The sequence below is a fragment of the Quercus robur genome, chromosome 2 (genome assembly GCF_932294415.1).
Source record: "Quercus robur chromosome 2, dhQueRobu3.1, whole genome shotgun sequence".
Taxonomy (NCBI): Eukaryota; Viridiplantae; Streptophyta; class Magnoliopsida; order Fagales; family Fagaceae; genus Quercus; species Quercus robur.
This window is the reverse complement of record NC_065535.1, coordinates 71,959,818-72,090,248: the sequence shown is the minus strand read 5'-3', so window position 1 is coordinate 72,090,248 and position 130,431 is coordinate 71,959,818. Positions and strand designations below refer to the sequence as shown.

General features: G+C 37.7%; 8 protein-coding genes and 1 long non-coding RNA gene across 14 annotated transcripts; 4 read left to right on the top strand and 5 right to left on the bottom strand.

Annotated features, from left to right (window-relative positions):
- Positions 1 to 20,014: 20,014 nt before the first annotated feature.
- Positions 20,015 to 27,937, bottom strand: LOC126714884 (receptor-like protein kinase 7). 2 transcript variants are annotated; one of them, XM_050415288.1, is made up of 2 exons: positions 25,473 to 27,937; positions 20,015 to 20,888 (listed from the first exon to the last, which is right to left on the bottom strand). In XM_050415288.1, exons 1-2 carry the CDS (start codon positions 27,713 to 27,715, stop codon positions 20,285 to 20,287), a joined length of 2,847 nt encoding a protein of 948 aa, XP_050271245.1. In that variant the 5' UTR covers positions 27,716 to 27,937; the 3' UTR covers positions 20,015 to 20,284. The 2 variants fall into 2 exon arrangements, with proteins under 2 accessions (XP_050271245.1, XP_050271246.1); XM_050415289.1 differs by having other exon boundaries at positions 20,015 to 21,804; positions 26,389 to 27,937.
- A 24,892-nt stretch (positions 27,938 to 52,829) lies between these two features.
- On the top strand, positions 52,830 to 60,628 carry LOC126714883 (uncharacterized). The gene is made up of 14 exons (XM_050415287.1): positions 52,830 to 53,158; positions 54,040 to 54,184; positions 54,332 to 54,399; positions 54,506 to 54,559; positions 54,688 to 54,771; positions 54,872 to 54,957; positions 56,177 to 56,257; positions 56,670 to 56,800; positions 58,076 to 58,117; positions 58,652 to 58,728; positions 58,808 to 58,898; positions 58,979 to 59,060; positions 59,961 to 60,033; positions 60,257 to 60,628. The coding sequence occupies exons 1-14, from the start codon at positions 53,061 to 53,063 to the stop codon at positions 60,420 to 60,422; spliced, it is 1,278 nt and encodes a 425-aa protein (XP_050271244.1). The 5' UTR covers positions 52,830 to 53,060; the 3' UTR covers positions 60,423 to 60,628.
- Positions 60,629 to 61,845: 1,217 nt separating this feature from the next.
- LOC126714882 (protease Do-like 1, chloroplastic) lies at positions 61,846 to 68,098 on the top strand. The gene is made up of 8 exons (XM_050415285.1): positions 61,846 to 62,355; positions 62,443 to 62,565; positions 63,919 to 64,090; positions 64,597 to 64,634; positions 66,333 to 66,531; positions 66,706 to 66,858; positions 67,091 to 67,225; positions 67,788 to 68,098. The coding sequence occupies exons 1-8, from the start codon at positions 61,913 to 61,915 to the stop codon at positions 67,863 to 67,865; spliced, it is 1,341 nt and encodes a 446-aa protein (XP_050271242.1). The 5' UTR covers positions 61,846 to 61,912; the 3' UTR covers positions 67,866 to 68,098.
- Positions 68,099 to 70,827: 2,729 nt separating this feature from the next.
- LOC126714880 (transcription factor WER-like) lies at positions 70,828 to 72,882 on the top strand. The gene is made up of 3 exons (XM_050415284.1): positions 70,828 to 71,563; positions 71,682 to 71,811; positions 72,370 to 72,882. The coding sequence occupies exons 1-3, from the start codon at positions 71,431 to 71,433 to the stop codon at positions 72,737 to 72,739; spliced, it is 633 nt and encodes a 210-aa protein (XP_050271241.1). The 5' UTR covers positions 70,828 to 71,430; the 3' UTR covers positions 72,740 to 72,882.
- An 859-nt stretch (positions 72,883 to 73,741) lies between these two features.
- LOC126714878 (beta carbonic anhydrase 1, chloroplastic) lies at positions 73,742 to 88,234 on the bottom strand. 4 transcript variants are annotated; one of them, XM_050415281.1, is made up of 10 exons: positions 88,020 to 88,234; positions 86,331 to 86,392; positions 86,069 to 86,212; positions 85,864 to 85,912; positions 85,545 to 85,661; positions 85,354 to 85,407; positions 84,807 to 84,892; positions 84,284 to 84,389; positions 83,823 to 83,981; positions 73,742 to 73,942 (listed from the first exon to the last, which is right to left on the bottom strand). In XM_050415281.1, the coding sequence occupies exons 1-10, from the start codon at positions 88,206 to 88,208 to the stop codon at positions 73,904 to 73,906; spliced, it is 1,005 nt and encodes a 334-aa protein (XP_050271238.1). In that variant the 5' UTR covers positions 88,209 to 88,234; the 3' UTR covers positions 73,742 to 73,903. The 4 variants fall into 4 exon arrangements, with proteins under 4 accessions (XP_050271238.1, XP_050271239.1, XP_050271240.1 ...); XM_050415282.1 differs by lacking the exon at positions 83,823 to 83,981 and adding an exon at positions 74,201 to 74,359; XM_050415283.1 differs by lacking the exon at positions 88,020 to 88,234 and adding an exon at positions 86,620 to 86,768.
- LOC126714881 (uncharacterized) lies at positions 74,828 to 75,165 on the bottom strand. The gene is made up of 2 exons (XR_007651701.1): positions 75,090 to 75,165; positions 74,828 to 74,971 (listed from the first exon to the last, which is right to left on the bottom strand). It is a non-coding gene; the product is annotated as an uncharacterized LOC126714881 (long non-coding RNA).
- Positions 88,235 to 98,475: 10,241 nt separating the features above from the next.
- Positions 98,476 to 105,083, bottom strand: LOC126714877 (phosphoglucan phosphatase LSF1, chloroplastic). 2 transcript variants are annotated; one of them, XM_050415278.1, is made up of 10 exons: positions 104,639 to 105,083; positions 104,375 to 104,481; positions 103,002 to 103,431; positions 102,761 to 102,832; positions 102,458 to 102,579; positions 101,902 to 102,117; positions 100,938 to 101,043; positions 100,510 to 100,622; positions 99,493 to 99,637; positions 98,476 to 98,951 (listed from the first exon to the last, which is right to left on the bottom strand). In XM_050415278.1, exons 1-10 carry the CDS (start codon positions 104,996 to 104,998, stop codon positions 98,832 to 98,834), a joined length of 1,791 nt encoding a protein of 596 aa, XP_050271235.1. In that variant the 5' UTR covers positions 104,999 to 105,083; the 3' UTR covers positions 98,476 to 98,831. The 2 variants fall into 2 exon arrangements, with proteins under 2 accessions (XP_050271235.1, XP_050271236.1); XM_050415279.1 differs by having other exon boundaries at positions 103,002 to 103,447; positions 104,639 to 104,656.
- Positions 105,084 to 112,326: 7,243 nt separating this feature from the next.
- On the top strand, positions 112,327 to 112,911 carry LOC126702776 (uncharacterized). Its single transcript, XM_050401630.1, has one exon. It carries the CDS (start codon positions 112,327 to 112,329, stop codon positions 112,909 to 112,911), a length of 585 nt encoding a protein of 194 aa, XP_050257587.1.
- Positions 112,912 to 123,533: 10,622 nt separating this feature from the next.
- On the bottom strand, positions 123,534 to 125,171 carry LOC126714876 (uncharacterized). Its single transcript, XM_050415277.1, has one exon. The coding sequence runs from the start codon at positions 124,920 to 124,922 to the stop codon at positions 124,002 to 124,004; it is 921 nt and encodes a 306-aa protein (XP_050271234.1). The 5' UTR covers positions 124,923 to 125,171; the 3' UTR covers positions 123,534 to 124,001.
- Positions 125,172 to 130,431: the final 5,260 nt, after the last annotated feature.

Genomic DNA, 130,431 nt, shown 5'->3' with positions numbered 1-130,431 from the left:
TTTTGTAGTTTTCACGTTTTTTTTTTTTGGATAATTTTATATTTCAAGGTGGGGGATTTTTTTTTTTTTTTTTTTTTGAGAGAAAGAAGAGGTGGGAGATTTGAACCTTATAAAAACTACCAATAGATTTTAATTGCAAAGTTTTTGGCTAATTAAAAAATGTCATCATACATACATATATATATATATATATATATCTCTCTCTCAAAAATAAAATGCATACATATATATATATATAAAATAATTTTCACAATTCTATTAATTAAAAAACATGTCATAATTCTACTGTTATTCCTTACGGTTCTACTAGTTGCAAAGTGTTTATGTGGTTGGTTATATACCTTTCTTTTTCTTTTTCTTTTTTTTTTTGAGAAAGTGGTTGGTTGGATACTTGGATATGAATAAGTCATGAATTCGAAAATTCCAACATTCAAGAAGACAAAGATTGTACTTGGTATTGACTGAAAAATGCAACTTTTATATTATTTAACTTATTTTTGCTACTATTCAGCCTATTTTTGCTATCATTCATGACCACATTACACTTCTTGGTACTATTCATGGATCCTATTGTACTATTTCAATTAACTTTTAACTTTAGACTTAGTTCTATTTGAGAGAATACCTTTGAATCACATTCTTTATGGAGGTAATATTTCATTTAGTAGGAGGTCTCATTAAATAATTTTTCCCATTTCATTTATTAGTTTAATTTTTTTGTTATTATTTCTTCCTTTGTAGAAATCAACTATTTTTCCTAAAATAAATGGACTATTAAATCAAACTATGATTTAACTTGCCTGAAGGAATCCTACTTTGTGTGTGTAAGTATAGGTTCCTCTTAATTAATAATCAATAGATTTAGACAATATTAGCTGTTGTGATTGATGCATACTAAAAATAGTATTGATATCAATGATAAGTCCATGTCAATATGATGTTGCTTTAATCACAACTAACCGCTTTAATAAATTATGAAAAAATGTATGATGGTAGCATTGATCGCTATTAAATTATCCAATTAGTAAGGAGGAAGATTTTGATCTTTTTCTTTTTCTTTTTTTATTTCTTTTCTTTATAAAAAGACCAAAAAAAAAAAAAAAACATTAGGTGCTCCATTGTAATAAACTAATAATAATTAATGCTAACTAATCGCCATGGAAATTGCACACTACGAGAGACTATGATTTTTTTTAATTTTTTTTGGGAGTAATTCTAGGACTAAAAAAATCATAATAATTTTTTTCACAATTATCTTACATTATAAATTTTAATTTATTACCCGTTACTTTTATATAAATTTATTCTTTTTTTCTACCATCACTTATATAATAACTATATAAGAAAAAAATTTAAAAATGGACCTAAGGGGCCCAGGCCCCTACTTGGGTTCATCCCTGGCCCCACATCTCATGCGCCAGACACATAAGACCTGCTTCTCATAAGTAGGTGGGCCCCACACAATATGATGTGATACGAGCTGGTCTCTCATGCGTCAAGCGCATCATGTGTCTGATGCATGAGATATGGGGCCCACCTGCCTGTGAGAGGCAAATCTCATGCGTTTGGTGCATGAGAGACCAACTCGTATCACATCATATTGTGTGGGGCCCACCTACTTATGAGAGGCATGTCTCATGTGTCTAGCGCATGAGATGTGGGGTCAGGGATAGACCTAGGTAGGGGCCCAAGCCCCCCTAGGTCCAATTATATATATATATATATATATATATATATTTTTTTTTTTTTTTTTTTTTTTTTTTTTTGCAGTTGGCCCCCTTCCAAAGCCTTAGGCCCCCATTTTCCCCAATCAACCTAGTTAATCTAACCCAAATAACAACTATCCAATCAAAAACTTAACAAAAATAATAAAAACATTTACAATGTTGATTGTATTTTAGTAAAAAAAAAACTATTTTACCACAAAATAACCAAAAAATCATGTGTTATAGGAGAAGCTAAAGCTATTGTTTTTTTTGCAACTACAGTAAACTGGTATAAATACTAATTAACTGTAACAAGTTGTTAAAAATAAAATAAAATATTTTATTAAGACTATATATTTTCCCCTGCTTATGAGAGGCATGTCTCATGTGTCTAGCGCATGAGATGTGGGGTCAGGGATAGACCTAGGTAGGGGCCCAAGCCCCCCTAGGTCCAATTATATTTATATATATATATATATATATATATATCCTTTTTTTTTTTTTTTTTTTTTTTTTTTTTTTTTTTTTTTTTTTTTTTGCAGTTGGCCCCCTTCCAAAGCCTTAGGCCCCCATTTTCCCCAATCAACCTAGTTAATCTAACCCAAATAACAACTATCCAATCAAAAACTTAACAAAAATAATAAAAACATTTACAATGTTGATTGTATTTTAGTAAAAAAAAAAAAAACTATTTTACCACCAAATAACCAAAAAATCATGTGTTATAGGAGAAGCTAAAACTATTTTTTTTTTTTTTTTTGCAACTACAGTAAACTGGTATAAATACTAATTAACTGTAACAAGTTGTTAAAAATAAAATAAAATATTTTATTAAGACTATATATTTTCCTTCAATTAAAAAACTCAAATTTTCTCTCTTCCTTTATTATTTTAACTAGTCGAAAACCCATGCAACGCACGGGAACTTACCTATTTATAATAGACTAAAATAATTTTATAAAATTTTAAATTGATTATGAAACTATACTATTGCGTGAATTGCTCCTATCTTTTTGAGTTACAATTTGATGAATAAGCCAAATTTAGATATTGAAAAAAAAATAACTAAAAAGTTCTAATGTTAAAACGTTCGAAAGGGGGAAAAAATCAGAAAATTTATTGGCACTGTCTGGAAATTATTGAAACAAAACAAAATATATATGACTACTAAATAGAGAAATATAAGAGAAAGATAGGTTACCTTCAAGAGAATAATCCATAGTTATAACAGTTGAAATTTGCTAAACTGTTTCAAATATTGCAAAAAATTGAACCCAAAAATTTAGATGGTCAAACTTTCAAAAGAAAATAAAATTAAAAATCAAAATATTCAGAACCTACAAATTATAAAAAATAAAAATAAAATAAAAAAAGTCATTATTACGAGACAATTTCAGTAAGGATGGAAAGCTTTTCTAAGTTTTTTTTATCCAATTCTTCCTAATTGATGAAAAATTTGGTTCAAACATTGTCGAACACTTTGAAGGTGCAAATAATATAGGCTTCCAACATAATCTTTAATTAATAAACAAAGAAGCATGACACCATAAGAGAAAACATAAGATAACATATAGTGCATATACTTTACTCCACAGTTGTGAGAAAATATCCACACAAAAGGAATTGAAAACTTGTACATACGTATCCATAAGGTAAAGTTTAAGGTTATACAATCTAAAATAATATAGAATATAGCATCTTTGAACCACACAAAAAGTTAGCAAACTTACTACAATACTTGTAGTTATACTATATATTGTAAAGTACTACTCCATACAAAACAAAAGCAAAAAAAACTAATTCACAAAAAAAGAGAAAAAGTAATAGCAAACGTACCAAAGAAATTGAAGTTTAGGGTTTTCTCTCTTAGTGGAGACGGACAGAGGAGATTGCTTTAGAGTTTTCAAAAATTTTGTCTCTTATATATATATATATATATATATATATATATATAAAAGATACTACTGTTAGGACTCTCTCACTATTTAATTTTAAAAATTAAATTTTTTTTTAAATTAAAATGATGATGTGGAAAATTGTGGGAGTTTCAAAGGTTTCGGTTTTATATAGATATATAGATGAGTTGTTTATATTATTTTAAATGAAATAATAAAAAAAATAGAACATTTAATATTGGGTGTATTATAAAGTGAGATAGTAATATAGATAAAGTAGCTTTTTGAGATGTTAAAAACTAAAATTTATAGCACCACTACTATGAATGCTCTAATCTAACTAAAAAAAATAGCCAGCATAGTATTAAAAAAATTATTTTGTTTTTATTTTTATCTTTATTAGTAGATGATTGCATCTTAATGTATTTAAAAAAACAATTTTATATATTTATAATTTTCTTAATACTATACATATGTCTATTTTGATTTTTTTTTTTTTTTTTTTTTTTTTTTTATATTTCGGCCCAGCTTAAAATCTTGGATTTATTTTTTGGGTGAGGTCCACATACTGAGAGGCAGGTCTCATGCTAGGGCGTGACCATCTCGTGTCACATCATATTGTGTTACCGTAATTTTTTATATTTTGGCTATTGAAAAGCTGAGGCAGTCCAACTGGTCAAAAGGGTAAGGAGGACGCCCAAATGGAATATCCATGGAAAGTTATGAGCGACTGGACCATTTCTTCAAAAAGTGACCATAGCCACCCAAATCTTCCAAAAAGTAAATAGAAAAGTCATGCTCGTGCCTGGCGTCTGAACTTTTTGCTTGACTCCGAGCAGTTCTCATATGTTTGGTAATCGATTTTAAGTATTACAAAATGACGTGAAAATTATAATCTAAAAAAATTATAAAAATACATATTTAAAGTAAGTATAGTATAAAAAATGTGTTTAGTGTCATACTTTAAATAAGATATTCTATTGTGAAGGGTGTTTTTTTTATATAAAAAAAAAGTTGACAAAGTTGTACTATTTTATAAATTTTTATTCGAATAGACTGAGGAAAGAGAGACTGCCGTGGGAGAGAGGGATATGTGGTGTTGTCACAATGTCACATCTGTATGGGCTCCACCGATTTGCAATTATTTACAAACGTGCCATTGGAGTACATTGTTTAAAACCTAAAATCTACCCTGAGGAGCTCTCTCAAATTGGATTTTAAACACCAATATTTAAACAATGTTTTTCTAACACGCTTAAAAAAACCATTCTATCAAACATGTTATTTTTTTGGGAACAACAATTTTTAATATTTAGGCTCCATTTGGTACACCACTCAAATATATGTTTTTAATTTTTAAATAATATTATACGAATTTTCATATATTTTTTCACTCATATGTATTTTTACACATATTTTCAAATATATTTTTTCAATTTTTAAATACATGTACCAAGCACCCTCTTAAATATTAAAAACTGTTGTTTAAACTCACCAATCAAACAGCCCAATTGTTTAGAGGTAGGTGCAAATTTTTTTTATGTTCAAGTAATAGTCTTATAAATTGTAATAATTAGTCGGAAACCCGTGCAACGCACGGGAACTTACCTATTTATAATAGACTAAAATAATTTTATAAAATTTTAAATTGATTATGAAACTATACTACTGCGTGAATTGCTCCTATCTTTTTGAGTTACAATTTGATGAATAAGCCAAATTTAGATATTGAAAAAAAAAATAACTAAAAAGTTCTGATGTTAAAACGTTCAAAAGGGGGAAAAAATCAGAAAATTTACTGGCATTGCCTAGAAACTATTGAAACAAAACAAAATATATATGACTACCAAATAGAGAAATATAAGAGAAAGATAGGTTACCTTCAAGAGAATAATCTATACTTATAATGGTTGAAATTTGCTAAACTGTTTCAAATATTGCAAAAAATTGAACCAAAAAATTTAGATGGTCAAACTTTCAAAAGACAATAAAATTAAAAATCAAAACATTTAGAACCTACAAATTAAAAAAAAAAAAAAATCATTATTGCGAGACAATTTCAGTAAGGATGGAAAGCTTTTCTAAGTTTTTTTTAATCCAATTCTTCCTAATTGATGAAAAATTTGGTTCAAACATTGTCGAACACTTTGAAGGTGCAAATAATATAGGCTTCCAACATAATCTTTAATTAATAAATAAAGAAGCATGACACCATAAGAGAAAACATAAGATAACATATAGTGCATATACCTTACTCCACAACTATGAGAAAATATCCACACAAAAGGAATTGAAAACTTGTACATACGTCTCCATAAGGTAAAGTTTAAGGTTATACAATCTAAAATAATATAGAATATAGCATCTTTGAACCACACAAAAAGTTAGCAAACTTACTACAATACTTGTAGTTATACTATATATTATAAAGTACTACTCCATACAAAACAAAAGCAAAAAAAACTAATTCACAAAAAAGAGAAAAAGCAATAGCAAGCATACCAAAGAAATTGAAGTTTAGGGTTTTCTCTCTTAGTGGAGACGGACAGAGGAGATTGCTCTAGGGTTTCAAAGATTTTGTCTCTTATATATATATATATATATATATAAGAGACTCCTGTTAGGACTCTCTCACTATTTAGTTTTAAAAATTAAAAATTTTTTAAATTAAAATGATGATGTGGAAAATTGTGGGAGTTTCAAAGGTTTCGGTTATATATATATATATATATATATATATATAGATTACTTTTTTTAATGATGCTTATGTATGTGTTCAAAATTCAAATCTCAGCTCGCACTCTCCTCCTATCTACCAATCAAAACAAAAATATAGCTTTTTACAAATTATGGATTTGCCTATTTGTCAAATATTAGTTGAGGTATAATTATAACTTTTAAAAAAAAAAATTTAAAAATTAAAAATTAAAAATTAAAAAGTTGTGTATAAAATAAGCTAAAAAAATTAAAGACTAATTAAACGAAAAAGATGATGGCAAGTTGGCTACAAATCCCACGCTACATTTGGTAGGAAAAATAAAAAAGGGTAGAAAAAAAAAAAAAAAACATATATATATATATATATATATATGTAGTTGCACGATTTTCCTGGCCCAACTTCTATTGATCAGGCCTTGGCCCAAAGCGCAACCCACAATAAATATTTATAGAGGATGGGTCAAAGAACTTAGCTTCAGTGAAACTATTCAGTCTGATACATGGACAGTATTATTTGCAAAAAATAAAAAACACAAGAATAGATCTCTCACGTATGATTCTATTTCTTCAGTTCCTAATACAGTTTTTTCCTCCTCTTCTTTGAGGGACTCCATTACATTATATAGTTCTCCTCCTCTCATCTCAACCTTACACCTGTTGATCATCTAAGCATCTACTTGAGCACCTGTCACATCAGCCGCCCTCATCACTCCCTTTGTGAGTTGCAGAGACCAAGGTGGTACTGTTCAGGGGTCTTTTCCTCATTAATGCGGCCAAGAAGGGTGGTTGGGGCGCAATTAATGTGGTGGTAGCTTTCCATGAGATATTTTGGATTTTATTCATTTTATATGTTGGGAGGATGAACTGAAATGGCTGGGGAGAGTTCCTCGTCTGAGCTTCGTGATGTCCGAGAAGGAGTTACTCCTCGGACAGGTTTCCTTGGCGTTATTGGGATTGAGTAATGCTTCATATGTGGTTTCTCTTCGGGCAGGACGCTCCTCGGACGGGCCTGAATTTGGAATAGCCCATTATTTTTGGGCCGGGCCCCACAATAGCCCCTCAAAACTCCGGTTTTTATCTCCTTCCGAGGAGAAAAGCGGGGTTTTGATGTTTGTGAGAGGATAGAAATAAGGAGATCGTGTGGCGCGCGTGCGGACTGTTACTTTTGACGCGCTACAATTTACGAGGCGCGGCCATTAACTTCTGGAGGCGTTGTGTTCCCTTCATCCAACGGCGTGGCGTGGATCGAACGGCCATCGTTTTTTTCTCGTATTTTTAGGCAGGAGCGATCTTTTCTCTCTCCTCCCGGCTATATAAGACGTCAGAGGGGTTCAGTTCCTTCTTTTTATCTGTATTTCATAAACCTCAAAGGACTCCAGAGAACTCCATCGAATCCCAGAGATATACGAACACTTGCGTCCGTTACGCCACCGTAGCCGTTTTTCGTGAAGCGTTTCGTCCAAGAGAGATTTCCAGGCGTCCCATTGAGCGTTTTGTGAAGGTACCAGTACATTTCGTTCTTTTCGCCGTTTCAATTCCCTCCTCGGACTCTACTTTTCTTCTCGGTCTTTACTTTCATTTCCCCAGTTCAGTTCAGATGGGTAGATTCGAAAAATTAGTAAAAACTCCAGCCGCTATGGAGGCCTTTAGGGCTAAATACCACATTCCCCCGGGGGTTGGGCTGCGGTACTGTCCTCTTGAAGGAGTATTGACAGATAGAGGTGAGGGAGAAGTCGTTATCCCCATGATTGCTTTCATAGAGGGAGGGATGACACTTCCCATGCGTAGGATTACAAGGGAATACCTGTTCAACCATAGGTTGACGCCGTATCAGTGTGCCCCGAATATGTTCAAGATACTAGGCTGTGTAGATGTCTTAGACGAGCGGATGAATCTAGGCCTTACTTGGCACGATGTGGCTCATCTGTACGAATGTCACCGCCTCGGGGATGATGGGTATTATCTTAAATCCCGGAACGAGGATGTTAGGTTGATCTCTTGTCTCCCAGTATCCAATAAGACCGTGAAGAATGACTTCCTCATTGCTTCTGGGGAGTGGTTCGACGGTATTCATTGTCCAACTCGGGCTGGAAACCCAGGTGCGGCGTTTTTAGGATTGGTCCTTTTTGGGAAAGGATTTAGTATTGAGGGGTTATTTTTCTTGCTTTCTTTGTAATTGAAAAATTTCATGGTCTAACCTCACTTTTCTTGGTTGTTTGCAGACAAAGTTCACGTTGCTCCTCGGATAAAATTTGTGAACGTGCCAGCATTGAACTATCTTCTTAGGTCGGAGATTTACGTTGCCGAGGACGGACAGTTGCGTGCGGCCCATCTGGTTCTGGGCTATCAACCTCTGAGCAACGCTTTCCAGGCAATCGGTCGCGCTATAAGGGCTGGCAGTCCGAGGCTGGCTAGGATTGACGTGTCCAAGGACGGGCTATCAACCTCTGAGCAACATCTGGTTCTTTGTACTCTTCCCCTTTTTTTTTTTTTTTTTGAATGAGAGTCGTCTTATTTTTCCATTCTTTTGTAAGGACCTCTCTTTCTAATGTACTCGGAATATTAATATAAAATGTTCGTTTTACTTACTATGGATGTATGTCAGTAGCGCTCTATTTTAAACATTTGCAACGATGTAGATACAGGTAAACGGTCAAAATAAAATGGGTTTCTGGGCTGCGCATTTGAGGGTTGCGATGGTGCTAGACTGCGCGCACGCATTAAAATGATTTCCTTTAAGTAATAATCTCTCAATCTATCATAAGTAATAATTTCCCCTAAGTCTGTGGTCCGAGGAGCCATGCAGGACTTAGGCGCTGTTTAAAACTTATGAATAGTTGCCTTAAGTAATAATTTCCCCTAAGTCTGTGGTCCGAGGAGCCATGCAGGACTTAGGCTCTGTTTAAAACTTATGAATAGTTGCCTTAAGTATTAATTTCCCCTAAGTTGTGGTCCGAGGAGCCATGCAGGACTTAGGTTCTGTTTAAAACTTATAAAAATCGTCATGAGTAATAATTTCCCCTAAGTCTGTGGTCCGAGGAGCCATGCAGGACTTAGGTTCTGTTTAAAACTTTAAAATCGTCATGAGTAATAATTTCCCCTAAGTCTGTGGTCCGAGGAGCCATGCAGGACTTAGGTTCTGTTTAAAACTATGAAGAGTTGTCTTAAGTAATAATTTCCCCTAAGTCTGGGGTCCGAGGAGCCATGCAGGACTTAGGTTCTGTTTAAAACTTAAAAATCGTCATGAGTAATAATTTCCCCTAAGTCTGTGGTCCGAGGAGCCATGCAGGACTTAAGTTCTGTTTAAAACTATGAAGAGTTGCCTTAAGTAATAATTTCCCCTAAGTCTTTGGTCCGAGGAGCCATGCAGGACTTAGGTTCTGTTTAAAACTTATAAAAATCGTCATGAGTAATAATTTTCCCTAAGTCTGTGGTCCGAGGAGCCATGCAGGACTTAGGTTCTGTTTAAAACTTTAAAATCGTCATGAGTAATAATTTCCCCTAAGTCTGTGGTCCGAGGAGCCATGCAGGACTTAGGTTCTGTTTAAAACTATGAAGAGTTGCCTTAAGTAATAATTTCCCCTAAGTCTGGGGTCCGAGGAGCCATGCAGGACTTAGGTTCTGTTTAAAACTTAAAAATCGTCATGAGTATTAATTTCCCCTAAGTCTGTGGTCCGAGGAGCCATGCAGGACTTAGGTTCTGTTTAAAACTATGAATAGTTGCCTTAAGTAATAATTTCCCTTAAGTCTTTGGTCCGAGGAGCCATGCAGGACTTAGGTTCTGTTTAAAACTTATAAAAATCGTCATGAGTAATAATTTCCCCTAAGTCTGTGGTCCGAGGAGCCATGCAGGACTTAGGTTCTGTTTAAAACTTTAAAATCGTCATGAGTAATAATTTCCCCTAAGTCTGTGGTCCGAGGAGCCATGCAGGACTTAGGTTCTGTTTAAAACTTTAAAATCGTCATGAGTAATAATTTCCCCTAAGTCTGTGGTCCGAGGAGCCATGCAGGACTTAGGTTCTGTTTAAAACTATGAAGAGTTGCCTTAAGTAATAATTTCCCCTAAGTCTAGGGTCCGAGGAGCCATGCAGGACTTAGGTTCTGTTTAAAACTTAAAAATCGTCATGAGTAATAATTTCCCCTAAGTCTGTGGTCGAAGGAGCCATGCAGGACTTAGGTTCTGTTTAAAACTATGAATAGTTGCCTTAAGTAATAATTTCCCCTAAGTCTTTGGTCCGAGGAGCCATGCAGGACTTAGGTTCTGTTTAAAACTTATAAAAATCGTCATGAGTAATAATTTCCCCTAAGTTTGTGGTCCGAGGAGCCATGCAGGACTTAGGTTCTGTTTAAAACTTTAAAATCGTCATGAGTAATAATTTCCCCTAAGTCTGTGGTCCGAGGAGCCATGCAGGACTTAGGTTCTGTTTAAAACTTAAAAATCGTCATGAGTAATAATTTCCCCTAAGTCTGTGGTCCGAGGAGCCATGCAGGACTTAGGTTCTGTTTAAAACTATGAAGAGTTGCCTTAAGTAATAATTTTCCCTAAGTCTGGGGTCCGAGGAGCCATGCAGGACTTAGGTTCTGTTTAAAACTTAAAAATCGTCATGAGTAATAATTTCCCCTAAGTCTGTGGTCCGAGGAGCCATGCAGGACTTAGGTTCTGTTTAAAACTATGAATAGTTGCCTTAAGTAATAATTTCCCCTAAGTCTGTGGTCCGAGGAGCCATGCAGGACTTAGGTTCTGTTTAAAACTATGAAGAGTTGCCTTAAGTATTAATTTCCCCTAAATCTGTGATCCGAGGAGCCATGCAGGACTTAGGTTCTGTTTAAAACTTATAAATAGTTGTCAGCAGACCAGCAAGCAGCGGATAGTCATGAAAGAAAACGTATGCTAAGCCATTCTCATTAATAACAATATCTTCTGAGGTTATTTACATTCCATGGTCGAGGTACAGCTTTTTCATCCAAATCTTCTAGGTAGTAGGCGCCTATTCCGGTCACGGATGTGATAAGGTATGGTCCCTCCCAATTGGGCCCCAACTTGCCCCAAGAGGGGTTCTTTGCGCTGCCAAGAATCTTCCTCATCACGAGATCACCTGGACCCAGAGGCCGCAGTTTGACGTTAGCATCATTCCCTTGTCTCAGCTTCTGGTGATAATAGGCCATATGAATCATCGCTTTTTCCCTTCTTTCTTCAGCTAGGTCTAGACTCCGTTCCAATAACTCGTCGTTATCGTTTGGGGTAAACGATCTAGACCTTAGTGTGGGAAAGTTGTTCTCGATCGGGAGCATGGCCTCAGCCCCATAAGTCATCGAGAAGGGGGTCTCACCGGTCGATCGTCGTGGCGTCGTCCGATAAGTCCATAAGACGTGGGGGAGTTCTTCTACCCATCTCCCCTTTGCCTCGTCCAATCTCTTCTTCAGTCCGTTCACTATGACCTTGTTCACGGCCTCGACCTGCCCATTTCCTTGAGAGTAGGCGGGGGTGGAATATCGGTTAATGATTCCAAACTCGCAGCAATACTCCCTAAAGTTCCTACTGTCGAACTGCAAACCATTGTCGGAAATGAGTGTACGCGGAGTTCCGAAGCGGGTGATGATGTTCTTCCAGATGAATTTTTGGGTGTCCACGTCCCTAATGTTGGCCAAGGGTTCAGCTTCCACCCATTTAGTGAAGTAATCAGTTCCGACTATTATGTATCGCTTGTTCCCCACAGCTTTGGGGAAAGGTCCGACTATATCAAGGCCCCATTGTGCGAACGGCCATAGGCTAGAGAGGGGGTTGAGAACCCCTCCGGGTTGGTGGATATTCGGGGCGAATCTTTGGCACTAGTCGCACTTCTTAGCGTATTCTTGGGCCTCTCTTTGCATGTTCGACCACCAATACCCTTGGGTGAGTGCCCTGTGCGCCAGCGACCTTCCTCCGGTGTGGCTTCCGCAAATCCCCTCGTGTAACTCCTCAAGTAAAGACTCGGACTCTTCTGGATGTATGCAGAGTAGGTACGGTCCAGAGTAAGAGCGTCGATATAGTTTGTGGTCCTCTGATAGCCAAAACCGAGGAGCATTCCTGCGTATCTTCTCGGCTTCTAGTTTTTCCTCCGGTAAGATGTCGTTTTGGAGGAAACTCTTTATGGGGTCCATCCAGCTGGGACTTTTTCTGATCTGATGGACTTGAGCCGGGTTTCCGCGGATGGGACTTGCCTGTGATAGATCTTCAACAAGGATTATTCGCGGCAGATTATGCGCCGAGGACGTGGCGAGAGTGGCCAGCGAGTCTGCATGGGTGTTTACGCTCCTGGAAATGTGCGTCAGACTGAAGGATTCAAAACTGGTCTGTAGCCGTTTAACTTGTCCCAGATACTCTTGCATCCTAGTATCTCGAGCTTCAAGCTCGCCCATCACTTGTCCGACTACTAATCTGGAGTCCGAGAACGCTTCTATTATTCTTCCACCCAATCTTTGAACCATCGCCATCCCTTGAAGTAAGGCTTCGTATTCGGCTTCATTGTTCGTAGCCGAGAATCCGAGTCTTAACGATTTCTCAATGGCAGCGCCGTCCGGCGATATTAAAACTATCCCAACTCCTGATCCTCTCTGGTTGGCCGCGCCATCCACGTAGACCTTCCAATGCATGGTCCCCCCTGCTGAAATTGCGCCAACCGATTTTCCACCCAGGTCTTTCTTCTCGGTCATTGTTTCTATAGAGGGTTCAGCAAACTCCGCTACCAAGTCTGCGAGGACCTGTCCTTTGACGGAGGGTCTGGGCATATATTTAATATCAAAGGCCCCCAAAAGAGCACTCCACATGGCGATCCTTCCTGTGTAGTCAGCGCTTCGAAGCACGGCTCGAAGGGGAAGCTGAGTTAGAACGATGACCGTATGCGCCTGAAAGTAATGGGGAAGCTTCCGGGTTGCATGCACTATCGCCAGAATTGCCTTTTCTAAAGGTAGGTATCGCACCTCGGCCTCATGTAGTGATTTGCTCACATAGTACACCGGTCGCTGCACCCCATTATCATCCCGTATTAGCACCAGGCTTACAGCGTAGGGAGCTACGGCGATGTAGGCAAACAGCACCTCATCTGCCTCAGGACTGGACATGATGGGTGGTCGGGACAGGTAGTCCTTAAGCTGCTGGAAAGCCTCAACGTAATCCTCCGACCATTCGAACTCTTTCCACTTGTTTATCAGGAGGTAAAAAGGCCGACATCGATCCGCCGATCGTGATATGAACCGGTTTAATGCCGCAATCATGCCAGTGAGCTTCTGCACCTCCTTCGGATTCCGAGGAGTATGTAGGCTGTTAATGGCTTTGATTTGGTCGGGACTTACTTCTATTCCCCTGTGGGTGACCATGTACCCTAGGAATTTCCCAGACCCGACCCCGAATGAACATTTGGAGGCATTCAGCTCAACCGGTGCTTCCTTAAGATAACGAAGATTATTCCGAGGTCTTTCACGTGCTCGGACACCCTTTTACTCTTCACAACCATATCGTCTATATAAACCTCAATGATTTTGCCCAGTTGTGGCTCGAATATCCGAGTCATCATCCTTTGGTAGGTTGAGCCCGCGTTCTTTAGCCCGAACGGCATCACCTTATAATGATAATTTCCGATGAGCGTCATGAAAGTCGTTTTCTCCTGGTCCTCTAGCGTAAGGGGTATCTGATGATAGCCCTGGAAGGCGTCCAGGAAGCTCATTCGAGGGTGCCCTACGGTTGCATCCACCAATCGATCGATTCGAGGTAGAGGGAATGGGTCCTTGGGGCATGCCTTGTTCAGGTCCGTGAAGTCCACGCAGACCCTCCACTTCCCTGTCTTCTTCCTTACCACCACCGTGTTCGCCAACCATTCGGGATAAAAGACCTCTTTGATAGCCCCTGCTCTTTTCAATTTTGCCACTTCGTCTCTTACAGCACTAGCGTGTTCCTTTGAAGGGCGTTGGGGTGGCTGCTTCTTCGGAGTGGAAGAGGGGTTGACGTTCAGGTGGTGACAAATGAGGCTGGGATCAACTCCCGGGGCGTCGTAGGCGTCCCATGCGAATACGTCGACATTTTCTCTGAGAAATCTGACCAGTTCCTCCTTTTCTTGAGGGGGAAATTCAGAGCCGACCTGAAAGAACTTCTCCGGGTCATCGTTGACAACAATCTTATCTAAACTTTCACACCTTATCTCCTCGGCCAGCCCATCGTCTTGCCTTGCCGAGGAGGCTGGTTGCTATAAGCTCTCTGGGACCGAGGACTCGACTAAGGGCCGATGTAAAATGGCGGCCACCATACACTTCCTGGCCACGGCCTGATCTCCTTGGATCTCTTCTACGTGTCCTCCAGATAGGTATTTTACTTTTTGGTGAAGTGTGGAGGTCACGGCCTCTAGGGCGTGGATCCATGGCCTTGCAACTATCGCGGTGTAGGGTGAATAAGCGTCGACCAAGATGAAATTCACCTCCACCACTTCCACCCCAGTCTGTACGGGCAGTCGGATTTGCCCCTTTGGCGTAACAATCCTTCCCTCGAAGCTGAGAAGGGGGGAGTCATAAGCTGTCAAATCTTCCGGCTTCAAGTTCAGCCCCTTGTATAGGTCAGGGTACATTATCTCCACCGCACTTCCCGAGTCTACTAACACCCTTTTCACATCGAAGCCCCCAATTCGCAATGTGACCACCAAGGCATCATCGTGAGGTTGAACAATTCCTCTCTTATCCTCATCCGAGAATCCCAGTATCAAAGAGCTTCCCTTTTTTGACCTTTTGGGATCCCTTTGCCTGCCCTCGAAGGGGAGCTGATCAACAGCTAATACCCTGGGGATGGGTGGCCCAGTTCTTCCTGGTGCAGCGGGGATGACATGTATCGTCCCGGTGGGGGGTCTTAAATACACGTCCCTTCGAGGCTCTTGTGTTGCCTGGCCGGGATGGCCGCTCGATGGGTGCAGCAGGTGACGTAACTTTCCTTCTCAGACCAATTGATCTAGGTGATTCCACAGATTCCTGCAGTCCTCAGTAGTATGCCCATGGTCCTGATGATAGTGGCAGTACAGGTTTTGGTTACGTTTGGAAGGGTCTCCAGCCATCTTTCCCGGCCACCTGAAATAGGGTTCATCCCTTACTTTCTCCAGTACCTGTTGTACTGGCTCTTTGAATACGGCGTTCACTGTTTGCGGGTTGCTCTGCCCAGCCTGTCGCGGAAAATCTCTCCTCGGCTGACCAGGATTGTGACGTTCCGACCTGAAATCACTTGCTTTGGGGGGGATAACCTTCTCCTTTCCCCTCCCTTGCAGCTGATCTTCCTCTACTCTTTTGTACTTGTCGATCCTATCCATTAGCTGTTGGACGTCAGTAACTGGTTTTCCGGTGAGGGATTTCCTTAAGCCATGCTCGGTGGGGAGACCGCTTTTGAACGTGCTGATAGCAACATTATCATGGTTGTCATCTAAATCGTTATACACCTCCCAATACCTATCCGAGTACGCTTTCAGGGTTTCTCCTTCGTGCATGGATAAGAATAGTAGCGAACTGAGAGGTTGAGGGACTCTGGTGTTTGTAATAAAACGGGAGCAAAAAGCTTGAGTGAGCTGCTTGTAGGAGCCTACGGAGTTTGTCTTCAGGCTGTTGAACCACCTCATTGCCATCGATCCCAAGCTGGATGGGAAGATTTTGCACATTAGGGCTTCGTTTTGCGAATAAATTGTCATTTTCTGGTTAAACTGACTCACGTGCTCTACCGGGTCTGCTCTGCCGTTATAGATGGCGAACACCGGTTGGTTGAAGCGTCTTGGCAGCTTAGCCCCTTCGATTCTATTCGTGAAGGGTGACCTTGATAGTGGCAGTACAGGTTTTGGTTACGTTTGGAAGGGTCTCCAGCCATCTTTCCCGGCCACCTGAAATAGGGTTCATCCCTTACTTTCTCCAGTACCTGTTGTACTGGCTCTTTGAATACGGCGTTCACTATTTGCGGGTTGCTCTGCCCAGCCTGTCGCGGAAAATCTCTCCTCGGCTGACCAGGATTGTGACGTTCCGACCTGAAATCACTTGCTTTGGGGGGGATAACCTTCTCCTTTCCCCTCCCTTGCAGCTGATCTTCCTCTACTCTTTTGTACTTGTCGATCCTATCCATTAGCTGTTGGACGTCAGTAACTGGTTTTCTGGTGAGGGATTTCCTTAAGCCATGCTCGGTGGGGAGACCGCTTTTGAACGTGCTGATAGCAACATTATCATGGTTGTCATCTAAATCGTTATACACCTCCCAATACCTATCCGAGTACGCTTTCAGGGTTTCTCCTTCGTGCATGGATAAGAATAGTAGCGAACTGAGAGGTTGAGGGACTCTGGTGTTTGTAATAAAACGGGAGCAAAAAGCTTGAGTGAGCTGCTTGTAGGAGCCTACGGAGTTTGTCTTCAGGCTGTTGAACCACCTCATTGCCATCGATCCCAAGCTGGATGGGAAGATTTTGCACATTAGGGCTTCGTTTTGCGAATAAATTGCCATTTTCTGGTTAAACTGACTCACGTGCTCTACCGGGTCTGCTCTGCCGTTATAGATGGCGAACACCGGTTGGTTGAAGCGTCTTGGCAGCTTAGCCCCTTCGATTCTATTCGTGAAGGGTGACCTTGAGACCTGATCCAGCGCCTTCTTCATGGCGTCGTTCCCCGAACCTTTGCTGGATGGGATCTCATACTTCCATACAGGGCGTGGTTCCTTTTCGTAAGAAAAGGTTTCACTTGGGGGGGTCCTTGACCTTTGTCTGTAACTCACGTCCTCCGCGTTAGAAGACTCGCCTGAGTCAGAGGGAGATCGTCTTCGCTGCACACGTCGTAACTTCCTTTTTAGGTCATCTATCTCTCGCTGCATGGCCTGGTGACTATTTCGCCTCTGAGACACGTGACTTCCTATCTGAGTGTGACTCTGGCTCGTCCGGATAGTATGCACACTTCCCTCGCGATTCCCCCTACCGCCCGAGTTGGTTGGGTTATTTTGCCTCTGGGACTCGACGGGTTATGTCCGTTGGGAGTTAGCTTGGTGAGGATCCTCCTGGTGCGGATCTAGTTCTGCCATGCTCGACCGTTGCACTAGCTAATGCCTTAGTTCTTCCCACAGACGGCGCCAATTGTAGTTGCACGATTTTCCTGGCCCAACTTCTATTGATCAGGCCTTGGCCCAAAGCACAACCCACAATAAATATTTGTAGAGGATGGGTCAAAGAACTTAGCCTCAGTGAAACTATTCGGTCTAATACATGGACAGTATTGTTTGCAAAAAATAAAAAACATAAGAATAGATCTCTCACGTATGATTCTATTTCTTCAGTTCCTAATACAGTTTTTTCCTCCTCTTCTTTGAGGGACTCCACTACATTATATAGTTCTCCTCCTCTCATCTCAACCTTACACCTGTTGATCATCTAAGCATCTACTTGAGCAACTGTCACATCAGCCGCCCTCATCACTCCCTTTGTGAGTTGCAGAGGCCAAGGTGGTACTGTTCAGGGGTCTTTTCCTCATTAATGCGGCCAAGAGGGTGGTTGGGGCGCAATTAATGTGGTGGTAGCTTTCCATGAGATATTTTGGATTTTATTCATTTTATATGTTGGGAGGATGAACTGAAATGGCTGGGGAGAGTTCCTCGTCTGAGCTTCGTGACGTCCGAGGAGGAGTTACTCCTCGGACAGGTTTCCTTGGCGTTATTGGGATTGAGTAATGCTTCATATGTGGTTTCTCTTCGGGCAGGACGCTCCTCGGACGGGCCTAAATTTGGAATAGCCCATTATTTTTGGGCCGGGCCCCACAATATATATAGTAGCTATTTATACAACATCAATTTCATATAAATTCACCGCTAACACATTTTATTATCCACAATTTTTATATATATTTTCTTTGATTACTCAAAGTTGAATATATAATAAGTTTTGGTTAAAACTGTATATATATTTTAAACCATACATAATTAAGCAACCATCTTTTTTCATTAAAACATCTTAATTTATTAAATATTAATAATATATAAAGATTCTTCCAATTATGTCGTTGATAGAAACTATTATATGAATATTGTCTAGTTAAAAGCATCAAAAGAAAACCACTAAAAAGGACAACATTGAAAATTTGATTAAGTGTATGTGAAAATTTGACAATACCCAAAAAAGAAAGGCTTAAAAATTCAAATGGGTCCCCTTGTATGTGAGCTGTTATTGAAGGGTTCTCGTTTGTTAGAAATGGTGACCACTCTCCATTTATGGGGGTAGAGCCATCCACATTTATTATTAGAAAAAAAAAAAAAAAAAATCTCAACCACATATTTTTTATACCCACGTAGAAGTTTTGCTGCTTTTATATATATATAACACACACATATATATATATATATATATATATATTTGAAAGAATAAAAGTTTTGCATTTTTTTTAAGAGAGCTTCAACTTATAGCGTTCACTCTTAATGATAACTCTTTATTATCAGACCAAGATATCAATTGGTTTTTAGTGTAGGCGAATGTTGAACCTCATATCTCTTATTCAACTATTAGAGATTTTACTAGTTTTGCATATTTGAAAGTCAAAATTAATTTATTTCTTGAAAATATGGTTATATACTCTCATTAATAGCAAAGATAGAGATATATCAAGATCAAATATTGGTAATACAAATTAAGGGAAAAATAAGGTTTGAACTAGTAATAACCCATTTTTCCTCTCTCTTGTGTGTGTGTTTATTTCTTAAGCAAAAAACTAGTAATAACCAGTAGTTTATACATTTAAATTAATGTCGCATTCCACAATCACATGTTTAGGTTCTTATACATGTTTAGGTCCCAATCCAACTGAGCAATTTCTTTGGAATCTTCTTTGAAGCAACAATAGGCCTCATTGTGCTGGGAAAAAGAACTCTTTTATACAGATTGTTTTAACTTTTAACATAGTCAATTGACTATAAAACAAGAGGGTGTTGGTTGGTGCGGTTTTTCTTTTAGAAGAGAACAAATTGGATTTCTCAATCTAAGACTCACGTTTTGCAACACTTCTTTGTGTGGACTGGAGGGCATGTTACTGGGACCACCTCCTAGTTCCTACTTGGCTATGACTCTTTTACTAGTGCTTCAATTTTCTTCTAATTATTCCTCCAATCATTTGCCAATAAAAATCATAAAATAATAGGTTTATATATATATATATATATATATATGTATGTATATGTGTGTAATGCAAAAGAATTAGAATATCAGAAAATTAGGTTAAAAGTTAAAACTACTTATCCAATTCTACTTCTTTCAATCTCACAGAAGTGATAACTTTATACATGTGATACAATCTATTGGATCCGAGTAATGGTTCTTGAAACTGAACTTTATACATCAGTTCATCTATTTTCGCTAGTAGATAATTTGGTGTCGTAGTGGCTCGAAGAGTTTTTTTGCCTTGTTCTCGAGTTTTTCTCTCTTAAAAATCCTTGTGTTCGATGTGCTGGAATATTTGTGATTGGGATTGTTTTTATTGATTGTTTATCCATGCATATATCAATCGGTTAATTACTTAATTGAACAATTGGACTTAATTTAAACAATTAGATTAAAATTGACATCAGCCGAAAAAGGAGTCTAAACCATATAACTCTCAAAAAGCCCAACTTAACCCTGGGCCACCCTTCAAACTAAGGCCAACATGCCACAAAGTCTCAAACAAAGTAACCAACACACAAAATACCCTTAAATATAAGATACATAAAATAGAACTCCAACTAAGCATATGACTGCTTTATCAACAAAATAAAAAACTAAGCATATGACTAACATCGAAACTAGCTCTAACATTCCATACAATCTCAAATGTTGAATACGATTATTTAGAAGGAAGAAAACACCACCATAATTCATACAAGTATAATAAACTCCACGTCATACACCATTCTATGATTCTAATGCTTTGCTGTAAGACGAAGTCCTTATCACCTTCTGCAATACCTTGAATGCCTTAATTTCTTCTTTTCCTGGGTCTATGATCATTGCACCTTCTCACCTTTTCTTTTCGTTTTCCTTCAATAAACCTTATAAGCCATTGAGTTTTTCCTCTTTTAAACGCAATACATCCCATCGTTATTCCAAACAAAAATCCACATCCATAGCCCATTAACACGACCTTCCAATCAAATCCACTCGCAAATATCAAACCCTTGTCTTCCTGGAATATTGATGGTAGTGGTGGCGGTGGCAGCAGCTCATTAGTGTTGCATTTCATTGACAGAGGAAATCCACACAACCCCAAGTTCCACTCGTATGAGTCATTTTCAAACGTACCAAATTGCTTGCCTTCAGGTATGGGTCCAGTAAGTTGGTTTCGTGAAAGGTTTATCATGGCCAAAAATGTTAGACTTGTCAATTGAATAGGAATTTGTCCTGTTAGCCTATTTGAAGAAAGGTCTAAGGATTCAAGTCTTGACATATTTGCCAATGATGGTGGGATATGGTTGGTTAGGTTATTATGGGAAAGGTTAAGCAATCGGAGAACTGTAAGCCTTCCAAGTACTTCTGGAATCTCTCCTTCAAATTTGTTACTTGATAAATCAATTGTTGTGAAGGTAGTTAGGATTCTTGGTAGCTTAATCTCAATATTTTTTATTGTCACCACCACCGAATCTTGATAATAATGACGTTTACCGAAATATTGCGATTCATTTTTATCTTCATCATTGATCATCATGGTGTTCATGTTTTCAAAATAATTTTTCGGTAAAAAACCAGTAAACTCATTGAAAGAGAGATCAAGAATTTGTAACTTAGAGAAAAACATCCCACGAGTGTTATGATTTCCAACAGGACCATGGAATCTGTTGGATTTCAAGACAAGAATCTGTAGATTGGGAAGAGCTTCCAACCAATAGGGGAAGAAATCATTGATCTTGTTATTTCCAAGATCAAGAATTCGTAGCTTCGAGAAAAACATCCCACTAGTGTTATGATTTCCAATAGGACCACGGAATTTGTTGGAATTCAAGGTAAGAACCTCTAATTTGGGAAGAGCTTCCAGCCAATATGGGAAGATATCATTTATCATGTTATTTCCAAGGTCAATAACTGCCAGATTTGTACAGTTGAGCAAAGATTTTGGCAATAGCCCTCCTAAATGATTGTCATTAAAGACAAGAAGTTCCAAACTATTACACTTTGCAAATGTATCAGGGATGGGGCCGTGGAAGTTATTCATTTGCAAATTTAGCACCCATAGATGATTACTGAAGTTTCCCAAACATTGTGGAATCTTACCACTCAAACTGTTTTTTGAGACATCAAAGACTCTAAGAAAACTTACATTGCAAATCATATATGGGATCCCTCCAGTCAGTCTATTGTTTGAGATACTAAAGAATGTTATAGGAGAAGTTGGAATAAGAAGCTTACCTTGCAATAGATTGTCATTCAGACGAATTGAAACCAAAGACGTGGCTTCCGAAATCTCTGCGGGTAATTCACCGGATAAGCGATTGTTTTCCGCACCTAACGCCACAAGAGACTTCGCATGTTTTATGTCAGATGGAATTGGACCTTCAATACTATTGAACGAGATATCAAAAATGCGCAAGTTCGGTAATCCCCAGATTCCAGCGGGAACAGTACCCGAAAGCAAATTAGCATTGATCCTGAATTCAAGTAGAGTGGAACAGTTGACGAAATTGGCTGGAATTTCACCGGTGAGATTATTGTGATGCATGTAAAGCCCCTTCATAGTACCTTGTTTGCACATATCTGGCGGAATTGGACCAGTGAAGAAATTATGAGACACAGAGATTTTATCGACTTTGGCCCAAGAGCCAAGGTTTTGAGGCAGGGGACCGATGAAGTTGTTCTTGTACAGAGCAAGGTACACAAGCTTCTTGAACTCACCAAACTCAGTTGGTAATTGGCCAGAGAACTTGTTTTCAAATAGTTTCAGAGAAACTAGGTTACTCAACAACCTCAACTCGGACAGATCGCCTTCAATAGAGTTCATTGAAACATCAAACCTCTCAAGCTTCGAGAGGTTTCTTAAACCAACAGGAAGTTTTCCTGTGAATGAGTTGTTGGAGAGATCAAGCTGCCAGAGGTTGACAAGGTTTCCAATCTCAACTGGAATCTCCCCCGTCATGTTATTGTACGAAAGCTCCAAGCTGATTAACTCTTTAAGGTTTCCAATCTCTGCCGGAATTGTTCCTTGGATGCTACAGTTGGATAGGTGAATCCAGGTGAGGTTGGTAAGCTGCAACACATCATTCGGAAATGGAGAAGGATTGAAAAGATTGTGTCCGAGGCTCAGCCGAACAAGGCCAGTCATGTTTTGGAGTGATTTCCATGGAAATGATCCGGACAATCCACTTCTGTTCAGAAACAAATACTGTAATTGGCTTAGAGAAGATATGTCTGGAGCCGACCACCCTAAGAACAAATTGTTGCCCAAATCCAAGTACAGCAGCTTGACACAATTGTTCAAGTCGTCCATAATTGGACCATGCAAGTTGTTGAACCCAAACGAGAGCTTTTCCAATGATTGGAGCTGGCATATGGAGTCAAGTGGAAGAAACCCAGTTAAATTTTGGCGTGAAAGTTCAATCTCTGTAACGGAACCATCTGAATTGCAGGTTATTCCAGTGAAATTGCACATGGAATTGCTGGATTCCCAAGATTTAAAGGCACTGGTACCATTTGATGTTTGAAGTGCGGATTTCAGTTTCATGAGAATTTGAAGGTCAGCAGGTTGAATCCCGCTGATAAGGGAGAAGAAGCAAAAAAGGAGGTAGAAAAGGTAGAGAGGTGGCCGCGACATGGCATAGGGTGGACAGAATGGTATTATGGATCTTTTGATCGTATTTGGAGAAGAGGAATTAATGAGAATTAAGACTAAAGATAGTGCCTTTTTAACTACCAGAATGGTTTTTTTTTTTTTTTTTTTTAAATAATTTGTCGGCCGAAGACTAGTCAAGAAAAGGATTGCATCTGTGAGAATTAGGAAAAGCTTGAAGCTTCAACGAAACAGAGAGAGAAGTTGGGAAGAGAACTCTATGAACTTTGTATTCCAAGCTTAATTAATTTCATGCACATACATCACAATATATAGTATCCGTTTGGATTCAAATTAATTTGGTGTTTGCCTTTTGTAATTTGCGTTTTTCTTTTTTTTTCTTTTGTTTTTTTTTGTTCAGCTTGCAATTATTGACCAGTCAACTGTGAACAGTGCACCCGTATACTATTCACATATCCCACAAATTACACTTTTAAGCAATTTTTTCTTTAAAAATGGGCCCTAGTAAAAAAGAGTCATAGCCAAGTAGGAACTAGGAGGTGGTCCCAGTAACATGCCCTCCAGTCCACACAAAGAAGTGTTACAAAACGTGAGTCTTAGATTGAGAAATCAATTTGTTCTCTTCTAAAAGAAAAACCGCACCAACCAAGACCCTCTTGTTTTATAGTCAACAAATTTTATACAGATGGTTTTAACTTTTAACATAGTCAATTGACTATAAAACAAGAGGGTGTTGGTTGGTGCGGTTTTTCTTTTAGAAGAGAACAAATTGGATTTCTCAATCTAAGACTCACGTTTTGTAACACTTCTTTGTGTGGACTGGAGGGCATGTTACTGGGACCACCTCCTAGTTCCTACTTGGCTATGACTCTTTTTTACTAGTGCTTCAATTTTCTTCTAATTATTCCTCCAATCATTTGCCAATAAAAATCATAAAATAATAGGTTTATATATATATATATATATATATATATGTATATGTGTGTAATGCAAAAGAATTAGAATATTAGAAAATTAGGTTAAAAGTTAAAACTACTTATCCAATTCTACTTCTTTCAATCTCACAGAAGTGATAACTTTATACATGTGATACAATCTATTGGATCCGAGTAATGGTTCTTGAAACTGAACTTTATACATCAGTTCATCTATTTTCGCTAGTAGATAATTTGGTGTCGTAGTGGCTTGAAGAGTTTTTTGCCTTGTTCTCGAGTTTTTCTCTCTTAAAAATCCTTGTGTTCGATGGGCTGAAATATTTGTGATTGGGATTGTTTTTATTGATTGTTTATCCATGCATATATCAATCGGTTAATTACTTAATTGAACAATTGGACTTAATTTAAACAATTAGATTAAAATTGACATCAGCCGAAAAAGGAGTCTAAACCATATAACTCTCAAAAAGCCCAACTTAACCCTGGGCCACCCTTCAAACTAAGGCCAACATGCCACAAAGTCTCAAACAAAGTAACCAACACACAAAATACCCTTAAATATAAGATACATAAAATAGAACTCCAACTAAGCATATGACTGCTTTATCAACAAAAAAAAAAAACTAAGCATATGACTAACATCGAAACTAGCTCTAACATTCCATACAATCTCAAAACAGAATATCCTCAGATATACATACTGAAATGTTGAATACGATTATTTAGAAGGAAGAAAACACCACCATAATTCATACAAGTATAATAAACTCCACGTCATACACCATTCTATGATTCTAATGCTTTGCTGTAAGACGAAGTCCTTATCACCTTCTGCAATACCTTGAATGCCTTAATTTCTTCTTTTCCTGGGTCTATGATCATTGCACCTTCTCACCTTTTCTTTTCGTTTTCCTTCAATAAACCTTATAAGCCATTGAGGTTTTCCTCTTTTAAACGCAATACATCCCATCGTTATTCCAAACAAAAATCCACATCCATAGCCCATTAACACGACCTTCCAATCAAATCCACTCGCAAATATCAAACCCTTGTCTTCCTGGAATATTGATGGTAGTGGTGGCGGTAGCAGCAGCTCATTAGTGTTGCATTTCATTGACAGAGGAAATCCACACAACCCCAAGTTCCACTCGTATGAGTCATTTTCAAACGTACCAAATTGCTTGCCTTCAGGTATGGGTCCAGTAAGTTGGTTTCGTGAAAGGTTTATCATGGCCAAAAATGTTAGACTTGTCAATTGAATAGGAATTTGTCCTGTTAGCCTATTTGAAGAAAGGTCTAAGGATTCAAGTCTTGACATATTTGCCAATGATGGTGGGATATGGTTGGTTAGGTTATTATGGGAAAGGTTAAGCAATCGGAGAACTGTAAGCCTTCCAAGTACTTCTGGAATATCTCCTTCAAATTTGTTGCTTGATAAATCAATTGTTGTGAAGATAGTTAGGATTCTTGGTAGCTTAATCTCAATATTTTTTATTGTCACCACCACCGAATCTTGATAATAATGACGTTTGCCGAAATATTGCGATTCATTTTTATCTTCATCATTGATCATCATGGTGTTCAAGTTTTCAAAATAATTTTTCGGTAAAAAACCAGTAAACTCATTGAAAGAGAGATCAAGAATTTGTAACTTAGAGAAAAACATCCCACGAGTGTTATGATTTCCAACAGGACCATGGAATCTGTTGGATTTCAAGACAAGAATCTGTAGATTGGGAAGAGCTTCCAACCAATAGGGGAAGAAATCATTGATCTTGTTATTTCCAAGATCAAGAATTCGTAGCTTCGAGAAAAACATCCCACTATTGTTATGATTTCCAATAGGACCACGGACTTTGTTGGATTTCAAGGCAAGAACCTCTAAATTGGGAAGAGCTTCCAACCAATATGGGAAGATATCATTTATCATGTTATTTCCAAGGTCAATAACTGCCAGATTTGTACAGTTGAGCAAAGATTTTGGCAATAGCCCTCCTAAATGATTGTCATTAAAGACAAGAAGTTCCAAACTATGACACTTTGCAAATGTATCAGGGATGGGGCCGTGGAAGTCATTCATTTGCAAATTTAGCACCCATAGATGATTACTGAAGTTTCCCAAACATTGTGGAATCTTACCACTCAAACTGTTATTTGAGACGTCAAAGATTTTAAGAAAACTTACATTGCAAATCATATACGGGATCTCTCCAGTCAGTCTATTGTTTGAGATACCAAAGAATGTTATGGGAGAAATTGGAATAAGAAGCTTACCTTGCAATAGATTGTCATTCAGACGAATTGAAACCAAAGACGTGGCTTCTGAAATCTCTGCGGGTAATTCACCAGATAAGCGATTGTTTTCTGCACGTAACGCCACAAGAGACTTTGCATGTTTTATATCAGATGTAATTGGGCCTTCCACACTATTGAACGAGATATCAAAAATGAGCAAGTTCGGTAATCCCCAGATTCCAGCGGGAACGGTACCCGAAAGCAAATTATTATCGATCCTGAATTCAAGTAGAGTGGAACAGTTGACGAAATTGGCTGGAATTTCACCGGTGAGATTATTGTGATGCATGTAAAGCCCCTTTATAGTACCTTGTTTGCACATATCTGGTGGAATTGGACCAGTAAAGAAATTATAAGACACAGAGATTTTTTCGACTTTGGCCCAAGAGCCAAGGTTTTGAGGCAGGGGACCGGTGAAGTTGTTCTTGTTTAGAGTAAGGTTCACAAGCTTCTTGAACTCACCAAACTCGGCCGGTAATTGGCCAGAAAACTTGTTTGCAAATAGTTCCAGAGAAACTAGGTTACTCAAGAACCTCAAAACGGACACATCACCTTCAATATAGTTCATTGTAACATCAAACCTCTCAAGCTTCGAGAGGTTTCTTAAACCAACAGGAAGTTTTCCTGTGAATGAGTTGTTGGAGAGATCAAGCTGCCAGAGGTTGACAAGGTTTCCAATCTCAACTGGAATCTCCCCCGTCATGTTATTGCACGAAAGCTCCAAGTTGATTACCTCTTTAAGGTTTCCAATCTCTGCCGGAATTGTTCCTTGGATGCTACAGTTGGATAGGTGAATCCAGGTGAGGTTGGCAAGCTGCAACACATCATTCGGAAATGGAGAAGGATTGAAAAGATTGTGTCCGAGGCTCAGCCGAACAAGGCCAGTCATGTTTTGGAGTGATTTCCATGGAAATGATCCGGACAATCCACTTCTGTTCAGAAACAAATACTGTAATTGGCTTAGAGAAGATATGTCTGGAGCCGACCACCCTAAGAACAAATTGTTGCCCAAATCCAAGTACAGCAGCTTGACACAATTGTTCAAGTCGTCCATAATTGGACCATGCAAGTTGTTGAACCCAAACGAGAGCTTTTCCAATGATTGGAGCTGGCATATGGAGTCAAGAGGAAGAACCCCAGTTAAATTGTGGCGTGAAAGTTCAATCTCTGTAACGGAACCATCTGAATTGCAAGTTATTCCAGTGAAATTGCACATGGAATTGCTGGATTCCCAAGATTTAAAGGCACTGGTACCATTTGATGTTTGAAGTGCGGATTTCAGTTTCATGAGAATTTGAAGGTCAGCAGGTTGGATCCCGGCGATAAGGGAGAAGAAGCAAAAAAGGAGGTAGAAAAGGTAGAGAGGTGGCCGCGACATGTCATAGGGTGGACAGAATGGCATTATGGGTCTTTTGATCGTATTTGGAGAAGAGGAATTAATGAGAATTAAGACTGAGGATAGTGCCTTTTTAACTACCAGAATGGTTTTTTTTCATTAATAATTTGTCGGCTGAAGACTAGTCAAGAAAAGGATTGCATCTGTGAGAATTAGGAAAAGGCTGAAGCTTCAACAATGGAGGAAATACGAAACAGGGAGAGAAGTTGGGAAGAGAACTCTCTGAACTTTGTATTCCAAGCTTAATTAATTTCATACACATACATCACAATATATAAACAGAAAATGACAGCTGTACACAAAAATATCTCCACTCTATACAAAATATCTGAAGCAAATTCTGTTGAAACAGAGCAAGTCAAGACCGTGCTCAGTGAGGAAGAACAGCTTCATAAAACGACACCGTTTACTGCCTTGAATAAGCCATGCCAGATATAAGTGAGAAACGATGCCGTTTATCATTTAGACAAATGTCATCGTTTTGACTTCTCAGTAACATATTAAAAACTCAAGTGATTATTGAATTAGTGAACAGTGTGAACTTTATCTTCTTCGTTGTAGATTCACTGGTTCCATTTACAGCATCAACACTTTCTTCTTTGGGAGGGTCCCAAAATAGTGTATAATGAAGACTTCTCACACCTTTCCTTGGAAACCTAAGAAAATATCTCCATTGCACACAGAGACGGACCTAGCCTTGCCCAAATTTTGGAGGGGAAAAAAAAAAAAAAATGCTTAGCATGTGTGTGCACAGAGAAAATTTACAATTTGCCCAAAATATGTAATCTTGGCCTCTCCCCCCAAAAAAATTATAAATTGGCCTATGAAATCCAAAATATAAATGCTTTATCCCTTTTACCCAATTGCCTCAAGAATAATTACAATAACCTCTGAATAATAGCAGAAAAAATAAAGCACAAATTTGGTTTAGAGAACTTAATTGCCCCAAAAGTAACATGAATTACTTGCCGACAAACAAATATTGACAATAAAAGTAAAGCATGAATCTGACATTATCAAATCATATGATTCTCAATTTCTCAGTTCATATGCTGTGAAATATGAAATGTTTAATGTTACTTTTTTTTTAAGTTACTTTTTAAAAGTTTTTAGTTGTGTTTGTAATAATAATGTTACTTTATAAATAAAAAAAATTATAATGAGTTTGCATAATAAATTGTATGGTAGTGTTATTTTTTAAGAAATGAGAGAAATTTGTCAGTCTAATGTCAAAATATTATTTAAATGGTTAGGTAGATGTAGGATAAATTCCTTATAATTAATTAATACTTGTGCAAAAATATACACAACTACTATTATTATGAATCTTAGTTTTTTTTTTCTTTTTCTTTGCATTTTACAAGGATGAAAAAAGAGAATGGACGGTAGTTGAGGTGTACAAAGAGGAAAAAATTAATTTAAAAAATAAAAAAAGTTTGATATTTTAATAAAATAGAATTTAGAATAGATAATCTAATGTGAGTATTTTGTAAAGTGATCAAATAAAATAGAAAAAATAAGTTTTTATATTAAAATATACATGAATTTTTGCATAGTAAATGCATAAGTAGTTATAAAATTTGGATTTAGAGTAAAACCTCAATTGAAAATATTTTGAAATGGGAAGTAAAAAAATAAAAATTAAAAAGTGAAACTAGTAAAAAAGTTTTAATGAGTGAATAAGGGGCACACGTAATCTGGGAATGGGCCAAAATGGGCAAATGCCCCTTTCACACAAAAAATCCAGCATTTTGCCCCCTTTCCCAAACTAATTAGGGAAATGTCCCTGTTTTGAAACTCAATTTTCTAAAAATCGAGTTTCAAATGTATAACTCGATTTTCGGAACTTCGAGTTATAGCGAATGTGGATTTAGGAATATATATATATATATATATATATTTGGAACTCGAGTTCCATGAACTCAAGTACCATGTAAAGTACTCAAAAGTTCATGGAACTCGAGTTTCACTCAAGTTCTATGAACTCGAGTACTTCACAGGGAACTTGAGTTCAAGGAACTCGAGTTCCTTGAATGGAACTCGAGTTTCATAAAATCGAGTTCTAGAAATTTTTTTTTTTCAAATTTTAGTTTGTTATAACTCGAGTTTTAAATTGAAACTAGATTTTTTAAAAATTGAGTGTCAAAATAGGGGCATTTCCCTAATTAGTTTGGGAAGGGGAGCAAAATGCTAGATTTTTTTAAAAAAAAAAAAAAAAAAGGCAAAAGCCCATTTTCTCCTTTGCGAATGTGAACCAACATTTTGACAATTGACAAATGAAAAGTTGCTTTGACATTTCTATGTAGCGGTGGGGGGCAAATAACTTTTTGGGGGGTTAAAAAAAAAAAAAAAAAAAAACTTTTTGGGGAGGACGGGGAAATTGCATACATAAAATTCAATTCGTAGGACAAAGTATTAATTAGTTCCAACTAATCCAAAGACTCATGCAATAGTCTAAATTGTAGGACCATATGTCATAGTTTGCATTTGGTTTTGATAAAGAGTTCCAACTAGCCCAATGACTTGACTACTCTTAAGAATCATAACCCCAAACAGATCTGGAGATTCAAATCATGTCAGTCCAGTTCAGCAAGGTATTTGATAAACTTTTCTTTGTAATAATCATAGTTTCATATGACCTACTAATTATATTGCTCCAGTTTGAGTTTCTGATGGTTGAATCAGAGATTTGAGATTTAATATTTACTTATACTAAAAAACCGATTGTTGTCTTGGCCTGAAGATAAAGAGTTATCATCAAGAGCGAACGTCATATGTTGAAAGTCTCTCTAAAAAAAATTTAATGACATAGACAAACTTAGCAATAATTCTGTGTTATTAATTACTTAACTTTCCTAATTAATAAAGATTACTTTTAAACAGATCTGGCGATTCAAATCATGTTAGTCCAGTTTTGCAACAAGGTATTTGATAAATATAATTATAGTTTTATATGACCTACTAACTATGATTATAACTCGATTGTCCAAAAATTGAGTTTTAAATTGAAACTCGATTTTTAGAAAATCGAGTTTCAAAATAGGGACATTTCGCTAATTAGTTTGGGAAATGAGGCAAAATGCTGGATTTTTTTTTTAAAAAAAAGGCAAAAGCCCATTTTCTCCTCTACGAATGTGAACCAACATTTTGACAATTGACAAATGAAAAGTTTCTTTGACATTTCTGTGCGGCGGTTGGGGGCAAATAACTTTTTGGGGGGTTATAAAAAAATTAAAAAAACAAATTTGGGGAGGACGGGGAAATTGCATACATAAAATTCAATTCGTAGGACAAAGCATTAATTAGTTCCGAATAATCCAAAGACTCATGCAATAGACTAAATTGTAGGACCATATGTCATAGTCTGCATTTGCTTTTGATAAAGAGTTCCAACTAGCCCAATGACTAGACTGCTCTTAAGAATCATAACCCCCAGCAGATTTGGCGATTCAAATCATGTCAGTCCAGTTTCACAGCAAGGTATTTGTTAAACTTTTCTTTGTAATAATCATAGTTTCATATGACCACCTAACGATATGGCTCCAGTTTGAGTTTCTAATGGTTGAATCAAAGATTTGAGATTTAATATCTACTTATACTAAAAACCGATTGGTGTTTTGGCCTGATGATAAAAAGTTATCATCAAGAGCGGACGTCATATGTTGAAACTCTCTGTCAAAAAAAAAATTAATGACATAGACAAACTTAGCTATAATTCTGTGTTATTAATTACTTAACTTTCCTAATTAATAAAGATTAGGACAAAGCATTAATTAGTTCCAACTAATCCAAAGACTCATGCAATAGTCTAAATTGTAGGACCATATGTCATAGTCTGCATTTGCTTTTGATAAAGAGTTCCAACTATCCCAATGACTTGACTGCTCTTAAGAATCATAACCCCCAACAGATGTGGAGATTCAAAACATGTCAGTCCAGTTTCGCAGCAAGGTATTTGATAAACTTTTCTTTCTAATAATCATAGTTTCATATGACCTACTAACTATATGGCTCCAGTTTGAGTTTCTAATGGTTGAATCAAAGATTTGAGATTTAATATCTACTTATACTAAAAAACCGATTAGTATCTTTGCCTGATGATAAAGTAGACGCCATATGATAAAACTCTCTCTCAAAAAGAAAAAAATTTATTGCCATAGACAAACTTAGCTATAATTCTGTGTTATTAATTACTTAACTTTCCTAATTAATAAAGATTACTTTTAAACAGATCTGGCGATTCAAATCATGTCAGTCCAGTTTTGCAGCAAGGTATTTGATAAATATAATCATAGTTCCATATGACCTACTAACTATGATTATAATTTGATTGTCCAAAAATTGAGTTTTAAATTGAAACTTGATTTTTAGAAAATCGAATTTCAAAACAGGGATATTTCCCTAATTAGTTTGGAAAATGGGACAAAATGTTGGATTTTTTTTTTTTTGAAAAAAAAAGGCAAAAGCCCATTTTCTCCTCTACGAATGTGAACCAACATTTTGACAATTGGCAAATGAAAAGTTGCTTTGACATTTCTGTGCGGTGGTGGGGGGCAAATAACTTTTTGGGGGGTCATAAAAAAAATAAAAAATTTGGGGAGGACGGGGAAATTGCATTCATAAAATTCAATTCGTAGGACAAAGCATTAATTAGTTCCAACTAATCCAGAGACTCATGCAATAGTCTAAATTGTAGGACCATATGTCATAGTCTGCATTTGCTTTTGATAAAGAGTTCCAACTATCCCAATGACTTGACTGCTCTTAAGAATCATAACCCCCAACAGATCTAGCGATTCAAATCATTGCAATCCAATTTCATAGCAAGGTATTTGATAAAATTTTCTTTGTAATAATCATAGTTTCATATGACCTACTAACTATATGGCTCCAATTTGAGTTTTTGATGGTTGAATCAGAGATTTGAGATTTAATATCTACTTATACTAAAAAACCAATTGGTGTCTTGGCCTGATGATAAATAGTTATTATCAGGAGTGGACGTCATATGTTGAAACTCTCTCTAAAAAAAAAAAAAAAAATTAATGACATAGACAAACTTAGCTATAATTCTGTGTTATTAATTACTTAACTGTCCTAATTAATAAAGATTACTTTTAATCTTTTCCTAAAAAAATATCCATTCAACATACCAAATATATCCTTAATATGTTTGCATGATAAGTGATGAGTAAGGCATGTCTTTAAGGCTTCGTTTGGGAGTTCATAATGGAAGGAAATGGAATGGAATGGAATGATCATAAGGGAATGGAAAGGAATGGAATGGAATGGAATTTATTTCAGTAAGGGAAATAAATGGAAAAGAATGGAATGGAATGGAATTAAGTAATCTTGATTGAATGTTTTAAAATAAAGAAATAGAAATAAATGAAAATAAATGGAATGTAAGTAATCTTATTTGGGAGCAGCATGGAAGGAATGGAATGTAATCATTTTATGACAATATTACTATTAGATCCCTATTTTAAAATAAAGAGTTGAATATATAGGGGTATTTTGGGAGTTTTAGTAAAAAAATCATTAAATTTAATTTCATTTCCTTCCATTCCTCCCATTTTCAAGGGAAATGAAAATTTGAGGTTTTAAGGGAATAGATAGGAATGAGTGTTCCCTCCTACCCATTCCATTCCCTCCTACTTAAACTCCCAAACAAGGGAATAAACTTTCCATTCCCTCCATTAAAACTCCCAAACAAGGAAAATGAAGAATATTTTAAAATGATTCTTTTCATTCCATTCCATTGCCCCCTCCCAAACAAAGCCTAAGCATTTCTCCATCAAGTTAAAATGCCAAGCTATTCAATTTGTTGTGGAGTATTCAGTTTCATGCTGCATAAAATAAAATATAAAACTACTAAATTGATTTTTTTTTTTTTTTTTTTAAAGCAATTCATATCTATGGACTATGGCATGCCTAAAAATCTCTATTGGATAGAGGATTTAAACCTCCTGATGTTTTCAACAGAGATGTTCAGAGTTTAAATCCTCCTAATTTAAATTTTTTCTTATTATTTGATCCTTCAATGAAATTGACTATTACACCTAAAATACATGGACTATTAAGTACTATGAACAAACTATGATTAACCTCACTTGAATGAATCCTACATTGTGTGTAAGTCTAGGTACCTCTTAATTATTAATTAATAAATCTAGGCAATATATTAGTTCGTGAGATTGATATAAAATAAAAATAATATTGAAGATAAGTTCACATGAATGTGATATTACTCTAATCACAACTAATGACCATAGTAAATTACGAAAAAGTTGAGGAGCTATCATTGATCCTTGTTAAATTCTCCATTAGTAAGGTTGAAACAATTGATATTTTCATTTACCTGTTTTTATTATGAGTTATGCTAACTAGTGCCTTTAGGGCACAAGTTAATAATCTATTTTAGAAAAGTTTTGACACAACTTTTATGGGAAATGGAAAAAACTATCAAAACATTAATTGCTTTTTTTTTCTCATAAAAACTTTTTTTAAATTGATTATAAACCAATGCCCTAACTCCTAAGGCATCCATTAGCATTTTCCCTTTTTATTATTTATTTATACAAAGACAAAAAATAGAAATAAAAAACATTAGGTGATCCATCATAATATACTAATTAATTAACGCTGACCAATTGTTGTGGAAATTGCACACTAGAATGTTTTCTGGCCATTGAAAATTAAGCTAAGGAGGCAGTCCAACTGGTCAAAAAAGGAAATGGAAGAGGACACACAAATGGAATATTCATGGAGATTTATGAGCCACTGCAACCATACTCTTCATTAAGTGACCATAGCCACCCAAATCTTCAAAAAAGTAATATATAGTAGGTTTATGCTTGGATTGTAATAATCCAATGACTCATGCAATAGTCTAAATTGTAGGACCATATATCATAGTCTACCTTTGCTTTTAATAAAGAGTTCCAACTAGCCCAATGACTTGACTGCTCTTAAGAATCATAACCCCAAACAAATCTGGCAATTCAAATCATGTCAGTCCAGTTTCGCAGCAAGGTATTTGACAAACTTTTCTTTGTAATAATCATAGTTTCATAAATGACCTACTAAACTATATGGCCTTAGTTTGAGTTTTTTGATGGTTAAATAAGAAATTTGGGATTTAATCTCTGTTTATACTAAAAAATCGATCAATGCCTTGGCTTGAAGTAGAGAGTTATCATTAGAAGTAGACGTTATATGTTGAAACTCCCTCTAAAAAAAATAATAAAATAAATAATGACATAGACAAACAAACTTAGCTAAAATTTCCTTGTGTTATTAATTATTTAACTTTCCTAATTAATAAAGATTACTTTTAATCTTTTCCTAACAAAATATCCACTCAACATACCAAACATATCCTTAATATATTTGCATGGTAAGTGATGACTGGTGAGTAAAGTATGTCTTTAAGCATTTCTCCACCAAGTTACAATGCCAAAGCTATTCAATTTGTTGTGGAGTATTCAATTTCATGCTACATAAAATATAAAATTGTTAAATTGATTTTTTTTTTTTTATTATTACAGCAATTCATATCTATGGCATGCCTGAAAATCACTATTGGATAGAGGATTTAAACCTCCTATTGTTTTCAACAGATCGAGATGCTTAGAGTTTAAATCCTCCTAATTTAATTTTTTTCTTATTATTTGATCCTTCGTAGAAATTGACTATTACGCCTAAAATACATGGACTATTAAGTACTATGAACAAACAATGATTAAGCTCACTTGAATGAATCCTAATTTTGTGTGTAAGTCTAGGTACCTCTTAATTATTAATTAATAAATCTAGGCAATATATTAGTTCTTGAGATTGATGTATGATAAAAATAATATTAATGATAAGTTCACGTGAATGTGATATTACTCTAATCACAAATAATGGCCTTAATAAATAATGAAAAATTTGAGGAGCTATCATTGATCCCTATTAAATTCTCCATTAGTAAGGTTGAAACAATTAATATTTTCATTTACCTTTTTTTATTATTTTTTTATATAAAGACAAAAAATGAAAATAAAAAAAATTAGGTGATCCATCGTAATATACTAATAAATTAACGTTGACCAATTGTTGTGGAAATTGCACACTGGAATGTTTTCTGGCCATTGAAAATTAAGCTGAGGAGGCAGTCCAACTAGTCAAAAAAGGAAACGGAAGAGGACACCCAAATGGAATATTCATGGAGATTTATGAGCCACTGCAACCATAATCTTCATTAAGTGACCATAGCCACCCAAATCTTCAAAAAAGTAATATATAGTAGGTGTATGTTTGGATTGAAATTAAAAATTAAAATTATTTCACTATTCAGCTTATTTTTATTATTATTTATAGGCTTTATTGTACTTTTTGACACTATTTATGAGCCCCACTATACTATTTCAACTAATTTTTACCTTTATCTACAGTATTTTCAGTAATAATTTTTCAATTTTAGCAAAATAAGCGGTATCTAAACACACCCTAGGTGGGTCATGCGTGGGTTGAACTCTAAATTTTTTGCTATGACTATGAGTAGTCCTTGTATTTTTTTTAAAAAAAATTTTATTCTTGATTCCTCTACTCTCTATTTTTTTTAGAGAGTTTTAACATATGACGTCTGCTCTTAATGATAGCTTTTTATCATCAGATTAAGATACCAATAAGTTTTTGGTGTAAGCGGAGATTAAATCTCAGATCTCTTATTCAACTATCAGAGACTTTACCAGTTGAGCTAACTGAAACCCACAACTCTATTTTCTATTTTGATGCAATTGCAACTTGCAGCTTTTTATTCTTATTGGGGTTTCAATGATAATCTGGTTAGAATGATATTTTTAAGGTGTTTATTTATGTGATTCAAAGTTCAAACTTAGCCTCACCTTCCTCTCCTCACTATCTACTGCCAAAACAAAAATGCAACCTTGTATTAAAACAAATATGCTAAAAAACTAAATGGAAAAGATGATGGCAAGTTGACTACAAAACCCACAATTCAACATATATATTTTGAACTTAAACATTCAACCCTACAAATTTTTCAAAAAATTTACACAATTTTGTACATTCAACATACATATTTTTCAAAAATTTTACACATTTTTTCACATTCAACCTACACAATTTTTTCCTTAAAAAAAAAAAAAACCTATACAATTTTTTAAAAAACATACACAATTATGTACATTCAACGTACACATTTTATAAGAACGTGCACAATTTTGTACATTCAACTAACACAATTTTGTACATTAAACGTACACAAATTTTTCAAAAAGTGTATGCAATTTTGTACATTCAACAGACACAAATTTTCAAAGAATGTATACAACTGAGTACACTGAACAAGTAGAATTTCCAAAGAATGTGTACAATTTCGTACATTCAACGCACAAATTTTTTAAATAATGTATACAATTTTGTACATTAAATGACACATTTTTTTCAAACAAATGTGCACATTTTTATACATTCAACGTACACAATTTTTCAAAGAACACACACTATTTTGTACATTTAGTGTACATACTTTTTCATAGAATGTATACAATTCTATATGTTCAACATATACATTTTTCTAATATTGCACAATTTTTAAAAAATTATGTACATTCAATGTGCAGAACATTTCGAAAAATGGACACAATTTTGTAAATTCAACATACACATTTTTTTTTAAGAATGTACACAATTTTGTACATTTTACTTGCACAATTTTTTAATGAATGTACCCAATTTTGTATATTTAACGTACACAATTTTTCATAGAATGAACTCAGTTCCGTATATTCAACATACATATTTTCAATTAATATGCACAATTTTGTATATTCAATGCACAAAATTTTTCAAAAAATGTACACAATTATATACATTCAATGTTTAGCATTTTTCGAAGAATGTATACGATTTGTACATTCAAAATACGCATTTTTTTTTTAAAGAATGTATATAATTTTATACATTCAACTTGCACAATTTTTCAAAGAAAGTACACAATTCTGCACAATCAAAGAAATCAGTTTTTAAATAATGTACACAATCTTTCAAAGAATGTACAGAATTATGTACATTAAAGGTACCCATTTTTTAAGGAATGTACAAAATTTTGTACCTTCAAGGTGCCCATCTTTTTAAGGATATACACAATTATATATGTTCAAAGTGCACAATTTTTCAAGGAAAATAATTTATTATGTACAATTAAAGAAACCATTTTTCAAACAATATACACATTCTTTCACAGAATGTACATAATTATGTACATTCAAGGTACCATTTTTTATGGAATGTACAAAATTTTGTACCTTCAAGGTACCCATTTTTTAAGGATGTACACTGTAAGGACACAATTATTCAACGACCCAAGAATAACATTGGGCTCGTATGTAAAAGGTCCGAACAATACAATTCATAGAAAGTGGGCTAGAAAGGCTGGACCTTGGTCGTTGGACGGTGGTTTGGTCATGATTTCCATGGAAGCTCATACGAAGGTAGGCTCGGCCAGAATAGCTAGGCTTCACATCGGTGTAGCTCGGAGGGTTTGAGTCGTCGGACTTAGTCCGAGGAGCATCACATTCTTCCCATTCTTCTTTTTTTTGTGGGATCTTCCCCCCCCCCCCCCCCTAACTCTCTTCCCCTTTTATACCAGTGTTTACTTCCCCTTTTTCATCTACGTGTCAGTTTTTCCTTTTTTGGGGTAATGACTCGTCCTATCAATCCATACGTCAGAGTGGTTAGGGGTGGTTGGGAAAAGTTAAATAGCATGGTCTGGAGTATGGGCTTGTCAGACGCAGGGCTCCACATTACGGTGTTGGCAGTTTTCTCCCTTGTACTGCTTTTGTACTGAGTTTGTCCTTTTCTTCAGGCGTTTTGTGAGGTGTTGAGCGTGAGATCGTCCTCGGCCACATCCTTGGGCCTTTAAGGGGCTTTCATCATACGTCTTCGGCAGTAGGGCTCCTCGGCTTGAGCTTTGGGCCTTGAATACAAAGTGGGCTGGGACCTTAGATTTCGAGCCCCACAATAGCCCCTCAAAATCCTACTGCCCGGCCTTGTTGTTGGGGAGGAGGGTTTTGGTAATGTTAGGCCCAAACCATGACTGGCCCAGCTCAACATTTCTTTAATGCTGGGGTTTTTTCGTTTGCATGGGGGGCGCGCCGAATTTGTGAGACATCCCTCTAGGTTTTCTCGCGCGGCGTCCTCAACGTTTCAGTGTTCAAGGCGCGCCATTAATACGTTTCCTTCACGAGGTTATTCAAACCTTGCGGTTGCAGATGGTGTTGGAAATTGTGCCAGGATCGTCTTGTCTATAGCACTTATTGGAAACTTGCATGGATTAAATGCCACCGGTTTACTCTCTATATAAATAGGATAGAGGGTCACTCCCCTTGCATATAAACCCTTCTGCTCCCTTCAGAATCATAATCCTTCCGCCATTCTCACAATCTCCATTTCCAGTGCCATCCAGCCTCAAAGCAATATGTTTGAGGCATGGGTGGGGATGAAGGATCTTCACCCGCTTCAGAGGCACCGAATCCTTCCACAACTCAAGGTGTTGCGGTCTGGACAGGGAAGACATAGACTCAAGATGATCTTTCGTTCTGATGAGGTGGGGATGGTATCTCTGCCTCTTTCAGTCAAAATCCGAAGCAGGCTCTGGTCGCATCAGATTCTTGGTGTGTCAGAAGTAAGGTTTTCCGTCATCAGCGCCGTCTGCTCTATTGCAGGCGTGGCTAACATGGAGGCTCATCAACTTCCGGCTCCCTGCACCTTTTCTTCAACGGTGCTAGCCCCAAGTTGGGCTCTTTTGCTGCCTGAGTCGTAGGCATGTAAAAGTATTGAGGAATGGTCTCCTTAGACAACATTTCGGAATGGCAGCATCCCTTTTCTCTGCACCTCTTCTTCGGCTTTTTCTTCACTCTCTTGTATCTTTTCTTTCCGCTTATGTAGTTAGCTTTTAGCATAAGCTTATTCAAGCTTTTTCATTGTACGTTGTACTGTTTCTTTGTGCTAATAAAAGATGAATTTGTTTCCCTCTAAATACTTTTCTTTTCTGCGGCAATTACTTTGTGAATGTGTATGCTACATGTGTATTTTCCTTTAATGATACTTAGGACAGGAAACCTTGTGACAAAAAACTACCAATTTGAGCCTATTGAAACTATCAAATATAATAACACCAATCAATAGCAAATTAAACTTATGAGACTAACCGAGATAACGGTTGAGTGTACCGCAACGCGCGTGAGGTGGGTGCCCGAGAATGAGGAACCCAAGATAATCCATCCGAGAAGGTTGCCGAGTAGTGTGGAACTTTGGCCGTGTTTTCGATAATACCTGGCCCCTGTTCTGAGGATCGAGGTTTGATTGTACCGGGTTGTGCCCAAAACTTGTATTATTTATTTTTTATTTAAGTAGTTGGTTTCCCCATAGGCTTGAGTCCGAGGACCATACAAGGCCTTGGTTCTGTCCAAAACTTGTATTTTTTCTTTTAAGTAGTTGGTTTCCCCATAGGCTTGAGTCCGAGGACCATACAAGGTCTTGGTTCTGTCCAAAACTTGTATTTTTTCTTTTAAGTAGTTGGTTTCCCCATAGGCTTGAGTCCGAGGACCATACAAGGCCTTGGTTCTGTCCAAAACTTGTATTTTTTCTTTTAAGTAGTTGGTTTCCAATAAGTGCTATAGACAAGACGATCCTGGCACAATTTCCAACACCATCTGCAACCGCAAGGTTTGAATAACCTTGTGAAGGAAACATATTAATGGCACGCCTTGAACACTAAAACGTTGAGGACGCCGCGCGAGAAAACCTAGAGGGATGTCTCACAAATTCGGCGCGCCCCCCATGCAAACGAAAAAACCCCAACATTAAAGAAATGTTGAGCTGGGCCAGTCATGGTTTGGGCCTAACATTACTAAAACCCTCCTCCCCAACAACAAGGCCGGACAGTAGGATTTTAAGGGGCTATTGTAGGGCCCGAAATCTGAGGTCCCAGCCCACTTTGTATTCAGGGCCCAAAGCCCAGGCCGAGGAGCCCTACTGCCGAAGACGTATGATGAAAGCCCCTTAAAGGCCCAAAGATGTGGCCGAGGACGATCTCACGCTCAACACCTCATAAAACGCCTGAAGAAAAGGACAAACTCAGTACAAAAGCAGTACAAGGGAGAAAACTGCCAACACCGTAATGTGGAGCCCTGCGTCTGACAAGCCCATACTCCAGACCATGCTATTTAACTTTTCCCAACCACCCCTAACCACTCTGACGTATGGATTGATAAGACGAGTCATTACCCCAAAAAAGGAAAAACTGACACGTAGATGAAAAAGGGGAAGTAAACACTGGTATAAGAGGGGAAGAGAGCCGGGGGGGGGGGGGGTAAGATCCCACAAAAAAAAAAAAAAAGAATGGAAAGAATGTGATGCTCCTCGGACTTAGTCCGAGCACTTAAACCCTCCGAGCTACACCGATGTGAAGCCTAGCTATTCTGGCCGAGCCTACCTTCGTATGAGCTTCCATGAAAATCACAACCAAACCGCCGTCCAACGACCAAGGTCCAGCCTTTCTAGCCCACTCTCTATGAATTGTATTGTTCGGGCCTTTTACATACGAGCCCAATGTCATTCTTGGGTCGCTGAATAATTGTGTCCTTACATACACAATTATGTACATTTAACACACACATTTTTCTATAATTATACATAATTTTGTTTATTATATGTACACATTTTCTAAGAATGTACACAATTTTTTTTAAAAATGTTCACAATTCTATATATTTAACGTACACAATTTTTCATATAATGGACACAATATTGTACATTCAACACATACATATTTTCAAAGAATGTATACAATTATGTGTAATTAAAGTACACAATTCTATATATTCAACATACATAAGAATGTGTACAATTTTAAACATTTGATGTACACATTTTTCAGAAAATGTAACCAATTTTATACATTCAACGTACACAATTTTTCAAAAAATGTTTATATCATTCAAGTACACAATTTTTCAAAGAATATACACAATTCTGAACATTCAACGTACACATTTTTTTTAAAATGTACACAATTCTGTACATTTAACGAACATAATTTTTTATAAATGTACACAATTCTATATATTTAACATATACAATTTCAAATAATGTATACAATTATGCACATTCAACGTATACATTTTTCAAAGAATATGTAAAATTCAGTATATTCAACGCACACAATTTTATACATTCAACATATATAATTTTTTTTGATAATGTACATAATTCTTTAATTCAAAATACACGTTTGTTTTTTTTTTTTTTTTAATTGTGCATAATTTTATATATTCAACTTGCACAATTTTTCAAAGAATGAACACAATTTTGTACATTCAAAAAACCTATTTTTCTAACAATGTACAAAATTTTGAACATTGAATGTACACATTGTTTCAAAGAATGTGATGAAGCGCGAGTTCGTCAGTCAAAGTGGGCAGATGGAACTTCTTGTTGATGTGAATGTATCCTTTATAAGGGTCGCCGGTGTGGTGCCTGCCACAACACCTCCGATGCCAAAGTCAGAATAATGAAAGCACCTTATGAAATGAAAAATGGGAGAACAAGATAAACAACCAGAGTGCTCTCTCAAAGTGTGAATGTATATCTGTACCTTTGGTTTACAATGTGGAGGCTTTATATATGTGGCTTTGGGTGCTAGCCGTTGTGGTGGTTAATGCCCTTCCTAGTAACGCCTCCTCCTCAATAATGGGGCTTTTAATAGCTTCCCAACGGTCCGCCTGGATGATTTTGTAACTGTTCAGGTCATTGATCGACTGCATTAAATGACTCCCTTACCTTCGTCAGGGATGACTAGTTTCTTCGTCAATAGGGATGACTTCGTCATGAGAGTTATCTTCGTCATGATAGGTAACCTCGTCACTCCCATCAGTTGCCCTCCCAGGTTCTGTGGTTGTCTATGACGTGTCAGGAGGACCATAGAAGATGAAAAGTTTTCTTGAGCTGTCTATGACTCTTGGGGTTTTATTCCGAATTTAATGCGTAGTGGCGGTGCCACACGCAATGTGGCCACATGGCGTGCGCTGATTCGTGGAGTTAATGGCATGACCCTTGGGTTTCCCGCTGGTTTTCCAATCGTTTTTTAGCCTTGTTTTGAAACTTCTCTTCTAGTTTCTTTTGCCTTTCAGAAAACAAAACAAACACTACCAAACACTGTTCCGAGCGATTTTCTCAAAGCTTCCTTCTGCTAATCTTCTCCAAACTAGTGTGCTGTGTCTCGGTGCTTTGCCATTTGTGGAGTTACGTTTTCCCTTACATGTTTTTGTCTTTTCTTTCTATCTTACTGTAGTATAGCTTCTGATTCTCTTTTTCTTTTTCTTCCTTTGCTTTTGTTGGTTTTTGATTTTAGCTTGTGTTGTCCTCCCTTGTCTCTTTTCTGTATTTCCATGGTCAACAGTTCTAAAGTTAGGATAGCTTGCCCCTCAATTTCCTTTCTTTTTGCGTGCCTAGGGGGGTCTTTGGAGGTTTTCCCACACTTAGAAAATTTCGTTTTTGAGGGTAATTGCCTGGGTATTGTTTTGAGTGATTTGCTACCTTTGCTTCGCCAATCGCTCAGTTGGTTCGAGGGTTTAGTGAGAGAAAGAGAGGTGATGTTTGAGGTTAGGTCTAGTGATCTCGAGACTAGGTTGTCATCCAATGGCGACCCGGTGGAGGGGGACACAGCCGTCTCTGCTTCTCGAGAGGTTAGGGCTTTTTATGCCCTCAGGGAGGAGTGTGGTTTGGATGCCGAAACTGTGAGCAAATTCAAGGATAGGTTCCAGTTTCCGTTTCGAGTTCGTGTTCGTCTACCTAAGGACGAGGATAGGGCCTGTCATTTTTTCCCGGGTGAGGTATGTTTTTATGAGTCGACCTTCACCTGCGGGCTTAGGCTCCCCATCCACCCGTTCCTGATGGAACTCTTAGCCCATTTTGGTATTGCTCTGGGGCAGCTTATGCCCAACTCGTGGAGGATTGTGATCAACTGTATGCAAATATGGTTGGCCTCCAACAGAGATATGATCAGGGTTGGTGAACTCACCTATTTATATCGTTTGAAAGAGTCGAAGGAGTGTGGGTATTATGAGTTAGTTCCCTGGGAGAGAAGAACAAGGATTGTCAAGGGTTTACCTTCGTCCTTCAGATACTGGAAGTTGCGCTTTTTCTTTGTGTCTGGGGATGATTTCGAGACTCAATCCAGCAGTGATTGGGGCGATATCCCGAGGTTGCTTCGTCGGTGGGGAACTCCGACTTTAGGTGCGTCAGTATTTCTCCTCGTTGTTTCAGTTTGGCCACTTTTGATGCTTTAGTATTTCTAACTCCTTTTTCTTCTATCTGGCACAGTTAAGAGATGGCCTAAGCTTAAGAGCAGGCACAAGGAGCGCATTGAAACCGCAATCGGGTACGCTGAGACGATTGAGAATTGGGACAACCTGGTTGATCCCTGGACCCTCGCCTTCTACAACCTTGGTCCTGACCCATCTCCTTACATTCTTCATCAAATCGGTATTGAGGGCAAAAAAAGTAAGTATTGTCCTCGTTAGTGTTAATTCTACTCTTGTACACTTAGGATCTCTTGTTAAGTGTTTTCCTCTTGCAGAGATGACAACAAAGTTTAACAAGGACATGTACGCGAAGATGAGGTCCAAGAAGGACGAACCGCTGTCCAACTTAGGGAAGAAAGCCATGCGTGTAACCAGGAAAGGCCCGTCCGTCAATCCCCTCGGCTCCGTGACTCCCATAGTTTCTGCTACGGAGACGACGAGGATGGCCTCTCCGACCATGTCTATCGAGGAAATCCCTACTCTAGACTCCAAAAGGCCACGCGTGGTTGATAAGGAGAAGGAGAAAGTTGGTTCACGATCGTCCACGATTTGGGATGACAAGAGGCTGGTGGTGGACAGGGCTCACGAAGTTGTCACTCCAGCAGATTTAAAGGCCCTCTCTGATATGCCATCGAATGAGGTTGCCTCTCGTCCTGTCCATAGCTCGTCCAGGTACGGTGTTCTCCTTTCCCTTTTTTTTTTCTTTTTTTTTTTTTTTTTTTTTTTTTTACTGACGACTTGATGATTTCTTTCCAAGTGTTGGGGGAGAGCCTTCATATTACCTCTGAATACTTCACTCAAGAGGCCAAGGTGGCATCTTTAACATCTCGGATGGAGGCTTTGGAGAAGGAGAATTCTGACCTGAAGAAGAATTTGATCGCTTTTATGGATGAGACAACTTCTTTGAAGGAAAAGGTCAAGACACTGGATGACGACCTCAGGGTCGAGCGCAAATTGACTCTGGAGAAGGATGAGCAACTCCTTTCAGCCAAGGAGAAACTTAAAACCATTGCTGCCAGGTCAGTTGAGGCCTTCCAAACCACTGACGAGTACAACACAGTACTTTTCAGTTGGTACTTTAAAGGCTTCGAGCTTCTCAGGAGATATCTGGTGAAGCATCCTTCTGGGGTCGACATGGAGAGTTTAGATCTGGAAGAGGTTGATAAGGAGATGGCAATGGACGAAGCTGCTCAATCCTCCGCCCCTGAAGGTGATGCCCCTGGGACTGCCACTGACGCCCCTGGGACTACCACTGACGCCCCTGCCGGTGAAGACGCCCCTGATGCCTGATTTAATCACTTAGGAAATTTCTACTTTTGGTGAATGCCCGTCATGCTTTGGGCCTTTTTTTTTTTTTTTTTTTTTTTTTTTTGTAAATCTAATTCCGGAACAATTAATTGTTATCTTATTTTGAAAACAATGCTTGTGGCCCAACGTTTATGGGTCATTAGAAAGAACAAGGATAACTGCCCATTGTTTTTGGGCCTTAATTGACCCTATGATTTTGCTCTTACCTGTTTATATGATTGTGCTCGTGCCTGTGATGTTTTAAGTTCATCCATACCTTGTACTTAGCATACATTTCTTAGCTGTGATTTCTCCGTTCGTCCATGATTTGTTCATCACCCTTGATCCTTTGGAAGGGCTTGGATACAGCCTGAGCTTTGTTTTGATTTGTTGCAAGGTTCTTGTCCCTTTTCTTTTTTTTCTTTTCTTTTATTTTTGTGGATTTGTCGGTGGCCTGAATTCGTCTTGGTGACTTACATCCATTTAAGGAATCTTGTCACTTGAGATTCGTCAGTGATTTACATCCGTCTTGGCGGAATTTTATCACTTAGATTTTACATGCCTTATACTCGTTGGAGGGATCGTCAGTAACTTACATCCGTCAAGGCGGAATCTTGTTACTTAACTTTTTATGGCTTAAACCTGTTGGGGGTATCGTCAGTAACTTACATCCGTCAAGGCGAAATCTTGTTACTGAACCCTTTTTTTATATCTTGAACCCTTTTGGGGGATCGTCAGTAACTTACATCCGTCAAGGCGGAATCTCGTTACTTAACCCTTTTTTTTTTCTTTTTTTTTTTTTTGCCGTACGATTGGCTAGACCTGCTTACGCAAAGACATTAGAGGAATAATTCTTTTATTAACTTCAAGTATGAACATGCATGTTTGTTACATCTACTTATGGTACTTTTTTAAATGCTCGATGTTCCATGGTCGGGGAAGTCTTTGTCCGTCCATGGATTCAAGGTGGTAACTGCCTTGTCTTGAGTAGTGAATGACTCGGTAAGGTCCTTCCCATGTAGGACCCAGCTTTCCTTGGGTAGGATCTTTAGTTGCTGTGGTGGTCTTACGCAGGACGAGGTCTCCTATGTCCAGTCGCCTGAGTTTAACCCTCTTATTGTAATACTCGGCCATCTTTTCCTGGTACCTCGTCATCTTGTTGGATGAGTTGTCTCTTACTTCGTCCAAACAGTCCAGGTTGAGTCGCAGTTCATCGTCATTGCGCCCTTCGTTGAACGTTCCTCGTCTGATGCTCGTTACCCCCACTTCGACTGGGATTACTGCTTCTGTGCCATAGGTAAGCCTGAAGGGGGTCTCTCTTGTTGGGGTTCTGGCTGTGGTTCTGTAAGCCCATAGGACATTAGGTAATTCTTCTGGCCAGGCACCCTTCGCATCGTCCAGCCTGGTTTTGATAATCTTGAGGAGCGTTCGATTTGTCACTTCCGTCTGCCCGTTTGCCTGGGGATGCCCCGGGGACGAGAACTGATTCTTGATCCCAAGGTTTGAATAGAATTCTCTGAAACCTTGGCTATCGAACTGCCTCCCATTATCTGATATGATCGTCATGAGAATCCCGAACCTGCAGATTATATTCTTCCACACAAAGCTCCAAATTCGAGCCTCAGTGATTGTTGCTAGAGCCTCTGCTTCAACCCATTTTGTGAAATAATCAATAGCAACAAGCAGGAACTTTACCTGACCTTTACCTTGGGGTAGTGGGCCGACGATGTCAATTCCCCATTGTGCAAATGGCCACGGGGAAGCTATAGTCGTTAGTCTCTCTGCTGGAAGCCGTTGTACATTCCTGTATCGCTGGCACTTGTCGCATCTCTTAACGATTTTAGCAGCGTCTACCTGCATAGTTGGCCAAAAATATCCTGTTCGTACTACCTTGTTCACCAGGGATCTGGGGCCAGCGTGGTCGCCGCAAATTCCTCCGTGGATTTCTTCCAGGATGTATCTAGCTTCTTCTTCGTCGACACACTTCAAGTAAGGCATAGAGAAGCATCTCTTGTATAAGGCGTCATTAAGGATCGTGAACCTGGCCACCCTCTTCTTGATCTTTTTAGCTTCTTCTGTGTTCTAAGGGAGGTGCCCGTCCTGGAGGAAGGATATTATGGGTGTCATCCAGCTGTCTATGCTTTGGATGGTGAATATTGCAATCTCTTTGATGCTGGGGTGTTTCTGGACCTCCATCGCCAAATCTATGCTAATCTCCCCTTCTTCTAATGACGCTAGCTTCAAGACTTCGTCAGCCTCCATATTCTAACTCCTTGGGATCTGCACGAACTCCACTGTATCGAACTCCTGAGTTAGATGTTTCGTCAGCTTGAGGTATTTCTGCATCCTTTCTTCCTTTGCTTCGTACTCTTCCCTAATCTGCCCGATCACTAGCTTTGAATCACTTTGGATTAACAAGTTTTTAGCACTAAGTGCCTTTCCAAGCCTCAGTTCCGCCAGTATCCCCTCGTATTCAGCTTCATTGTTGGTGGCCGGAAATTTTAGTTGGACCCCATATTTTAACACCTCTCCGTTGAGGGTAGTTATGACAACCCTTACTCCCCCCTTCCTCTGGGCTAACGAACCATCAGTTTGTATCGTCCATCTATCAACTCCGTCGGTAAGGCTATCTTCGTCGGGAAGGGTGAACTCTGCAATGAAGTCCGCCAGAGCTTGCGCCTTGACTGCCGTCCTGGGATGGTACTCGATGTCAAATTAACTAAGTTCAATCGCCCACTGGACCATTCTTCCGGCTGCCTCAGGCTTGTTCATTGATTTCTTGATTGGTTGGTCCGTCATTACGAGGATAGGATTTGCCTGAAAGTATTGCCTTAGCTTGCGCGAGGCCACTATTAGCGCAAACGCGATCTTTTCAATCCTTGGATACCTGGACTCAGCCCTTTGGAATGCCTGGCTGATGTAGTAAACTGGGAGCTGCTTCACGCCTTCTTCTCTGATCAAGGCTGCACTTACTGCTGAGGCTGACACTGCCAAGTATAAGTATAGATCTTCCCCTTCTTTGGACGGGCTCAAGAGAGGTGGACTGCTCAGGTAATGCTTTAAATCCTGAAACGCTGCCTCGCATTCGTCGGTCCAGGTAAAAGCTTCCTTCAAGGTCTCGAAAAAGGGCAGGCATTTGTCTGTAGCTTTGGAGACGAACCTGTTTAAAGCTGCTATCCTTCCCGTGAGTTTTTGAACTTCCTTGACGGTCTTGGGTGACGCCATGTCGATGATGGCTCGCACTTTCTCTGGGTTTACTTCTATTCCTCTTTGGGACACCATGAATCCCAGGAACTTTCCCGAAGCTACCCCAAAAACACACTTACTTGGATTCAACCTCATCTGGTGTTTTTTGAGGGTTGCAAACGTTTCCTTCAGGTTGTCCAGATGTGTGAGTTCTTCCTTACTCTTGACGAGCATATCATCCACGTACACTTCCATGTTCCTGCCAATCTGTTGACTGAACATTTTGTTCACCAACCTCTGATACGTAGCTCCAGCATTCTTCAATCCAAAAGGCATTACCTTGTAACAGTAGAGTCCTTGACTCGTGATGAAAGCGGTTTTCTCCTGGTCTTTCTCAGCCATCCTTATCTGGTTATATCTCGAGAAGGAGTCCATAAACGTCAGTAACTTGTGCCCGGCTGTAGAGTCCACGAGCTGGTCTATTCTCAGTAGAGGGACGCTATCTTTCAGGCACGCCTTGTTCAGGTCGGTGAGGTCTACACACATCCTCCATTTTCCATTTTCTTTCTTTACTAGGACGACGTTCGCGAGCCATTCAGGATAGTACACTTCCCGGATGAACCCTGCCGTTAAGAGTTTAGTAACTTCCTTTGCAACTGCTTGATCCCGTTCTGGGGCGAAGGTTCTTCGTCTTTGCTGGACGGGCTTCCGTTCCGGGTTCACATTTAACTTATGCTGGATGACCTTTGGATCTATGCCCGGCATGTCCTCGTGACTCCATGCAAAGACGTCTAGGTTTTCTTTAAGGAACCTTATGAGTCTTGTTCTTATCTCGAGGCTTAAAGTCGTTCCTATCTTTGTCGTCTTGTTTGCTTCTCCTTCAACCAATTCCACTGTTTCCAGAGCCTCCATTCTGTCTTCTTCCTTTTCTTCAATCATCCACGTGTGGTTCTCCTTCACAGCCAGGGCGGCTTGATAGCATTCTCTTGCCAGGACTTGATCTCCTTTCACTTCACCGACGCCATTATCTGTTGGGAATTTTACCTTCAAACAGTAGGTGGACATCGTCGCTTTCCACTTGTTGAGTGTGGGCCTCCCAATGATGACGTTGTAGGATGAGGGGTAGTCCACCACTAAGAAGTCTAGCTGACGGGTCAGCTGCACCGGGTAGGTCCCCACCGTCACTGTCAATGTCACTATGCCCTTGGGGTATACCCTGTCTCCGCTGAAACTGACGAGCGGAGAGTCAAAGGGGCGTAATCTCCTTGGATCCAGCCTCAGCTGATGGAAGGCTAGGAGGTAGATGATGTTTGCTGAGCTGCCATTGTCGACGAGGATTCTTTTGGTATTGAATCCTTCTATATTCAACATTATGACCAAAGGATCGTTGTGGGGCTGCTTCACTCCCATGGTGTCTCCTTCCTTGAAGGATATATCCTGGTATGTTCGTCAGTGCTTAGACGGAGGTATGGCGTGGACATTGTTTACCTGTCTCTGGTACGCCTTCTTGAGTGATTTAAACGATCCTCTTGAAAATGGCCCTCCTGTAATCGTGTTTATCTTCCCGATCACCTTGTGTGGAGGCTGGGACGGACGGTCGTCATCCTGGGAAAAGGATTCATGCTGGATTTTATTGTCGTCTCTGAACTTGCTATATTCTCCTTTCTTCACATATTTCTGTAACTTCCCTTTCCGTATTAACTCTTCTATCTGCTCCTTTAGGTCTCTGCAATCTTCCGTGTTGTGGTCGTGATCTTTATGGAACCGGCAGTACTTGTTCTTGTCACGGACATTGGGGGATGAGTGCAATGGTCTGGGCCATTTGAGATAATGCTTGTTCTTGATCTGCGTGAAAATTTTGTCAACAGACATAACCAAAGGAGTAAACCTTACCGTCCGAGGACTTTTATCATCTTTCCTTCTATTCTCGTCATTGTTCCGGCAATTCGGTCGCTCTTTCTTCTGCCCCCTACGGTCGTCTTCCTTCTTTGCCTTGTTGCCTGGCTTCTTAGCATCCTTTATGACAGCTAAAGCATCTTCAGCATTCATGTACTTCTGTGCTTTCAGGAGCATTTCCGCCATCGTCTTTGGTGGGTTCTTTGCGAGGGAGGCCACGAGATCTCTGGACCTCAGCCCCGCCTTGAAGGTCGTCAGCTGTACCTTGTCGTCGGCTTCGCCTACCTCTAGAGTCTCCCGGGTGAAGCGTTTAACATACGACCTCAAAGTTTCCTTCTCTCCCTGTCTTATGGTGAGTAAGTAGTCTACCGGCCTCTTTGGACGTTGCCCCCCTATGAAATGGCGCAAGAAGGCACTACTCAATTGATTGAAGTTGTCTATGGACGAGGTCGGCAACTTCGTGAACCATTCTCTTGCAGCTCCTTTGAGGGTGGTGGGAAAGGAACTACACAATATCTCGTCAGGTGGTTGTTGAAGACCTAGAGTCGTCTTAAAGGTATTAAGATGATCCTGAGGGTCTCTGAGTCCGTCGAATGGCTCAAGTTGAGGTAAGCGAAACTTTGACGGTACAGGGCATTCAAGTACCGCCGCGGTGAAAGGCGAGTCCGTAACCCTTACCATTCTGTCTACGCTTCGGTCCATCTTCTCCTTAATGGCGCTCCTCAGTTTGTCCATCTCCTTCCTCATTTCTCGAAGGAGATCTGAGTTCTGCTCGTCCGGAGTAGTTGGCCTCTGAGGGGTACCTCTCCTGTGGCTATCCCCTTCTCCCTCCAGGTTACCCTTGGACCAGTTTTCTTCCTGCTAAGCCTGTTGAACTTGCTGGAGTCATAGCTTCATTTCCTGGTTTTTTTTGGTGAGTTCTTCAATGGTGGCTGCAAGGGCTTGAACTTACTGGGCCAAGGCTGCTGAATATGGGTTGGATTCCATCTGAATGTAGAGGATTGATGGAAACTATGTTTTCAAATATGAATCTGAAAATGTCGTCCCCACAGACGGCACCAAACTGATGAAGCATGAGTTCGTCAGTCAAAGTGGGCAGATGGAGCTTCTTGTTGATGTGAATGTATCCTCTAAAAGGGTCACCGGTGTGGTGCCTGTCACAACGCCTCCGATGTCAAAGTCAGAATAATGAAAACACCTTATGAAATGAAAAATGGGAGAACAAAATAAAGAACCAGAGTGCTCTCTCAAAGTGTGAATGTATATTCGTACCTTTGGTTTACAATGTGGAGGCTTTATATATGTGGCTTTGGGTGCTAGCCGTTGTGGTGGTTAATGCCCTTCATAGTAACGCCTCCTCCTCAATAATGGGGCTTTTAATAGCTTCCCAACGGTCTGCCTAGATGATTTTGTAACTATTCAGGTCATTGATCGACTGCATTAAATGACTCTCTTACGTTCGTCAGGGATGACTAGTTTCTTCGTCAATAGGGATGACTTCGTCATGAGAGTTATCTTCGTCATGATAGGTAACCTCGTCACTCCCATCAGAATGTACATAATTCTCTATATTCTAGGTATCCATTTTTGAAAAAATGTACATAATTCTATACATTCAACGTACATATTTTTAAAAAATTGCACAAGATTGTGTATATTCAACATGCACATTTTCAAAAAATGTACATAATTTTATACATTCAATGCTAGACTACTACTATAAAAGTTAGACTATTTTTTATTGGTACTCTAGTTATGTAACATATTATAAGTCTGTTTAAAAAACTCTATATATTATTTTCGTGTTCATAGGTTTTAATAAGTATTACTGTTTTTTTTTTTTTTAAAAGTACGCATTGCAATTAAATACATACACAATTTCAAAAAATATACACAATTTTGTATATTCAAAGTACGCATTTTTAAAAATTGCACAGAATTGTGTATATTCAACGTGCACATTTTCAAAGAATGTACATAATTTTATACATTCAACGCTAGACTACTACTATAAAGGTTAGACAATTTTTTATTGGTACTCTGGTTATGTGACATATTATAAATCTATTTAAAAAACTCTATATATTATTTTCGTGTTCGTATATTTTAATAAGTATTATTGTCTTTTTATTTTTCAAAATGCATCGCAATTAAATACATACACAAATTCAAAAAATATATGTAATTTTGTATATTCCAAATACACTTTTTTCAAACAATATACACAATTTTATACATTCTATACACTGTAATTAAAGATATCATTTATGTATAATTTTAGTCATTAACTTTTTTAACAGGTCATGATTTATTTAACTAACAAGACATTCATAAATATTTCCTAAAATGAATAAATTAAAAAAATAGAAAAACCCTAATTGCCGTGCATCGCAAGTGCCACGTCATTAGGCTCGCCGTTGAGTAAGTTGAAAGCTTCTTGGAGTTGAGGAAAGATGCGTGGGGCTGGCGAGAATCCAAAGCTTCTTTCTCGCTCACTCTATGCAATTTCAACCTTCAACTTCAACTTTAACTTTAGGTCTATTTAAGAAACCCTAAACCCCGTTTTCACTGTCATTTGAAAAGCACAGAGAGAGTGAGAGAAAGAGATGTGGAACTGGTTCGGGAATTGGTTGAAGCAGCCACCACCGCCAGTGGTGCTCGTCCCACCTCTCTTCGATTTCCCTCCTCTCGCTGCCCGGACCAGGTTCCTTTTCATATCAAACTTTTACCCTTAGGAATTTCAATTCTTCGAGAATTGGAATTGGCCCTTTTGATTTTTCATTATTTAATATAAAAAAAATATAAAAAGATAAATACCGGTGTATTTGGATATCGTTTATTTTATTGAAACTGAAAAATTATTGTTGAAAGTCTTGTAAATAAAAATAAAAATAAAAGATAATTGAAATAGTACAGTAAATCCATAAATAGTAAAAAAAACAATAAAGTTATAAATAATAATAAAAATAAGTAAAATAGTGAAATAATTTTAATTTTTAATCTCTACTCTATGAGTTTGGATGTTGCTGAAAATTGAAAGTTTAGTGTCTTTTTTTGTGGGCCTTGTATACTGTTTACGGGACTCATAAAGTATGGATTTCAACAAATTTTAAGTTAAAATTAAAGTATGGATTTCAACAAATTTTAAGTTAAAATTGAGTTCCATGGCATTATTCACACATTTAAAAATTATTTTGTTATAATATTTTTAGTTTTTAATTTTTAGTAATAAATGATATCCAAACAGACCCTTATACAATAATCGAGGTTTACAATGCTTACAATACAAGTAGGATTGAGATTTTGTTGCTTAGACTACAAGTATGATTAGGGGTAATGGACTAGGTCTTTGCTTTGACTAGGGTTTAACAAATATTAATATTCATTTGTGACCATTTGGTTTTGAAGAGGTAACTGTTAACTTAAAAGTACTCTATTTGATAAATACATGTTTGAGTGTGTGTACATATGTAATAATTGCATTTTGTCCTCCTTTAATAACGGGATGGAGGGTGAGATCATCAGTTCAAAACCCACTGAGTGTGTGCATCATAACTGAATGTATATGTCTATGACGTGATGTAGGATGTTGGAGTCATCATACGACTTGTTATTTGGGAAGCTTGCTTTGAAATGCCTTTTTGAGGACTATTTTGAAGAAGCACGGCATTTCAGCTCAAGAATTATGCTAAAGCCAATTGATGACCCTCATGTGGATTTGGTTGCTACTGTATCCGTTAAAATCTTTCTTCTTTGTTTTTACTAATATATCTAGTTCTTGTATGAGATTGATTTTTTTTTTTTGGATACTTTTTGTTGAAAATATGAGCCATGAGGAATAGAGGAATTAGATTTTTTTTTCCCTTAGCCTAATTAGGTTTCAGGTCCACTTGATAATCAGCCTGACGAGAACATTGTAGGAAATGCACTATTTCGCTGGCAAAGGTATTGTAGAATTAGTTTATTGTTTGTCATGTCTTCTTTTTTCGTAATACAGTATATGCTAATTGAGTTACTAAACACTGTTTTTATGATTCGTTTCTGTGAACAGTGATGTTGATGATCCTAATACATTTGTGGACCTTTTTGTATCGAGCTCTGACCCGTAAGAAACTTTTATGTTAAGTAAATAATTTCACTTTCTGACAAAAGGCCTCTCCTCCCTCCAGGCTGGTTTTCCCCCTCTCTAGCCATAATTCCTTGAATGTTACTATGTTTGTGCTGTCGCTTCAGGATTTTGCAAATGAGGTCATCTGCTTACTACCCTAAATATGGATTTGGAGCATTTGGTATTTTTCCTTTGTTACTGAAGAGAAGGTTAGTTTGAATCATTAATTCCATCTTTGCAGCTTCTTTAGCTAGTTGGTACATTCAAAATTCAGATGCACTTTGTTGATGTATCTACCTATTCCTGCAGAGTATCTTCTGAAGATTATGGTGTTTTTGGATTGAGATATGGCTCAGGAAATTTGTCATTTGGAGCCACGTTTATGCCTTTATCCTGTATGTGATCTGAGTTTTAGGACAATAAGTTCCCTCTCTGTGAACACATGATATATGAGGCACTGTTCACTAATTTAGATCTGCTGTGATCACTATTTTCTGGCTGTGAGAATTTTTCCTAAAGAGAGTATAATTATTAATTTCTTTTGTTTTTTTTATCGCAATCAATTTCTATACTATAACACTTGATATTATATTCCCCCCCCCCCACCCCCCCCCCCCCCCCCCCTTTGTTTTGAATTTTTTTTTGTCCATTATTTTTAAGCTTAAACAATAGTGGCTAAAATATTGTTTTTGTCCCTAAAGTTTGCATGAATTTTTTTTTTCCCTAAACTTAAAAATTTTGTTTTTCACCCCTAAAATTTTTAAAGAACTTTTTTCAACATATTAAGTATGAAAATAGGGATGAAAAAAATATTTTTCAAAGTTTAAGGATAGAATGCATAACATTTACAATATTTTAAGGACGAAAAACAAACATTTTAAAGTTTATGACTGGAAAACCAAATTCATGCAAACTTTAAGGATGAAAAGAATATTTTAGTCAACTATACTTAGAGTTGTTGGTTCTAAAGACTTAGGGGGAGGGTCAGGGAAATGGAGAAGCCATAGCCAGCTGCTTACTACATCATTTTAGATGGCCCATCTTTTTTTGTAAGGGATGCCTTCTGATGTGATACTTTTCTTTTTTGAGAAACAAACACACACACACACACACAAGAGAGAGAGAAAGGGGTTCTAACACAAAGACACACCACAACTCCACTCAAAAGCCATGCTAATTTTTAAAGGAGAGTGGGACAAGTCATACTACACACAACATACTCTCTTAAGCAATGTAGGACAATTTCCAAGGTGATACTTGGCCACAGAAACTGTTCAAATTTATTGCAAGATCCTCACTAGTAATATGTGCTAGAACCTTGTTCATCAAAAAATATAAAAAAAAGTGCTAGAACCTTGCTAAGAATATAATTTATCAGTTTGCTCCCCAACCCCCCACCCCTCTTTCCATCCCTTTCCCCAAATAAAAAGAAAATTTTTGTTCAACCCTTCTGAGACTGCAGATGAAAATTGAGATAGTAACTCTCTTCTTATTCCCATTTGATTTTTAGTTTTTCATGTTGCAACCTTGGAAATATTATGTGTACACTCACAAAACTATCATATGGAATATGTGATGAAAACCTCTGAATTATATACTCATCATACTTTCCAGTGAAAGATGAATTTGCAAAAAGTGTATGGTTGGTAAGCAAGGTGGGAAGGCTAACTGCTGGAGTGCAATATGAGCCACAGTGTAAGTTTTACTTGCCAAATTTCTTATATTAAACATTTTATGCCAATTTGTTAAACAATTAGTTGAGTTTGTGAATTGGCTCTCTGGCCTATGCTGAAATTGCTATTCTCACATGTTTCTATTCTTACTTTAAATGTTTCTATTTACCCCTGGCTTTCTATTAATGTTTAATTCAGTGTCAAACTCAAGTTTTTTTCTTGATAAGTCTTGGAAAAAGATGCATTTCGTCTCTAAGAATGCTTTGCATGAATGTGTCATTTTGCTCAGTGGGTGTCATTGTTATTTTTTAATATCCTTTCAAGTAGGTCATGTTGCATGTGTGTAATATGAGCACTATATTATGTGACACTGGAATTTGAGCAAGATCTAAATTGACTTTAATTGTTTAACTTTTTAATGCTGCTTTTATTAGATGGAAGCAATGATCGTGCAAATTATAAAAATTTAAATGATTGGAGTTGTGCAATTGGCTATGGAGCAGGATCAGGCAGCCCCCTGAGTCCATCCTTCAATTTTGGTATTGAACTTGCTAAAAGTTCTGAGGTTTGTTCCAGATAGTTTCAATTATATACCCATTTGAATATGTGCCTGACAGTTTCTCTCTCTCTACCCCAAATGATTGCTTCATTTGTATCAGAATAGATTCAGTATTATTGCTAGAAATTAGAATGTTAAAGCTGTAATATAAAACAGAGAAGAAGAAGAGATACTTGGGATTGTTTGATCACTGTGATTTTGCTTTAATCCCCACTTGAAATGAGAACAAAGAAAGAAGCTAATTTGTTGGTCTTTGTGAGCTACATATTTCATGGTATTTCACAACTTCTTATACTTGCAAATAGCAATAGATTTCCTCATTCTTGGACTCCGTGGCATTGTTCTCTGTGGGATGTTATTTTAATGTAATTATGCTGCAATTGTGCCTATGTTATCCTCATGCCCAACATTGAAAATTTTGACTCGAGAAATAAAGGCAACATAGAATTAGCCTTTTGTTTCTTGCTTTTAATATGATTGTTTAATGAATCTTGTTTTCAAACTAATATGTGATGTGTGTTTGATAAATTTCTAATCAATTTGCACAGGTGGATGTACAATTCCACAAATCAGATTTTTTTTTTTTTATCATAGATCCTTCTATATATTCTGAAGGCAAAGCTGTCCACACGCTAGATGCATAGGCAAACATAACTCTTTGCCTGTATGGAGTCTTTTACAAAATGGCTCTGGAAAGAAACTCGATGAAAATCTGGTAAAAGATTGGGGCATGGTTTGGGAATTCAGCATGATCTAAATACTTGCAAAAAATTTCCATAAAAAAATACTTACAAGCAATTATTTGTCATGTTTTCTCCACTAATCTATTTCATGTGATTTGATAAAAAAACACTAAATCACCCGTTAACTGTGATTGGAATGATGATATGGATCTCTCACCCTAATTCAAGCTACACATGAAAGGAACTTTATGCTTTTAACTGTTAAGCCAATTATATTCATACAACATTGTGACTTCTCAAAGAAGATATCTATCATGGTATGATCTTGGTGGCGAGAATAAGATTTTTAGTCTTGGGTTAATGTGTCAAATGATGGATCACCTTTAATATTTTCCACACTGAAATCAGTGTTTGATCTTGGATCAACATGTTGCTTAGTAAATTTCTTCAAATTTTCGGGTAAAAAAAATCTCCAAATTTTGTTAATTTCTCCCACTCATTATCCCTACCTTGCATGCTTGCATGACTCCATTTGCAATATGTAACTTAATTTTTTGACTTGTTTTGCTGAAATGTCGTATGCTGATATAACCTGCAGCTCATTGCCTCATTCTATCAACATGTGGTTGTCCAAAGACAGGTATGTATCTTCTTCTTTTTCCTTCCTTGTCCTTGTCTCCTGCATGGCCTTTTATTTTTCAAATGCTTGTTCTTATTGATCCTCTGTTAGGCTTCTAACGGAGCGCAGGACACTGACTATAAATATATTGTTTCTAGGTTGTGCAGCATTTTTTGAGCTATATTTTTTGTTGTGTACTTCTCTTCAGGATTAATGGATGGGTATCTACTTGCATGTTTTTAAATCACCATAGGACCCTGTTTTAGTCAGGCCAACAATGGTTATGGGTGGCTAATTGAGCCCCTTGCTTGGTTGGTTGATTTGGAATAAGATGTGTAGAATCTTGACCAAGTATGTTCATTGTGCAAGTAATATATGGATGCATGTCATTTACTACAAAAACCAATTTCCAGTATTATGCCCCCTAAACATCCATCCAGAAATAACTGTAATTATCATTCTTTTTTCTTGTTATATGTTTTTGTGATGAAGTTTCTTTCTTTTATTAGTTCAAAATTTTTCTGATGAAGTCTTTGAACTGCCTCAACTAAACAGATCCAGAACCCCCTTGAAGAAGATGAAGTAGTTGGAATTACAAATTATATTGACTTTGGCTTTGAGTTGCACTCAAGGTATTACAAATAAGTGAATAACAGAACTGATTATAACCATTGTGGTGATATCTAATTTTGTTATGATTTTGTTTTAAAGGGTCGAAGATGCCAATGCATCAAACAAGATCCCTGAGTCCACTTTTCAAGTGGCTGCATCCTGGCAAGCCAATAAAAACTTCTTGCTGAAGGTAGTGCTTCTGGTGCAACCATGTGCTTTATAACTACTGATTGTATCAGGTTTGAAAAGTATCAATACCCATCTTTGCAGGGAAAAGTGGGGCCTCAGAGTTCATCTGCGTCCTTGGCATTCAAGTCATGGTGGAAACCTGCTTTCACTTTCAACATTTCAGGTGCCTGTAGTTGGTTGATTGTATCATGGTTGACCAAAAAATTTATTTTTATAGTTACAATTAGATTTAATACTTTCTACTTAATTAGACACGTAGGTATATACAATTTTTCTCATGAAACCTTTGTGTATTAGTTGGTGAGGCTGTGCCACTATGGTATGTGTCCGACTTGGTGGACTGGGAGATGCACAAATGGTTCAGTGCATTTTATTAGAAGCCTATACTAATGTCTGAAGAGTATTCAGACCTATAATTGCAATGGAACTGTTCCATGTTAACATAGTGTGTGCTATATCAATGCAGTATTCAGGATGTAAATGCTAATAATAATAGGTTAATTACTTGTGAAGATGGTGCATTCTTTAGATAGTATATATAGCATTGTGGAATTATGTAGATTCCATTTGATGTCCCACTAACAATAAAACCTTAGTCTCAAAATTTTATGATCAACTATGGATCCTCAACATATTAGTTAAGGTCGGCCACATGTATTATTTTTCCTTCACTCTATTCTATGATTCTATCTAAAGTCATACTCTCTATTAGTTCTTAATTGACATGTCATTTTTTATTACTATTACTAATCTGATTTTTAGTCTCCCTCTACTTTTTTTTGTTTGCTCAACTTGGATCAACACACACTTTCTTAACGGTGCATTAGTTGTTCTCCTCTGAACAATTGATTTCTTGACAAACAATTATTTTGTCTGATATTGATGATGTTTGAAACATATCTAAACTTGTGCTCTTAGATCTGCTTTGAGTTGAGCCTGAGTAGCAAAGAATTATAGAATTGTTTTTATCATCCATAGGGCTAGTTTTCCTACGATAGAAGATGCACCATTCAATTATTTATGGGTTTCTACTACCAACTCAGTAAATCCCACTATCTTGCAGCTACTAGAGATCGTGTTATTGGAAAGACAGCCTTTGGATTTGGCATTCGTGTCGAGAATCTGAGAGAAGCCAGGTTTCTTGTTTTTTTGCTTTTACTTTTCACCCCTTTCTTCTTAAAATTATTGTTTCCAAATATGTTTAGTTCTAATCATCATCAACTTCTGCCCTGCAAGCTCAAATATTTTATGGATTTTCATATTAGTAAACAATAACTTTTACTTTATAAGTTATTGGATTTGACATGCTACACCAATTACATCTGTCAGTAATAGAGTTATCATCTTCCTATTTTGCAGTTATCAAAGAGCTGATCCAAATTATGTAATGCTTACACCAAACATGGAGCACCTAGCAGAGGGCATTGTTTGGGAAGGGAAGCGTCCTATGCTACAATCAGACGTCAATGCTGGAAATTTTGATGGCATACCAAGGGAATTGCGACCTTTTGATAAAATTTTGTAACTTTCTTTCTTTTCCGTAGGATTGATTTTTGTTGAGTAGTCATTCTACATCAATGAGTTAGAGCTCTTTTGTTTTAAATTAATTTATAAGAACTGTTGCAATATGGGATCTCTGATTCATCAATCTTTTGAAAATGATGCCTACGGTTCAGGGACCACAATTACCATACTGAGGTGAAGAAATCTCACTCGCTCAACTTTTTTCTTGATAGTGGGCTTCTTTTTTCAATGGATAGGATGTGAAAATGAAATTGTGAAGTGAAATGTGGTAAGCATAATAAGGTTAGAAGAAGGTACTCGTTGGATCACGTGTGTGCTTCGGCTATTGCCTAGATCTCTCTTTTCTAGTGTAGAACATTCCTACGTGACAGGATGTGTTAATAATGCAACGTAGGTCTTCGTGCTCATCTACTTTGCAAGTAATTTGATTAAAGAAGGAAATTAATTTATCAAAGCTATTTTAAAATCATAAAAAGGCAAGTTTGTTTCCAACTTTACTTCCTACAATTTGCTATTTAACTTCATAAATAAAAATTGGACACTTAACCACATATCATCTTAAGTATCAAAATTTTCTAATAACAATTATTTTAAACGATTAAAGACACTTTGAAAGATCCATAGAGGCTTGCAATTTGCATTGCAAATTTTCTATTCCAAGTTCTCATGATTGGTAAATAGCAATAGAGAATACTTCATGTAAGCTTTAGGATGTAATGCATTCACTTATATATATACACCATCCAACATTGGAGACCATTGCAATTTTTTTTTACAAGGCTACCATACAATTTGAAATCTATTACACGTGCTTAATAATTATTGCTCTTTATTCTTGCATTGTCAAGAGTGTTGTACCTTAATTAGTTAGCATCCCGTTGTAACTACTGAATTATATATATATATATATGAATAATATTTATTGCACACAAATTGTTTTACATAACTTAAAAAAATTACTAAAATCATGACTTAAAGTTACAATTTTCAACCTAGAAATTGCAACTTCAAGTCATAGATTCAGTTATTTTTGGACTATGTAAAATTGTTTGGGTATAATAAACACCGAGTCAAAGTAAAAATTAAAAAAAGAAAAAGAAAAAAGAATTGTATCAAATTAAGTTAACCAAAACACATAACTACTGTCAAAAGTTTTATAACTCTTAACTAATTATCCATTCCTAATAATTTCAAAGAAGACATCAAATCTCCCTCCCCTAATAATTAGTAATTATACCCATCCTTGCTACAAAATATAGAAAGAAGCAATGGAATTAGAGAAGTATGAAAACGACGGTCGAGAAAGCCCACATATAGAAGCAAGTATTATAATATATAAAAGAAGTATGAAAACGACGGTCGAGAAAGCACACCTATAGAAGCAAAGCACAGTAGCACACATATAGAAGCAAGTATTATAATATATAAAAGTAGGTGATGATCTCATAGGAGTCAATCCCTTAACAGCAGCTGTCCAGTCTGTCCAAAAGAATGGCTGCTTCTTCACTCCTCAACTCCACATTCTTCCACGCCTCTTCTCCACCACCACCATCACCATACAACAGAAAACCAATTTCCTTTCCCTCCTCCTCTTCCAAATCCCTCTTTCCTCCCCGCTCCTCCCTTAATCCCCTTATCCTTTCCATCCACCAAAACTCTCTCATAACCCCAAACTGTAGTAGTAACAACAATAACAACTACCTCTTCGCCAAACAAAACCGCTTCTTCTTCTTCTCCTCAGCCGCCCTAGATTCCCTCCTCCTTCTCTGCGCTTCACTCGCCTTATCCATCTCTCTCTTTGTCGGCGATGTCGACTCCGCCTCCGCCTTCGTCGTCACCACTCCCAGGAAATTACAGACCGATGAGCTCGCCACCGTTCGCCTTTTCCAAGAGAACACTCCCTCCGTTGTTTACATCACCAATCTCGCTGTCAAGTACTTCACTATGTTCGGCTATTTGTGAATTCGGCTGTGCTTGCTTGCTTGGTTTTGATGCTTTCGATTTGTATTGTTTTGTTTTAGGCAGGACGCGTTTACTCTGGACGTGTTAGAAGTGCCGCAGGGTTCGGGTTCAGGGTTCGTGTGGGACAAACAGGGTCACGTTGTTACCAATTACCATGTCATTCGTGGCGCTTCTGATCTTAGGTTCGTTCGTTCCTTCATTTTTGTTCTTTTCATTTACATGTTTTTTTTTTTATCAATCCTTTCTCCTTTTGGATGGTCTTCTGTAATAATGAAATGGATTTGTGTGATTGTTTTTTAAAAAAAGAAAAGGGATTGGAACACTTCTATTTTGGGGCCATGCCATTTTGCTTTTTGGAATGGAGATGTAGTTTTATGATAACCAATCAATCTAGATGACCAAAGCTGTTGAGGGTACTCGGTGTGAAGAAAATAGATTTTTCTGATAAGTAACTTTATTAGGAAACCAAAGATGAAAAACAGTACAATAATTGTTGGGCACATCCATATTACATCATTCATACATGGGAAGTACACAGGTAGGTGAGTCAATAGTAAGCAAGGAAGAAAATTAATAATAATGACAATTCATTTGATCTAAAAACTCCATTACTCTAGATGCTGAAGTCAAATCTTTTGCCTATCCCTACTCATATTGAGAATAAGAGACCATAAATCGCAATCAGCGTCATGGTGAAAGAAGAGGTGATCCACTGACTCACCATTGTGTTTGCACTTACAATGCCAACTAGTGATTGTAATGGGTTTTAGCATGTTGTCCATTGTTAATATTTTAATTAAGAGAGATGCTACGTCTACAACATTTTTACAACAAATCACAGGTGGTTAGTTGTTATTGGTTCAAATTTCAAACTAACGCTAAGATTACTTTTTTGCCCCAATTATAACAACTAATAACAACTTGCCATTTAGGATTTGTTGTAAAATTGTTGTAGACATATCATTTCTCTTTAATTAAAGCTGCTGTCCTCCAAAAAAAGAAAAAAAAAATGTTACTTGGGGAGGAACTTTAACATGCCATATATTGCGCCAAGGAAACCATCTGTCTGGAAGTTATGGACACTTATATACATCTTCAACTGTTAGGGAAGTTGTTACTGGCAATGAGCATGATTGTATACTCATACTGCTGCTTATAATGTGGCTTCTCAGGAAACAGGGATTGTTAAGTTTTCACTTTTCAGTCCTTATCCATATTAGCTGCTGTGCCCGAACTACTTTTGTCAGCCTACGAAATTTTCTCACCTTTGTCTCTGGAGAGCATAGAACTATTTGCATTAATGACTGACCAGTGTCTTCAATTGGCGCTGGTTTTGATTATCATGAATTAATTCCTTCACTGAGTTCTTTGTTATCTATGACATGCGATTCCCCTGTAGTCAAACCTGCTGACTATAATATATGTTTCATGTAAGATTTTATTCTCAAAAAGTTTCAAAATGTCATATCAGGTTGTCATTTTTAAATTTTAAGTTCCTTATTGTTCGCATTTAAATTGGTGCTAGTTCTGTACAGAGTCACTCTTGCTGACCAGACAACTTATGATGCAAGAGTTGTTGGATTCGACCAAGATAAGGATGTTGCTGTGTTGCGTGTTGATGCACCCAAAGACAAACTGAGACCCATACCTGTTGGAATCTCTGCGGACCTGCTTGTTGGTCAAAAAGTTTTTGCTATTGGAAACCCTGTGAGTGTTAGTTTTACATTGCTTGCGTAATCTATTTTTTCATTGCACTATTGCTTGAAATAGTATTGTTTATCCAGTATGTGAACATACTACTATTCTGAATTACTGAGAACATTCACTTTTGGCAGCCAAGGGAATAGTTTATTTCTTAATAATTTCAAAACAGCATAAATTTTTCTTTTAATATTTTTAATCCATATGCATAGTGCCCAGTTTGATATTAAGCATGAGAAAATTCATTTGCTTTCATCTCATCTTCCCAAAAAAGTGCCTGGAAAAACTTTTTTTCCCCCTATATCAGGTTTGGCCTAATATCAGAGAAAAGGCTTCCAAATGGTTTGTGGTTGGTGCATTTCATATTCATCAGAGCTGGTTACCTATGGTTGAATCCAACTCTACATGTTGTCAATGATTGCCAAATCAAGACTTTGATCATCATATACCATTAATATTATTAATTCTTTATTCCAACCAATTAAACCTTTGTCTTAATTTCTTTTTTGCAGTTTGGACTTGACCATACTCTTACAACTGGTGTTATCAGGTACTAAACTCGTTAAAGTTTATTTGCTCAATGCTAGTATTTGTGATATATAATAGTGTTTTGACATTTTTTAGAAGTGTTCTAAATTTTGTGCATGAACCTTGTTTAATATAGCCAAAGTTGCTAAAATGCTAGTGGCATTGGCTGTGATTTTTTTGTTGTTTCACATTTTGTGAAGGACAAGGGTTAGCTACAAAACTAGTTGTAGCCTAAGGCTACAAACTGCCCCAAGAAATTGACTAGTGTAAAAATGGCATGTGCACTGCACATGAATACTTAACTAAACTTAACCCAACAAACCCTAGTTAACCACACCACCTATTAAAAAAAATAAAAGTACGAATGCATATACATTCTCTCTCTCTCTCTCTCTCTCTCTCTCTCTTTTCGACGTCTCTGTAACCCAGCTCCCACCGGTCAACCCAAACCCTCTTCTCCCTCCACTGGTCACCCCCAAACTCTTCTCTATCTCCACCACTGGCCCACCCAGTCTCCGCCGCTCAAAGCCACCTCTTGTTCATCTATCTGCCACTCCATTCATGTTGCAATAATGCAAAGGATCTGAAATAGTTTCAAATTTGCTTTTGCAAATTCAGCAATAAGATATAAATCATAAATACATAGGAATCAATGATAAAAGTAAAGAACCTAGACTCATAAACCAGCAGCATATGTTTTAACATAATAACAAGCAACGACACAACCAACTTCTTTTACTATTTTGACCAAAGATACATCATCGATTTCTTTACTTGTTGAGATAAATACAACCAAAATCCTATGGATTAGCTCTCCCTTTGTTTCAGGCAAATGAGTACCAACGGAGCTTGTATCATAAACATGGATTTCTTTTGTTCTTCTGCTTCTTTTACTATTTCAAACAAAGAAACATCCTCAATTTTTCCTTTCATTGTTGAGATAAATACAGCCTCTGCATATGAACACGAATCCATAAATTCTAGTAACTTAGAGAACAAATTGAAGGAATAAAATGCAGATCTTTTGTGTTTGTCTGCAAAAGGGTAGTAGTTTTGAGCAGCAGAGCGGCAAACAAGAGGTGGCTTTGAGCAGCGGAGACTGGGTAGGTTGGTAGTGGAGACAGAGTAGAGTTTGGGGGTGACTGGTGGAGCTGGTTTACAGAGAGAGAGACAGAGATAAGTAACTCAGAGATAAATACGTATTCACATATATATATATTTAATACGTGGTGTGGTTAACTACTTGGGTTTATGGGGTTAAGTTTAGTTTTTTTTTTTGAGGAAAGGGTTAAGTTTAGTTAGGTAATCACGTGCAGTGCACATGCCATTTTTACACATGTCAATTTATCTGAGTTGTTTGTAGCCTTAGGCTACAACTTTGTAACTAAACTTTGTACTTTTGTGAATCCTTTTAGTATTTTGGAAACAACATACATTATATAATATTTCTATTTATTTACAGACTAATGGAGAAACAAAAATGTACATGAACAAGTTCAAATCTCTGTGTATGTACTTATCAAAAAAAAAAAAAAAAACTGTGTGTAATGTGTATATGTGTGTGTGTGAACTATTCATATTTGTCCTGTATTAATATCTTCTGCTGAATTTCTCAATATAAATGTGGCCTTTTCATGTTATTTATCAAGAAATAAGCATGCCTTGAGATTTATATGAAAATGTGCGTTTACTAAAGTGATATTTCTATTCTTTTCTTTAGTGGGCTTCGCAGAGAAATCAGTTCTGCAGCTACTGGCCGACCTATTCAGGATGTTATACAGACAGATGCTGCCATCAATCCTGGTAATAGTGGAGGGCCTCTATTAGATAGTTCTGGAAGTCTGATTGGGATAAACACGGCTATATATTCTCCATCTGGTGCATCCTCTGGTGTTGGATTTTCAATTCCTGTTGATACCGTGAGTTATTTTGTAGAATTTTCCTTTTTATTTTGATAGGAGATCTTAGTTATAGGCATCATGTAGATCTAATTGAGATACAAAACTTCCTTATCTTTATGCTTTAGACTAAGTTGCTATCTTCTTTGTTTTCGGTGAGTGACTAAGTCACTATCCTAATTCTTACATATCCAGGTAGGTGGCATTGTTGACCAGTTGGTGAGATTTGGGAAGGTTACAAGACCAATTTTAGGAATTAAGTTTGCACCTGATCAATCAGTGGAGCAGTTGGGTGTAAGTGGGGTGCTTGTCTTAGATGCTCCTGCAAGTGGGCCAGCTGGTAAAGCGGTATGTACGCTTTCTATCTTTGAGCTTTATGTTACATGGAAATGAAATTTCCTGCCAGGAAAGTGTTGTGCTCATTTTCCTTTAAGAGTTGTATATATTATTCAAATTAGTTTTGTGGTTATTAGGTGAGATGCTTTGTTTTGATCTTCCTTCTTTTATTGACATTAGCTTCTTTAGGTTTGATAGTTTTTTTCTTCCATTCAATGAGAGTTGATCAATCTCTATGCTGCAGGGCCTGCAACCAACCAAACGTGATGCCTATGGTAGACTCATTTTGGGTGACATCATAACATCTGTGAATGGTAAGAAGGTCACCAATGGCAGTGATTTGTACAGAATTCTTGACCAATGTAAAGTGGGCGAGAAGGTATCTCTCTCTCTCTCTCTCTCTCTCTCTCTCTCTCTGGGTGGGATGGTGCAAGGGGCAGAGATAATTTTTCAAAATGAGAAACTCTCTGATGACAATATGCAATTGAATCAAAGACTTCATATATTAATTTTTTTAGTGATGAAGTAAGATAAATATGGTTCAAGACTGCTTTCAATAGTCAAACAAATAGTTATAGTAATCCATGATTACACGGGGATGTTTGGTAAAAATATTTATATATGATACACATTTATTTAATAAGTATAAACAAATAAAAAGTCGATTATAAAATGTATAAAAGAACATGCATAATTTAATTAGAATTCTGTTAGAGAAGATCAAACATACTTAAATGAAATTGTTTCTTGATAATTGTTTTATCCAAAAAGAAGCCCAATACTAATAAAAGTTATTTAGTATTGGGCTTCTTTATACTTATCAAAAAAAAGTATTGGGCTTCTTTATCCAAAAAGATTGACTAACATAGTTTAGAATTATTTTTAAATCTAAAAACCAAGTTAAAAAATATTTGTTTCTTATTAATTATTTTGGCATTCAGGTGACTGTGGAGGTGTTGCGTGGTGATCACAAGGAGAAGATTCCTGTAACCCTTGAACCGAAGGCTGATGAGTCATGATATGCCTAGCGGTCCTGCACGTATATTTTAGGTACATGTATATTTAAGCCCAGTACATATAGGATGAAATGTCATTATATTTGTGTATTAATTGTTTCTTGCTAAGGGGTCCTGATGTACATATGTATTGCAAATGCTGTAACAAAGTTTTCATATTCTTGAGGTAAAACTGTGCAACTGTAATCTCCTTTAATGGGTATCAATTGAAAGCAAAAAAGAATTAAAGAACTAAAGTTGGATGTAAGAGCCATACCTAGTAGCTCAGTACACTTTACTGAACTGCCTAATCTTGTAGCATGCTGCAAGCAGCCAACCAAGCTCCCTAATTACGCTAGGTAGTCATCATTATGGTTTCATTGTCAGTGTTAGAATTTCAGTGACTTTGGCCCTTGTAGTCTGCTGTAGTGAAGTGCTATTGATTCTAAAATTAAGAAATCATCACATTTGTCATGGCATGGAGTCCAGACATTCAGGCATGTAGAGAACACTGTGTGTCAGTGTCTAGTAATGAAGGGATAAGGATGGAGTCCATTTACTTGGTTGATTCTGTAAGTCATGATCAAGGCAGTGCATGTACCTTGCAAAGTAGCAATTCATGGTGAATGGTGTACAGGTAGTGCAGTACCATTAACAGAGGATAATTTTATCTGGAAATCTCAATACGGAGGGTAGGTTTGTCTCTTTCACCTCAATGAATCTGATAGGGGATGAATTGGGCCATTCTACAAATACTGTAATCAACATCTCTTTCATTTTTTTTTGCGAGTGGCAAGTTGCAGGAGACTCCTGCATATGTGCTTATGCTTTTGTTATCAAATAAAAATCATGCCACTGTCACATGTTGAATGTTTTACTTTATGTTTTGCCAATCACAATTTTTCCATATTCCTCTTTTTTTTCATTTTTTCTTTTTATATTATTATTATTATTTTTTATTTAAAGAAGTTTAAAATGAGGAAGGAAAAAACAATGCTACTGGAGCATAAAGTGGAACTCTAAAAATGAGATAAATAATTTTTATTCTTTGTTATCATGGTGCATGCCAGCTTCAAATAAGAATTTATATTTTGTGTAACTATGAAATATAACATCCCTTTAAATATAAGCGTCAACTCCACAAGTGTGACACCCATTCTCATATGAAATGGATGTTACATGTAACTGTTAAACATAATACCACTTCGATAGACGTGTTGAATGAGGGAAAGGGAAATTCTTGAACTCCCGCATTCTTTAAGGTCTAAGTCTTAACTCTTTCTGCAATTAGCTTGATAGTAGCTTGGCTATGTTAAATGCGTTCCAATGCTCAATTCTGGTTAAGAGTTACACCTTCAAGAAAAGATCCTGATGTGTGCTCTGATTAGTGTGTTCTTTCACAGTCAGTCCACTCTGGCGAGAGAGGACAGACTACGTACTGAATTATTGTTAACAATAATTCTGTGCCCGCTTAAATAATCAATAAATGCTTCAAACAGAGGAGGACGGTGCAGGATTAATGATTCTCTTTATGAGTACTACCGTATAGGACAAAGTGTCTAAAAATGGATAGAATTGAATTGGCCATTGTCAAAAGCCTACTACACCTTTTAAACATAGATCACGTAGGTTTTCCCAATTTGGAAATAGTGCATTTGCACAATGTTGGTGCAATAATGAATATGAACTTTTCACTTTTGACTACGGATTCCTGCTCCTAGTGAAATAGGAGTAATTATTGCGTCACATCAAAAGGCACAACATTGGCCACAACTCGCCCATGTAACGAGTTGTGGTTGGTGGAGAGGTATCCCCACATGGACCAATCATCAACCCTCCACCAACCACAACTTGTCTTATGGGCGAGTTGTGGCCAATATTATGCCTTTTGGTGTGGCACAAGAATTTTTTAGTGAAATAGCCAATCTTGAGGTGCCCTCAAAAAATAAAGGTATTCTGACATTAAGGTTTAATTGTTTTAAGAGCAAGCAAAGCCGGCCCTAGGCCTAGGCCATGGCCTAAGGCCTCCTAACATGGAAAGGCCCCCAAAAATGGGGGCAATAAGTTTTTTTTGTTTTTTTATTATTAAAGAAAAAATGTGAGTTAGGTATACATTTTTTTTCACAAGGCCTAAAATATTAGAGTTGTGGTAGTGTATTACAAAAGTCTTATAAATTGATATGTCACTAATCACATAAAGTAATCCAATACTAATTTATTCTTTTGTTGAAGTATCACCTTATTGTCACATCAATTTGTAAGCTTTTGTAATAAAATTTATAGTAAGTTTAACATTTTATCCAAAAAAAAATATGAATTAATAGAAATGCAACCTAATCTCCATTAAGTGAATGAAAAATGCTAAAGCTAATACAAATTTTACAACAAAAAACTTATAAACTGATGTGACAATAATATTATTGGTGTCACTTAAACAGTATAATAAATGAATATTTGAATAACTTTTTTTGAATTGGTGATATGCTAGTTTATAAAACCTATATAGTAAGTATCATTAGCTTACTTTGGGTGAATTAGTCATATTAATAAGTATGAATTAATAATAGATTTGAAATAAAAAATATATAATAATAAAAACTAAATATTATTTAAGTGATATTTAGATGTAAAAGGCCTTTAAAATTTCCACCTTAGGCCTCAAACTATCTTGGGCCGGCCCTAAGAGCGAGCTTGCATCTTGGAAAATAATTGGAGAGTAACTCTCATGGCACATCAAGGAACAATCTAGATTGTCAAGAACCTTATGGTACACTGGTATTATTCAGTCTCTAATTGAAGAGCACTTGGATTTCAATTCAAATCTCCTTCCCCGCTTGTTTTTAAGTGCCAAGAATTAAAATTTAAAAAAAAAAAGGAATAGTGTAGATCTAATTGTTGATCATGTATAATTATAAACCAACAACTTAAGAAAACTAAATGCAGTTGTGAGAATGCTAACACTAATTTTTTAGTGAGTCTATTAGGCTCTCTTTTGTTGTATTTATGTAACAAGATTTGTACATAAACTTGTCAATGAGCATTAGCTCAAATGATACTAACTCTTCTCTTAATAATCCTTTAATAATAAGATGGAGGGTAACATCATAAGTTCTAAGGTTTAAATCCGGTGTGTGTTACTTAACAATTAAAGGAAAACAAAATAAAAACAAAACACTTGTACATTGACTTACACCAAAACATATTCTTCAATTGAGGATCTTGTATTGAAAATGAGATCATGCTCGAGGGGGAGCTCGTCAATACAAACAGCCTTTTGCAATTGCCAGTATCATAAAGTTTGACAATGAACCTAATAAATGCAGTGTCAAGATGTGTGCCAACTCTGCATTGTAAATCATCCAAAGTCACCCTCTTTTGTTTGAAATTTCAATACCTATAGTCCTAGCACAGTCAGATACTGTGTAACAGTCTCCATCATTATCTCGTTATAAAGTTCGGATAATAGTTACACACACACGAGGGGTCCCCCATTACAGCTCTTCACAACTACATAAAGTAGTCAAGAAAGTAGGAAAATTATCCAATATTTCTCTTCCTCCACTTTCTCAATTGGCAAGAAGAAACAACAATGACAAAGAAAATGATGGAGGAAGGGAACACATATAAGAAGGGTTTATGGACTAAGGAAGAAGACAAGATACTTACGGATTACATTAAGGTGCATGGAGAAGGAAAGTGGAATCTTGCTGCTAAGAAGACAGGTTGAAATGTTTCTTTATTGATTTACTTGTTTGTTGGTGGGATAAATATATACTTCTTTTGCATTGCTTTTTAATAGAGAAAAAGGATTCTAATTATCTATTTTCTAATGTGATACAGATTTGAAGAGATGTGGGAAGAGTTGTAGGTTAAGGTGGATGAATTACCTAAGTCCTAATGTGAAGCAAGGCAGTTTTACTGAGGAAGAAGAAGACCTTATTATCAGACTTCATAATCTCCTTGGAAACAGGTAATTCCTTTTGGCAATATTACCAATCACCTCTCCCAGACCAGTAAAAAGTGTGAGTTTTGTGCACTGGTTTTGACCTTTATATATATATATATATATATGCCTTAATTCTGTATTTCAGCTGCATTTGAATGCTTCTCATTTAGCCAGGCTGGGATTTTATTTTGTGTTTTTTAAGGCCTTGAAACTGCCTAAGTTCTCTATAAGGATGATCATGGTCCCATAAAGAAGAAAATCCTATTTTTTGAACTTGATTCCATGAAACTTGGGATTGGAGGAATTATTGAAAAGCAACCATGATAGTTTGTCCTTCTGAATACGCAGTTAGGAATGGACTCTAATTGCAATTACATGAAGTATTATTTGCAGTAAATTGCAAAAGGATTTATACTAGGTAGATGGGTCAATGGTAATTAAATTGTTGTAGCAGTAGTGCTAACAATTTCTGAATATGATACCTGCCCTGTTTTTTCTTTCTGAAATTAATAAAGGTCATACAGAGTACACAAAATCTCTCAATATTGCGGGGTCTTTCTAAAACTAAATTCTTTTGTTTAGGTGGTCTTTGATTGCTAAACGGGTGCCTGGACGAACTGACAATCAAGTGAAAAACTACTGGAACTCTCATCTGAGCAAAAAGCTGGGCCTCAAGAAGCAAAATAGTCATCTTGGTGTTACAGGCCTCAATAACTCCAAGACAGTGATAGTCTCTGAGACTTCCAGAACTGTAAGTCCTTGTTGTAATACCAGCAAAGCTATTGAAGATGAGGCAAGTATAGGCACTCAGAATTTTGGTAAGGCCTCAGACTCGCAAAAATCAGAAATCAGCAAGAGTTATATTAACTCTTTTTGGGAGTACTCTGAGAGCGACTTAGATTTAAGCAACCCTGATGGACTTCTGGGATGGGACTTTTTTAATTTTGCTTGACATTGATATTCATTCCTCTATGAGGACCAACAAAATTTCTGTACTAGTTAGTAGTACAAACTGCTTCCTTTTCTTTGGTCATTAAGAGGTATGCTTCAGAAGTTCGTTTATTATAATAGAACACATTTGAAAAATATGCTACACATGCAAATTTCTTAGCAAATGCTAACTTATAAAGGAGAAAAATAATAAATAAATAAAAAAAGAACAACAACAACAAAGAAAGAAGGAAAGAAAGGTGCAGGCGAGATTAGTTTTTAAGATGGACCTAACTTCTATGTGTAACAAAGAGTATCCAAACCAGCCCATGATGTTTTACAAGTCAACTAACTTTGTGAGACAACTAGCCAAGAAAGCTTCTATAACTCAAAAAATGAATGGAAAAGCTGGATGACTTGAACAACCTCTATGGGTTGGCTCAGTGTACTAGAAATCTTTCTAGGTTTTTTTGTGAGACCTGTTTTAATAATACAATTCGGACACTCTCTCACTATTGTTATGGAAAGCAAGGAGGAAGGGTTAATACTAGGAGTAGTTGCATAAGTTATGAAATTTATGGTTTTATCAGTGCTTAGAAATTGAAATATTCATGGGATTTGGGATCAATTACTTACTACTCTAGAATTAAGTGTCCTATGAATGTGCTTACAATTATCAGTGTGTGGGGGCCGATGTTGGACGTTTAGCGTGTTACTCTTTTGTTTGTGATGAATCATTTTGGCCATTACGATATATCATTGAAGAAATTTCTCTCTTTCCCCCCTAATTTAATTGTTATATTGGAAGATAATGAATAATTCCCTAATTTGTTATAGGAACACATGATGAACTTAAACCATGGCTTTCCAAAGATTGAATCCTATTTTTTAGTGGTGATAAAGTATATTTTGGCTTTTCCTCGTAAATTAATCTTCTGTATATATGTTTCTACATCTTATAATATTTTCAATTACTTTGTAACACTTGAAATTATCAAGTATATAATTGGATGAGGCCGGACACTTGAGAAGTTAGGTATATGTCAAGGAAGTTGAGATAAACAATGAAATTCAGTCTCAGGAGACTAAATAAAAGAGGCTTAGTCTACATAAACCAGCTCAATTTATCATATACATATGAAGAAGAGCCTCATCTTTGCAGGAATGAATGGCCTCTAAGCGTGTCCTAGAGCTTCCAATGCAGTATCGTGGCCACGTCTTTTACCTAAAACAGAGACAAAGAAGAAAAATATTGCAGTAGTGAAAAAGAAAAAAAAAAAAAGACACTAGAACATGTTTATTATTTATCAAAGAAAAGAACTTTATTTGCACACCCGTAATAAAAAGGAGCCACAGCCCACAGGTGATCTCCATTTCATATTATAAACTACTAAATCATCAAACCAACGATACAGTACATTGCACTTAGAAAAAGTAATTAGGGAACCAAGATTAGGTCACTGATAATGGTTGATGTTCATACGGAGAAAGAAGGATTCAGTCCAAACTCAAGCCCCCAAAGCTCAAAGGTTCCTTTAACAAAGTCATAATAACCACCCTTCAATCCTAGGGTCTTGTTCACCAAGCCTTCTCTTACAAATGGATAGGACAGCAGGTTTCCAAGTGACACATTCACCGCCTCCTGTATCACAAATCAATCAAATTTGTTAAGAAACATAAACTAATAGAGATTAAAAAAAATGATATTGTAGTATTCAGATAATTCTTCCTAAGTATTATTAGTAACACCCTCTGAAGCTTTATGCATGATTGTTAACATGTTGGGCTTAAATTATTGTCACGTGTTTAGCATGTGTATAGGTTTAGCTGGGACAAGCTTTTTTGTTTTTTTGTCTTCCCTTTCTATTAGTTCTAATTAGCTAAGTACTAGCAATTTTAAAGGCAATAATCATGGCAAAGAATTTGAGGAAGCAAAGGCTTACCTTTTCACAATGTCCACATAGTTCTGGGACAGAAGCACCAGCGAATTGTGAAATATATTCACAATTTATGGTAACAATTTACGAGCAAATATACATGAGCTTCTTTAGTAACTATATATATATATATAATATGGCAAATAATATGAAAAATAGGTTAGATTACTGACTCATATTTCTCTTTTTTGAAGTGAACGAAACCAGTTTTGATCCTCTCAACTGGGTTAAACGCGCCATTAGAAGTTGATGTTTGTAACTCTGCTGTTATCTGCTCCACTTTTGCAGCTGCAGCAGCTTTCAGCTCTCCTTTCTCACTGCAACCAAGTCAAACATATATATACATGTACTAATCTCATTTCTCTATTCCATTAGAGTACCAAAATATATAATTGTATTGAATTGAACAAAAAAGACTTGGTGATAGAGTTACACCTGAGAAGTTTCTTGAGACCATCAATAGCTTCCTCGTACGAGTCCTTCCCCATGTCTTCCTATGAAGCACGGGTGCGTTTCGGAACTCGGGTGCGGGTGCGGGACTCGGCAATTTTTAAAAAATTAGGGTGCGGGTGCGGCGGGACTCGGCGATTAAAAAATTATTAAAAATATTTTTATTTATATTTTCTATATATTTTCACTATTAAAATATTCTTAAAAAACACATTAATATAAATGATTCACAAAACAAAGAAAGAATAAGGCAAGAAACGCATCTGAGGCCAGAATTTCGGCCTCTCCGGCGATTTTCACGGCCTGTTTCGGCCGATTCCGGCATGTTTCGGCCGATTCCGGCCTGTTTCGGCCGTATCGGTCGCCGGCCGATATGGCCGATACGGCCGATTCGGCCCGATTTGGGCCGCGTCGGCGCCGATTTTGCCCGCGTCGGCCCGAGTCGGATCCGCCACGTGGCGCGACGCGGCACGACGCGGGACGGACGCACGGTCTGCGGCGTCCCTCCCGCGTCGCCGCGTCCCGCCGCGTTGGACGTGGGTGCACCGGCCTGGGAGCCGCGTCCGTGCATCCTTGATGTCTTCTCTCTGCAAATTAAGGAAAAGAATACCATGTAAATTGTAAATTAAAAAAGAAAAAGAAAAAGAAAAAAAAGTGTAGTATATAAGTAGTAACCTCATAATAAAAGTTTACCTCCTGTTAAAGATATATTAGCCCATTAGTATAGGCTCAAGCCTAATTCTACTTTGTGTGCAAGCCAAATCTCTTACTTGTACTAGAAGTCTATTAGTCTAGGGTTTAGTCTACTACATATACACATGTTATAATTCATTGTAACACAGGATTTGTACTACACTCTAATATATTATTGATGTAGCCCTTTAGGGTTTCCTCCGTAGATGTAGGCCGTTAGGCTGAACCACGTAACTCTCGTGTATTACTGTGTTCTATATTTTATGCTTTTGCTTCCGCATCCATACTAGCATATTCAACATGGTGTATCAATGCTAATATTTAACATGGTATCAGAGCCAGGTTCCTGTGGCTATGATTTTCTGTCCTTGTGGTATATTTAAGAGCAATCTTTGTCTTCCTCGGTGTTTTTTTTCGTTGCGTTCATCTTCTTTGGCTTCCTACTGCTGCCGTCAAAACTCTCTGGTATAGTCAAGCTATCGTTAGAAGTCGCATCAACACTGCATGACCATTGCCTTCCTCAAACTACCGTCACATAGCCAAACTTCATTCAAGGGATCTTTTCAACCTTATCAAATCTCAAGATTTCATCAAGCTTCCATCTTGAGTTTGAGAGGGGGTGTTAAAGATATATTAGCCCATTAGTATAGGCTCAAGCCTAATTCTACTTTGTGTGCAAGTCAAGTCTCTTACTTGTACTAGAAGTCTATTAGTCTAGGGTTTAGTCTACTACATATACACATGTTACAATTCATTGTAACACAGGATTTGTACTACACTCTAATATATTATTGATGCAACCCTTTAGGGTTTCCTTCGTGGATGTAGGCCGTTAGGCTGAACCACGTAACTCTCGTGTATTACTGTGTTCTATATTTTATGCTTTCGCTTCCGCATCCATACTAGCATATTCAACATGGTGTATCAATGCTAATATTTAACACTTCCAATATGTTGTAGTGGCAAATTAATACTATTAGGCTACTATAGCTTAAACACAATCACTAAAAAAAAAAGGTTTTGACAACATATATTCATGCAAGATATACTAATTTAGAGTACCTATTTTTCAGTTCTTATTATCGAACTCTTCAAGTTTGAGAAAAAATCAAATTAGAAATGTTTAGAGGAACTTAGAGAAAGCATGTAGATATATATATAGCGGGTGTTGTGTGTACTCAAATGAGGAAACGAAATTAAAGGGAAACTGAGGAAATAGTCGCAATGAAACGGAGAGGAATAATAACCAAGTTTTTGTTTTTAGTGCGGTATTATTGCATTTGAATGGACCTTTTCTTTTAAGAATCTATGCTTCAAATTCTATATTCGGCTTAGAATACGCCAACAATGTCTTCTTTCAACTCCCACATTTATTTCATATTTTCTCAAAATCCGAAAAAATGAAGCCCTTTATGGCTTTATGTAATCTGAATTCTCAGTACCACACACTTGTCAAAGTGACAAAATACGTGTATGAAAACCAAGGCAAGCCCATGTGAAGTGGGCAACATTGAGACCGTGTTCTTCTCAGCGTTCCCTACGCTTCATAAATACAGTAATGTTTTTGAATAATTCATCTTTGTGGCATTCATATGTATGGACCCTCGATCTACACCTAATCAATTAGTAATTAATTTAAGCTCTATCGTATTTAGTCGAAAGCGATATATAACTTCCTAAAACACTACGTATATATATACATGGCTCGAGTGTATGTAATATTGCCACGTACAAAAAGAAAAGAAAAAGAAAAGAAGCATGCATGGATATATATAGTGAGCCAATGAGTAGCCACCACATTGGCAAAGGATGATAAAAAGGTAGTCAATTGTGAAAGAGTAGAATCTTTATAGTAAAATGTAGTATATACTATATAAACATAGTATGTATATATCCCCCATTATTCACATCCACTTATAATTAATGTTCACCAATATTGATAGCTCCCCCCCCCCCCCTCCATGAAACGTAGTTGGTCTCATGGTCCACACTATTAAAGTTCAAAAATGTATGATCTTTATAAGCATTAAACTTGTACATGAATTATTTTACATACTCTCCCAAAAGTAACTGAAATAGTAGTTTAATTTAAAACAGTTTGTATATAATAAACACTATTCTTTTTATAAAATACATGCTCAATAATTATTCACCCATTATTCACATCCACTTATAATTAATGTTCACCAATATTGATAGCTCCCCCATGAAACGTAGTTGGTCTCATGGTCCACACTATTAAAGTTAAAAAATGTATGATCTTTATAAGCATTAAACTTGCATATGAATTGTTTTACACACTCTCTCAAACAGGGGCGGCTTGATGCATTTGGGGGCCTAAGGCGAAAATTGATCATCTTATTTAGATGCAAAATTACTACTAATTAACATGAACTGCATAGAATTTTTTTTAAAAAAAAAATTTTAAGACAAAAAAAATTTGACAAAATTTTTCATACTTGTTGATGTGGTAGATTGATAGTGGTAAGTAAAACAGTGGTGTTAGTGGTAGATTTAGATGAAAACTAGTAAAAGTTTGCTAATTAAACTCTTATTATTATTCTTTTTTTTTAGAAGTGCAACATTCACAATATTTTTTACAACAAATCCTAGATTTTAAACTGTTTTTTGTTTTTTATTTGAAAATATCACTATAATTATTTTTTTGCCATCAACAATAGGCTGTAATAACTTGCTACTTAGCATTAGTTGTAAAAGTGTTGTGAAAAATATTGTGGACGACGTTGCATTTTTCTCTAATTTTTTATTTGTTTTTCATCTAATAAAAAAAATTATTTTATTTATTAATTATAAATAATCCTATTGGTTAAAATTTAGGGGCCTTTTTTTTACTTGGGGCCTTAGGCGGTTGCATTTTTTGCTCCACCATAGAGCCGGCCCTGCTCTCAAAAGCAACTGAAATAGTAGTTTAATTTAAAATAGTTTGTATGTAATAAACACTATTCTTTTTATAAAATACATGCTCAATAGTAAAAACACATGTATAATTAATGGTCATAACATTAAGTGGCATTTTATTCTATTTTATACAATTATTGTTAAAAGTCTTATAGATCAACTGAATTTTTTGAAATTTACAGATTTTTCAAACAAAATACTTTCCAAAAACACCTAAAACACTCAAAAATCTTTTTGTGCTTGAATAAACAAAGATTGAGCTTGTGAAAACACATTTCATCAAGTACAATCACACAAATGAATATGGCATTTATTGAACATAAACTTGTGTGTTGTGTGTGGATATCAACAATGAGATAGTCCTTAGTCTAATGTGAAGCTTCAATGATCAATTCAACCAAGGCATACACAATTAGCACTAGATCAAGTGATCCATCTCAATTATAGAAATATGTATATATGACCTCCCACAAAACTTGATAACTTATCTTGGAGCTTTACATTTGACTCCACTTTCAAACATAACATTTGATCATTTTGATCTTTTGAGACAATCACCTCTTATTGTGAGAGTGATATTTGATATTTCACTTTAATGAACAAGCCTTTGGCTGTTTGAATAAACATTCTCTTTAATATAAGGTCGCTTACCCTTTTTCCTAGTCGAATACTAGAATGTGCGACAGGCTTTTGCAGCTCAATATCTCTTTTCATTTGGAGATTTACATTTGGTGAGCTCTTCTTAGCAAAAACAAAAATAAAGAGTGGGAAGATATATAGACACAAGTCTATGCAAGTCTCAAGATCAACATAACTATTCACTAATCATTCATGACAAGTTTGAAGATCTATTTACAACAATCACATAGATTTCAAGATTTCTTCCACAGTGATATGAGTGCAAAGAAACAAGCAATGCTCGGAAATGCACAAAGCCATTAGCACAAAGGTACAAGGCAAAACAGGTTTTGAGACAAAAGCTCAACAATGTTAATCAAACTTTTTGATTTTCTAATTTTTATGTGATTTTTGGATTTTTGACACTAGAAGAAAAAAAGATAGATCAAAAACGAAATAAATTAAAAGTATGCACAAGTAGACAAACAAACAACCAACAGCAAAAACACCAAGCAAACAAACAAATATCGTCACAAAGCATAGGAAGTATTAATGCATGGACATGTTGTAATGCTTATGCATGAGTACCCTTTTTCACCCACACATCACTTGCGTTTGGGGTGATTTCCTTATAGGATTGGGTACGGGAGTTAGGGCTTTCAAACCTTCGTGAGAAGCTTTCCAAGCAGTTGGTGAATGCACCAATCATCTTCATCACATTCATCATTCTGGGATCACCATTCTGATCTCTAGATTGATCACCTGCCCAATTTCTTCTATCATTTCTAGGTCCTCCTGACCTTTGAGGAGTTGCACTATTATTTGCTCTCAGCTTTTGGCAATTTGGTCGAGTATGCCCTTGAAATCCACAATAATGACACACATAAGTTGCTCTAGGACCTTTTTGTGGTCGTGGGCGTGACTTTGCACGAGATTCAGACCTGCCCACATATTGATTTCGGGGATTCACCAACCGTTGGTTCACCACATTCTTCTTCTCCTCCATCTTGAGCTTCTCATCAGTAAGGTCAACTACAACTGGATCTTTGGCCTTTACAAACTTCACTTCTTTAGTGACATTTCCAGATGAGCTACTTCCTCCGGTATATCCCAATCCGGATTTGTCTGAAAAACTCTTTTGAGATGAAATAACATCATCTAGCTTCTTGGTGGTGACCCTCTCTATTTTAGCATTTGCTTGCACAACCTCTTGCTCAAGAAATCTCACTTTTGTGTAAGTTTCGGACAGTTCACCATTCAGTGTTTCTATCTCACATTTGGCCTCCCTATATCGGATTAGGAGACTTTTGTAGTCCTCCTCTGCCTTCTTCATTTTTCTCACAGCAGCCTTGGCCACCCTTGTGTACTCACCCAACTTCTCCAGGAGTGAGTTATAATTCTCTTGAAGATTTGCTGTGCTTTCATCTTCTTCAGCATCTGATTCTTCAACAATTCCCAATGATTCATCATCACTATGTTCTCCAAGGTCTCGTACAAGCAGACTCAACTCATCTGAAGACTCAACATGAGCAATAGTCATAAAAGCTGAATAGTTCCCCTCTCCATCACAGCTTTCTTCAGATTCTGAGTCTGATGAATCCGAGTCACTCAATGTCGTGGCATACACTTTGCCTTTCGATTTCAAATAATTCGAACATTCCTTCTTAAAGTGTCCATGCCCGTTACATTCGAAACAAGTGACACCTTGTGTAGGTTGGGATTCTTTTCCATCTTTCTTTTTGAATTCCCTTTTCTCCCTTCCAGAACTTTGGAATTTTCTTTTATCATCAAATTTGCCATTATTTTTGAATTTCAAGAACTTTTTGAAATTTTTGACAAGGTATACAACATCTTTGTCAACCACATCTTCTCCTGATGAGTCTTAATCTTCCACCTTCTCATTAATGGTCTTAAGAGTAAGAGATTTACTCTTCCGTTGATTGGGCAGCGACATCTCATAAGTCTGAAGAGAACCAACCAGCTCCTGGACTTTGATGTCATCAAGGTCCTTGCTCTCTTCAATCGCCGTTACTTTAGCACGAAAACTTTCCGGCAATGATCGAAGGATCTTCCTTACAATTTTTGAATCCTCCGTTTTCTCTCCCAAGTTGAACTTGCTAACAACCACCTCATTTAGCTTCCCATAGAAAGAGTCAAAAGACTCATCCTCACTCATTTTGAGCTCCTCAAACCGAGTGGTCAGCATTTGCAACTTGGTGTCTTTCACTTTCTTTGTGCCTTCATAGGTGGTTTCCAATATCTCCTATGCTTCTTTGGCAACGGTAATATGAGAAATCCTATAAAATTCATCTGGAGAAACACCACAAAAAATAGCATTGAGTGTTTTACTGTTAGCGTTAGATGCAGCAAGTGCTGCCTTATCCCATGTGGATTTGGCTGCCTCAGGTCTGGTCCAACCAATCTCAACAGCATCCCAAACAGATTCATCAATGGAACACAGAAAAGCTCTCATGCGAACCTTCCAAAAAGCATAATTACTACCATCAAAATATGGAGGAGCATTTAGGGATTGAGACCGATCCATCTCAAAAGGGAGTCAAGGATCACACAATGGTAATGAAACCAATAACAGTGTACCTACTCTGATACCAAATGAAAGTTCAAATATGTGTATAAACACCCTTGAACGTTTAGACCCCCAAATTACAACTTAACCAATTCAAGCATTATGTCAAACAACAAGTGTGCGGAAACTTAACATAAGCTATAATATGAAATTGGTAAAATTATCTAAGCCAAATTAAAATCACAATCCACAGCAGATAATGAAAAGGCAAAGATAGAAAGGAAGGAAGATGCAAACACAAAGACAACATGCGATGTGTTATCGAAGAGGAAACCAAAGCCCTCGGCGTAAAACCTCTCTGCCGCCCTCCAAGCGGTAAACAATCCACTAGAAAATATAGTTGGGATACATGGATAGCAATAGACCCTCCAAGCCTAATCTACCCAGTGCACCTAAGCCCTCCAAGCTTCTTGCTCCAACGAGGTTGCGCCAAACCTTTTTCTTTTCTAACTTCCCGAATTCCGCTACTAGACCGTAGCATCAACCAATGAAGATTGGTTCCTTCCTAACTACTTCCCAGAAATCCAAACAGCTCTCTCACAGTAATGATAATGGTGAGAACCAGGTTTGGTAAGATGCCTCTCAAGGATTTAACAATGGAGAGGAAGAGAGTTGAGGAATTTGAAGAGACTCTAATGTATAGATTGTTGGTGAATCAATCTTGTTTTTCTTTAGGGTTTCTCTCTCAAAATTCTCTCTGGAAGCTCTCATACAATCGTGGGTAAAAGGGGTATTTATACTGGAGTGGGAGAGGAATGTGAAACGTCAGGATTTACAAAACAGGAGTGGCTCGCGGCTTAACTAAGTCGCGAGATCCAGTCGCGAGATAACCGTATGGCCAGTTGTCCTGTTTTGTCCTGTAGTGCTCCAGCTAGCATGACTGTTCACCTTCCGACATGCTTGGCACGTGTGCTGCGTTTGGCGGCTTGCAGCCGTAAGTCACCCGCAAGGCCAAGCCGCGAGTCTCTGTTTTCTTCCACACTCTTGAGCAAACTTCACTCTATCTCACTCACTACCCTTACATCAAACCCACCTAAATACAGGGTTACTAAATGCTGAATTACAAGCAAATTTGGCACGGAATAAAGCCAATTAGATGGTTGAATAAATTCAACCTTACATTACTCTTTTGTTTGTGATGAATCATTTTGGCCATTACGATATATCATTGAAGAAATTTCTTTCTTTCCCCCCTAATTTAGTTGTTATATTGGAAGATAATGAATAATTCCCTAATTTGTTATAGGAACACATGATGAACTTAAACCATGGCTTTCCAAAGATTGAATCCTATTTTTTAGTGGTGATAAAGTATATTTTGGCTTTTCCTCATAAATTAATCTTCTGTATATATGTTCTACATCTTATAATATTTTCAATTACTTTGTAACACTTGAAATTATCAAGTATATAATTGGATGAGGCCTGACACTTAAAGAAGTTGGGTATATGTCAAGGAAGTTGAGATGAACAATGAAATTCAGTCTCAGGAGACTAAATAAAAGAGGCTTAGTCTACATAAACCAGCTCAATTTATCATATACATATGAAGAAGAGCCTCATCTTTGCAGGAATGAATGGCCTCTAAGCGTGTCCTAGAGCTTCCAATGCAGAATCGTGGCCACGTCTTTTACCTAAAACAGAGACAAAGAAGAAAAATATTGCAGTAGTGAAAAAGAAAAAAAAAAAAAAAAAAAAAAGACACTAGAACATGTTTATTATTTATCAAAGAAAAGAACTTTATTTGCACACTCGTAATAAAAAGGAGCCACAGCCCACAGGTGATCTCCATTTCATATTATAAACTACTAAATCATCAAACCAACGATACAGTACATTGTACTTAGAAAAAGTAATTAGGGAACCAAGATTAGGTCACTGATAATGGTTGATGTTCATACGGAGAAAGAAGGATTCAGTCCAAACTCAAGCCCCCAAAGCTCAAAGGTTCCTTTAACAAAGTCATAATAACCACCCTTCAATCCTAGGGTCTTGTTCACCAAGCCTTCTCTTACAAATGGATAGGACAGCAGGTTTCCAAGTGACACATTCACCGCCTCCTGTATCACAAATCAATCAAATTTGTTAAGAAACATAAACTAATAGAGATTAAAAAAAATGATATTGTAGTATTCAGATAATTCTTCCTAAGTATTATTAGTAACACCCTCTGAAGCTTTATGCATGATTGTTAACATGTTGGGCTTAAATTATTGTCACGTGTTTAGCATGTGTATAGGTTTAGCTGGGACAAGCTTTTTTGTTTTTTTTGTCTTCCCTTTCTATTAGTTCTAATTAGCTAAGTACTAGCAATTTTAAAGGCAATAATCATGGCAAAGAATTTGAGGAAGCAAAGGCTTACCTTTTCACAATGTCCACATAGTTCTGGGACAGAAGCACCAGCGAATTCTGATTTCACCTTGTTCTTGGCAGGCAAAGCAATTTTGACCCAGTCTTCAATAAAGTCACTGCATATCCCAATCAATAGAGAAAGCCACAGTGTGTGAGTCAAGGTTTAGTCACTTCTTAATCCAATCAAAATGTTGTTAACTTCTTGATATTAAGGTGTTTAGGCATTTAATAAGCTTGACCAAAACTCTTTAGGTGGGGAAATTCACCTAGTATGAACTATTGAGAGAGAGAACTTTTCTTAAGCCTGAGAACTGTATTGGACTAAAATTACATGGAAGACCCATTTCCCTGATTCAAATTTCAAATTTGGATTGGGCCTAAAATTAGATGCAGGACTTTTGCAAAATCCTGTTCCACATATATATACTGCTCTGTAGCAATTGGATCTTTTAGGGTGGAAAATGATAGTAATATTCTGGCTTCCTTTTATTGGGTATTAGCAAATAGGCATGGTGACTAAAGCAAGGCCTTACGTAGTGCTGGTTCCATCGAAGGGAAAGGAAAGAAGCCCCTTAATTCCACCACATGCACTGTGTCCAATCACCACAATGTATTCCACCTGTGAAATTTATTGAAAATAAATAGAAACCAAAATAAACAAACACAACAATATACAATATTTTTCTCATTTCATAGATTCGTGTCTCTACAATCTACACTTTTTAAAATTTTCTAGAATTGTTAGGAACTTAGGATAACTCAACTATAAAGTTCCTAAATTCTATTTATTTATTTTGAAACATGTGTATTAGATTTTGCCACGTCATTAATATTTAAACAAATAGAGGTCGAAGACCTACTATAATTGTAAGTGTTTTCGCCAAAAATAGCAAGTTATAGATTCAAGTCAAAGATCGGTATCAATTTAAATTATTGATGACATGGTAAAATCTAATTCATTTATTTTAAATTGAATGGATAAGAGTTTAAAAACTCCATAATCCTACTAAAGTTATCATAAGAACTCTATCGAATCTTAATAAGTTGTACACATAATTTCATTCTCAAATTAGTCCTTACCTTGAGATGCAAAACTGCGTATTCAACTGCAGCACCAACTCCAGCATATTTAGTCTGTTGAGCAAAGAAAAGACCAAAAATAATTGCTTATAGCAAGATATTTTTAATTTTTAATTTTTTTGAGAAACATTTTTATTGCTTATTATAGCAAGACAAGGCAATATAGATAAGAAAAGACTTGTAATGGGGACCTTATCATATGGTGGAACCAAGTTAGCAACATTTCGGACCATAAAAGCCTCTCCTGGTTGGAAATCAAGCACATGTGATGGACAAACCCGGGAGTCCGAGCATGCAAACACCATAAACTACAACATTATATAAAATTCATATTAATTATATTTATCAATGTTCCAAATACAATAGAATAAAACACCCACCATATATAGGAACCAAAAATATGCAAGAAAAAAAAAATTGCCACTACCCACAAGTTGATTACAAAATGGAAACAAATTAATTGCATGGCATTTATTGAAAAATATGTAAGAAGGAAAAAAGATCATGTACCTTGGGGCTTTGGCCTTTGGCCAGTTCACCATACAAAGCAGGGTTCTTACTACAATTGAATTCAAAAAAATGAAAAGTAAGTAGAAAGATTAATTAAAATAGTCTATTAATGGTAACAATTTACGAGCAAATATACATGAGCTTCTTTAGTAACTATATATATATAATATGGCAAAGAATATGAAAAATAGGTTAGATTACTGACTCATATTTCTCTTTTTTGAAGTGAACGAAACCAGTTTTGATCCTCTCAACTGGGTTAAACGCGCCATTAGAATTTGGTGTTTGTAACTCTGCTGTTATCTGCTCCACTTTTGCAGCTGCAGCAGCTTTCAGCTCTCCTTTCTCACTGCAACCAAGTCAAACATATATATACATGTACTAATCTCATTTCTCTATTCCATTAGAGTACCAAAATATATAATTGTATTGAATTGAACAAAAAAGACTTGGTGATAGAGTTACACCTGAGAAGTTTCTTGAGACCATCAATAGCTTCCTCGTACGAGTCCTTCCCCATGTCTTCTCTCTGCAAATTAAGGAAAAGAATACCATGTAAATTGTAAATTAAAAAAAAGAAAAAAGAAAAAGAAAAAAATGTGTAGTATAAAAGTAGTAACCTCATAATAAAAGTTTACCTCCAATATGTTGTAGTGGCAAATTAATACTATTAGACTACTATAGCTTAAACACAATCACTAAAAAAAAATGGTTTTGACAACATATATTCATGCAAGATATACTAATTTAGAGTACCTATTTTTCAGCTCTTATTATCGAACTCTTCAAGTTTGAGAAAAAATCAAATTAGAAATGTTTAGAGGAACTTAGAGAAAGCATGTAGATATATATATATAGCGGGTGTTGTGTGTACTCAAATGAGGAAACGAAATTAAAGGGAAACTGAGGAAATAGTCGCAATGAAACGGAGAGGAATAATAACCAAGTTTTTGTTTTTAGTGCGGTATTATTGCATTTGAATGGACCTTTTCTTTTAAGAATCTATGCTTCAAATTCTATATTCGGCTTAGAATTCGCCAACAATGTCTTCTTTCAACTCCCACATTTATTTCATATTTTCTCAAAATCCGAAAAAATGAAGCCCTTTATGGCTTTATGTAATCTGAATTCTCAGTACCACACATTTGTCAAAGTGACAAAATACGTGTATGAAAACCAAGGCAAGCCCATGTGAAGTGGGCAACATTGAGACCGTGTATGGACCTTCGATCTACACCTAATCAATTAGTAATTAATTTAAGCTCTATCGTATTTAGTCGAAAGCGATATATAACTTCCTAAAACACTACGTATATATATACATGGCTCGAGTGTATGTAATATTGCCACGTACAAAAAAGAAAAAAGAAAAAGAAAAGAAGCATGCATGGATATATATAGTGAGCCAATGAGTAGCCACCACATTGGCAAAGGATGATAAAAAGGTAGTCAATTGTGAAAGAGTAGAATCTTTATAGTAAAATGTAGTATATACTATATAAACATAGTATGTATATATCCACCCATTATTCACATATTAATGTTCACCAATATTGATAGCTCCCCCCCCCCCATGAAACGTAGTTGGTCTCATGGTCCACACTATTAAAGTTCAAAAATGTATGATCTTTATAAGCATTAAACTTGTACATAAATTATTTTATGTACTCTCCCAAAAGTAACTGAAATAATAGTTTAATTTAAAACAGTTTGTATATAATAAACACTATTCTTTTTATAAAATACATGCTCAATAATTATTCACCCATTATTCACATCCACTTATAATTAATGTTCACCAATATTGATAGCTCCCCCATGAAACGTAGTTGGTCTCATGGTCCACACTATTAAAGTTAAAAAATGTATGATCTTTATAAGCATTAAACTTGCATATGAATTGTTTTACACACTCTCTCAAAAACAACTGAAATAGTAGTTTAATTTAAAATAGTTTGTATGTAATAAACACTATTCTTTTTATAAAATACATGCTCAATAATGAAAACACATGCATAATTAATGGTCATAACATTCAGTGGCATTTTATTCTATTTTATACAATTATTGTTAAAAGTCTTATAGATCAACTTCAACATAGACATTAAAAAAAAACACACACACACATATGAGTTCAAATCAAGAGAGAAGTGTACCCAAGTAGGGGTGATGATGGGAGCAGGGGCAGCGAAAACAGGCTTGTTTTGGATGAGGGAGGGAGGAGAGGGAGAAGAGTTAAGCCTAGCAAAGACAGATGGACGTAATGTAGCTTTCTTGATAAGAGAAGATTGGGAAGCAGGAGAGATAGATGAAATGCACCACCCGTTGATTGAAGCCGTCGACATTGTGCACTACACCCTCGTGTTCGTTAACTTTATAGTGTCCTAAATTAATAGGGTCTATCTTCCACATCCGATAATGAAAGCGAAAGCCTAATGAACGAGAGCTTCTACTCTTGTAGATGAGGTTTGGACGCTGGAGATGGTAGGAAGAAAACCAAATTGATGCCATGTCATGTACCTTTAATTTGTGTAACCGATAGGAATACAACATTTTGACATCGTTGATATGCATTGTTGCGATCGAAGCAACGTCGCTTTCAACCGGAACCATTACTTTTTATCATAATAGGATATGTTAATAGCTGTTAAAAAATGCTGTGTGTCAAAATTTATAATTTCATTTTTATGCATATAAGTTAAAACATGCATGTAATGACTGTTAGCGACGTGAATATTGCTCCTCTGATATTAGTTAGGAACAAAGCCATCCTATTACCCACTTGCAAGTCCCCAAGCTGAGCTATCCATTCCAAACTATAATGTACATGCATTACATATACAGAACTGAGTTAGATACGTTCCGTTCCTTATTATGCATTAGAATTGAGTTAGATACATTCACTTGCTACATATCCTAAGTCCCAAGATATTTCGTATAAGTATGAAACCAAATTTTTTTTTTTTTAAAAAAAACCTTTCTATTTGTTGGACCCATGTATTTATATATTTCCAAAAAACCCTAGTACTTTGAGAAGGACGAGACCAATTTTTTTTATTTTTCATTATGGGATCTCAGTAAATTTAAACATTGACCTAGATTATGCAGAGTTTGTTCTTCAAACTAATTTTCAAAGGTAGAACACAATTTCACAAGCAATAATGCATTGAGCTCTTATGGTGACTAAAAATTGGGGTAAGAGTTTGGATATTGCTTATCAAAAGTGATATAAATGTTTGCTACAGGACAAACTTCTGGCCTTCGCTATCCTTAGGTGAAATTGATGAATGGCTTATATGGGACAGACTCAATGAGTGATGGATTATAGAGATAAGGCCCTATCTTTACGGCATGGTTTTTGTGGTAGCTATAGTGTGGATCTAATTGGATCCAATGGAGGATTCGTCTATGTGTGGACTATGGTATAAAAAAATTTGCGAATAGACTTTTGTGACAAAGAAATTGATTTTATGGGCTTTCCCAGGAAAATTTGCATGATAATTTCAAGTCACAATTGCAGACTTGCAGTTCCCTTATCTACTTTTTAAGTCACTATTTAATAATTTCTTTAATAATTTTTTCTTAAAACTATTTCTCAAACCAAATTTTTGGGTTCACAAACAAGTTTGTGGATCAATATATGGGTAGTTTAATCTCATCATATCACATACATTCACAGTCACATCTTCTTGTGGACCACATGCAATTTGTAGAACAAGATATCTATCATTGATGTATCACAACTCAGTAAAATTTGCAAAATGAATGGAATTCCGAGAATTACCCGTGTAGCACTTCCAATGAATCCGCTAGTCAGGGGGAATGAATGAGAACCAATTTAATTTGATGTAATCACCCTCCAAGAAGAAAAGAAAAGGAAGAAGAGAGAATTCGATGGAGAAAAATGAGAAAAGATATGTCGTGTTTTTCAAAGATGAAATGCTATGGATTGCAAATTATTTATACAATATACTTATAAGACTCATTCACTAAAATAACTAAGAACTAAGAACTTATAACTAATTTGGCTCCACTTTCTTACCTTTCTTGTAATGTAAACTAATTTGACTCTACTTTTATCAATTTTACTACTAACTGACTAATGTTGTAACCTACTAATGAACTAACTTGACTCCTTTTTATTCTTCACAAAAAAAAAAATTATTTGATTACAAGAACTACCTTATAGGTGCATTGAATAGATTCGGGTTAGAACCTCTCAAAGATTAAACTAGACAACTAAAGTGCATATATACTAGCATTCTCTCATTTACAACGTGTTTTACAATGTGTGGATATAGATGAAACTAGAACTTATTAACGGGCTAACTCAACTGCAATCACTTAAAAACGTATCTATAGCCATTCCCTATTTTAGGCTTAGTAGCATATTAAAGGCTGCACGAACTCTATAGTACTGCTACAGCTCATTTGCCAATAAACCAATATGCCTCATTTTAACACGCCAAGAGCTCGGTTTGTTACACGTGTTTTATAATTAAAAACATGGATTCAATTAATTCGAAATCGTGGGTTGAACTTACGTTTTTAGTTATAAAATACATATGTGATAAGTTTTAGCCTTCAACTTAATATTATAGTGTGGATGGAGGAATATTCTTTCATTCCTTTCTTCTATTTTAGAAGTTTATAGACATTATTTGTAATTAAATCATTTTTCTTAATAAAATTGTCAATCCATTTATTAAAAAATTAAAAAGAAACTGAAGTACATACTAGGACATAGTGTACTTAATGTTCGTTTTTGCAGCACAAGATTTGTAGAATATGTATCCTTTTGAGTTTGTGCAGCCTTTAATTAATATGCTACTAATTAAGCCTAACATGCACTGAGAATGAGTATATGTACCGTTATAATTGCAAAAATTAGGTGGCTAAATTCTAGTTTCATCTAGATGCACACATTGTAAAAGGGAATAATATGCATATATCGGATGCATGAGATATTTTTTCATGACTTAAAAAGAGCCTGTCACAGCTGAGCAAGATTTACAAATTACAACCAACATAATTAATCAAATAAATGAGCACCTGTTCGTTGGCTAGGCATGCGCATGTGTGTCGAGATAGAGAGAGAAGTTGATGCAAACTGGTACAACCTCAAGAAAGGAAGCACTGAAATCACATAAACATTTTCCATTGCAAATATGCTTTTTCGTTATCTTTTTCTCGAGAAAAATTTCAGCTTCACGGACTCACAAGAATACCCCAGAGAGGGAGGAAGATGGAGTATTTGACTATTTTTCTTTTTGAAACTTTAAGATATATATCTAAGCTTGGCCTACCAATAATGTCAACATTTTGCAAGAAGAATGTCAACATCCTGTTGTCATTGTATATTTTACCCAACATTTTTGTGCAGTGAAGACCTACGTGGGAGACATTATTGATCATGTAAGAAAAAAACTAGAAGGTTAGTCACATTTATGTGCTTTAGGATCTAACGTACATACTATTTTTGAAATTTAATCGTTACATTCATGGCCACATTTGTGAGCATTTTATGTCAATTTGATACGCTGTATAAATATATAGAAAAATTGATACCAATTTAAGCATTTTCTTCCTGGTAAATAAGGCAAACCCATGGTTCCCTTCAATTAATTGGTTTTCAAATCAATACCCACCTTAGACCAAAACCACCTTATGTTTGATGTGTGTGACACACAGTGTATCACACGGCTGGTGAACTGATGGATCAGCATCATTTTTTTTTTATTAAAATCATCCTATATAATAGAGTACTTTTTTAATATTTCAGTTATTACAATTTTATTTGATAAGAAAATATAACATGTTCATTGAAATTAATTGATCACATGTACTTAATATTGTCCTAACTACCAAGCTTGTCCAATCTGAATTTCGATGGCCAGGAGACTGGCTGGAATGCACGTCTCACTGTATTTTAATTCGAAGATCTCATAAGGAATTGCAAAACATTTCTAATCCCCTTGTTATAGTTATAGACCGTACCCTTTTTTCTTTTCTTTTTTTCTTCCTTTTTCCTGTTCTGAATAAGTAAAGTTACCAATGACATATTGATTGTGTTTAAGATTTACATATCTCAATAATTCTATTAAGTGTTAATACAAATTTCTAAATTGTTTTTACAATTGTTAAGGTGACATATTTTGATTGGTATACAATAAAAATAATGTCAAACCTGTGCTCAAAAAAATAATAATAATAATGTCAGACCTGTTTTCACAGTTATTAAGGTGGCATATTTTAATTAATCTATATCTATATCTATATATATCTAAAAGCTGAAGCGTAACATTTATTATTGTTACGTTCCTGTTAAACCACCTTATCCTCCACGTCATTGCCACATTATTATTGTTTTTCATATTTATTTTTTACCTTTAATTTTTTTTGACAATATTAAATATATAAATACATTGGCTTTACAAATTCATCTTAGACGGTTTTAACTTTATATATTCACTTACTTTAATTTTGATGATATAACTAAGTATTGTCTATACATGTAGGGACACAATTATTTAACAGCCCCGGAATGACGTTGGGCTCGTACACCAAAGATCCCTCACAATATGATTTGTAGAGAATGGGCTTAAAAGGCTTGGCTTTGATCACGGGGCGATGGTCCGGTCATGATTTTAGGGGGGCTCATGTGGAAAAGGGTTCGACCTAAACATCCACGCCCTACAGCGTCGTAGCCTGAGAGGTTGGACTCCTCGGACTTAGTCCGAGGAGCATCAGGTTCTTCTCCCCCCCCCCCCCCCTTTTTCTTGGCTTTTGTTTCCTTTTATACTCGCATTCCTTCCTCTCTTTAGGGTCCACGTGTAAGCTTTACCTTCGGGGAAGAGGACTTGTCTTATCAGCCCATACCTCCAGTGGTTGGGAGTAGACGTAAAGGTTGAAAAGCATGGTCAAGAATAGGGGCCTGTCAGGTACAGAATTCTCTACCACAGTATTGGCAGTCTTTTCACTTATCTTATCCGTACAATAAACTCATCCTTGACAATAGGTCTCCTCAGATCAGGCCCTGGGCCTTGATATAGAGCGGGCCTGGGCCATGAATTTTCTGGCCCACAATAGCCCCTTAAAATCCTGCTACCCGACTTTTAGTTGGGGAGGAGGGTTTTGGTGACTTTGGGCCCACATCACGGCTCGTTCAAGTTCTGCACTCCACTCATGCTTTTGTTTTTACATTCACATGGGAGGCGTGCCAAGTCAAAAGTCATCCCTTCATTCGCGAGTACTCTGAAGTTTCAACAATCGAAGCGCGCCTTCCCGAGGATCTTGAGATCCTACGGTTGTGGATGGTGTGGGAAATTGAGCCAGAGCTGCCTTGTCTGCAGCGCGTCTTGGGAATTTGCTCAAATTAAATTACATGACACCTCCTTACCCTCTATATAAGTAGGACAGGTGATTGCTCTCCAGGCATATAAACCCTTCTGCTCTCTTCAGAATTATAACCCTTTGTCCATACCCAGTTCCCTCCTCCGGTGTCATCTTCCCTTTGCGCCATATGTCTGAGGCTTGGATGGAGGTGGAGGAACTTCACCCGCCACAGAGGCACCGGACCCTTCCAAGACGTAAAGTGATGTGGCCTGGGCAGGGGAGGCACAGATTTAAGGTGTCTTCCCGCTTAGACATGGGAGGGACGGTACCCTCATCTCTTTTAGTCAAAATCCGAAGCAGGTTCTGGCCACGCCAAATTTTTGGTGTGTCAGAAGAAAGATTCTCCGCCATCAGCGTCGTCTGCCTTGTAGAAGGCAAATTTTGGTGTAGGCTCCTCAACTTCCGGTTCCCGGCACCTTCTCTTCAACGGTGTGGGCCTCAAGTTGGGTTCCCTGCACCTTTTCTTCAGCTGCGCTAGCCTGAAGCTGGGCGCTCTCTGCACCTTTTCTTCAACGGTGCAGGCCCCATGCTGGGTTCTTTTGCTGCCTGAGTTATGGGCATGTAAAAGTGTTGAGGAAGAACAAAGTCTTGAAGCAGCAGCCAACCTCTCATCTGTACTTCCTCCTCGGCTTTATTTTATTCTCTTGTACCTTTCTTTTCGATTATGTACTTAGCTTTAATATAAGCTGATTTCAGCTTTTCATTGTACGCTATACTATTTCTTTGTTTTAATAAAAGGGAAATTTATTTATTTGTTTTGAATATTTTTCTTTTTTGCAACACTACTTTGTGGATGGGTGTGCTCCATGTGTGTTTTTCCTCAATGATACTTAGAACAGGAAACCTTAAAACAGAGTCCAACTAATTTTAATTTACCAACATTACCAAGCATAATAACGATAATTCACAGTAAATTAAACTTAGGAAACTAACCGAGATAACAGCTGAATACTCTGTAATAAGTGCGAGGGGACCATCCGAGAACGATAAACTCTAAATAATTCATCCGAGGGGGTAACCGAGCAGTAAGGGACTCCGGTTGTGTTTTTGGTAACATATTACTCTATGTTGCATCAGTCCCTTTGGTACTGAGGATCCGAGAGCAGACTTGAGAATCCATGCAGTTTAGGAATTAACCCAATTGTTAATAGAGAGTTCTCCTCGGATAGATTCTAAGGTCCATGCAATGTAGTTTTTCATTGAAGTAGTTGGTTTCCCCATAGGCTTGAGTCTGAGGACCATGCAAGGCCTTGGTTCTGTCCAAAACTTGTAGTTTTTGTTTTGAGTACTTGGTTTCCCCATAGGCTTGAGTCCGAGGACCATGCAAGGCCTTGGTTCTGTCTAAAACTTGTAGTTTTTTCTTTTGAGTACTTGGTTTCCCCATAGGCTTGAGTCCAAGGACCATGCAAGACCTTGGTTCTGTCCAAAACTTGTAGTTTTTGTTTTGAGTACTTGGTTTCCCCATAGACTTGAGTCCGAGGACCATGCAAGGCCTTGTAGTTTTTGTTTTGAGTACTTGGTTTCCCCATAGGCTTGAGTCCGAGGACCATGCAAGGCCTTGGTTCTGTCCAAAACTTGTAGTTTTTGTTTTGAGTACTTGGTTTCCCCATAGGCTTGAGTCCGAGGATCATGCAAGGCCTTGTAGTTTTTTCTTTTGAGTACTTGGTTTCCCCATAGGCTTGAGTCCGAGGACCATGCAAGGCCTTGGTTCTGTCCAAAACTTGTAGTTTTTGTTTTGAGTACTTGGTTTCCCCATAGGCTTGAGTCCGAGGACCATGCAAGGCCTTGGTTCTGTCCAAAACTTGTAGTTTTTGTTTGTGTACTTTTTTGTACTTATTTGCTTTTTCGAAGGTCAGCCCCTTGACCATGGCGGGGAGAGTTGGCTTGAAGCCGGAAGCCCCTAGAGCTGCCCGTGCCGTTGGTATTGCAGGGGGTAGCCCCTGGCAGAATTTTATGTCGGAACAACAACTGCATGTCGCCGGAGATGGGGGAAAACCCGCGAATCTCTGCTTACTAGAGAGTTGACTCAAACGCCACCTGCGCCAATGCGCAAGCCTTCCCACAGACGGCGCCAATTGTAGGGACACGATTATTTAACGGCCCCGGAATGACGTTGGGCTCGTACACCAAAGATCCCTCACAATATGATTTGTAGAGAATGGGCTTAAAAGGCTTGGCTTTGATCACGGGGCGATGGTCCGGTCATGATTTTAGGGGGGCTCATGTGGAAAAGGGTTCGGCCTAAACATCCACGCCCTACAGCGTCGTAGCTTAAGGGGTTGGACTCCTCGGACTTAGTCCGAGGAGCATCAGGTTCTTCTCCCCCCCCCCCCCTTTTCTTGGCTTTCGTTTCCTTTTATACTCGCATTTCTTCCTCTCTTTAGGGTCCACGTGTAAACTTTACCTTCGGGAAAGAGGACTTGTCTTATCAGCCCATACCTCCAGTGGTTGGGAGTAGACGTAAATGTTGAAAAGCATGGTCAAGAATAGGGGCCTGTCAGGTACAGAGTTCTCTACCACAGTATTGGCAGTCTTTTCACTTATCTTATCCGTGCAATAAACTCATCCTTGACAATAGGTCTCCTCAGATCAGGCCCTGGGCCTTGATATAGAGCGGGCCTGGGCCATGAATTTTCTGGCCCACAATACATATTCCTCTTAGACAGTTTTAACTTTACATATAATTTTGTCCATTTATCTTCCTTTATTTTGACTTTTTATTCTCATATTCTTACTATAAATTTGTCACTTTTTCCTATTTTATGCATATTTTTCCCACACAAAAAGGTTATTTCTCGCCCTCTCTCTCTCTCTCTCTCTCTCTCTCTCTCTCTCTCTCTCTCTCTCTCTCTCTCTCTCTCTCTCTCTCTCTCTCTCTCTCTCTCTCTCTCTCTCTCTTTCTCTCATTTTTTGTTGGATTTTTTAATAAGGTTTGTACTCCCATTGTCTTATTATTGACTAATTTATATGTGTTACTTGATGCAAGTATTTTTTTTTTTTTATCATTTTATTTACAACACAAAATAGTTTTAATGTTGTTAGCCAGATTTAGGAAAAAATCATATTATAATATGTCCATATTTTGTATTGTTGTCAGATTTTAGTTTATTTGGAAAATAGCTGGATAATTTGGACAATATGATGAAAAACAGTTAATGCAGTTGAAGAAGATGGTATTTGTGCAGTTTCCTTTCATTATTTGTAAATATTTTGTTTAACAAATTAGCAGCAAATTGTTATGTCTTTATTATATGATATTTTTAGATACTTGAGTAATTGTTTTAAGCATTTACGAATATTTTGTATTGCTCATATTCCTTATCTCATTTGTGTATTCTTTGAGATTTTTAAGAAAAAAAAATCAATTTTGTGTTTAAAATTATTTATTTATCTACTCATTTTTCATATGTTGAATTAGGTGTTAGATTAGATTATGATAGCATCAACACAAAACTTCTTATTTTTTCAAAAAAATTTCTCTAAATTTCCCCTTTGTACTCTTGGCTACAATCATTATATATAAAGTTATAACCAACACTTTTTTTCTTGGGAATAATGACATTTCTATTGTGTCACTTCAAAATCTTATTAAAAATTTTGAATATTGGATATTTGGCTTGATCACATCACGTTTGAAATGTTTTACATATTCAGAAGAAGAAGTTTGACTTTGATGTGATTTTTTTTTTAATTTTAATTTTTGTTGATTTTTTAAATAAGTTTTTTGGTGTTTTTGATTGTACCGTAGATACAATTGGATTTGAAAAAGTTTTTTTTTTAACTAAAAATAATAATTTTCAAATTTTATATACAAGAATTCTCCTTCTTTATCATCAATCGAATCACTATTCGAGACCCAAGATTCTATTTGATCATCAATCCAATAACCGTTCACATTTTTTCTTTTTCTTATCAATGAATAGATCTCTTTAATGATACACAAAATTTATAAATAATTTTTATTAAAAAATTAATATTTTTGCTACCTTTTGAATTCTTGAGAAAAATTGTATTGTTTTCATTTTGGTATAAAAAAAATTATATATATATATATATATATATATATATTACATTTGTGATTATTCCTATAATAAATGAAAATATGATTATGAAATACATTACTATTTATTAAATTAGTTTAAACTGCAAAAAATAAATTTACTAAGATCATCCTAAAAATATTATCACGCACAACACGAAGGTCCGCGACTAGTGTATAATAAAAACAATATCAATGATATGAAAAAGTGATGCACTAATAGAATCCTTAGCATGTTATGAAAAGGATCTTAAAATTTTTTTTATCTCAACATTTCTGTTTATATCCGAGCAAAACTCAAGTTAAAAGGACCACGAATAGAAATTTTCACATGTTCAGAAGAAATGTGGTCATCCCATTGTCATTTTTATGGAAATGGCCCAAGGACAAAAAACCCACCATATAGGTTTGATAAGGCTAAATGCACTTCGAGAACAGCGTCGCAGCTTCTTTTTTTCTTTTTTGGTCCAGTTAGTAACTTCATACCCACAATCAGCTAACTAGGTATTGTTTACAATCTAACTAGCCCAAAACAAGTCGACAGCAACATGGTTTTTATGCTTAACTTCTCAGATACAACTATAGTCTCCTAATATGGTCCAATCATCTATAGGGAACGCATTTTTCATGGTGTTGCAATAACTAAATGAGTTTTGAGGACTTTATGGGACAATTCATGCTTCATCATCCAAAAGTTTTATATGTTCATTTTAGGATGTGAAGTTATGAAATGCCATGGAATGAGAACCACATTTCATTTAATCACACTCGCATAGCCATGTCTAAAATATGATTTTAGGCATCATGAATCATGAATGATTCACCCAATAGTAATTCTTTTTTTTTTTGGGAGTAAAATCTTTCATTTTCCCTTAAAATGATTTGAGATAGAATAGAATGAAGGAAAATAATACATGTAATCAACCGTAACTAATTTGTTGAGGATCCATAACTAACCCTAAGATTTTGAGACTAAGGCTTTGTTGTTTTAGCTTCATTTTCCCTGGTAGAACAGAATTGATTACCTATTACACCAAAGACAGTATAAAAATCTGAAACCTTGGGTAATATATATGTCTATGGTCTAAAATCCAAATGATTCAACATCAAACAGAATAAAAGGTTCTTTTGGGTAATAAGCAAGCTGTTCCTTGGGGAGCCATCAACAATAACAGAAATAATCAATAGAATCGGGCTGACATTGTATAAATACCCTGTAGTTATATTCCGTGGATATGGTATGACTTCATTTTCTCTCAGTAGGAGTGAAAGACACCAGAAAGTTGGCCTCACTAATTACAATATGTTTGACATTTATGAATATGCATCTTTTTTCTAGCCCACCACTTGAAGCAACCAGCACGATAATTTCAAGTCTGAAAGAGAATACCTTGAGAACTCAAGTCAAAAAGAGGATGACGAGAGAATGTAGAACCACTAAGTGGTAATTAATGTCTCAAAAAGGGCTGGTAGTAACGCCACAGTATCAGAGAATTTAACAGCCATACCGCTGCCTAGGGTACTGTATGCCCAACTACTTGGGAGCTAGTCTGATTGGACAAATGGAGAATGCAACACACCGAGCTGCTTTGGCCAGCATAAACCGTTCATTTTCTGTCAGAGGCCTCTCAATCACCCTCACAACATTCACATCCTAAAACATCAGAGGAAAGCCATCATTAGAACAAAGATACAACCCCAGAAGTAAGAGCATTAATAATTTAATAATGATGTGGCAAAAGCAATGATAATACAACTTTCCCCAAAATAAATAAGTTATCATTTATTGTTTTTTGAAATATGAATAATCCTTTTAAGGGCGATGCCACCACCATTAAATGGGAACAAGTAAAGCCGAGCAGCGAAGCACGTGACACAACAAACAAGTTTTTAACAAAAACATAGCTGTTTTATGTACATAAACTTTGATTTCTTTTCTGCTGAATGCATAAACTTTGATTTTCAGTAAAATACAAGGTGAAACAAAAGGAAAGAACACAATTATACTGTAAACTGAGTCATTATGCATAATGCTTCTTCATCACAGCTATATTGCAACCCTACAGAGTATTGAACATGAGAGGTTACCACAACAAAATGATGAATCTCTGGTATTTGAATGTGCAGCAAACGAAAGAGATGACATACATTTCAAGTTCATATATGCAAAATGTCACAAGACAAAGCGTGCAAACCTTCTTTTGTTGTTGAACAGAAGGCCAGACGCTCGCAATATCACCAATCACAATTACATTGTTAAGATTGCCACTTCCATCCCTTTCTGCAGGTGAAGAAGTTGAATGTCTCCATTGCCCATTAATGATAAACTTGTAGTAGTACCTTCAGTGTGTGGAATACAAGTTAAATCACAATAGACAGAAAGCACAATTATATTTACCAAGAATATATATATTCCTCCAGTGTGTGGAATACAAGTTAAATTATTGCATGGTGTTCTAAAAGGTTAGAACGTCCACAAATGAATCGCAACTGTGCTTATAGATTGTGACAGAGATTTCTAACTTGCAGAATTTTACATTTTACTATCATATAAATCTTATATGAGACCACATTTTTAACAAAGATAAGTGGAGAAATATCTAAAGAATTATGCATCAAAGAAAGTGGCTAGAAGCCAAGCTCTCTCTCTCTCTCTCTCTCCTCGGATAGTTGGGGGAGGGGGGATATGAACCCTAGACTTCTCCGTTGGAAAAATTAAGAAGTGACAATTGAGCTGCAAGGCTCTTGGAATTATTTTTTATTATTATGTTTAACAACATACAATTTGAGCATTTAGTTACTTTATACTACTGAACTGTAACTTTTTCTCTCTTTCAGGAATTGAAAATTGTTGAGTCCCAGTCAATTATATACAATACAGGAGCTCTTTTTTTAGATAACTAGAGCAGTTCCAAGATATAGGAACTACACTGCATAAACTTTTCTTGAGACGCAACATCAGCAAAGATGCAATATGGCACAGATTGATTAGAAATCTTGTATTCTAAATACTCACAAATAATTAAGAGAAAGAACAGGAAGCTTGACTTCTTCTTAGATAACTACAGAAGTTCCAAGATATAGGAACTACAATGCATAAACTTCTTGAGCCAAAACATCAGCAAAGATGCAATATGGCAGATTGATTAAAAATCTTGTATTCTAAATCCTCACAAATAATTAAGAGAAAGAACAGGAAGCTTGACACTTACTTTCCTTGTGAGAGTCTAACTTCAACTTCATATCTAGATCCACCCTTGTGGATTGCTTTAATTGGTTCTTTCCAATTTCCAGTAAAATCACCTACCAAATTTACATCCTCTCCCTGTAATGCAGAGACAAAGTGGACATACAACAAGCAACCATCAAAACCCTGTGTGTCATAACTGAATCTATTTACAGCTGATATAATGGTTCAAAAACTAAAATGGTTTAAACTTCTTTCACAGAATCACTCTTTATATATATAAGTAAAATAATTTCATTCATAAGAGGAAATAATCAAATACATTATGAGTATTGGCCTATTCCTAAAAAACAAAGTTTCAAGAAAGAGAAAATGTGAAACTTTTCCTTCATTTTAGGTGATAAAAAATCAAAAGAAAAGTATAGTGAAGATGAAACTGAAATTGTCGCTCGCCTCTTGCCCATTCCATATGAACGTCACAGCATGGGTTCCAGGACCATCATGTTCACCTTTTTCTACCATAGCTATAAGATCCCATGTTGCCCAAGCAATTGCCGGTCTGCATAAATATCTGCTTTAGATGCTTTGTCAAGCTAAAGAAAAAGATAATTTAAAGCAGCAGTAGAGCATGAATGACACACCATAGATTAAAGACATGCTTTATACATATATGAAGTAGATGCTCACTCTGACTTACAGTTCCCCAGGTTTCGGATCCTAGACTTCACTTGAACATTGGTTTTATACAAGTACTAGATGTGCGTAAATCTAAGCTACGAAAAAATTTTCATTGTTGCTATGGCAGTTAGTATTTACAATTGGAAGATTAAACAATGCTTGCCAAAGTTATTCAAGCATCTCTCTCTCTCTCTAAAATACCTTACCACTTGCCACCTTCCTTTCTTATATATTTATCAGCATACATTTTCGCATTTGAAGAAACTGTCTAAAATATTAATCAAATCATCAAATCTGAATGGATAATTTGTCGTAATACTAATTATGCAATCTTTGTTCTTTTTTTTTGTTTTCCATTCCATTTTGGGTGGAAGAAATATACCAATACTTTGGTTATAGTTAACATAAGAAGTCTAACTATAAACAGGCTACAGTGTGCATACATATACATATATATATATATATGTGTGTGTGTGTGTGTGTGTGTGAGTTTTTAGAAATAATATATATAAAATTAATGACAGACGACTAAGAACCTTAGCTAACAGTCAATCCTGTCCAACAAGAGTTTTTAAGTCATAGCTAAGCAGCTAACACAAGGATTATGGCTAAAATACTTGAGATTGTTATTCATAAATCATAACTTAGGATCTTTAAAGTTGAGATGCATATCATGATCAAATGCTCCTTAGCATCACCAACAATAAAGTACCAAAATAAAGGAGGGTCAGTGAGGAACCTGTCAGGCCTGCAAGTATGTAACCCAGTGACAAAATTATAAGCTGCATGAAGGGAAGTATCTGTCATCCAATGCAGGTATGCAATCACACAAGCTGGAGATCGATCAAAACCAGTAGTACAAGTAACAAAAACACGATGGTTCTTTTTCAACAAGCGTAGTAGAAGTCCCACGCAAAATGGTAACTTCTTCCTCATATCAAAAGAGTCTCCTTCCCTGCAAAAGAAAACCAAGGAAAAACGATTACATAAGTAGAATATATATTGAAGCATCAAATGTCTGGCATCATTTACATATAAGAACAAAATGTCCAGAGAACAAGCCAAATATAGAATATTCTCAAGTCTCAACAATTTTTTTTAAGTAAATATTCTCAACAACTCAATCAACAAATCCAAAATATCTAGCCAATTAAGATTCAGCAAAATCATTACAGAAAACACTTTACCACAAGTACACACACAGCATCATAAGACCGATAACAGACGCATTACTTCATTAATATAAGAAAATTCTATTATTCAAGATAGGATATGCCATAGAACCTTTTGCTTACCTTATAGGATAGTTGATCATGAGAATATTAGATCTTTGGCATGATTCGTTGATTGATTTAGAATTGATTCCCCAATTTTCTGCTTCAACTCCACTTTGGAAATTTAGAACAGCAGTCACTCCCTGAAGCAGAAATTCAAAAGCTGTTATAGTAACAAGAGAGACATGGAGTGGGAATAGGCAAAGACCCCTTTCAAAGAGCATTCATGAACATGATAATCATCCACAAATGCAAATTAATTGCAGGAAGTAGACCCAATGAACACTATCTCCTTCCAATACAGCTAAAACAGGTGGCACTCACAGCAACATTTGACAAAGTCTCCACCTCAGCTTCTGTTTGAATGCATGAACCCACATATATCTGCTCTGTAATCTAACAAAATGAACAACAACAAAAAAGTTAACAACATACCATAAGTGCTGTACTAAATTATCTTTCAAAGCATAACATTGAAGCAATATGAATGAATTAATAGCATAAACTGTATACAGTTCTTAAATATAATAGAAGCATAGAGTTTTAAAATTGTTGAACATCACACCTTACTATAGTGCATGCCAAGGGAGTGATTATAGTATAGCTCCCCTTTAGAACGATCCAGTGCCTTAACATATTCCTCAAGTGGGAAGTTCCCATGAGCCCATTCTCCATCTCCAGACTCTTCCTCAGAAAAAATACAAACAAGTTCACTCATGGGTTGTGCAAGTCCATTTTGATCATTCAAAAGTTTCCATCCATGGGATGTTAGAAACTTAGAGGAAAACATGACAAACCCAGAATTCCCAGTACTTTCAGAAGATGTTTGAAAATTTGATGCCAATATACTCTTATTCCAGCTGGCAACAGAAACCCGACCTCTATTAAATAGTACATCAAGATCACTCATAAGATGCAGTTGGTGGATTGGAAATGGAGAGAAGGGCCTCTCAAGGATCAGGCTAAAAGGTCCTGATAACTCTTTCAGCATCTTCCTGAGGAAACCAAAGACTGAAAAAAATAAAAACAAAATCACTTATGAACAGAACACATCTTTGACAATTACTTCATAAAGTAACTTTGCAATGTATAAAGGTAACTTCGACACTAAAATACTGCATGGTTATTGAAGGAAAGAAAATATATGCATTAGCCAGAAAACAGATCTAGTACAAAGCAGTTATTTCAGTATGCCACCCACAATAACTTTGCCTCAGATATTGAACTTATCACATGCAACAATGGCATGCCACCCTGTAACAAAGGCTTTGTTAAGTGGAGTTTTGCCCATTGACAGAGCCAATCGAAGAACAGTATGACAACAACGCACTATCCTTCACTGTCGTATTATATGATGCCACAACAAGCATTGAATGTAAAGTATATTATAATCCAATATCAGTGCCAAAAAAATTGAGCTGTCATAACAACGCAATAAGTTAATCCAGTAGCCCAACATGCTGACTCCCACGTCAATGATCAAATGTGTTGTGCGTGTGTATATATATTTTATGACGTAAAAGAACTTCACTCAGATTAGTTGCACATTGCAGAGCACGCTGTACAACAATCCTCACTAACGAGCTAAGCAATTTATCCTCAAATGTGGTATATATATTATGTGTAGTAGGTCAATCTAGTGAAATTATTCAGTACACATAGTGTACTACACCCTCTTCTCACGTAAGAGCGGGTTCCAATAGTGGGTTTTGCACAAAGGACTAACCTTTATGAATAAGAAAGGCATAGTACACTGGGTGTACGGAATAATTTCTCATCAATCTGAGCAATAAAAATTAAAAACATACACGAGAGCTACAATTTGCGCATTTAAATAAACTGCGTTCGCAAAAATCAGAATCATGATAATTGATAAACTATAACTCTAATATAAAGCCAATTTATATGATAGATTAGATGACTAAAAAAAGAGCATACCGTGTATCAGTAACGTCCTTGATCTCAATAAGCCTGCCCCCAGATGAATCCCCTGCCTTTTTCAAAGTATCACCCACCATGATTATCCTTGACTTCTCTGCATTACTCTATCCACAACCCCAAATTCAAATTCAAAAAAAAAAAAAAAAAGTCATTATCATAAATTGAATACTACTTAAACCTTAATTTATTGAATCTTTCACATAATCAATCTATAAGGAGGAGCAAGTAGAAGTAGTGAATATAAGAAAAAGACGGAAATACCCCTTTCTTGAGAGCATGAACGAAGACTTTGCCGTGGAGGGAGAGAGCGAATCGGATACCGAGTGGCTTCTCTAGAGTGACCATGTATTCGTTGAGGTTCATCTTGAACGGAGGAGGAGGGGAGGCGTTGGACATTGCGAAAACCCTAAAGGTTCTGCCATTGGAGCAAAGAAGGTTCTTTTTCTTCTTCATGTTGTTGCGTTTAGCAGGAGCAGCAGCAGCAGCATCGAGGTTGAGAGCTACTCCTACTCCTCCAGTGTTGTAGGAGCAGAGATCACTGCCCCAAAACGAAGACACTGGAAGACGATGGAGATGGAGAGCTCTGAAAGTAGGGGATTGTAGTTGCAGAGACGAGGGCATTTTGGGGATTATAGATTTGCTGGAAGCTGGAGAGTGGAGAATGGAAGAGAAAACAGAATTTTGGAGTGCCAAAAAGAAAAGATAGAAAGAAAGCCACAGACACAGAGGTGGGGTAAGAAATTGAAGGTACACGTGGCTCTTTGCTGGAGACGCCACTTGCCCCCCCGCCCGACACGAGTTTTGTTAGCTTGCTTTTCCTATCAATCTCACGCACTTTTACACCTCGAACCAAAAGAAGCAAAGGCAAGATTTTTTTTATTTTTTTTCAGAATCAAGCAAAGCTTATTGTGATGTGGCAACCGGTGATTGGTGGTGATTAAAACCAAAGCATAGGGTATTACACAATATTGAATAATTTCTCTCTCTCTCTATATATATATATATATATATATATACATTTTTTTTTTTTTTCATTTGACAATTCTTAAACTAAAGCAATAAGTATTTACATATGGGATTTCAACTACAGTTGAGGCCTTTTAAGTTAAGGTGATTTGCTTGGCAACTTTGCAACGAGGAATGATTGATTGATTTCATTTTGAGTCGTTTATTCTTCCACACTAACAAGAAAGTGTGGCATGGGGGCGTGAGAGTTTGTGTAGCTGCACATTAAATTATTTTGTACTATTTTTTATTACAATTTTTTGTACTATAACTACTGTGATTTTGGACTACTAGAACAAACTGATTTGTTAGCTCCTTAGGAAAAAATATGCTCTGCTTGGTTTAGAAGTAATTAATCAAATTAATACGAACCTTATATTTTGTTCCATGTAGGACTGCAAGGAAAAGAATACGACCTTCTATCTTAATAAATGAGGGTATTCCATAACTCTTTATAGCACCTAACTATTGTTTTTGAACATATTGAAAATTGCTAAAACTTCTTTATAATAAAATAAAATAATAATTAAAAGAACATGATCCTCACTTCTCGAATGAAAAACAACCATCTGTCATGTGCTGGCGATGTGTTTATTTTTATGTGTGAGTAAGGCTATCTTAGATACAACGAAAGGGAGATTGATTTTCAAAAGCATTAATTATGGCAATGCATTTCGTTCTAGATCACATGGTCAGCAAGAAATTAATTAAGTATGTACTGGGGACCAAACTTGATGCATACCTTTTGTACAAAACAAGTTATTGTTAAGATGTTAAAATAATGACAAATAGCCTCACTTGTTATGCAAGTCAACTTTCCAACCTAATGAAGTCTTAATGCAGCTTCTCAATTGAGATTTGGCCATTGCCGACATGAAGCGAATAGATGTGCGGAATGCGGATAGTCTAGCGACATGCATCGAGATATTGATTATATTTTGTATGATTCTGCATCAAGATAGTGATTATATTTTGTATGAAAATCCACCTGTGGAGTTATTAGAATAGTCTCACTTGTTATGCAAATCAACTTTCCAACCTTATGAAGTCTTAATGCAGCTTCCCAAGTGAAATTTGGCCACTGCCGACATGAAGCAAATAGATGTGCGGATAGTCTAGCAACATGCATCAAGATACTGATTATATTTTGTATGAAAATCCGCCTATGGAGTTATTAGAATAGTCTCACTTGTTATGCAAGTCAACTTTCCAACCTTATGAAGTCTTAATGCAGCTTCCCAAGTGAGATTCGACCACTGCCGACGTGAAGCGAATAGATGTGCGGATAGTCTAGCAATACGCATCAAGATAGTGATTATATTTTGTACGAAAATCCACCTGTGGAGTTATTAGAATAGTCTCACTTGTTATGCAAGTCGACTTTCCAACATTATGAAGTCTTAATGCAGCTACCCAAGTGAGACTTGGCCACTACCAACATGAAGCGAATAGATGTGCGGATAGTCTAGCGACACACATCAAGATAGTGATTATATTTTGTATGAAATTCTGCATCAAGATAGTGATTATATTTTGTATGAAAATCCACTTGTGGAGTTATTAGATACTCTGAATTTGGGTAAGAGTGGTTTGTATTTTAAGTTTTTAACAAGTGTTGTCTTTGAGACTTTGCTCTTTAGTTTCGTAAAGTGTAATCTAGCTCAAGGCCATTTCAGCATCTTTTAAACTTGAGATTGATATTGATGACCACTAGTTACCATTGTCATTTTACACTGCATTCCCATATGAGCAAGAGTAAGGTCTCAACCCAAATTAGTTGAAATGGATAACATCTATTAAAACAAAAACAAAAACCAGAGCATCTATTTAGAGTAGTAGTCTTTTAGAATTTAGACTACTTCCATTAGCAATAAGGCTAGAGACACAATTATTCTCACAAATTAGTAGCATCTTTAAAGCAAACATTTCATGTGGGAAATGATGAGATTCTACCGTATGTTGCATTTCCCTAGAATTGTGATTTTAAGTCATGATTTCTGTGGGGGCTGGACAGTTACTAAAATTATTAAAGTCAAGTTAATTGGGCCTGTGGCCCATCCGAGGATGCAAATCTATCCGAGGAGGCCCATATCAGATTGTAGGGGTAACCAAACAAAAGGAGGAGTGAATATCACGAAAGGTGAGTTCAGTATTCGTCCGAGGACAAAATCCTTCTCGGCAGTATGAATCCGAGGACAATTAGAACGCCATCTTATTACAAACATATTTCGGAGCTACGTCACCACTAAAGGTGGGATAAGGGACCAAGGGTAAGAAAGAGAAGGCAAACAAATATCTATAACAACAGTTGCCTCCGCATTAATTGTCTCTCAACCAACTCTCTGGTCACATTAATGTGGAGGTGATGCCTGAACAGTGATGAAACAGCCTTACAGCTACTAGTAGGAGGTTCCAGAAGGTGTTAGATGGGACAGAAAGAGATCCCATGAACCCAACCTACACATGTGTGGTGAAAATGGTATAAAGAGGGCAGTATATAACATGAAAGGAAAGCATGCAGAAAAGGATCGAAACATAAAAAAAACACAAAGAACACTCAGGAAAAAAGCTTAGAAACCAAAGAACTGTACTTGTTTCAAAGAAAAACAGATTGTTATATCGGTTCTAATCTATCTATAAACGTGAGGTTGAATCTTTTTACTTTTAAAAGTTAATCTAGTTCTTGAACACCCACGCTCTACAAATTTTATTGTTTTGGCCTTTAACATACGAACCCAAGACCAGTTTGGGATCGTTATAAATTGAGTTCTTACAATTTCAATTGCTTTTTTGGGTATGTAAAATTATGTAAAAAAATTTGTGTGCAACAAGTTTAACCCAAATTAGAAACCTACCTTATTAATTAGTGGGTCCCACACTCCCTCTTCAAAATTTCACTAAAATAAAGAAAATAAAATAATTGAAATTATGAAGAAAAAAAGTATATACTCTTTTCTCAAAATATCATTAAAATTAAAATAAAGAAAATAAAATAATCAAATCATGGTCAATAATAATCAAATTAAGAGACTAGCCTAAGTACATAAAGTTTAGAAAACTACTACGTTCACAATATTTTTATAACACATTTTAGGTGGCAGGTTATTACTAATTCTAATTTGAATCCATAATTGAAATTATTTTTTTATCAATTAATAACAATCTACCACATGGTATTTGCTTTGAAAGTATTGTAAAATATTGTGGACATAACATTTCTCTAAAGTTTAAGCATATAATTTGATTTTTCATAATAAATCAAAGTAAAGTGTTAAGATATAGGTTTGGCTTATCTCTAGTATTTTTTTAACTGGAATCTCCTTTTGTTTTAATGAGAAACTGTCACATCATCCACTAACTAAATAAAATATGAAGATTAAAACTCACAACCATTTGTCATTATATATTTAAAACAAAAGAATATGTCCAGTTAAGAAAGTACTGGAGGTAAATCACACCTAAGAATATAACAGTATATCTATAAAGTTGAATACGTGCCTAAATGTGTTGAATACTTTTGAAAACTTTCTTTCATAATTCAATAGTTATAATGGGGGTATTTGGATGTTAGACATCTCCATTGAAGCAACAAAAGCCATCCTATACCTATAGTCAAGCAAATAATTAACTTAAAACACCATAATATACATCAATAATTTGATATGGATTAAACATGCTCTTATGATTATTTAAAGGATTTTGTTAACAATGTCCTTAAGGACATTTGTTAATAAATCATTTTAGAAAAGTTTTTGTTCTTGTAACCTTCAATCACTCCACACTTTAAGTGAATAATTATAATGGGAATGAGTCTCTCATTTTTAATTTTTCTTTTTTGTCATGAATTCATTAGTTCAAATCATTTCTAATTTCTTTAACAATTTTGCTATTTTTTTTAATGAAATTTTTTTTATATCATTCAATATTGTATCCCCCTAATTTCATATTTTTAAATTAAAATAAACATCGTTATGTTATTGTAAAACTAATTCGAACCGCACGAGTTACAGTTAACTCAACTATTAAAGTATCTAATGATTGGATAAGAGATATGAGGTTTAATCCTCGTCTATACTAAAAATTGATTGGTGTCTTAATCTGATAATAAAGAATTATCATCAGAAGTGGACGCTATATGTTAAAACTCTCTTTAAAAAAAAAAAAAAAAAAAATTGAACAGCACATTAACATCAAATACCAACAACATTCACCTATGCCAATATGAAAATACCGAAGTACTACAATAACATAGAATTACGTTCACACTACAACTTGTAACATTTAAGTATTTAAGTTTTAACCATGGTATGTGCGGGACCTCTATTAGTATTATTAAAATGGCAGTTTTCAACGTGACAACACCAATTACCTTTACAACAACCTTGTAAGAGTGACTTATAATTAATTTTTAAGAGAGAGAGAGAGAGTTCATGGTACCAAAGAATCAAACCCTTGGAATTTCATGTATTAAACTAATAAAATATTAAACTCCAGTCTTGGAATTCCATCGATTTAACCATTCAAAATTCTTTCATGCTCCTATTCCTATAGCAAAATAGTTCTTAAAAAAAAAAAAAAAAAAAAAAAGGTTCTTGGTCTTATCAAAAAGTCAATTAATCTCAAAACCGATAAACAAAAATCCCAAAACTCAAAATCAAAAAAATATTATAAGGGTAAAGTCCCCAGATCAAATAATGGGCCTTGAGGCCTCTATAGAGTTCAACCCAGTCCGAGGAGAAAGTGTGGGCGCCAAAAAGGGCCCCCGGCCCAATTCTTATGAGCCCAAACTTATTTAAAAGTCGGTCCGAGGAGGAATGTCTCCTCGGACGTGCCAGGTACGGCTCAGACATGCATCCCACTAGTAATAAAGAATCACTCCAACGAGTATTAGTAGTAAGGACGAGTCCCACAAGTCCGGGAGAGGGAGGAGAGTCTAGGATGTCAAGGGAGAGACTACAGCTGCCACATTAAATGCAGGGCAGCTACTTTTCTAGCCGCATTAATGTGAAGAAGACAGGCGAACAGTGTTACCTTGGCCACTACAACTCACAGAAATACAGGGGAAATGTCCGATGGGACAGGCACTCAAGTGAAGGCCCAGATGATCAACAAGTGTAAGGTCCTGATGACTTAAAGGGGGCTATATAAGAAGAAGGAGTCCCCATGAAGAAGGGGACGTGAAAAAGTGGAAGAAAGAACAGAATAGAGAGAGAGAAATACCATAGCCTTTGATCAAGAACAGAAGTGCACCCACACGTCTCCTCGGACCGGGCATTCAGTGGGCATGAAGGAGATATTCTTACGTTCAATCGTTGCATGGCCCAAAGTTAACTAACACTCACTTCATTAGGGCCTAGTTCTGTAACATGCTCTCTACAAATTCATTGTTTAAGGCTCTTTGGGCCAGAATCACCTACCAGTTGGGCTTGGGCCCCAAAGAGAGACCTTACAATTGGCACCATCTGTGGAAAGAACTTGTGCCTTGACTAGTGAAACCGTTAGAAATGGAAGGATCACGTCCGCGCCAAACCGGACACACAGACTCGCAACGACAAGACAACTTTTTGAACCTCGAACGGGAGAAAGATCAAGACAAGCAGCGAGAGGGTAGTGTAAACACCTCCCACACGAGCAGAAGTCGCTCGAAAGGGAAAGGTCACGTATCCCATAAGCGAAATGATCACAGGGCTTTACAGCAAGAAATCGATGACTTGAAGAAGAAGTTACGCCAAGCGCAACGAAAACGTCCTTCACCCGGCTCGGACACTAGCGATGAGGAGGACAATGAGTACAGGCGAAGATCAAGAACCCCTCCAAGTGAAACTTTTTCCTATGAGGAAGAGCAACCTCACAAACGCGGCCACAAAAGCCCATCTTACCAAGGCTTGGCAAACGACGCCATGAGTAAGGTCCTAGACCGCATCTCCCAGTTGCCTTTCACACGTAGGATAGAAGAGGCTGAGCTTCTTCGACGGTTCCACCAACCAACCTTTGCCATATATAATGGTCGAACGGACCCAGTAGAGCATGTAAGCCAGTTTAATTAGAGGATGGCCGTCCATTCCAAGGACGAGGCTTTGATGTGCAAAGTGTTTTCGTCCGGCTTGGGACCTATAGCGATGAGATGGTTTGATGGCCTCAAGCCAAATTCCATAAATTCCTTTAAACAGCTGACACAGGCTTTTGGTTCCCACTTCATCACCAGCAGTAGAGTCCCTCCGCCCCTAGATTCCCTCCTATCCTTGTCCATGCAAGAAGGAGAGACATTGAAGGCCTATTCAGACAAGTATTGGGAAATGTATAATAGGATAGAGGGAAATTACGATGACGTCGCCATCAGCACATTCAAGAGGGGCCTGCCGACAGAGCATGGTTTAAGAAAGTCCCTAACTAGGAAGCCGGTCATTAGTGTGCGCCAACTCATAGACAGAATTGATAAGTACAAAAGGGTCGAGGAAAACCAATAGACGGGGAAGGGCAAAGCGAAGGTTTTCCCTCAAGAGAAGAGGGACTTCAGGTCGGACCGCTTTAACAACAGTAATAGGCCGAGAAAGGATTACTCAGAACAGTCTGGATCCACCGGGGTACAGGCAATCCATGCTGTGTTCCGAGAACCATTACATAAGATCCTAGAGAAGGTGAAGAACGAACCGTTCTTTCAATGGCCAAGCAGGATGGCAGGTGACCCCTCGAAACGTAACCAGAATCTGTATTGCGCATATCACCAAGAGCCGGGCCACACCACCGATGATTGCAGGAATCTGAAAAACCACTTGGACCGGCTTGTCTGAGAAGGGAAGTTGAGACATCTATTACATCACCCTGTTGGATGGTAGGAGCAATCAAACGTCGAAACCAGGCAAAGCACATTGAGGCCACCCATTGGCACAATAAATGTCATTCTCGCCGCACCAGGAAGGACCGGCTCCAATCCTTTCAGAGTAATGTCGGTGGGCAGGCTCCCAGCTGAAGCTGACAACAGGGAATCCAAGAGGGCTAGAGGGATGGCCACGCCTTTAATCGGATTCTCGGATGAGGACAAACTGGGAACCCTTCAACCCCACGACGATGCCCTGGTCGTCACACTCAGAATTGGAGGATACGATGTGAAGAGGGTGCTCGTTAACCAAGGCAGCGCCGTGGAAGTAATGTATCCCGACTTGTATAAGGGATTGAAGCAGAAGCCAAAGGACTTAATGGCATACGACTCCCTTTTGGTCAGTTTTGAAGGAAAAACCGCCACCCCGAAAGGCATGATTAGGCTGCCTATACAAACAGACTCGGACATGGTAGAGGTGGACTTCATTGTGGTAGATGCATACTCCCCCTACACTGCCATCATGGCCCGACCGTGGCTTCATGCCCTAGGGGCTGTGTCATCAACCTTACACCAAAAGGTCAAGTATCCGTCAGGAGGTCGAATGAAAGAAGTAATAGGGAACCAGGCGATGGCCCGGCAATGCATAGTGTCAGCAATCTCGCGGCGACCGAATAGTGAGCCCTCCACCTTAGCCGAGAACGGCTTATAGCAATTAGCAACCCCGGTCCCAGCCTCGGGTAGTGGGGGACCAACCATGGAAGCGAGTTGCGAGGATTTGGAGAAAGTACTTGTCGGATCAGACCTAGAAAGGTTTTTTCAGGTCGGCTCAGAATTACCGCCCCAAGAGAAGGAGATGCTAATTGATTTTCTCAAATAGAATGTGGACGTGTTTGCCTGGGACGCCTACAAGGCCCTTGGGGTTGACCCAGATTTCATTTGCCATCACCTTAATGTTAGTCTGGCCGTGACGCCTAAGAAACAGCCTCCTCGGCGACCGTCGAAAGAGCATGCAGACGCTGTGAGAGAGGAGGTCACAAAATTGAAGAAAGCAGGGGCTATCAAGGAGGTATTCTACCCCGAATGGTTGGCCAACACAGTCGTGGTAAAAAAGAAAAATGGGAAATGACGAGTCTGCATAGACTTCACGGACCTAAATAAGGCCTACTCGAAGGATCCCTTCCCCATGCCACGAATAGACCGCTTGGTGGATTCGACCGTGGGACACCCTCGAATGAGTTTTTTGGACGCCTTCCAAGGCTACCATCAGATACCCCTTGCTACCGAGGACCAAGAAAAAACGACTTTTGTCACCCCCGTCGAAAATTATCATTATAAAGTAATGCCCTTTGGCTTAAAGAATGCCGGGTCAACTTACCAAATGATGATGACCAGGATGTTTGAACAGCAGATGGGTAAGAGCATTGAAGTTTATATAGACGACATGGTGGTAAAAAGCAAATTAGCGCCCAACCACATTAGAGATCTCGGCGATATCTTTCAAATTCTGAGAAAATACAGGCTGCGCCTAAACGCATCCAAGTGTTCATTTGGGGTGGGATCAGGGAAATTCTTAGGTTACATGGTGACCCACAGAGGCATCGAAGTCAGACCTGACCAAATTAGAGCTATCCATAGCCTGCAGCCTCCTCGGAATCCCAAAGAGGTCCAAAAGCTCACTAGCATGATTGCCGCTTTAAACCGTTTCATTTCCCGCTCAACGGACAGATGCAGGCCTTTCTTCCTCCTATTAAACAAGTGGAAAGGCTTCGAGTGGACTGAAGAGTGCACTTTAGCTTTCCAGTAGCTTAAGGAATACCTGACCCGGCCACCAATTATGTCCAGTCCTGAGGCCGACAAGATGCTATTCGCCTACATTGCTGTAGCCTCTCACGCAGTGAGCCTAGTGCTGATCCGAGAAGACAACGGCACACAACGGCCCGTCTACTACGTAAGCAAATCCCTGCACGAGGCAGAGATCCGTTACCTCCCCCTCGAAAAGGCCGTCTTGGCAAACGTACAAGCCACGCGAAAGCTCCCCCACTATTTCCAGGCACATACTGTTGTTGTACTAACCCAACTTCCGTTGAGATCCATACTCCGGAGTGCCGACTACACGGATAGAATAGCAAAATAGGGGACGATTCTGGGCGCCTTCGACATTAGGTACATGCCTTGCACCGCTGTGAAGGGTCAGGTTCTCGCGGATCTAGTAGCTGAATTTGCAGAGCCCACACCAGAAGAAGGGGGAGGGACATTAAACCCTGGCGGAAAACTGATCAGCGCAATCTCTCAGCAAGAGTCCAATTGGTGGAAAGCACACATTAACGGCGCGGCCAACCAAAGGGGCTCAGGGGTGGGGCTCGTTTTGGTCTCCCCCAAGGGGATCACCATCGAAAAATCGTTGAGGCTTGGTTTCTCGGCCACGAATAACGAAACAAAGTATGAGGCACTATTGGAAGGTATGTCAATGATCCAGAGACTGGGTGGAAAATCCATGAACATGTTCTCGGACCCAAGACTCGTTGTGGGACAAGTGAATAGGGAATTGGAGGCGAGGGATGAAAGAATGCAAGAGTACTTAGTCCAAGTCAAGCGCTTGCGGACCCATTTCTGTCACTTCAATCTAGTGCACGTGTCCAGAAGCGGGAACACCCATGCTAATTCTCTTGCAACGCTCACCACCTCCTCGGCTCAGCCACTTCCTCGGGTTATTCTCGTAGAAGATCTCTATCGCCTAACAACGGCGAGGACCAACCCAGTACGGGTTCACAGCATCAGGGCAGGGCCTAGCTGAATGGATCCTCTAGTACTATTCTTAAAGCACGACACCTTACCAGAAGATAAGAACAAGGCCGACAAGATTAGAAGAAAGGCTTCTCGATTCTGGCTACCCGAGGACTCCAAACTGTACAGGCGCTCATTCACAGGACCATACTTGCTGTGTGTGCACCTGGATGCCACTGAACTCATCCTGGAGGAATTACACGAAAGGATTTGCGAAATTCATACGGGGGGTAGGTCCCTGTCCCATAGGGCCATAACGCAAAGGTATTGGTGGTCGAGCATGCAGAAAGAGGCGTAAGAATTCGTAAAGAAGTGCGACCAGTGCCAAAGGTTCGCCCCGAATATACATCAGCCAGGTGGAACCCTTAACCCGCTGTCCAGCCCTTGGCCATTCGCACAGTGGGGTCTAGACATCCTAGGACCATTTCCTAAAGCAGCAAGGAACAAAAGATTTCTTCTTGTCGGCAGGGAGGGGCTCCTCAGGAGGAACCGAGTCCGGAATCTCACGAATATCTTCTAGAAAGAAGATATTCTCAACTTTCCTGAGATCAGAGTCCGCTGGAACTGTCGCCCGATCCAGGGCTACCCCCCAAGACATAGTAATGTAATCCCTACATATGGTAGCCACCTCCTCGGTTAGCCTAACCTCAGTATCCCTTACTCCACATTCATATGAGGTTGCCACCGCAGTCTCGGCCGCCTCCCTGGCCACGCAAGCCGCCTCCTTGGCCTTTGATAGCTTAGCCTTGAGGTCTGAGACCATCTGTTTCTCAGTCGCGAGGTTTATTTCGGACAGATGAAGTTGTTGGCGCAGATCCTCAGCCTACTTGGTAGTGGTCTTGAGTCCGGCCTCGGCACTAGCGCGAGCCTTCGCTATTCAAGTGATCCTTTTCTTGCCTAAGGGCACCGGCAGCCTTCTCAGCAGCGAGGAGGGACTGAGCCTCAGTGTTCAGATCTTCGCGAGCCTTCTTGGCCCACTCCTCAGCGACAAAAATTTGTTGAGTGACCTACGTCGGAGTAATGGAGGTTTAACTAAAAGAAAATAATGAATAGACAGAATAGACAGATACGGAATAAGGGAATTGAATAATGGAAGTCTTCGTTTACCGTAGCCATGTCTCTCTTCAGTGACATAAAGAGGTCCGGTTGCCGAGTAGCCCGAAATCCCTCCATATCACGAGGTAAGAGAAGGGGCTGCTGCAGGGCCTTAGCCAGGTAAGACGCCTGTCCTCGTTAGGACTCCCACAGAGTTGCGTCCCATGAAATCGGGGCGCCATCCAACTCGAGGCGCAGGGACCAGGTCCGCTGCTCCCTCCTTATAGTCGCCTCATCTCGGCTGTTAACGGACCTAGTTCTTTTCTCTTTGGGCTCTTTGCCCTTTTTCTAGTGCTTAGCCTTTTCAGGGCCGACCTTGCCTTCCTCCAATTCTTCCACGGGCCTTTTCCGCCTCAAATTGGGTAGAGGTTGTAGTGCTGGATCAGTTGTGGGAGGAAGAGGAGGAGGGGGCTTAGATTTAGCCCGTTCCTTTGGGGCATCCCTAGAAGACTGCCCTTTATTTCTGTTGGACAGGAGGCCCCTGAGACCAGACCTTGGCTTCAGATCCATGCTTTCTTCCTTGATCTCTTGGCTAGTATCAACTTAGGCAATTACCAAACCAAGGTTGGAAGCCGTCGAGGCACGGTCTATGTCTGAATCAGAGTCCGAGAGCTCTACAAGCTTGGCCAATGCCTCTCCCTCCTCGGAGAAGTGGAATTGGTCAATCTGAACCTCAAGGGATGAGTGCAAAGAATCAGCTCCTTCTCCTGGGACAACTTCCGCGGGAAGAACACGCTGAGCAGGCAGCTGGACGGGAGGTAGGTCTCTCCAAACAAGAAAACCTGGTATAGAGACGTCGATGCGTGCTAATCAGGGACTTCCAACCCTGATGGCTTGACCGGCGTCCACTAGAATGCGCGAAAGGGGCTCGTAGTCCAAGATTAGAGGAGCAGCACACAGTTGCCTGTCCTCACTCACAAAGATTTCAGACCTTAGGAGGAAATTGAGTGCCTAAACCTTGACCAAACTTAGCCGAGGAGTTGTTCGCTCCTTGTCTGTAAAGCCCAAAGGAAGGGTTACGTTAGTCCGAGGAGGCAAATAAGCAAAACCAAAACTGAAACAAAAAAAAAAAGGAAAACTCAAGACTAAGATCCCCTCCAAGGAATCTAACCCTACAATACCCCACCTGGTGTTCCTGCCCTAACTGGGCAGTGAATACCATCGTGCCATGTTCCGGAAACGATCAAAAGGCCGTCCTTCAAGCCTTTGTTGGACTTGGGAAGGCAAGATATCAGCCTCACCTCATCGGACTTGGATTTCAGGTAATACGACTCGTTGAGGCTATGACATTCATATAGGTGAACTACGTCGTGCCATGAAAGGCCGAGGTTCATCTGTTCGTTCAGAGCGTCTATGCACCCCAGGATCCGGAACATGTTCGCGGCGCATTGGTGGGGGGCCAACCTATGACCACGCAAATAATCCCTAGTTATTCTCCCCATAGGGATCGCCATTCCTCCCTCCACAAAGGCTATCATTGGAATGGCGACCTGCCCCGTCTTTCTCTTGATCAAGATTTCTTCCAAAAAGAAATACTCTAGACCTACGCTCGGCGGAATACAGTATTTAGCCCTGAAGCCTTCCATACCGGCCGGAGAGTCTACCAGTTTCTCAAGCTTACCCATCCCACTAACCCTAGGTGACGCGAAGAAGATTTACTTAAGGAAGAATGCCGAGAAAGGCAACGGAAGGGAAATGAGCACTTACGGGTGAGGGACTCGCTAGGAATCTTCGAGGGAGTGTATGTAGAGTTTCAAATGTTGTGCAGAAGGGGATGCCGGAGTACTCTGGGACGCTTGAGTGCTTTTTCAAAAAATGGAAGCAAGTCTCTCCGAAAATCTTATATAGCGGGGAGAAACTGAACGGGCTCGCTCCCGCTTAGAGAAATGGGAAAAATATCAATCGTTGATGTAACGCCCCACCGATGGATTAGAATGACATAAAGCCGTCAAGCACAATAATTAGCGCCTCGTGAGTTACGAAACGCCATTAACAGTAGCGAGGCACGTGGGGCCATACCTCCACACGAGTGAAACAGGATTTTACAATCAATGACCCCATAAATGTCAAAATCCCGCCTTTTCTCCTCGGATAAGAGGGAAAGAACCGGAATTTTGAGGGGCTATTGTAGGGGTAAAGTCCCCAGATCAAATAATGGGCCTTGGGCCCTCTATAGAGTTCAACCCAGTCCAAAGAGAAAGTGTGGGCGCCAAAAAGGGCCCCCGACCCAATTCTTATGGGCCCAAACTTATTTAAAAGTCGGTCTGAGGAGGAATGTCTCCTCGGACGTGCCAGGTACAGCTCAGACATGCATCCCACTAGCAATAAAGAATCACTCCAACGAGTATTAGTAGCAGGGACGAGTCCCACAAGCCCGGGAGAGGGAGGAGAGTCTAGGATGTCAAGGGAGAGACTACAGCTGCCACATTAAATGCAGGGCAGCTACTTTTCTGGTCGCATTAATGTGGAGAAGACAGGCGAACAGTGTTACCTTGGCCACTACAACTCATAGAAATACAGGGGAAATGTCCGATGGGACAGGCACTCAAGTGAAGGCCCAGATGATCAACAAGTATAAGGTCCTGATGACTTAAAGGGGGCTATATAAGAAGGAGTCCCCATGAAGAAGGGGACGTGAAAAAGTGGAAGAAAGAACAGAAGAAAGAGAGAGAAAGACCATAGCCTTTGATCAAGAACAGAAGTGCACCCACACGTCTCCTCGGACCGAGCATTCAGTGGGCATGAAGGAGATATTCTTACGTTCAATCGTTGCATGGCCCAAAGTTAACTAACACTCACTTCGTTAGGGCCTAGTTCTGTAACCCGCTCTCTACAAATTCATTGTTTAGGGCTCCTTGGGCCAGAATCACCTACCAGTTGGGCCTGGGCCCCAAAGAGAGACCCTACAAATATCATGTAAAAGTTTGGCTTACTTCCAATACTTTTTAAAAATGAATCTCATTTTATTTTAATAAGAGACTGTTACATCAACCACTAACTAAATAAAAAGTTGATATTAAAACTCACTACCACTTGTTATTATATATTTAAAATAAAAAGACATGTCTAATTAAAAATATATTGGAAGTAAGCCAAACCCTACTTAAATCCAAATATCAAATCTCCATCATTCTAATTTTACCCAAGTGGCCATTTTACCCAAATGCCAAGTGTAAAAACGACCATTTTCTTTTTCTTTTTCTTGTAAACAAGAGTTAAAAAATTAAAAACTTCTCAAAGCTTGCAAAGAAAATAGATGTGATTTGCTACATAGTTAATTTTACAGTGAATCTCACCTTTCTAGATATATAAATGGTCTTTGATTCATAAGCGAAGGAAGTATATTTTTTTGGAACGGATACGTATTTGTATCTCAATGTATCCAGTGCAGTAATATATTGAACACAATCTCAAAACCCTTTTGAATAATCCATATGCTCTAAAAGCAGAAAAAGAAGGGCAAAATCAATTGTTTTCGTTCTAAACTAGCAAAATGTTATTTGTGGGGAGTAAAAGACCGGGAAGCCCATGTCAACATCTACATTGGGCCAAGGGCCCAGTCCAAGGAAGACTCCCTCCTCGGCCATGGGAAAAATTCCTCCTCGGCCAGGTATGGCCGAGGACAAAGGGAACGGCTTATCACTAAGAGAGGCACTCCGGGTCACTCCATGGAACAGGAAATGTACTAAAACAGAAAATGACAACGGAGAAAATGGAAATGCCTAAGGGAAAAGCTGTCATTATTACATTCAGTGCCCTGTAACTGACATAGCCATGCTTCTCTGCCTTTACAACCACTCCATTGCCATTATTGCATTCAGTGTCTTGTACCTGACATAGCCATGTTTTTCTGCCTTTACAACCACTTCCAACGACTTAAGGGAAGGGCTGATGGGATAAGTATCAGCACTAGAAACCCAATTCATGAGAAAAGAAACTACTATAAAAGAGGGTGAAGGGAAGCAGAAAAGAGGGGGGCTGAAACCCTTATCACTCAAGAGGCCCTAGAAAAAGCTCATCGGGTCGTGCCGAGGACCAACCCTCTTTGATAAACCCAGTTCATCCTTGCTTCACTGTGATAAACACCATGTTGGTTGTTGCCCATGCACTAAAGTCTAGCTTTTCGTCCCGCTCTCTACAAATTTATTGTACCGAGCTCATTGATCCAAGATCTCATACATCTTGAGCTTGGGCTACAAAACGTGACCCCACATTATCTATTTGCTACAAATGGGGGAATATTGTTATTCTATCAAATCAATCATATGTAATGATACTGATTTCCTCTTTGCACTAAGTAGCTTAGCATATCACTTAAATTCTTGCATTTTTTTTTAGATTAGTTGCTTAAATAATGTCAAATCCTTTGCTTCCCACCATCCAGAAAGAGACAAAATTAATAAATAGAATCTAATTTAAGCATTTCACAACTGAATCGCCATTTTACCCAAATGCCAAGTGTAAAAACGACCATTTTCTTTTTCTTTTTCTTGTAAACAAGAGTTAAAAAATTAAAAACTTCTCAAAGCTTGCAAAGAAAATAGATGTGATTTGCTACATAGTTAATTTTACAGTGAATCTCGCCTTTCTGGATATATAAATGGTCTCTGATTCATAAGCGAAGGAAGTATATTTTTTTGGAACGGATACGTGTTTGTATCTCAATGTATCAGTACAGTGATATACCGAACACAATCTCAAAACCCTTTTGAATAATCCATATGCTCTAAAAGCAGAAAAAGAAGGGCAAAATCAATTGTTTTCGTTCTAAACTAGCAAAATGTTATCTATTTGCTACAAATGGGGGAATATTATTATTCTATCAAATCAATCATATGTAATAATACTGATTTCCTCTTTGCACTAAGTAGCTTAGCATATCACTTAAATTCTTGCATTTGTTTTAGATTAGTTACTTAAATAATGTCAAATCCTTTGCTTCCCACCATCCAGAAAGAGACAAAATTAATAAATAGAATCTAATTTAAGCATTTCACAACTGCCTAGATTAACACGCAGTGATGGAATTGATAAATGGTTTCAGGAAATTACAATGTTATTGGAGAAGTTGTCAATTCGATGCTCAAATTTGGTCGGAGGAGATAAGATCAGATGAACCCTATTGGACCCACCATTTTCCTTTTAACTTTCTTATGTTTCTTTAGAAATTAGAACTGGGTTGACACTTATTAGCAAAATTCAGGCAAAGCCCAACCATCTTCACCTAATTTAAACCGGTCATATTGCCACATAACACCTTTTGTCAACACAATGGCAATAAGCCCATATGACTTGACATGGTCAATGAAAAGTGAAAACTGCATAATTTCTTACCTGCTAATTGCTCAAATACAATTTCACCATGACTTCCTTTTCCAAAAAGGAATTTCACAGTAAAGTAACTAGTAACTACTATGAGCAAAGAGGGGTTCACACTTCACACCATGTTACTTCGTGGTATTTCTATTAGGTTTAATTCCCCTTGTCCTATTATAATTTATAAGTTTATAACTACTGAATTCTTTTTCTTTTTTTTAATTATTGAAATTACCATTTTCTAACCATTTAGGATTTTAGAAAAAAAAAAGATATATATATTTTTTTAGAAGAATGCTGTAAATATTATTAAGATAAGGCAGCCAAATCAACTGAGATTACAACACATTTAGGTGAGGAGGAACATATTTCATCCACACTAATAAACCACTAACATGTCTAGTTAGGTTATATGCTACATGTTATCATTATACCAGAGTTCATAGTAGATGGTGAAGAATTAGGACTCTGTCTTACAAAAATCCTACGTATTAAGTCTAACTTATTAATTTATCACTAAGATTAAACCTTTTATTATACGAAGAGGTTGGTAGCTATTTGCCTGATAGCCCTGTTTGAGTGCATATTTGTGTAAACACAAATGTAGAGTCTAGCAGTCATACTTTCAAAAGGCAAAGGCAAATTAAGACGTTGATTTAGGACACCATTTTTTTCTTGTCTTCTTTCATATTTCTCTTTCGCTTTCCACACCAAGTCTATTTCTGTACACATTTTAGAGGGTTTACATTCATATTATTTCCCTGTCCTTTCAGTGGCTTCCATAGAAAAACCGACACAACCCCCCAGAGCCAATCCTACACCGTGAAATACTATGATTAAATATATATCTATTCTTCTAATTGCTGACTATCAATTCAGGGGCTCCAGGGGCTCATATTCAAATATTTATGGACCCAATGACTTTTCATTTTACATTGAATTCATCGTGTACTGTAGAGACAAAAAAAAAAGTGATGTGGAAGACACAACTGCTTGTGGGCCAAAACTTTGAATCAATTTAGGTGCTGGTTCATGGTCCGGACGAAGCAGAAATAAGCTTATTAATTGCTTGTGCTTAATTTTCCTTCTCTGTCGCAATCTGTTTGTTTTCAAGTAAAATTTCACATCATAATTACATCCCACTAAAATCTATCAATGACTTGCAAAACATGATTATATTACTAAATGTACAGTGACTTATGAAAATACAAATTTTCCTGGCAAATGACCTGTTTCTAGACATGGCTTGCTGTAAGGAAAGAGGTTTTAGTATGATACCAAAAATGGTTCTAATTTGTTCAATGTTAATTATGTGATGCAATTTAATCCATTTATTTTCAAATACATGGATAAGATTTTAAAATTTTCATATATGATAGAGTTAATTTAATATATATATATATATATGTATATGCAATCCTAATCATTGCCACCTCAGAGGTGTGAAACATCCGATGATGCATATTGATTGCACGTTAGGAAAATGCAAGAAGAGAAGGACCAAATTTGCAGAGTTAGATTTGGAGAGAGAAAATCATAAACAAAACAGACAAAAAAAATTCAAAGAAGTAAACTTACACTTTTTTTTTGAGAAACCGTATAAATTTCTGGGTGCTGATTGTACGAAGTGGATGCACTATATCAGTTGAAATTGTGAAAACGTGTTTTTCAAAACACGATTTAATGATTTCAAAATTAGAACTTAAGTACAGAATTTTCAAGACTGTGCAACTAGTTGTGTGCAACCAATATTTTGGTACATAGGTGAAGAATTCCTATAGATCCCACCACCGTCCATATAAAAAGTTGTGTACACTTTATACATTAAATTCTTATGTACATTAAAATAAATGTTTATTTAATGAGCATCACTCTATGAAAACCTTAAAAGAAGTTGTTTGGCTGGAATTCACTGAGTTAAACCAAAATTGAGAAATAAAAAGCAAATAAATGTATACATGCTTATTTACAAGTAAAATCCATCCATATCCCATTGCTATTATAAATTTAAAACATTAATTGCCAGCAGGTAGCCAGGTAATGAGCTATTCATGCTCAAATAAAACTACCACGTCTCATTGTCCTCCTCATCTTTTTATTCAGCCAAAAATAAACTATCCATATTCCATAAAAATGTAGTAAGAAACAAAATAATTTATTTACTCAAACATGTAAAATACAAATATTAACATACAAACAAACAAATGCCACCATGTATTCTACACTTTTTTTTTTTTTCTTTTATTGGATTTTTTTTTTTTTTTTTTGGTTGCCTTTTTTGCCTTTTCCTTTGTTGGGCCAGCAAGCAACAATTGCATTTCCTAGATTACAATCTCTTTACATTAAAAATAAAACTTAAAACTAATTACAAAATCAAGATAAAACTTACTTGCAATTCCTAAAGCATTGTACCTTAAGTTTTTCAATCAAATTCAACCATATGATTTATCAATCATACGAACATTTTGCAAAATCATATAGTTAAATTTAATTTTAAAAAATTTTAAGGTACATCACTTCTTAAGTAATTGTACATAAATTCAATCATATTAAAAAAAGAAAAAAGAAAAAGTCAAACTGAGAGAGATGATCCGGTAAGAACCTTTAGAAAGGAGGGAAGGTCCGACCCAAGCTACCAACACTAGCCCAGAATCCGACCAAATCTTTCCTGTAGGGCAAATACGTCTTTCTCTTATCCCTCTCCATGCTTTCCCTCTTCCTCCCATAAAACACTTCATGCGCAGACGACACCGTTTGTTCCTTCTCCTTCTTCTTCTTCTTCTTCACCACCACCACTTTCTTCATTTCCTTCGAATTCGAATTCTCCTCCTCAAAGCTATTATTACTATTACTAATCTCTTCCTCCTTGTTCTTCGGAGTCAAAAAGACAAACGAGTCCTTCCCTTCACTGTTACTCCTTCGAAGCAAATTCATAAGCCTCCAACGTTTGGAAGAAGAAGAAGAAGACTTTGTATTAGACGAGGTTGTCGTCCCAGTTGAATTGCTTTTCTTGCATTGGCTCGGTGAGGCGGCTGAGGCTATGGCTTTTGGTGGGCTGTTACTATGTGGGGTCCATACACAGTATGTACCAGGTGGGACCCCTTCCAGTTCATCCATCTCCGACGACGACGAAGAGTACGACGTCGGATCATGTTCCTCGCTGAACAGCTTCTTTAGCGGAATCCGAAGACACCGCACATCCTCATCTTCTTCTTCTCCTTCTCTGTTCTTCAAATCCTGGCCGTCGGTAATTTGTTGACTTTTGGTGGGGTTCTGATCAGACAGAAGGTCGCGATTGAACACCGGGAAAACCGGACCGATCTGACCGTCCAACACGACCACGTGGTCCTCGGCTTTACGAACGGACACGAACTCGAACTCCTCGTTTTCCTCGAACGCTTCCTCACCATCGTGATCACGATGATCAAACTCGCGGGTCACTTTAGCGGCTACGTCCACGAGTTTATCAGAAGAGTAGCTATTGAAGCTTGGACACACCGAAAGTTCCCAACTTTCTTCTTGCATTTGAACCCTCTTTCACACCCTTCCTCTTCTTCTTATTAAGCTTTTTTTCTGGGTTAATAAATAGGGGGACTAGTATTTTGTTTCTGTGTGAATAGTTGTGATGGTTGGGTTTCTTTGAGGTTTTTTTCTTTTTTTTTTCCTGTTTAGGATTTTTTGGGAATGAAAATATAAAGTGGGGATCTTATAAATATGGGAGGTGGGTGTGGGTGGCAAAGGAAATATAATAAAGGCTTATAAAAAAAAAGTGTAGTGCTGGCGCGTGAAAATGAACCTAGATGTTACTGGTATTAGTAGCAGAAGTGGTAGAATAATAATGGTTGACAATTTCTCTTCACCTTCTTTGATACTTCTTTTTCCTGATTCTCACGTTAGAAACCTCATTGTGGTGACTGAGTTCACACGGATCATGTCATTTCATACCCCCTTTGTTGGTTTTGCAATTAACTCGGTTTCTTCGTTTTTGGTTGGAAATTGGGAAGAGATTGATTGCAGTGCTCCTGTGTATTTCATCGGACGATGACATATGTTGTAACGGTCCAATATACTGGAGACACGAGAACTTGAAGTCTCAGTTTCAATTAAAGCTATAATTTATCCTGTCGTTCTTTAAAAGTTACCATGACTTTTGAATAGAGTTGTGGTGTGTCTTTGTGTTAGAATTCATTTTTCTCCCCCTTGTGTGTCTGTTTATTTCTCAAAAAAAAAAAAAAAAATTCAATTAAAGTTCGAGTCTATATTCTTAGTTAAATTAAGCCCTGTCTGCTATGTGAGTTAAATAACCATCTATTTTACTTGTTAAGAGGCAAGTCTTACCTTTTCTTGTACGAGAAAAAATAGGTTTTAAATATTTGATTGTTGTAACGATTACTATAATATGTATATCTATATATAGTGATGGGGCCAAAAAAACATTTTCAAGCTAAATATATCAAAAAATTGAATCCAAAAATATATTACTTATATATAGCATATGTCTATAACACACTTTAACATACATTACTTTCTCATCAAGCAACAAAAATATTTAGACCGAGTTATTTTTTATGTAACTCGAAATAAGTTTTTTTTTGTCATCCAAACTGTTTGTAAACTGTAAAATATCTTTTTAATTATAATGATCATTGTAGGGACACAAAATCTTTAACGGCCCGACAGCGACGTTGGGCTCGCACACGGAAGGTCCCTCACAATAATATTTGTAGAGAGTGGGCTTGAAAGGCCAGCGTTGGATCACAGGGCGACATTTCGGGCCAGACCATAGTTGAACCAGTATGAGAACGAGCTTTGGGCTGGATATTCAGGCCCATCAATCTTGTATCTAGGAGGATTCGGCTCCTCGGATCATGTCCGAGGAGCGATGGTGCTGTCCCCGGTTACCCGTCGGAGGGTTTTTATGTGGTGTCCGGCGTGTATTATCCAGACATTCTCTTTCATCAAGTCTTTCTCCAGAAGCTAACTGGGAGCCCCCCCCTTTAGTCACATAACATTCTCTTTTATACTAGCCTACGTTCGTCGTCCTTCGTCCACGTGTAGGGTCGATCTTTCCAGGGCAGATATCTGTCCCATCAGTCTAATCCCTGAATTGTGGGAGATGGTCCATAAAGCCTAAAAATCCGGCTCTGTTTGGGGCGGTGTCATGTCAATGAAGGGTATTAAGGACTATTTCCGTGAGATATTTTCTGATCTTTCAAGTTTGCCTGTATCCCATCCTCGTCAATGGGGTTCTGGGCTTTCCGAGGACGGAGCGGTCCTCGGACGTATCTTTGAACCACATCGGGCTCACTATTTTTGGGCTTAGGCCCTGGCCTTCTTTAGTTTGGGGGCCTGTGGCCTCCCTATAAGCGAGCGAGCCGGGCCCATAGACTATTGGGCCCCACAATAGCCCCTCAAAACCCTGCTGTCCAACGTCTTGGTTGGACAGGTGGGTTTTGGTGATTCCGAGCCTTAACTGCGGCTCATTTAATTCGGCCCTTGATCAACGTTGATGACTCTTCACCTCCACGAGGGATGCGTCGGTCTACGAGCCGTTTTTCCTGGATTTACGTACGTTGCCGTTATGCCGCGTGGTTATCTGCAACGTGCCTTTAATCTCTTACCATTTACGAGGCCTTCCAGATGTAACGGTTAATGATGGTGTGGGAGAACGAAACGGCGTGTTATACTCTGGATTTCCCTGGGGATCTGAATGTGTCACATTCCCTTTTCTTCGTCCCCTATATAAAGAGAGAAGACAGAGGGTGACCTTTTCATATCCGAATCCCTCACGTTCTTCCCAGAATCCATTTCCTCCATCCGGTTACTCCCTATTCCATAATACTTATCTCATAGTAATCTCCCATGAACAAGCCTTTCCTTTCCCAGAAACGCCATGTCCCAACAAAACTCGAGATGGCTCGGTCGGGGCAAGGATGGCGGAGGCTTAAGATTTGCCTCCCCATTCTTTTAGCCAAAATCCGAAGCAGGGACTCGTCACACCCCGTTTCCGGTGTGACTGAGTCGAAAACCTCCCTTGTCATCTCCATCTGCTCTCTCATGAGCATACCTAATAAGGCTCCCCTTCTCCCTCTTTTGCTCCTTTTACTTTCTTTTCATTGCTTCCCTCTTCTTCTCCTCCTTCCCGCTCATGTCCTCCATCTTCTTTTTCCCTTGCATTCTTCAGTGACAAGAGCTTGCTGAAGTGCTTCCATGTCTTCCAATTCTTCTTCCTTTTCCTTCATTATTTTTGTATAAGGATCTTTTTCCTGATATGAGCAGTACTGGGGCATAGATTGTAGAAAGACTTTGAAGGCGAGTTCAGAAGGCACCTGAGGGTTTATTTACATGTGTTGCGGATGTTGTTACTGTTTTAGCAGTTCATTTTTTGTATAGGCTTGTTTAAGCCCTTCCTTGTACGTTGTAACAATTTTTCATATTAATAAAAGTTATTGTTACTCTATTTCGTATGTCCTGTTTATATATTTTAACAAATGTGAAAGCGCTGCTCGGCATAATAGTATAGCATTTCAATCAATAATAATTAAGGCCAAAGTAATCGTTGATAAAAAGATGCTACGATGACTTTAACAAAATTACTATTCAACATAACAATCCGACCAGTGAGGAATGAGACTTATCTTAAAATTAGCCGTGATAGGTGCTAAATGCTTCGATAAGATGTAAGAAGTAGCTATCCGAGGACGTGTCACCCACCGGATGAATGGCCTCTTTAGGTTGACGATCATTAGGCTGTCCTGCCACTTTCATGATACGCTAGACTTAACCCTCTCCAGTATTTAAGCCGAGAAATTTCTTCATTCGGGCAGTTGATTTCCCAAGCAGCCTGAGTCCGAGGACTTTGCAAAACCTGGGCTTTGTTCAAGACTTATGCGTTTTATCTTATGTACTTGACTTTTTTCCCTTTAGGCTTGAGTCCGAGACTTGGGTCTTTATCGGTACTGGGTTTTCCCCTTCAGCATGAGTCCGAGGATCACGCAAGCCTTAGGTTCTGTCCAAAACCGACGTCCGCGTTAGTACTTGGTTTTCCCTTTTAGCTTGAGTCCGAGGACCATGCAAGCCTTAGGTTCTGTCCGAGACCAACGTCTGCATTAGTACTTGGTTTTCCCTTTTAGCCTGAGTCCGAGGACCATGCAAGCCTTAGGTTCTGTCCAAGACCAACGTCCGCATTAGTACTTGGTTTTCCCTTTTAGCCTGAGTCCGAGGACCATGCAAGCTTTAGGTTCTGTCCAAGACCAACGTCTGCATTAGTACTTGGTTTTCCCTTTTAGCCTGAGTCCGAGGACCATGCAAGCTTTAGGTTCTGTCCAAGACCAACGTCTGCATTAGTACTTGGTTTCCCCTTTATTAGGCATTTCCCGAGGTGCCGAACAGGGTGTCCCTGGGCCTCCATGCAAAGCGGGCCTGGGCCGCGAATTCAATGGACCCGCAGATTAAGAGATATTTCTGCGGCCTCTGGTCATGCGGTACTTCACTGACACCCCAAGGATCGAGGCGCGCCTTTACGAGGCCCCTTGAGTCTCTTAGTTGCAGTTGACGTTGGAAGTTGAGCCAAGACCACTTTGTCTGTAGTGCTCCTTGGGACGCCGCGTGAGTTGACTGCCATCATCTTGTCTTTTCAAATAAATAGGAGGGAGAAAAGGTTGCTTTATATATACACCCCTCCTTTTGGTTTTCTCTTACATCACGCCTCCCATATCCGGAGTCCTCCTTTCTTGGCATAACATGTTGAAAGCGAGGGTTGGGAATAAAGAACTTCCTCCGCCGCAGAAGCGCCGCGTCTTCATGAGGCTTATAACAGAAAGGTATGGGCACAAGAAGCACAAGTTCAGGAGAGTACTCCATCTCCACCGAGAGGGAAAGGAATCTTCCCTTCTTTTAGTCAAAATCCGAAGCAGGTTCTGTCCATGCCAGAGTTTTGGTGCGGCAGAAGAAGGGTTTTCCTCCATCAGCGCCTCTGCTTTGCGGTAGGCGTATATTTAGAGAAAGCCCCACCACCTCCAACTCCTTACACCTTTTCTTCAGCGGTGTCAGGTTCAAGTTGGGTCTCCTTGGCTGCCTGAGTTATGGGCAGGTAAGTGTGCGGGGGAAGAATAAGGTCTCGGGGCTGTAGCCAACCTCTCCTCCGACATACCTCCTCGGCTTTCTCCAGCTTTCTTGTATTTTTCTTTTTCTTGCTTATGTAGTAAGCTTTGACGTAGGCTGATTCCAGCTTTTCGTTTGTACACTGTACTATTTCTTCATCGTAATAAAAATGGAAACTGATTTACATGTTTTAAGCGTTGACCTAGTGGGCAACACAACTTTGTGAACGAATGTGCTCTCTGTATGTGTTGCTTCGAAAATATTCGTGATAAAGCTACTTTGAAGCATAATCTAATCAACTCTCCTCTGTCAGCACTATCAGGCATTATACCGATAACTTGTAATAAATCAAACTTAAGAAACTAACCGGGATATCAGTTGGGTAGTCTGTGATAAGTGCGTGAGTATCGCCCAAGGCCGATGATTTCTAAGCAATCCATCTGAGCAATCCACTGGGATATAGGGGATTCCAGTGATGCTTTTTTGTATCTGGTTTCCCCATAGGCTTGGGTCCGAGGACCATGCAAGGCTTTGGTTCTGTCCATTACTTTTATGATGTCTTCTTTGTACTTGGTTTCCCCATAGGCTTGGGTCCGAGGACCATGCAAGGCCTTGGCTCTGTCCATTACTTGTAAGATGTCTTCTTTGTACTTGGTTTCCCCATAGGCTTGGGTCCGAGGATCATGCAAGGCCTTGGTTCTGTCCATTACTTGTAAGATGTCTTCTTTGTACTTGGTTTCCCCATAGGCTTGGGTCCGAGGACCATGCAAGGCCTTGGTTCTGTCCATTACTTGTAAGATGTCTTCTTTGTACTTGGTTTCCCCATAGGCTTGGGTCCGAGGACCATGCAAGGCCTTGGTTCTGTCCATTACTTTTAAGATGTCTTCTTTGTACTTGGTTTCCCCATAGGCTTGGGTCCGAGGACCATGCA

Excerpts from the sequence above, each read along its gene's own strand:
- LOC126714876 (XM_050415277.1), bottom strand. The coding sequence starts at position 124,922 with ATGCAAGAAGAAAGTTGGGAACTTTCGGTGTGTCCAAGCTTCAATAGC.
- LOC126714877 (XM_050415278.1), bottom strand. The coding sequence starts at position 104,998 with ATGCCCTCGTCTCTGCAACTACAATCCCCTACTTTCAGAGCTCTCCAT. Across the intron at positions 102,118-102,457 it reads ATGATCAACTATCCTATAAG|GGAAGGAGACTCTTTTGATA; the intron begins GTAAGCAAAAGG and ends TTTCTTTTGCAG. Across the intron at positions 98,952-99,492 it reads CTGTTCAACAACAAAAGAAG|GATGTGAATGTTGTGAGGGT; the intron begins GTTTGCACGCTT and ends CTGATGTTTTAG.
- LOC126714882 (XM_050415285.1), top strand. The coding sequence starts at position 61,913 with ATGGCTGCTTCTTCACTCCTCAACTCCACATTCTTCCACGCCTCTTCT. Across the intron at positions 62,356-62,442 it reads ATCACCAATCTCGCTGTCAA|GCAGGACGCGTTTACTCTGG; the intron begins GTACTTCACTAT and ends GTTTTGTTTTAG. Across the intron at positions 64,091-64,596 it reads TTTTTGCTATTGGAAACCCT|TTTGGACTTGACCATACTCT; the intron begins GTGAGTGTTAGT and ends TCTTTTTTGCAG.
- LOC126714878 (XM_050415281.1), bottom strand. The coding sequence starts at position 88,208 with ATGTCGACGGCTTCAATCAACGGGTGGTGCATTTCATCTATCTCTCCT. Across the intron at positions 86,393-88,019 it reads CCATCATCACCCCTACTTGG|AGAGAAGACATGGGGAAGGA; the intron begins GTACACTTCTCT and ends CTTAATTTGCAG. Across the intron at positions 84,390-84,806 it reads TTCGATGGAACCAGCACTAC|TGACTTTATTGAAGACTGGG; the intron begins GTAAGGCCTTGC and ends TGGGATATGCAG.
- LOC126714883 (XM_050415287.1), top strand. The coding sequence starts at position 53,061 with ATGTGGAACTGGTTCGGGAATTGGTTGAAGCAGCCACCACCGCCAGTG. Across the intron at positions 54,958-56,176 it reads CACGTTTATGCCTTTATCCT|TGAAAGATGAATTTGCAAAA; the intron begins GTATGTGATCTG and ends CATACTTTCCAG. Across the intron at positions 60,034-60,256 it reads GAGAATCTGAGAGAAGCCAG|TTATCAAAGAGCTGATCCAA; the intron begins GTTTCTTGTTTT and ends CCTATTTTGCAG.
- LOC126702776 (XM_050401630.1), top strand. The coding sequence starts at position 112,327 with ATGTCGGTGGGCAGGCTCCCAGCTGAAGCTGACAACAGGGAATCCAAG.
- LOC126714880 (XM_050415284.1), top strand. The coding sequence starts at position 71,431 with ATGACAAAGAAAATGATGGAGGAAGGGAACACATATAAGAAGGGTTTA. Across the intron at positions 71,564-71,681 it reads TCTTGCTGCTAAGAAGACAG|ATTTGAAGAGATGTGGGAAG; the intron begins GTTGAAATGTTT and ends AATGTGATACAG. Across the intron at positions 71,812-72,369 it reads CATAATCTCCTTGGAAACAG|GTGGTCTTTGATTGCTAAAC; the intron begins GTAATTCCTTTT and ends TCTTTTGTTTAG.
- LOC126714884 (XM_050415288.1), bottom strand. The coding sequence starts at position 27,715 with ATGCCATTCTGTCCACCCTATGACATGTCGCGGCCACCTCTCTACCTT. Across the intron at positions 20,889-25,472 it reads CTACCAAGAATCCTAACTAT|CTTCACAACAATTGATTTAT; the intron begins CTTCACAACAAT and ends AATCCTAACTAC.